Below are 144179 nucleotides of genomic sequence, written 5' to 3' on the forward strand. Positions count from 1 at the left end.
CTTTCAAGCTGTTATGCCAGCTTTCAATAGAGTTTTTAGTTTCCTGGTAATTTCTTTGAACCTGCTTCACGTATTCTATGTTTTCTCTATTTTCTCCATCAAACAATTCTCCCCTTTTTTCCTGTTCTTCCATTCCACCATCTGTTTTTTCTTGGGCAGTGCTTAGCATTTCTCTAACTATTCTACTTATATCTTGCTTTATTTCATTAAATACTTCATTTTTGAACTTGTCTGGGAGGCTCCAGAGATATCGCTTTATGTCTATTGGTGCCGTGTCTGATACTGCATGTTTTCTGTCCTTATTCTCCTTTGCATTTACCTTTCCTGGATCAGTATTCTCAGGATTGGGGACTGATGACCCTTTCTTATTGCTCCTTCTTCCCATACTTTTTGTCCCTTCCATACAAGCGTATATAGGGGGCCCAGTTTTTTATTCTCTTTGTGGGTTACAGTTTGTTTGAATCCACCAGTTAGGTGTTCCTGCCCACTGCAGTGTACTAGGGAGACACAGACCTGGGTAGCCTCTGCTGGGCCTGCCCCTCCAGGTCAACCTAGTGAAGGCTTCACTGCTAGGGTGCACCGCCAGGCACTGGGACCTGGTTTGGGCTAGCCTACTGGGTCTTAGTCCACGGCGTCACCCAGGCCAAGTGCTCCCCACCAATCCCGCTTGAGAGAGGAATAAGCAACTAAAGTCACTGCAACGTTCTGTTCCAGCTAGTCTGCCCATTCCCAGAATGTCCTCTGTTGGAGCCTCCTAGTCTATGAAAGGGTCCCCATTCCTCTCACTCACTGCATGTTGTTCCAGGGCTCCCCACCAGTCCCACTCTTAACTCCATTCGCCAATTCCCTTTCTCAGGGCTTTCACACATCTCTCTCCCTGGTGTGCCTTCCAGAGGCGTGGGTTCCAGTTTCGGCACTGAGATTTTATCTGTTCCTGTTGTAGCATTGGGATTGCATTTCCAGTTGGTTTCTCTCAACTTAGTTTGTTCTTGGGTCTCCCCTTGCTTAGTACTCCTCACACCGCATCATTCCTGGATTCTAAGCTGGCAATCTCAGAGAGCCTCCATAGCTGCTGTTATCTGTCTGCCATGTTCTCCCTGACTCACCACAGCCAATTTTTAAAAACGCTACAACTAAATATCCACCTTCTCTCCAACACTAGGAATCTCAATAGTGGTATTGTTGGCATCTATTAACTTTCATGGATTAAGTCACCTGTACAAGATTTGAATTCTTACATGGGATGAAACTGAGAGCTGTATTTCTGTTTGATATTTCTGGAACCTAAAAGGAAAATAGAAAGATAACATTAAGAGTCACACTAGAGTCAACCACTAGAGATTGAGGTGCTTGAGTATTTTACCAAACCTTGAGCTGTATTATAGTAACATGCAAAATAAGAGTGAGGTAATAAGAAAAACTCTGCTGAGTGGATTTTTGGTTTTTTGTGCATTGTTTTGTTTTGTTTTGTACTGGGAATCAAACTCAACACTGATGAATGTTAACGGTGATGGTGATACGAGATTTTCATGCCTTTTCCCCTCCAGGAAGTAGCTTTATCCAAGTTGGCACTGATTCAGTGGCTTGGCATCCAAAGGCCGAATGCAGAGCTCATCATGGTTTCACCCTTTTATACACTTTTTGTGTCTTTGCTTCCCTTATATGGGCAAACACTAGCATGTGACAGTCTAGTTGGGTAAACATTGACACTCTACAGTCTGGCTGGGTATAATTGATGTTACAGAGTTATATCAGAACTATTCAGGCCAGAGGCTGATACTGCTCCATTGTAAACAGTTCCCACCCTGACAGGTTGGGAGGGGGCCTACCACAGTAGCAAGGAAAATCTTGATTCTCATCATCAATAACTCTCTGTGTTGCCCAGAAATCTTAATGTTTCTAAAATTCTCATTCATCTTACTCCCAGAGAAAATAACAGCAATTCAATTAAAATTCCTTCAACTTTCTACCAACCACTGGCAATTTTTCCTTCAGCATGAAATAGTTTTCCTTCTTTAACAATGAAAATATTTCCTCTTTCTAAGGTTAACTCTAAAACATTTGCTCATAAGCTTTGATCTGGGATTTGGCCGTTATTCTCAGGAAAGTTTCTGCAAGCCCCTTGATCTCATTTATCATCATGTCACACTCTCCTCTGGCACTTTCTTGACACTTTGGATTTTTATATAAAATTTAGACCTCTCCCATGAACTCAAGGGTGGAACATTCAACTATGCTCTGAAATTATCTGTTCAGATTTTTTCAGACCCCACACAGTGAAGATGTTTGAGAGTCATGTCATCATCTTTCCCCCAAAGTACCTTCTCATCATATGTTGCTTTATTTCCACAGATCTGTCTGGATTGGCAAAGCGGAAACAGGAGAGTCACTCTACACTCAGAACACTCCCAAAGGCCAAACACCAAGTCTGACGTTAAACCCTACAGGCTTTACTTCCAAAACATCTCTCAAATCCATCATTTATTTCCAATTCCTGCCTTCACCTGACTTTAAGTCACCAACATTTCTTGTCTGGGTCATTGCAATAGCTTACCTGTTGGGTTCACTGTTTGCATGCTTTGTTTGTTTTTGTCCTTGGGATGTGTCCAGGGCCTTGTGAATACTCATTGTTATACTCTGAGCTGCAGCCCAGGCCTGCATGCTTTAAAGGAAGACCTGTAGGATAAAATGTCACAGGCACACAATTGTAAAGAGAAGAGAAAAATGAACTTCTGTATTCCCACCCCTCAGAATTAGCTGGGTGTTACTCTGCTCATCCTTATATCACCCCTTTTCAACCCAGTTTCAATATTTCTGCTCAGTTACTGGAGCTCCAGTTTTACAAGTGATTATTTGTCATAGCCCTGGTTCAAGATCTTCACCTTGTCCTGAGGACCATATCCACATCCCTTATGTGGCCACAAAATTTTAAATGTCCCATCCTTTATTTTGCTCCATCCCCTACCAGGCCTTTATCATTGTAACTTCTCTGGCTCTTCTGATATTTTTTAAATTATCTTAAATGTGCCACCAGTGACTTTCTACACAGCTTTCAGATCTTATTTTAAAAATCCCTCCCTGAAGAAGCATTGCCTGACATGCCAGATGTGACTAGAGTCTTCATAAAGAGCTAATATTTATTGAATACTTTCCTAAGAGTTATCTGATTTATTCCACCCAGTGCCTCTATGAGATAGGTACCTTTTTTTGTTTGTTTGTTTGTTTGTTTTTTGTCTTTTTGAGACAAGGTCTCACTAGGCAGTTCAGGCTGGCCTTGAGCTCACTTTGTAGCCCAGACTGGTCTTGAACCCCCAGTGATATAGTCCTGTTTCAGCCTCCTGAGTGCTGGGATTACAGGAGTGCGCACCATGCCCAGCTAAGAGATAGTTACCTTCATTATTTTAGCATCTTTATTTCACCACTTAAAGAAACAGAGGCACAAAGAACTTTCCTTATCCTTCCCAGAGTCACCCAGCAAAAGAGAAATACACAGTTTTGCCGGACTCCTCCTTTTTCCTTCTTGCCATATACTCTCTCAGGTTATGGAGGCAGGGCATCTTTGCAGAGCTGACCCTGGGTTGAGTTCATATCGGGCCGTTATGAAACTGTGTCATATTTCACAGGGCTGTCATTATTCCTAACACACAGACAGGAGCAACTGTGCTGCTACTGGTGTGATCAAGACACAGAATTCCACTCAAACACCCATACGAGGAATCACTGAATTTTGATGACTCATGTTGGTGCTCTGAGGCTACAGAATCCTGATGCTAAGGAGAGCTAATTAGAATAACATAAATTATTGTTGGAATGTATTGCATCAGATACATTTTCTGGGAAACTTTCTAATCTATTCTTTCCTTCAGCTTCTGTTACAGTGGTGTCTCCTTGAACGTTTCCATCTTTACCTAGAGGTTTTGCTGTTGCTTTCAGATAGCTGTAAGTTACAGGCCCTGTTAGCAATGGCTATATATAGGGGTATCATCTTTTCTTAGTATATTATTTTTATGCACAGCACAGATTACCCAGGTATCTAGGCATGGTCACAGTGGTGAGATCATAGTCTTTGAATCAGTGGAGAAAAACAATGAAAATGTTCCTTCCTTTACTATATGGGTCTCTATGACTATAGGAAGGTACTAAAGAAACGTTGTTAGAGTATTAGGGTCTTTGTGCAATCTTTGGGAAATTTTCCCTGTCTGTGCCCATTCTGATGGTGTGATTCTAGGAGTAGCACATGATTGGTGCAATCTCCTGAGAGTCACTTAGCAGAGTGCACTCTGTGTTTGCACAAAGCTTTCCAAGACTCAGGGTTACTGGGGACAGAGTTCTGGTTCCTGGTAATACACTTTCCTTAACCAGCTTCTGTCTCTTTATCAGAGACAGCACTCCAGTCTGCTCTGTTTTTGGTTCCTGGCACTCTGACCTTGGTTATCTCCAACATAAATTTATACAATTATACTAGCTTATACAGCCTGCATGTTGGGGAAATAGCTCAGCGGCCTGCCTGGCAAACATGAGGTCATGGATTTGATTTATAGTACAAAAAACAAAAAATTAAAAACTGCCTACAGGAACCATGGAGTCACAGATACCCCAAAGACTTCCAGATGATTTTTGTCCTCAAAGAAGAGGTCATAGGATATTTGTAAGCAAGACTTACCAGCACTGAGACATCTTTTGAAGGTGCTTTGTGCTTAGGACAAATGAAAAGCATTCTATTACTTTTTGCTGTATACAACATAGTTTCACATGCAATATGACTAAAGCTAGAATCTATCAACCCAGTGAATTGTGTTATGTACTATTACCAAAAATACTCTGCCGATTCTGTGTTGGCTATAGAGATTAGAATAATAAACATGATAAAAGTAATTACAATTAGGGTCTCATATACTATATTTTTAAACAGTAGCACACCCACAACTGTGTTTTTTGAGACACAAATAAGGAGCTTACTTAATATTATTACACACTTGTTGCCAATGAAGTTTTTCTTCTTGTTTAGTTTTTTCATAAAGAAAATAAAATGCTGCCTATTTCCAAATGGCAATTTTTCTTTAACACTCAGGAACAAAATATTACCATAGTAACTGGTAGAGGTTTTTTCATTTTTTGTTTTTTTGAAACAGGGTCTTGCTGTGTAGTTTAGGCTGGCCTTGAACTCACTATGTAGCCCAGGTTGGCCTGTGACTCATAATGATCCTTCTGCCTCAGTGTCCAGAGTGCTGGAATTAAGTAGCTGGTAGTTTTAACATGCTTCTTATATATATGGATATTAAAAATCATTTTTAGCTTGGACCCCATTGAAAATAAGGAATTCAGAGGCAGAAGCCAATATTTATGCTGACCTATTTGTATATCATTTGCATATATCTTGGGTGACAATATATTCAAGGGTGAGCCTATTACTTGTTTTTACATACCAATATTTGAATAAAACATTCATTGGTTTTAAAAGTTAGCTGAAATGATGCTTCATGTGCAAGGCTCACAGAGACAATAAAATCAACAACAAAAGAATTCTTTTTGTGTGTCTCATAATGTTCCTGGGAAGAAAAACAAACAGGTGGAAATAGATTAAATACAATACAATGGATACAGAGTAAACTGTGGGAAAGCCCGACTGGCTGAGACTTACACTAGATGACTTAATAAGCATCGTCTAGCAATGAAGATAACTGTTCCCTGGATGTTGGTTTTTATGGAAAGATTTAAGTCCATAGATGCACTTGCTTTGATTTGAGGTAGTTGCAGGAAGTCTTAGCTCACCTTGTTGCAGGAGGTCCTGTAGCCTTTCTTTGCCTGTCTTAAATTACAAAGGGCTTTATCCACAGAAAATAAATGCAAACATGAGATTTCCCAGCTTAACCCCTTGGGTGGGGTGTCAGTGAGAGGTGGTATTTATGGAAATACTTGCCAATACTCTAAGAAGTTTTATACTCATAAAGGAAGTTATTATTTTTAGTTACATGATATTAGAAAATTGATCATTCCAAGAAAAGATGTTGAGACTGACAAAGCATGAAACAAATGGCCCTTCTTGAAAGGATTTGAATAAGAAATCGATTTAGGTATTAACTACTGACTCGCTTTTGATTTTTAAGCTATTTGTGCTTTGATTTGGGATTTTTAGTCATCAAGTTTGCAAAACTCCTTTGTGTTACTTAATCTACCCAATATAGGCAGAAAAGAGGCTACATGTGACTCCATTTAGTTGAAATAAAGGATAATTTCTTACCTATTGCTTTTAGATAGGAACTCTAGACAGATTATTCACTGGAAATTTCTAATGTTTATGATAGCCTGGGAGAATGTGAAGAATCTAAAGAGGGCAGGCAGTTTTGAAATCTTTGAAAAATCATGAATCAAATGCCATTATTGGTTCTATGTTACTCTCAAGTTTGTGTGTTTCTCAGTCTTCTGTGAATGATGGTATCAGATTCCTTTTCGATGATGAAAGAATTAGTTGTGACTGTGACAACTCGTATTGCAGCAAATTCTCATTTTCATTGCCAGGGGACTAGACTGTATCCTGTTTTTTGAACAACAGATCTTTTAAATTTCTTTTTGTTTGGGGAATGACTTTTGAAAGTTTCAAATAAATTTTTAATTGAAGTGTAATTCACATGAAATAAAACGTAACTTAAATGCAATTTTCACTGTAATTTAAGTGCACAATTCATGACAATTGCTTTTTATTAAAGTATAGAACATCTTCATAACTCCTGTAACTTTCCTTCTGCTACTACACAATAACTTACTGCTTCATCCATCCAGGAGATCAGTATGACTGAGATGTTAGAAGTGGTAAACAGAGACTTTAAGGCAGTTATTGTAAAAGCATTTAAGGATTTCATTTTTTTAAAAATTGTCAAACTGAATGAACTGATAAAGATTTTAAGCCAAGCAATGGAAGCTTTGAAAGAAAGCTTATAGCAGAGACCCAGCTTTGAATTCCAGCTCAAAGGAGTGTCCCTTATCTTAGTGAGTATGGTATCGCTACAACAAATTACTAGAGGCTAGATACTATGCAAAGAAAAGAAGTTTAACTCCCAGTTCTGGAAGTCCAAGAATATTACATCAGCATCTGCCTAGTTTTGGCAAGGGTTTCATGACAATTCAGCACCAAAAACTGGAGAACTGACCAAAAACTGGAACAGTGAAATGAATTTGTGTAGAAGAATAAGTATGTGAGACACAGGCTGAGGTGGAGGAACCCCTGAGCTTGCTTTATGGCAAATCACTATCATTAATCAGCCAACCCATGAGAGCAAAAACTTACCCCTGAAAGAAAAGCAATGATCATTATTAAAGGTCCTGATACATCTTCACAATATTGTACTGGGGAAATCAGGTGTGGTGATGTACACCTGTTGTCCCAGCACCCAGGAGGCTGAGGCAGGAGGGTTGCTGTGAGTTCAAGACCAGTCTGGGCTACAAAGTGAGCTCAAGACTAGCCTGAGCTCCATAGCAACATCTGTTCTCAAAGAAAAAAAAAAAATATACTGGGGACCAAGGCTTAATGTGAGTTTTTGTGGGGACAAACCATAGCCCCTCTTAAGCAGGTAATCATCAATTCCCTATTTTATTTTATTTTTCTTTTTGTAATACCAGAGATTGAAACGAGGACCTCATGCATGCTAGTCAAGAACTCTACTATTAACTCTACCCACCCCACTCCTTTAAAAACATGGTCACGTTGCCCAGACTGGCCTTAAGCTTGCCCTCCTCCAGTCTCAGTTTCCCACGCATCTGAGATAAGAGTCATGTAGCACCACACCCAGTTACCATTTCCCTCTCTTAAACAGTTATTATAATCTCTTCCCTTCCTGCTTTCTGCTTCTCCTATTATTGGCCATGTTTTTGTATGAACTAAATTTACCATGTATTTCAGATTATAAAACAGCCAGCCAGGAGCAAAGCTAAAGGAACAAAAGAAATAATTATTACCTGGAGATGCTTTAAAAGCCTGACCCCTAACACTGGATTCAGTGGCCTGCTATTAGGAGAGGGCTTTACTGGAATACTGAATAGCATTTTCAGATCCTGGTGGGAAGGAGTATTTTGGATGTGTGGGAAGAAGTGGTTTACAGCCAGGACCCATAGGTAAGTGCAAAGTGGGAGTTACTTATAGAGGGTCCCACCTCCCGGCTCACAGCCATAAATCCTATTCTGAGAACTGTCTCATAGTGTGGCCATCCTCCAAAGGCTCAGCTGCTGTGAGAAGGTGCGGAGGCCATGCCATTTAGGTTTTCTTTTCTAGGAACTTAGGTTTTTGTTTTTTGAGACCGGGTCTTACCATGTAGCCCAAACTGGTGTCAAACTTACAGTTCTCCTGCCTTCACCTCCCGAAAGGTGAAATTACACCTGTGTACCAAATGGAATTCAATTTGGAAAGAAAGCCTGAGACTGGAGGTAGCTGGAGATGGCTCACACTTATGGCAGGCTTCTGGGTGGGAGTGGTCACAATTTCCAGCTGTTGAGGTCCCTGAACTTCTCTGGTTCTGTCTCACAGGCTGGTTACAGTGATGTGCTCCTACATTTTAAACAACTGACTCTAAAAATAAAGTGATGGAAAAAGAAGGGAAGGGAAGAAAAGAAAAGAAGACTCTAAATTCTAGTGTTTTCTGATCTCAATGTAAATACTCTCAGCATGCCTATTTTGAGCTCTCCTATTGCCACCGAACACCCAGTTGGGAAATATTGTCCCCAAAAGTCCTTATGAGCCGCTTCAGTACACTGCTGCCTGCTTGCCCACAATCTCTGCCTTCTGGGACTTTTATAGCCACTCCCCTTCCCCCACTGTGAGCTCCTTTTCAGGTTTAGACAATTGGCCCTTGCGCCCACAATATCATTAGCCAGAGCTGTAACCACCTCCTACTCTGGATAGTTGCAGCCAATTCACTGGTAGAGCATTCTAACTTTGGCTGGCTTTCTTTAGATACTTTATATCCATTTTCATTTATATGCAGAATTAATATCTATTTCTACAAATGTGCAGTCATGACCAGCTCCAGAAAAGAGTGCTTTTAAGCACAGCAGTTGCTTCAGATAGCAGGGTCATTCATAGAAATTCCTGCCCCTTGATGTTCAATGGGGGGGGGGGGACACTACTTTTTACTTTTGTGTTAGGTCTGAACTTTAATGCAGGATTTGGAGACAAGCTACAAGGTCCTCCTGCCTATTGAGAAACTGTTCCCAGCACAAGACAAGCAGGTATTTTTCACATTACCTATCTGCTATTATTTTTTTCTGTCTTTTTGAGGCAGGGTCTAGCTATGAGGTTCAGTCTGGCCTTGGGCCTCACTTTGTAGCCCAGGCTGGTCTTGAACTTGCAATGATCCTCCTGCTTTTGTTTTTTGAGACAGGGTCTTTTTATGTAGTCCAGATTGGCCTCAGACTTACAGTGATCCTCCTGCCCCAGGCTTTCAAGTGCTGAGATTACAGGCATGTACTACCACACCCAGCTAGATATTACTTTCTTAAATTCAAGAGAATTAAAAAAAATTTTTTCCAAGAGAACTTAACAGATTTTCTCAGCCTCAGTTCTGATGTCACTTTGAGTCAGATAACTGGCAAGGGCGCAACGCAGTCCTGTGCATTGTAAGCATCTCTTGCTTCTTCCAGCTAGATATCTATAGCAGTCTTCCTTCCCATACATACAGTGGCTGTGACAACTAAACCTGTCTCCAGACAGTGCCATTGCCAAATGTATCAGAGCCCTGGAAGGGAAAAATTCTGAGATCCACTAGTCTATGCTGAGGAAGCAAATGCATCCCTTGCATCACCGCCTTTGAAGCAGCCTGGATCCTGCGGGTTACGGCACAGGGTTGGAGCCTAAGCCTGAATTCAAGCTGCAGCTTCTCAGTTTCCATACAGTGAACCACAGGAGGAAAAGCTCCAATGTCAGACAGAAAACCATCTGCTTTCTAAATAAGACACAAAAGCCACAATCAAAAATTAAACTTTTTTAGCCGGGCATGGCGGCACACACCTGTAATCCCAGCACTGGAGAGGCTGAGGCAGGAGCACTGTCCCAAGTTCGAGACCAACCTGAGCTACAAGGTGAGCTCAAGGCCATCCTGTGCATACGGAGACCCTGTCTCAAAGTTAATTTAAAAAATTTAAAGCATTTTTATAGGGCAGGAAGGGAGAAGATGCTGGTGCATTCATCCACCTTTTTAGCAAATGTTCATGAAGCAGTGCTTTGGATAGTTAAATAATAGTGCTGGGGGTAATGCAGAGGGAATCAGGAGTCTAGCATTTAAGGAACCAGTGACTCTTGAGGAATACAGTAGGATGTGTGCAGTCACAGTAAGAGAAAATCTAAACCCAACTGGCTTAAAATAATGGCACTTTGGATTTCATGCTTCTTCATGTGTGGCAAAACATCTGAAATTCACTAGTTTAAATCACCTGTCCATTCCTCAATCAATCATTCCATCAGGGGCATGGAAAATGCCTATGGCTTAGCCTAGGTCACTTGCTCCAACCATGTCACCAGATTCCATAGGAATCACTTAGATTCCCGGAAGGAGACCAGATTCCTCAGGGTGGGGCGGGGGAACAGGGCTGCAAGTTTTGAGTGAACGGAGCAGGGGTGGCCAGCCAGAGCCCTCTTTGCTTCTTTTCGCACAGGCTCTGCCAGGTGACTATCCAATCTCAAAGCTCCAGAACCATTTCTTTGTGTCTCTTTCAAAGTCTTACTGCAGGTGTCTGTGCTTCCCACATGCTGCCTCTGACTCCACAGGCCATCCTTACAGTGAGCCCTGCTCTTCTTTCATATCTTAGTTCCTTTGTCAGGCCTCTGGTGGCTATTTCCACTTCCTCTTCCTTCCTCCCTCTTTTCCTTCCTTCCTTCTTTCCTTCCCCCTTAGTGCTGTGTTTACCTGTACCTCCATGGTCCTGCTTCTCCAGCTGTAGATCAACACCTCAATGTTCTTTCTCTTTAATGCCTAACAAAGGAATTGAAATCTTTCCTTAGTAATTTCCTGGGTTTTCCCAATTTCAGAAACAAGATGGGTAAACTGTGTGTAGGCAAGAATACAGAAGACAGCTTGAAATTGTGTCCAAATAGCACAGAATTTAATCAGAGTCCTGGACTTGAATCCACCCTTTGTACCCCTTTAGATACGAGATTTGTCCCTATTAAAAGGTGTGTGATGTACGTTATACATTCATTCTATGATTTCTCATGCTTGTGAGAAGGCTGCCACATCTATGTTGCTCACTTCTGTACAGCACATTTAATGAACAGTACACTTTATAAATACCAATGCTAAGGTTCCCACAAGGTGGTGACTTTGACTAGCAGAGATCAAAGACACCAAGGGTTATCCCAAGGACAAAGAGAAGCCCTTCAGGCCTTGGACTTTTTCCTTTACAGCTGCACATGGAAGGGAGGTAGGCAACTGTCCTGTGCACCTGTCCCTTTGCCAGATCATACCTTCCAAGCCACTGGGGGCTGCTGTGTTTAACTCATACCTGCATGCGTGCGGACTTTTTTTTTTTTTAACATAATACATTTAGATGTGTTTCATGAATTTGAAGTAGGTTTAATACATTAAAGAGGAAGATGGTATGGCCTGAGAAGATACCTAAAATTAAATTTTAATTTTAAAACAGTACTTCTTACGGCAAAAACTCTCCCTTAAAAGATTTTTCTACAAATTGCATTTTTCTCTGACATGAAATGTGTCCCTGTATAGGCTCTGCACCTGCAGTTTTCCTTGTGAGGTTCTGGGTTTAGGCCTCAGCTCAGCCACTTTTCAACTCCAAATAGGGGCTTTAGTTTTTCTGAACCTCACTTTCTTTATTTGTAAAATGGAACTAATTCTCTATAATGAGGTAGTTACATTCTGTTGTTTATTCAGGGCATCTTACTATACCAGCTTGGCTGCCTTTTTTTTTTTTCCTTTGGTACTGGGGATCAAACTACCCAGATTTGCTGGAAAGTCAGCCAGCCTTTTCCTGTGGTCAGATACTTACATATCCCTCAGAGGCCAAGACTAATACCCCTAGGCAGGCTTTCCCTGCCCTGGCAGCTTCAGGGACAAGGCTGTTCCTGATGGTCCTTCCCCTAGTGTTAATTATTTCAGGGAATCACTCTGGAAAACTCAATATAACCATTTGTTGCTTTAAAAGTTTAGGAGTGGATCTCAAGCCTGTTCTTTGTAGTACTGTCCTTATAATAGGACACATTTTCAGAAGGGCATGAGGGTTTTTCTAAGAACCAAAATTCTATAAATGATGTCCTAAAAATGCATAATCCATGACCAGCCCAGAATACACTGAGAAAATAATTTGTTTGATTGTAAATTAGAAATTTTATTTAAAAACTGCTATTAACAAAATCTTGAATTTTTACATTGAGGATTTAAATTTAAATTTAATTTTTCTTTAAAAATCAAGAAATTCTTTCAAAATCTTTCTCCAAACTTTCAGGATAGGTCATTTCTTTAGTTCAGGCCTTTAACCTTTAAACTATCACTTCTCTAGTCTGAGTCCAACAGAACTTTAATAAAAAACCAAGAACCGTAACTGATGTCAGAATGTTTGGCTTTTGTTGGATATGTGGAGCTTTTCTGGTAGAAGTGGGGACCCCAAGCTGAAGAACAAGAGGCACAGTGCGATGGTGAAGGAAACGTAGGTTTCATTTTACCCTAGCCCTCTGTGCTGCACACCAAACCAGGCCAGTGACTCTTTAAATAAACTGCTTTAAAATAGCAGCAAATGACCTGAACTGGAAAACAAGCAAAATATAAATATATGTGCATATGTAAATATTGCCTTCTGACTTTCCATACGCTAACTTGCTTAATTTATAATCCATAAGACGTCACTGCTTCCCTTAGAGAAGGGAACTGTTGAGGTATTCAGTCACAATGACCAGTCTCCCATTTCTATCCTCTCATGCTTTTGTAATACAATTCATTAATCATTTTGTCAAATACATCAAATTCCACAGTGCCGATGGAGTAGGGAAAAGCAGAGGTCATTTACCAGGAGGGCTTTTTCTCTAGTCCGCTCCTTGATGTCAGCCCTCTAGGTTGGGACACAAGGGGATGGGGGACCCTGAGGTCTGGAATCCTTGGTGGGACCAGCTAATGCAAAGCCCAGGTCATCTGGGCAGGCCTCTTCAGCCCCCTTTGGCCCCTCTCTTTCTCTGACACCACCCACTTCCTCCCAAGGTGAAGACACAAGTGTCTGCTGGGCATCTCCCATCCAGGTGTCACAGGGTGGAGAAAGCTGGAGACCTCCCACACTGTCTCCCATTCAGCTCCTGCAACCAAATGTAATTTAAGCACCAACACCGTGTCCTATGTCCCCCAAAATGGCACAGGCCTGAAGTGGTCAGCCCCTCTTTCCACTCACTTCACTGTTTCATCCCAGGGCTAATTTGCTTTCACATGAAGCACAGCACCCACTGGCCTACTTAGAAGATTCCCTGGATCTCTGAATGTGCATCACCCTATGTGACATCCACAGGGAATCTCCACCGGATCTTTTGCACAGAAGCGGAACAATATCCACATGAGATGAGGAAATAGACTCCAATTAGCTTGAGGCAATCAGCTTGCAGGCCTTTGAGGGTTTCCCAAGTAGAAGGCACACCTGCTGGTAGTTTTCCTGCTGTTCAGCAACTTGTTGCTTTAATAAAACCAGAAAGACACTGAAATCAAGGGGATGAAACCCCTTATTGCAGTATCCTGTTGCCAAACTACTCCCTTAGCACCCTGTTGCTCAATACATTACCTGACATGCAAAGTGTTCTGGCTTTTTCTTTGCCTATGGCAAATTCTTTTTGGTTCAGCTAATAGTTTTTCCCCCAAACCCAGATGAAAATGCTGGGAACTTACATCTGATTACCATACATTCATTCTCCTGTATCTCAAGGCTCGAAGTTATAAGGAGAGATACTATATGTCTGCTGTGTTGGCGATCTTAGTATTTTTTTTAAAAAGCTAAAATTACTTTTCTGAGGAATTAACACCCTCTTCAAGTTCGGAAAACCCACTGGCACAATTTGAAGTCAGACGTTATTCCTAACCAAATTATACTCTTTTGTCTGCCAAGATAGTTTGACGTTTCTAATTTCTGAAGGCAAGCCTATGTGATAATCCCAGCAGTACTCTGGGGATAAGATTTTAGTGGGTTTGTTGAGCAGGAAATACTTGTTCAGATGGCTTTCATCATGCCATTTAGCTTCTATGTTATTTTTCTTGTCCTGAAGGATTCCTCTGAAACATGCCTGGGTGAGGTTGAGAACCTGACTTGGGGTTCCTCCAAAAATAGCTGCATGGTAATAAAAATCTCCCTGGCCAAATGGAATGTATGCTGCTGACTGCTTCCGCCTCTCGTAGGTAAACTCCCTGGGATCTGCCTTGTACCACCAGGCCTGTAGCTGCGCCACCAGCTGACCCAGAGTCTCCACGCCAAAGTTGTCCTGAAAGACCTGGTCCACATCCATGCAGAAGAGGAAGTCGACCTCGTGCTGGATGTGGGCCAAAATGTGCTCCGCAATGGTGTTCATGCGCATCATGCTGATGTCCTGCCACCTCTTCTCAGACTTGATCTCAAACACTTTGAAGGAGCGCCGAGGACCCAGCTCTATCAAAGGTATCTTGGAAACATCATCCACCATGATGTAAAATATGACATTGTGACCAGCCATGAAGTACCTGTTAGCAGATATTATGAACTCCTCCAAGTAATGATCAATGTATCTGAAACAAAGAAGAAAAGAATACATTGAACCTTTGGATTCTTACAGGAGACCATGTGCCATTTTAATCAAATTGTGTTTTACATTTAAGAGGGAAACCATTTCTTCCCATCCCCGATGTGCGTTCTCCTGTGGTGGAACATCTGTTAGTCTAACACCCCTGCTGCTCTCCACCACATGGGTACTCAGTTCTTGGGAAAGTGGAATGACTTCTCCAACTGCCAATTTTGGAAGAGCAGCTGCTCATGCACAGCCCTGTCCCCTTGCTCTTGGCAGATGGCCAGTGAGAAGGCAGGTATTCTCAACTGCTTTGCCTTGCAGTAAGCTTAGAGGAACAAGTTCCATTCGGACTTCCACAGGCCTCTAGTTCTTAAAGCTGTAGATGTCAAGGCCCCTAAGTAGCTCTGTGGTTCTTAAGAAGTCCAGGGCCAGCTGTTACCAGCCACATTTCCAGCACCAGGTTTATAATATTATAAAATATTATATTATAATATAAAAATATTATAAAATTTTTATATATAAATTTATATTTTTTTTATATTAAAATATTATAAAATATTATATTATAATGAAGGTAATACTTACCATCATCTGCTTTCCTTACTACTTTGTCCAGCTTATCAATTGATTCAGACTTTGGGCAATCATAAGGGGTGCTAGTTCTTGGGCTTCTCTTAAAAACTCTAACCTGTACCACAGTGTTGCTACTGCCAGACCAGATGCAAGGGTGATGTGACCCTTGTATCCTCTGGGGCTCCATAATCTCCAGCATCACACACTTACCTGACTCTCTGTTTGGTGAAGCCTAGCCCTCAGCATCCTCATTCTCTTCTCTGACACAAGTTACACGGTATGGGCCTGGGTCTCTTTCCATGTCACATAATCATCATCCTGTGAGTCTCCCACTGGTAACCCCTAATGCCAGTCTATCATTCAGACACCACCCACATAAGATCCATCCAAATACCACAGCAAAAAACCTCTGATTTCAATTTAACTATTTGTCTTTAAAAAACTTGATTACTTAGGGCAATTTTCAGTTCACAGCAAAACTGAGCTGAAAGTTCTCATATACATACAGCTTTCCCTACTGTCAGCTCCCTGCACTCACATGTTAGGTTTGTTAGAATCAACAAACATACACTGACAAGGCACCATCACCTAACATCCATCATTTACATTAGGGTACACTTGTGGTGTTGTACGTTTTACAGGTTTTGGTAAATGTTCAATGATGTGTGTCTATAATTATAGTACCTTCATATTAGTTTTACTACCCTAACAATCCTGTTATCCCTCAGTGTCCATAGCCAGGGGTCTTTTTTTACTGTTTCTATAGTTTTTCTTTCTGCAAAATGCCAAAGTTAGAAGCATATAGTATGCAGACATTTCAGATTGGCTTCTTTCACTGAACAACATGCAATTAAGATTTCTCTTATCTCCTCATGGTATGACAGTTCATTTTTTAAAAGCACTTAATAATATCCTATTGTCTTTATGTAGCAGTTTATTTTCCCATTCATGTAAGGACAATTTGGTTGCTTACAAGTTCTTCAATATCTATCTATCTATCTATCAGACTTCTAAAAATACTCATATACAGGTATTTGTATGGACATATTTTCATCTTCTTTGAATACCAAGCAGTGTGACTGCTACATTGCATGGTAAAAGTATGTTTAGTTTTGTAAGAAACTGTCAAACTTTCTTCCAAAATGGCTACATTAGCCTGCATTCCCACAAGCAATAAATGAGGGTTCCTGTTTCTCTGAATTCTTGCCAACATTGGGAACTGTCAGTGTTTTTTATTTTGGCCAGTATAATAGGCACACAGTTGTATTTTGCCTTCCCTATCTAATAAAGACACATGAGGTCAACATCAGAACTTGATTCTTATTGTGAAGGACAGTGACAGCAATGGCTGCTGGGCCCCAGGCTGGGGAAAGTAGGGAAATCTGGAAAGTTATCAGATTTTGAAAGACCTCTTTTAGACTCTATCTATGTCATGCTCAAGCTCAGATCAGCCTGAGCCTTCAACTCGCTACAAAACAGTGCAATCAACTTTCCACGCAGCAATTTCAGACAAGGTACAGATGGAAAGGCCCAAAGGGCAGGAAAAAATAGCAAAATTGCATTTTTTTTCCATTTTAATTTGGAAAAGAGATTGTTCTTATTCGCCAAGAAAGCAAAATAGGTTACATTTTAAAATTAGTATGGAAGTTTCAACCTTCAAGATTTACTGCAATTTTGCTGCATCAAGTGTTCTGAACCAGGGAATGGAAACTGGAACTAGAACCTTCTGAAGCCTCTGAAAGAGGACGCTCTGACCAGCCACGTTTGCCAGGGCCAACTCCTCCAGAAGGGTCAGGTGGAAGTGACCCAAGGAAGCCAGGGAAAAATGGTTATCCATTTGCTCCAACAAGAAAACCATCTTGTATCTAGGACTTACTGTAACTCCCTCAGCCCTCGGTTCTGGGCCTTTAGACTATCGGAGAAGAGTGCTATACATTTGGGAGGCCTACAGCTGCTTTTTTGGGAGTTCCCAAAGGAAGCTATGAAGCAGGCTTGGTTGGTGGCACTGTTAACACTGGATCTGCTGGCTATTGGAACCTAGTACGTAATCCTTTGAAGTAGCAATAGAAAGACAACTACTGTTGCTTTGTTCTAAGAACAAAGGAGACTGAACTGGTCCTGCTTAAACATTTTCCTACTTAATAATTCTGGTGAGTCATACATAACTTCTATGATGAAGCGAACAGTTCCCTGGCAACTGTTTTGATAGTGGAACAAGAAAAGTCAATTCTGTAAGTGCCACCTACCTGCCAGTAGCAAACACTGTTAAGCCCACGGTGATTCTACGTCTGGCATAGTAACTTTCTAGCACGGCTACATTGTAAGTGTCTTCCCATACAACTGGTGCCTGCCATCCAGTCACTGTCACAACCTCCGGGCGTTTCCTGGTGGTAAACATACAACCCCATGAGTCAGGATAGCTCTGTGTAGGCAGCACAGAGATGGTCAAAAAAAGGCAATGTTCTGTGGCAACTGTTCTTGAATCTTGACTGTAACTTAATCCCATACACATGAACAGGAAGTATGACCTCTGCAGGGGCACTGCTTGTACCAGATGCTTCTGAGGTTGTCCCGAGTGGCAAAATGGACTTTTACCTACACATCTCATATCTTCTTTGCTCATTTCCTGCTTGCTTTGTTCTCCTCCTACTTCTAAATCCTTTTCCTCTCTCCCTGGCTCCCAAGCTGCCAGTGGTATCTTTGGGTAATTATTTATCCCGCAGAGTCTGAGAAGACCCTAATCCTTTACTTAGGGGATAACAGAAGGATGTCAGAAATGTGAGAGAAAAAACTGTTTCAATTTGCCTTTGGCCAGAAAGTGATTTCTGGGTATTAGATCACATGCCCTCTTTATTAGGAACACAATAGGAGCAAAAGAGGGGTAGGCCTTCTGTACTGGGAAAGCTTTAAAGGGACTTGCCAAAGCCAGCAAAAACACAGGAAGCCACATAAGAGCAGTGACAGAGCATGAAACCGTGCAGGATAAATGCACAAAGGACAGAGTGGTGGTGGGGTCCTGTGAGGTGGAGCAGGAAGGGTGGCGGTGGCTCAGTTGACATTCTGATTGCTTGGGAAGTGGCCACAGCTCCTTCCTGGGAAGCGTGGACTGGCACAAGTTCCCTTAGATTCCAGCGCCAGTGTGGGCTGAGCCCCGGCCTGCAGCATCTTTGTCAATCCCAAGAAGGCAAAGTGATTGAATGAATCCTGATGGTCTCTGCTGCTATGTGCTCACATGGCCCTGCTGAGGGGGTTGGGAGAGGTCACAGGGAATGTCCCCAGTTTCTTACGCACCCATGGATTCTCACACAACTGTACCTTCCCATCAGAAGAGCAGGGTTTCCTCACAGTCAGGCTGCCAACCAAGGCTAGCTCACCTCCTGCCTCTGCTATCCCCAGAGTAGAACAGGGGCCTCGGAACTCCCTTCCTCATGCCTCCTGTTCCTGTCCCAAAGCTCTGCACTCTAACTCCTGTGCTGACTCTTCTGTCCCTCCCACCTCTGTCCGATGTATGCCTCTGGCTGGCTTCTAGTTCCCCAGCACAGTTGGAATTGCCTCTACAGTTCCTTATATGGACATTGACTTGCGCTGATAACCAGGTTTGTCCTGATCTAAAAGGTACTTTTATTTCCAGTCTGCTATTCCAGCATTCTCTTCAGGGCAGACTGACGTAAGGTGAGCTTTTGTGCTGGTGACTTGTATAAACCAGCCTGGCCAACAGTCTTGCTGTAGGAAAATTCTGCTTTGCTGACGGCCTGGCACAGTTTTATGAAACCCCAACCCTCCATGGGTTATGTGAGGTTGGAGGACATTCCTTTTTTTATTTTTTTGAGACAAGGCATTGCTATGTAGTACAGGCTGGCCTTGAACTCACTTTGTAGCTGGCCCAGACTCACAGCGATCCTCCTGCCTCTGTCTTCCGGATAGTAGAATTAAAGGTATGTGCCACTATGCCTGATTTCCTTTTTTTTATTTTTTAAAATTTTTTATTAGTAGATATTTATAATATATAATGATTACACTAACTCAATGGGAATTGGGACATGTACAGAGCACGTCCCCTTGTGTGAGACATTCTTGTTGGCTTTTTTCTGACATCCTTGGTAAGGCCTCATGAACAGAGCCAGCCAAGGCCACCAGACCATCAAGCCTTTGTCCCAGTGGTGCTTTGAGTCCTATAAAACCTCCAGCTCTATCTAAATAACAAGATTTCAAACTAGCCCAAAGAAAGAAAGGAGGAAAAAACAAACACACAATCTATGCTTACAATCAATGTTTCGGAACCTAATGTCTCTGTACGGTCACTTCATTCATAGCTGTGTTAGTTAAGTACCTTTTTATTAGCTCTAAGCCAGCCCTCTTGCTAAGTCTTGTGGTGTATGAGCCAGGCATTTGGCAAGCAAGTAATACTACTTTTTAAATAAGGAGAGACATTTAGTGAGTACTTATTGTGCATTCGGGACTAAGCACTAGCCTTCATTCCCCCACTCAGTCTCCACAGCCATCTTATGAAGTGGAAGCAGTCATTGCCTTCATTCTATAAATAATATGAGGATTGAAGGAAACTAAGCTTTTCGCTGTCATATTTCTATGAAGGGCTAATCTGGGGCTAACTACTGGTCCCCCATGAGAACCTTGCAGTCCCAATGGGTGCTTAGCCTGCTACCTACTTCTCAGTGGCCACTCAGTCCACCTCTTCCAGAAAGCCCAAGTCAGACAACCAGCATTCACTTTAATTACTTGGATAGGAAGGATTCCTTCAAGCAGGAAAAAAAAAAAAAAAAAGCAGCAACATTAAACATTAATGTTTAATTAAAATTAAAATGTGCTATTTCCTAGCTGGGATTAATTACTCAATTTCACTGACATTTCCACTATGTCAGTGACCCTGGCTAAGAAAACAGACAAGAGCCTCAAAAAACATAGTGGTGGGGAAGAAGTGGGGGAATTAAGAATAAGTTGCAGCCTGGCTTCCTGGATGGACTTGCGCATCATAGAGCCCCCCAAAAAAGCCCCAAAGGGCAGCCTACACATGTGCAAAAGCTCATTCTTGGCAACGTCCAAAATCACAAAGATGGGGTCCTAAAACAAGGGATAAATGCCAAGAAAGAGCTTCTCAAAGGCCTTCTAGTCAACGAAGCACTCAACCACACGTCCTCGGTGTGCAGTGCTGCTAGTGTGGGCCAAAAGCTTCTGGAAAAATAACAGGGCTTCTATGACCACAGCACACATGCACCTAGCTTATAGGTAACTTCATAATTTTGTCTTTATAGGTACATTTTAGTATCCAAGGGTTGGTGAAAGAAAGATTAAACTTCTATGAATCACACAGTAGTATTTAAAAAATGTGGAATACGTATCACTCATCAGGCAGCAGACTTGATGGCAACACAGGAAAAAGCTGTTGGCAACATAAACAGGCATAGGGGCTGCAGAGTGGACAGAAGGGAAGGACATGAGAGGGACTTTGGGTAAGAACTGGCAGTCTGGGCTCATGAATCCGGCCAAGGGGTGAATGAAAGCAGAGAGTCCTGGACTCTCCCAGTTTTGAGCTCGTGAGCTATTTACTGAGATGAGAAAGGAGATGAACAAGGGAGGGGCAGAAGTGAGACATCCACGTGGGTCATGTGAGATGTGCGGAAATGTCAGTCAGGCAGGTACAAGTCTGTACTGAGAGGAAATATCTGAGCTAAAGACACAAATGTGGGAGTCACCCTCTCCTGAATGATATTGCTTCCACACAAACGGATGGCAGCTTGTTGGAAAGTGGTACACAAAAAAAGAGAAACTCCAAAACTCACACTCTAACTCCAGATGACTGGGAGGAAGGAGAGTGCTGTCAAGGAGGCTGAGATGGGGATGGAGAAGCTGAGAGCCTGCAATGTGGAAACAGGTGCACAATACACTGGAAGATGTCTGATGCTTACAGAGAAGGATACATCCATATAAAATGCATTTGTTCTTTCCTGCAGTCATTCATTTATGAAAGAAGTAAACTGGGTGCCCCAAGAAGGCTCTAATGTGGATACTTTCTTGCCATCCAGGTGGAGGTGAAGTCTAATCACACATGAGGGAGAGTGGAGAGTGACAGCTTGTGACCATGATTTACCTCTCCTCTCTGTTCCTCATAATCCAGTCCTGGCCTCACCTCCCAAATGCTGCTCAGCAAAGCACCAGTACTGCAGTGCAACTGCCCACCCTCCTTAAAAGGGCACTTGCTGACCAATTCTGGCTCCCCTAGCCTGCCTGCCCCTTGGGAGTCTCACCCTCCCCATCTAAGGGGCTCATGAAAGCAACAATGCTTTTATCTTCTTATACTTCCAGCAGTGGTTTAGCATTGCATACATAGCTACCCTGTGGTCCAGCTCTTGGGAAGACACACAGGAGGTCAAAATTTTCACTCTTAAAACTGGCATGATCTCCAACCTCAAAACAATAAATAAACTTGCCAGCATTATTTTCAATCTTTCCAGAGCCCAAGAGCCATCACACAGGACTACACCTGACTCTGGGACTCACCACCTACCACTATAGCTGTTCCTGCTCCTTTTGAGTGCTTTCTTCCTCCCACCAGCACCTTAAATGCTGATGTTAGACAGCCTCTTCCTGGGTGGCCTCCTCCGGGCCCACAGGATACGATTCTACTGCCAGCTACACTCTGACAGTGCCTCATCCCACAATTCTAGCTCATTCTACTAAGCTCATGGGTAACCTGGGACTCTCCAGATGCTCCCCTAAGAAGCAGAATCCATGCACATTGTTCATGGAGGTTGTCACCTCCTCCAACCCCTACACCTGTGTTTCCCTCTCAAGCCCCTTTCCTGATCAGTGACACCATCACACAGAAATCTAGCAAGTATCACAGTCTACTGGAATGTTTGCACCTACTTAGTTCCCAAACCACATCCTTTGAATCAGGTAATCATACCTCCTTACCAAGCTTGGCAAAAGCCAGTTTCACAGCTACTGCCCCTATGAGACAATGAACAATTCTTCATCTTCTTCCCTTCCTTCTCCTTTTCCTGTGTTGGTGACTGAATCCAGGACTGCATGCATGCTAAGCACATGTTCTACCATGAGCTCTACACCCAGTCCCGTGACATGGCCTTCTTAAATATAACCGTATTAACTTATTTTTCCTGTCTCCTATGTTGAATGTGATACCTAGCAATTTTTAGTACATAATTCATAATAAAAAATGTTATATAGCACAACAAAATATGTTCAATACTTATCCTTACTTTGTGTGATACCCTTTGATAGTCTATTTTATTTCAACTTTTTAGAAAGGCCAGTTTGACCCAATAAACTAGTGTTTGAACATATGAATAGTTCATGGGTTTATGTAATGACCAATAATTTGGAAAACACTCGCTAACACATTATAAGTTTTGGAAAACAGTTGTATACTGTTTAATAAATGAATTCATAACCTCCTAAGACTTTTTGAACTCTCATTCCCATTTTACAGATGAGTTATCTGAATGTGAGAGAATTTTCTTGTTCCTACTCCATATCTCATGGTTTATTACCTCACCTTGTGGCCTGTAAGCCCTTCCATCCCCAATATTTTGTGTTTCTTCTGCTGCTCTGACCAACTGCGTCAGAATTACTGTTTTGTTTGATTCATTTGGTACGAATTACTTAGATCTCAGTTTCTTATCCAAAGTTCATATTCATAGAGGTCTAATGTATGCTAAGGCCCTTTCCCCCTAATCAGGAGGACTTTTCTGTTTTAATCAGGAATTTCTCCGCTGCATTCAAGCAGTCTATGCTGCCCTACCTCCTGCAGAGCTATGGATTTATTGCACACACAGCATTGCTTCTTTTCTTACGTTGGATCAAACCAGTCTGATAGGTGAAGCTCTCTTCCTGTCCCTTCTTCTATGTTGATTTCTTCCTCTTGATAATCGTGGGTCCTAAGCACAAAGGGAAAGCAAGGCAATTAAGACAAGCAACCATCTCATGGGATGGGAGGCAGAAGATGAGCACCGGGGCACGGGCTGGAGAAAGGCTCCTATGCTCCACCTTTATTCAGTAGGAATACTTTGAATGAAAAGGGCAGTACCCCTTTTCTTATTGCTCATTGAAGACAGCAATTTAATGACACAGCAATTCTCAGATCATTTGAGGGATTGGGCAGACTTTTTATAATGTCTTTCCTGCAATTCACATATTAGCCCAAGCCTCACCTTTATGCTAATTGGAAGGGGAAGGCGGAAAAAAGCCTCGTCTTAAATGTCCTAGCCCCACCCACGAGAGATTTTTCATATGATTTCAGTAAGCAAGAATGATGAGAGACTGAGGTCATAAATGTGAAACCATTTTAACCGGATTCTCTGACAGCTCAGAGTGAGTGGACAACAAAGTATCACCCCCGACCACCTTACCCATCCTTAAACCAGCTCAAGAACCACCAGCCCTTCTGGCTGCTGTTGTTATCAACTTCAGGGTTTCTAGAAAATAAAAAAGAATATGAAGATTTTTAGAAAACAAGGCACTACCCAAACAAGGGGGTTTCCAAATCTTTTTCTTAATGGCAGCGCATCACTCTTTAAGAAGTTCATTTTAAGATGGCAGTTCATAAAACAGTCAGAAGTGAAACCTGCTGCCAAAAAGAAGGAGACGGACCTGAGGGTCAGCCTCTTATCCCTTGCGCAGTCCCAGCCCTCGGTCCATTCAGGGACCCCCAAGAGGGGGAGGGGAAAAATGAGGGTGGGAGTGCTATTAATACATAGACCAAGTCCTGAACTGACCAATTACTAGCTGTGTGACTGTGGTAAAAGGTTTTTCTCTCCCTGAATTTGGACTTTCTCTTCTCAAAAGTATAATTAATAATAATAACAAACCTACCATAAAGGTGATTTACTGTAACAAACTGTAAACCTTAATGAAAAAACAATGGACAGTTCAAAAAATTATCTCTTTGGAAAACTAAGGTAATTCAGTTTGCTCCAAAGGTCAGTCTAAAAAAAATTCTATTTGTCCAAAGGTCAACTATGACAGTTTCAGGAAATCTGAGAACAGCTGAAGAAAAAGTTTAGGAAATTACAATTAGAAGTCACCACAGGTACTCACTTGAGAAATTTTCCACAACAATCGGGGCTTTCTGAGCGAGAAAGAGGAAGAAGCCAGGGTATACAGCCCTCTTCATTTGGACAGAGAAGGTGGCAGGTAATTTGCAAACAGGCATAATGATATTAAGACATCTTAATGTCATGAATTTGTACTTGCAGGAAGGGTTTGAGATAGCTTATGTTAAAAGATATAATTGTAATAAGCAGATAAAGAATACAAGAATACAATACAAGAAAAAATACAAGAATAACACACACACACACACACACACACACACACACACACACACACCCACAAGCCTGCCTGGCAAGTGCAAGTTTGTGAGTTCAATCCCTAGTTTAAAAAAAAAAAGAAAGAATAAAACACACAGACAGCAACAGAAAACAAGCATTAACTGGATCAGTGGCATTTTCACGTGATCTCAGACATCCCAAACGACCGTTATTTTATTTTATAGCCAAGATATCAGACTATAATAGTTGAACAAGGTGCCAAGGTATAAAACCAGCAGGGGAGAAATTACATTAGCTGCGAAGGTGGGACTAGAACAAACAAAAACAATAGTTTGCTCTAAGCTTCCTGGCCACCAAGACAAAGAAGGGGGAAATTCAGGTTTGCACAGCTTTGATTTTCTCTCTCTCTCTCTCTCTCTCTCTCTCTCTCTCTCTCTGTCTGTCTCTCTGTCTCTCTGTCTCTCTCTCTCTCTCTCTCTCTCTCTCTCTCTCTCTCTCTTTGCAGAGTTTTACCATACAGTTCAGGCTGGCCTTGACCTCACTTTATGCCCAGGCTGGTCTCAGACTTGCAGCAATCCTCCTGACTCAGTCTCCCAAGTGCTGGGATTACAGGCTTCATTTTCTTTTCTTTCTTCTTTTTTTTTTTTTTTTAATAATAAACATTAGTTATTTAAGAAACTTGAAATTTCTTCTGATTCTTATTCTCAGAGCAATTTCTTTCACAGTTCATTAGATAACACATACAGAGCAGAATAGTGTGGATAATACCTTCTCAGATTCATTTTTTATCAGCAAGACAGGACTGTTCCACAAATTGGGCCACTTACAGAGACCTTTGATTAAGACGTAAATGCAGAGCACAAGACTTGGCTCTATAAAAACAAGTCTGAGCAACTAAAGAAATACAGTCCAGATCCCCAGATGGGCAGAAACCTGTCCCCCTCCAAACTACCCTCTAGCTTTGGCCTGAGAACCATCACTGGCTTACGTGTGAAGAACAGAGTATAGTGGGTAAGAGAGCAGATCTGGGAGACATCAGTAGATAACTAAGAATTCAGTGCACTTACTTGGAGGGATATATCCACAGGAAAGTGCCTTCTGAGCTAAAAGCAAACAAGAAATAAAAGCACAGCATGTAACTTTAAATTCTGAGAAAAGCTGTTTTGAAACCATTATCACTGAGCCCTGGGCTGGGGTTTTAGCTACTCCGGTTTCTCTACCTTCCTTTGAGACACAACCAGTGAAGGACAAAGGGAGTTTCTACACACAGTTGCTTCAGGCTTTCCAGGGAAAGGAAGTACAGGAAGAACTAGAGTTGTGGGATTTTATTTTATTTATTTAATATTTTTTACACATTTGCAGTACATCACAAATATGTTCACTGTGGGTAATTGATACATGTATATAACAAAATTCTTTATATCCCCCCAACTTAATCCTTTTCCCATTTGTCATAGATTTGTCTCCCTATTTCCTATTGTTGGTCTGTCCAAGAAGCATAAACTGGAGGAAAGAGGGCCTCCTTAGCAAATGGTGCTGGCTATCCACATGCAAAAGATTGAAGCTAGACTCATATTGGTCAACGGTTCAAAGATCTAATGTTAAAACAGAACCACTTGCTGAAAGATAATGTAGGTAAAACTCTCGGACGTCATAGGTATAGATAAGGGCTTTCTGAAAAGAACCCCAATTCTCCAAGAGATAACATCAAGAAAGAACAAATGGGATTGCATCAAATTAAAAATCTTATGCGCAGCAAAGAAAACCACCAAGAGACAACCATAGAATGGCTAAAAACTTTTTACTAGCTACTCTTTGGACAGAGGACTAATATGCAGAAATATACAAAGGCTTTTCTTTTCTTTTCCTTTCAGAAGACAATTCATCCTCTGCTGTCCAGAAGGAAGGGACAGAGGTTTCACAGATGTGGACAGTCAGAGGAGGCAGCACTTACTGCAGCGCCTGGTAAGGAGGTAAGTGGGAGACACCACGGATGTCTGCCCGTCATCCAGGGTTTATCCTCCCCCAGACATCAGAGCATCAAATGCAGAGCCTGATGCCACATCCAGCTCAGGGTCCTCTATAAGAACAATCCCCAAAGGCATTACTTTGACTAAGTAAGGCACTAAGACCATCGGAAGAGTATATAGTTCAGCAGGTGAAAAGAAACTGGGAAGAGTGTCTCAGACAGAAACAATATGCAGAAGCCTGGGGTAAAAAGGAAAGAGCCAGCTGTGGAAAAATGAAAGAGAAGGAGCCTGCTGGGGATTTGTCCTGGAAGAGTTTTAAGCAGAGGAGAAATGGGCTCTCATATGCATCCGGTTGTTCTCACTGGTGAACAACCTGCAGGGATTAGAAGAGGAAATGTGGAGACCAGTCAGATGATGGCAGTGGTTCAAGCAGCCATGGTTCATGGTGACAACTTACAGAACTGAGAGCCATTTTGAGACTAAAGGTTACAGGACTTGTCATCCACTGGATGGGCCCATTATTCCGGGCAGAAACACTGCCTGAGTTCTAAGCCTCACTTAGCCTGTTTCTCTTCCCAAGGAATGAAAATGAATAGACTCTGCCAAACCTCTAAAGTTCTTGGTTCCTAAATTAGTTTACTGATTATAATGATATTCATAAGACAGAATACTCAGTCAGGCACTGTTCTAGGCAATTTACATCTATAAGCTCATGAAATCCTCTTATCAATGAACTGAATTCTATTCTTATCTTCATTCCATAGATGTGGAAACAGAGGCACAAAAGTATTAAGTAAATTCCCAAGGTCATACTACTAGTGAGGAAAGAATCCTTATTTGGGTGTTTTTTTGTTTTTGTTTTTGTTTTTTTTTGTATCAGGAATTGAACTTAAGACCTCGTGCTTGCCAGGCAGGTGCTGTGCTGCCGAACTATATCCCCAGCCAGAATCCTTATTTGAATCTGGCTCCACAACCTGCAAAAAAGAGAGGTGAGAGGTGACAAAGAGGGAAAGGTCGGCTGCACCCCAGCACTCAGAACCCCTCTTGGCATTCTGGGCCTCACACTAGTGTTCACCAATGTGTTGCATCTTTTTAACAGTCTCTCCTTCTTACTTCCTACTATTTATTACCTCCCACAATCTAGGCATTACATCAGTCATAGCAAAATCCAGTGGCATGTCAACGTGTATTTGTCCTTCAGGGTACAACTCCAAAGCTACCTTTTCTATGCCTTCCTTGCTATGGTCTCAGCACAGTGTTTGGCAAAAAGTGGATGCTCAATAAATATCTGTGAATGTATGCAAAAAAAATCTTCCTTCAGGCCATTTACTCTTTGCCTTCTTGAACTCTCATAGCCTTCTTCTCTACCCCGATACCTTTCATCTATTTTGCATCATTGGTTGTTTATATGCATACATATTATTGCCACACCTATGTCATAATGCTTTGAGGGTAAGAATTCTACTAGACTCTCACTGTGTCCTTCACAGCATTCAGCACAGACAAGGACCTCCAGAAAGAGTCTGGGCCAAAGAATCAGGAGACTGAAGTTCTAGTTAGAACATGAATAGAAGTTCACTAATAAGTCACTTCACCTATTTGGTCTCAATTCTGTCACTCAAAAAATGGTGACTCAACTAAAAGGAAGGTTTTGTAGTTAGTAAGAGAGTAAGATGGTAGAGCAGTAAGCAGCAGAGATAACAGACTCTGCGAGTCACCGTCCAGACACTGGAACATAGCATCGTGAGGAATACTAGAAGGAAGGGAGTGGTCCCCCTGGACCCAGGAAGAATTTGAAGTGTGAACTGAAGCCCACAGAGAGAGTAAAAAGAAAAATTTCAATGAAGAACAAGGCTACGGTAGCTTGTGGCACCTTCACCCAGAACCAGACTAACTGCACGAAAGGAGCTGTTGTAACCTAGGAACATAGGGTTACAGTGACAGTGATGGTGGGGACTGGTGACCCCAGAGGTGCCTGTAGAGCGACTCAGCAGTGGAGGGGAGCGGCGGACTTGGAGGACTGTACTGACTGGTGGTGAATGCAGAGGACTTAGTCCTCCCAGGGAGAGAGCCGTTGGCCAGGAACCATTTTGAAGTTGGGCCAGATAAGCTCAGAACCAGAACTGCTGGTAGGCTTCCTCCAGCAGCTCTGAGCTGAGTGCAGACCCTTGTAAACTTCTTGGACTGTGGCAAGCCCAATGAGTCTGATCTTAGGACAGGCCTGCTAAGGTCACCTGCCACTGTGCCATAAAGCAACAGTTGGCTTCCTGGAATATAGTGGCATAGTTCGGGATTCTGTCTTCACAGACTGTCTACTCGTGAACCCAGAGAGAATCCTAGAAGTGAAATCTCCCTTTTTTTTTTTCTCTTTTTTTTATTCTTGTTTGTTTTACTCAGGTTTTTTTTATTCCATTTTCTTTCTTTTTTTTAATGTGTCAGAGTGGTTCCTAACCTCTTTATGGGTGTGGTTCTGTCTTATTCTACTTTTTATCTCTTCTACCTCTCTTTTCTTTCAATCTTCTTTACAAGTTTCCCCAAGTTGGTAGGACACATCTTTGTCCTCCAACCTTACTTCTAATCTCTTTCTTTCTTTCCACTTCTCTATTATCTCCTTCATCTATTTTAACCCTTAGGGCAAAATGGATACATTACAGATTTATATACTGCATGTAATTATCTGGCTGGTTTTACATATTGTTATATAACCACAAATCTGGTTCATATAGTTAAAAGTTGCAAATTAGGATTAGCTCATTTTGTTGTGTTATAGGCTGTATTTGATGTTATTGGTACCACTATAGCCAAAACTGATATAAACTGTTCTAAACAGCTGTTGGCCCTGACAACTCATGACTGAGATTAACTCAGGGTCACAAGAAATACTGTGGCAAAGAACCAGGGACTAGGCCAAGTGAGCAACAATTTTTCATTTCCAACATACTTAAGAAATAAGATATTCCAACAGGTATACCTGGAAGATATCTCAGAAAAGTAATCATCACCTAAGTGTCCCAAATACCACCAACAAAGCAACCCACAATAGACAACTTACAAGCATCACCCCAAGAATTAAACTAAAAAGGAAAAGAAATGAGAATACACTTAAATAAGATGCAACCCCAGACATCCAGTTCACCAAAGGCAAACCTAGGGGGCAATGAGTTGGGACAATCCGAAAACCCACTATCAGATCCCTCTGAAGTGGTAACAACAAAGCAATTGAATGAGACTCTGGAAAAAATGAAACCAGAAATAATCTCTCAGATAACTACAGAGATTTCCAAAATATACACCATGCTTAGCAATGATAAAGGGGACACACACAAAAAAATAGATGAGTTTAAGCAAATTATGGGAGCGTGGCATAGGAGACAAATAGAATCCATAAAGCAGACTCAAGCAGATATCCAGGAAAATAAAAACTCCATTGAAAGTATTCAAAACAGAGGCTTGCCCAGGACATGACCAGAGGCCTTCTCCGGAACCCGGAACCAAGAAATTCAGCTGGCAGCTTGGGTGAATCAGCTCCCTATCCAGAGCCCAGGAGACTGTGTTAAGATGATTGCTCCCAGAGCTCAAGGAGCCACCCAGAGTCCAGCCACTCTAGACTTGCCTTGGGAGGTTTTCCAGCCTGAGTAGATTACCCCACCGACCTTCTTCAATAAAGGGAGTGGAGAGCAACTGAAGTGAGTGTCAGGGCTTTGGTGTGCCCAGGGAGAGCTTTAGCCCATAATCCACAGTGGATAGGTGCCTGCCCAGCTACCAGGAACACTGAAGGTGGAACAAGAAGTCCTGAGGGCCTGATTGGACCATGCTCAGCAACCTCCATTCAGTCCCAGGAGCCTAGGGCATAGGAAACGAATTCCAACACATCCAGGGGAAGCTTTAGAAAAACACTTGAAACACAGAAATATAGGAAAATGACAAAATGAAAGACTAAAATGCAATCTAAAACCTCCAGCCCATCCCAAGAAGCCCTAGGAGCCATGTACATAGAAGAAAATATATGCCATGCAGCTGAAATACCTGTAATGACAGCAACTGAAATAAAGAAGCAACTCCAGGAAGCTTTAAAGGAATTCAAACTAGAAATAATCTCCCAGGTAAAAGAAGAAACGATAAAAGTAATGAAAGAGATGCTGAACACATCTAAAGAAGACATAGTTAAAAAATTAGAGGAACAAAATAAAAAGATAGAATACCTGGATGAACAATTTAAAAAAAACAAACAGAATGCATGAAGCAGATTCAAAGAGATACACAGAAAATCAAATATTCCATTGAAAGTTGTCAAAACCGACTTAACGAAAGTGAACATAGAATTTCAGACCTGGAAGACAAGATAGCAGCTAGTGAACAAGAAAGGAAAGATCTTTTTAAAAAAACAAGGAATCAGGAAATAACAATTCTACAGCTGGAAGACAATGCAAAGAAAAACAATATAAGATTAATAGGGATAAATGAAAAAGAAGGGAACAGCACAAATGATATCAAAAGGCTATTCACAGAAGTCATACCTGAAAATTTTGCAAAAATGAGAATGGAAACTGACATTAGGATTAGGGAAGCATATATAATTCCAAATAGCCATAACCAAAATAAAGCTACACCCAGGCATATAATAATCACCAGCCCAGAAATACAACATAAGAATAGAATACTAAAAGCTGTCAAAGAGAAAAGACAGATCACCTATAAAGGAAAGCCTATCAGAATCACAGCAGACTTTTCAACATAAACAATGAAGTCAAGAAGAGCATGGAGTAAAGTATTTCAGATCCTAAAGGAAAATGATTTTCAACCTAGACTGATGTATCCTGAAAAACTCCTTAAAAATGGATTCAGAAATAAGATACTTCCATGACAAAGAACAGCTAAAGAACTTTATGAACACCAAGTCAACCCTGCAAAGAATACTGAAAGACTGTTTAGATACACTTAGGGAAAACCCACTAAGCAAAGCAGACAATTAAACAGAACGGAAAGATAAAGGTGCAACAGCAGAAATAACATGTCAAGAATAAGCCAACATATAACAATTATAACCATTAATGTAAATGGACTCAATGTACCAATTAAATGAAATAGACTGGCAGAATGGATCAAGAAACAAAATCCAACCATATTCTGTCTACAAGAAACTCATCTAACAAAAGGATACTAACAGACTGAAAGTCAAAGGATGGAAAACAATATATCATGCAACAGGAACTCAAAATGGGGGGGGGGTAGCTATTCTGTTTGCAGACAATGTAAACTTCAAACCAATAATGGTCAGAAGGATAAAGAAGGTCATTACATTATGGTTAGGGGAAAACTTCAAGAGGAAGAGATAACTATCTTAAATATATATGTGCCAAATTCCAGAGCACCCAGTTATATAAAACAAGTATTAACAGAAATGGAAAACCAAATTAGCACTAACACAATTACAACAGGAGACTTTAACATACCACTGACACCAAGGGACAGATCAACCAGACAGAAAATCAGCAAACTGAAAATCAGAACTGAATCATACCTGTGAACAAATGGGTTTGATAGACATATACAGAATGTTCCACCCAGCAACATCAGAATACACATTCTTCTCAGCAGTACATGGATCATTTTCTAAAATAAACCATATATTAGCTCACAGAGCATATTTAAATAAATGCAAAACAGTTGAAATTATCCCTTGCATGCAATCAGATCATAAGGCCATGTAACTAGAAATTAATGATAAAAGATACTGCAAAAATCCCACAAACACATGGAAACTGAATAACATCCTCTTTAGTAATCAGTGGGTCACAGGGGAAATTAAAGGAGAAATTAAACACTACCTAAAAGCAAAAGGAAATACAAATACAACTTATTGGAATCTGTGGGGTGCAATGAAAGCTGTCCTCAGGGGAAAATTTTTTGCACTGAGTTCCCATATCAGGAAAACAAAACAAATACAAATAAACAACCTGATGTTACACCTCAAACATCTAGAAAAAGAAGAACAAGTCAAGCCCAAAGCCAAAAGAAGGGAGGAAATGATAAAATCAGAGCAGTGTTTAATGCAAGGGAGACTAGGAAAACAATCCAAAGAATCAATGAATCAAAGAGTTGGTTCTTTGAAATAATAAATAAAATTGATAAGCCCCTAGCCAACCGTATTTTAAAAAGGGAAGAAAAAGCTCAAATTCATGCAATAAGGAATGAAAAAGGTGAAATCACTACAGACTCAGTAGAAATACAGAAGATCATCAACACCTGTTTCGAAAAACTCTACTCTCATAGGTTTGATAACACAATAGAAATGGACAGAGTTTTAGAAACATATGAAATGCCAAAGCTAGGTCAAGAAGATGTAAAACTGCTGAATAGCCCAATTTCTATTAATGAAATTGAAAACGTAATTAAGTCCTTACTTACACAGAAGAGCCCAGGCCCAGACGGATTTGCTGCAGAATTCTACAACTAGTACCAAGAAGACGTAATGCTGACACTCCTCAAACTGTTCAATGATATTAAAAGGGAAGCAATCTTTCCTAAGTCATTCTTAGAAGCAAGCAAATATTACTCTAGTACCAAAACTGGAGAAAGACCCAACTAAAAAAGAGAACTACAGACCAATCTCCCTAATAAACACGGATGCAAAAATCCTCAATAAAATGGTAAATAGAATGCAGAAATCATAAAGAAGATTATACACCATAACCAAGTGGGATTCATCCCAGGTATGCAGGGATGGTTCAACATATGTAAATCAATAAATGTAATTCACCATATTAATAAAACCAAAAGTAAGAATCACATGATCATTTCTATAGATGCAGAAAAAGCTTTTGATAAGATCCAACACTCATTTATGATAAAAAACCTTACAGAAAATTGGAATAAATGGTCTTTACCTCAATATAATGAAGGCCATCTATGACAAACCAACAGCCAGTATCATACTAAATGGCCAAAAACTGAAGGCCTTTACCTTAAAATCAGGCACAAGACAAAGATGTCCTTTACCACTGCTCCTATTTAATGTTGCACTGGAAATACTAGCCAGAGCAATTAGACAAGAGAGAGAAATAAAAGGGGTAAAGCTAGGAAATGAAGAAGTTAAATTATCATTACTTTCAGATTACATGATAACTCTACACAGAAGATCTCCAAAACTCCATTGATAGACTCTTGGATATCATAAATAAATTCAGCAATGTAGCTGGATACAAAAATCAATACTCAAAAATCAATGTATTCCTATACCCTAACAACAAAATTGCAGAGAGAAAAGTAAAAGAGGCCATATCCTTCACACTAGCAAGCTAAAAAATGAAATACTTAGGAATTATTCTCACGAAAGAAGTGAAGATCTATATAGGGAAAACTATAATACACTGAAAAAAGAAACTGATGAGGATATCAGAAAATGGAAAGACATCCCTTGCTCATGGATAGGAAGAATAAATATTGTGAAAATGGCCATTATCCCAAAACTGTTATACAGAATCAATGCAATCCCAATGAAAATACCATCAACATACCTCATAGATCTAGAGAAATCACTCCTAATATTCATTTGTTACCAGAAGAGACCTAGAATAGCAAAGACCATTCTAAGCAGCACAGGCAAGGCAAGAGGCATCACAATCCCTGACTTGAAGTTATACTACAAAGCAACTGTAGTAAAATCAGCATGTCACTGGAATCAAAACAGAACTGAAGATCAATGGAATAGATCAGAAGAGTCAACCACAACTACAAACACACTCAACCACCTTATCTTTGATAAAGGGGCCAAGCATGTTCACTGGAAGAAGGACAGTATCTTTAATAAACCATGTTGGAAAAACTGGCTCTCCATATGCTGAAAACTAAAACTAGATCCATGCCTATCACCATGTACTAAACTAAAATCTAAATGGATCAAAGATCTGAATATTAAGACAGAAACACCAAATCTATTGGAAGACAAATTGGGTAAAAACCTTGAAGACATAGGAGTAGGCAGAGAATTCATGAACAGGACTCAAACTGCACAGGAAATATTTCCCAGAATCAATAACTAGGATCACCTCTTACTAAAAAGTTTCTGCATGTCAAAAGAAATCTCCAGCATAGTGAAAAGAAAACCCAAAAACTAGGAAAAATTCTTAGTGAACTGTCCCTCAGAAAAAGGACTTCTGTCTAAAACATATAAAGAATTTTTAAAAATCAGACCCCCAAAATTCAAAGATCCAATCCAAAAATGGGCATCTGAGATGAATGCACACCTCTCAGATGAAGAAATACAAATGGCAAATAGATACATGAAAAAATGTTCATCATCATTACTCATTAGAGAAATGCAAATTAAAACCACACTGATTCCATCTCACTCCTGAAAGAATGGCCAGGATCAAGAAAACCAACAACAACAAATGTTGGAGAGGCTGTGGGAAAAGGGGACTCTTCCTGCACTGTTGGTGGGAGTGTAGACTGGTGCAGCCATTGTGGAGGTCAGTCTGGAGATGTTTCAAAAAGCTTGGATTGGAAGTCCCATTTGTTCCAGCTATTCCACTTGTAGGCATATTCCCAGAAGAACTGAAAGTACCGTACCACAGAGATATATGTACACCCATCTGTATAGCAGCTCAATTTGTAATAGCCAGATCTTGGAAACAACCTAAGTGCCCATCAACTGAGGAATGGATAAAAAAGTCGTGGTATTTTTTTTGGTCTTTTTCTTTTTTATTGGTAGCGGGGATCGAACTCACGACTGCCTGCTTATGAGGCAGGTGCTTATGCCGCTGAGCTAAATCCCCAACCCCAAGTTGTGGTATTTTTATACAATGGAGTACTACTCAGCTATCAAGAATGATAACATTGAGATATTTACAAATAAATGGGCACAGCTTGAGACCATACTCATAAGTGAAATCAAACACACATGTATAAATACCGAATAGTTTCCCTAGAGTAAGAAATGATAATAATGCATAAAAGTATGTGGTAATCATGATTCCCCATTATATTGCTTTGAAGCCTTATAATGTTTTCATTCATTTATTGTAATGGTTTTATTCTGGGCTGTTTGATTTTATTGTCTGTGATGATATGAACAGTTATTTTTGGATAAAACAATACATCATAATAGCTAGTGGTGATTTAATATCATCTTGTTTTAAAGTCCCATCAAGCTTTTGTTCTTCTGTCTCCATCGGTCTTAACATGTTGTACCTTACTGGATTTTATTATATGTGATAATATAAACAAAAACTTTTATAGACAAGGAGATAATACAGAAAACATTCTTCATTTTCTGTTAGTTGATTCTAAATACCCTGTAATACTGTCATTCGCTTGAATGGTTTTACATTGTCTTGATATGTTTGATGCTACAGTATACAAAGTTACACTCAAAGATTTCAAGGAAAGAGACTCTATGGTAATTACTTTTATGTCAGGATATCTTGTGGTGAAACACTAGGTTGCTTAAATTGTTATGTTCTGACCTTTGCTATTTTGTTGTTATGTCCTCTTTTATCTTAATCTCCTTTTTTATTATTTATTTTTTTATCTTTTTAATTAAGGGAAAAAATAAATAAAAAATAGCAGGATATATTATAGTAACCCACTTTGATTTCCTATTAACTTGATTTGAAATCCTGTATTGCTCTTACCATCTTGTTTTGACTGATTTTACTCTATTCTGTTTTACTTGATAGTACCAAGTTTGAGAATATAGGCAACAACTTTGAAGACAGTAAGATTCACTATGATGCCCATTCTGGTTTGACTATTATCTTCTTTTGAAGTCCTCTAATGTCTCCAATGTTTTGGTTTTATTGGTTTTGTTGTTTACTGTTTTGTTCAATCTTATTATAACTGATGATATAGGCAATTCTTTTTAGGATAGCAAGAGGCATTATGGTAACCATTGTTGATCACCTTGTATTCTGTTTTTACATTATGTATTATGTCCATCCTTTTGATTTGACTCACTCTGTTTTGTTATGTCACCTTTTGTTTTATTCTCTTCAAAAAGAAAAGTAATAAGATCTGTGGGAGTAATAAAACCCAAAATGTGTAATTGTCATTGTAAAAAAGGGAGGAAAAGAAAGTGCTCTACAGGATATAACTGCATGTTTATTTTAACATATAAGATAGATAACCATATTACTGATAGATAACCATATTACTTTTTGTTGGATCATTGAACACAACTGTTTGCAGTCTCACTGTTTGAATGTCTACTTTATATGCTTTTAATTTTGTAGCTATAGAACAACTATTTCTAAGATGACAGTATGTAATCTATTAACTAGTGATTTCCTAGTTTTCTTTAATTCTGTATTACTTGTATCCTTTTTCTGTTTTTTTTCCTCCTTAAAATTTTTTTAAAAATTGAAAAAAAAAAAAGAAAGTATTCAAAACAAATTAGGCCAGTGTGAGGACAGGATCTCCAATATTGAAGACAGGCTTGCAGTTAGTGACAAGGAAAAGAAAGATTTTTTAAGACCAAGGGACCATGAGAAATCAATCCAGCAGCTGCTAGATGACACAAAGAAGAATGACTTAAGATTAATTGGAGTCAATGAACAAGCGGGAGATACAACAAATGACATTAAACACATATTCACAGAAATTGTAACAGAAAACTTCCCTGGTAAAGAAAGAGAATTTGACATACAAATAAGTGAGGAATATAGAACTCCAATTATCAATGATCAAAAAAATTGATAGCCAGAGATACCATGGTCAAGATTCCAGAAATTTGACACAATAGAATCTTAAACCTTGTTAGGGAAAAGAAATAAATTACCTACAAAGGAAAGCCCAACAGAATCACAGCTGACTTCTCAGCACAAACTCTCCAGTCAAGGAGAGCTTGCAGTGAAGTACTCTAGGTTCTAACGGAAAACATCTTTCAACACAGTCTGATGTATCCTGCAAAACTGCCTTTCAAAATTGATGGAGAAATGATACTTTTATGACAAAGAACATCTGAGAAAATTTATGACCACCAAACCAGCACTCGGAACTGTTCTGAAGGACATTCTAAAAAGAGATAATAAGGACTACAGCTCCATGAACCCTAACAGAAGGAATCCACCAGGAGAGGCAAATAATTAGAGGGAAGGGAAAAAAGGGGTGGAACCAACAACAGAAAAATAACATGACAAGGATAAGTCAATATATATCAGTTTTAACCATCAGTGTGAATAGTTTCAATTCATCAGTCAAAGGACACAGACTGGGAGAATGGATCAAGAAGCAAGACCCAACAATATACTGCATACAAGAAACACATTTAATTCAAAAAGAAATTCATAGACTAAAAGTCAAAGGATGGAAAACAATATTCCTTAGAACAAGATCCAGAAAAAAGCAGGGGTAGCTATTTTATTTGCAGATAAAGTGAATTTCAAGCCAAGACTGATTAAGAGAAAGAAGATCACCACATCCTCGTAAACGGAACAATCCAAGGGGAAGAGATAACAATCATAAATATATATTCAACAAATAATAGTGCACTCAGCTATATAAAACAATTACTAATAGGCATGAACAATCAAGTAAGCTCTAATACAGTTGGGAGACCTCAATATCCCACTGTCACTAAAAGATCAACTAGACAAAAAAAATTAATAATGAAATATTAGAACTAAGTCTAACCTCTGAGCAAATGGACTTAGTAATTGTCTACAGAGTGTTCCACCCCACAACACCAGAACACACATTCTTCTCAGCTACCCATGGGACATTCGCCAAAACAGAACACATACTGGTTCATAGAACATGCTTAAGTAAGTGTAAAGGAATTGAAATTATCCCATGCATACTATCAGACCACAGTGCAATGAAATTGGAAACCATGCCAAAGGAACCACAAGAACTTCATAAATATGAGTAAATTAAATAGCATGCTGCTAAAAAAAATATCATGCTACTGAGCAACCACTGGGTCACAGAAGAAATTAGACAGTTTTTACAGTTGAATAATAATGACAGTGCAATGTACTGGAACTTGTGGGACACTATGAAAGCAGTCTTAAAAGGGAAATTTATAGCAGTAAATATCTGTATCAGGAAAACAGAGCATATAAATAACTATGTTAAACCTTAAGCTTCTTGAGGAAAAGAAAGTGCTCTAAAGGATACAATTGCAAGTGTGTTTAGGTGTGTAAGATAGATGACCATATTACTAAGTTTTTATTGGATCATTGAACACAACTGTTTGCAGTCTCACTGTTTGAATGTCCACTTTGTATGCTTTAATTTTGTAACTTGAACAACTATTTCTAAAATGACAATATGTAATCTATTAACTAGTGATTTCTTACTGTTTATTTTTTTTAATTCTGTATTACTTGTACCGTTTTACTGTTTTAGTTTTTTTTCTCTTTAAATAAAATTTTTTTAAAAACCCTTAAGCTTCTAGAAAAAGAGCAGCCAAATCAAAAGCTCATACCACGAAGGAAATTATAAACAGCAGAGCAAGAATTAACACACTGAAAACTTAAAAAAAAAATACAATGAATTCAAACAGCTAGTTTTTTGAAAGATTAAATAAAATTGACAAACTCTTAGCCAACCTTATCAAAATAGGAACAAAAGACTTAAGTCCATGTAATTAGGAACAAAAAGGGCAAAATCACAACAGACCCTGCAGAAATCCAGAAAATCATCTATACCTACTTTGAAAATGTGTATTCTAGTAAGATGGAAAACACAGAAGAAATGGACACATTCCTAGATAATATGAATTACCAAAGCTGAATCAAGAAGATATAAAAATCCCAAATAACCCAATATCTATCAATGAAATCAAAGATATAATTAAAAATCTATTAACAAAGAAAAGCTCAGGCCCTGATGGATTCACCACTAATTCTACAAGAAATTTATTGAAGACTTAACGTAGCTATTTCTCCAACTCTTTAATGAAATTGAAAGGGAAGCAATACTCCCAAATTCATTTCTGGAAGCAAGCATTACTCTGATTCCAAAACCAGAGAAGGACGCAACTAAGAAAGAATCACAAGCCAATCTTCTTACAAACATCGATGTAAAAATCCTCAGTAAGATACTAGAAAAAGGACTGCAGTAAATCATCAAAAAGGTTATACACCAGTGATCAAGTAAGATTCATCCCAGAGATGCAGGGTGGTTCAACGTACATAAATCCCTAAGTCTGTAGTATACCCTATTAGCAGAGCCAAGGACAAAAATCATATCATCTCAACAGATGCAGAAAAAAACCTTTGACAAATTTCAGCTCCCATTCATGATAAAAACTCTACAGAAAATTGGAATAGATGGTCTTTACCTCAGTTTGGTAAAGGCCATCTATGACAAACCAACAGCCAACATAATACTAAATGGACAACTGAAAACTTTCACTCTAAAATCAGAAACAAGACAAGGATGTCTACTGACTCCATGCTTATTCAACACGGTCCTCGAAACTTTAGCTGGAACAATTAGACAAGAGAAAGAAATAAAAGGAATAAAGATAGGAAATGAGGAAGTTAAACTATCATTATTTGCAGAAGACCCAATGCTCTACTTAAAAGACCCCAAAAACTCTACCGAGAGACTTCTAGATTGACCACGCAAATTCAGAAATGCAGTCAGTTACAAAGCTGACACTCAAAAATTAATAGTTTGTACATGAATAACAAACTCACTGAGAGAGAAATCAGGGAAATGATATCTTTAACAATAACATTTCCAAAAATGAAATACCTAGAATCAGTGTAACAAAGGATGTAAAAGAATTCTACATTGAAAACTACAGTATTCTGAAAAAGAAGATTGAAGAGGATATTAGAAAATGGAGACATCTCCCATGCTCTTGGGTAGGAAGAACCAATGTAGTGAAAATGGCCATACTTCCAAAACTGTTATACAGACTCCATGCAATCCCAATCAAAATTCCAATAGTATAGACAAAACAATCCAAAAATTCATCTGGAACCAGAAGAGACCTAGGATAGCAAAGGCAATCCTGGGCAACAAAGACAAGACGGGGCATCACAATAGCAAAAAACAGTGTAATACTGGCAAAAAAAACAGACCCAAAGATCAATGGAATAGATTAGAAGATGCAGACACACTAAGCCACCTTATCTTTGACAAAGGTGCCAAACACATTCACTGGAAGAAAGATAGCTTCTTTAATAAATGGTGCTGGAAAAACTAGCCCTACACACGCCGCAGATTAAAAGTGGATCCATCTCTTTCAACACATACCAAGCTAAAATCAGAATGGATCAAAGATCTCAATATTAAAACAGAAACATTAAAATCTGCTGGAATACAGAATAGGTAAAACTCTTGAAGATATTGGCATAGGCAAAGACTTTATGAACAAAACTCAGATTGCACAGGAACTAGCACAAAGAATCAACAAATGGGATCTCACCTTATTGAAAAGCTTTTGCACAGCAAGAGAAATCACCAACAAAATGAAGAGACAACTCACAACATGGGAAAACATGTTTGCCAGCTATTCCTCAGACAAAGGACTACTACTGAGAACATATAAAGAACTCAAAAACAATCAGTCCCCCTAGATTTAAAGACTCAATCCAAAAATGGGCATCTGAGATAAATATACACTTCTCAGATGAAAAAACACAAGTAGCAAATAAATACGTGAAAAAAAAGTTCAACATCACTGGCCATTCAAAAGATGCAAATTAAAACCACACTGAGATTTCACCTTACCCTAGAAAGAATGGCTAGTATCAAGAAATCAACCAATAACAAATGCTGGAGGGACTGTGGGGAAAAAGAAACCCTCCTCCACTTTTGGTGGGAGTGTAGACTAGTGCAATCACTGTGAAAAATAGTGTGGAAATGCCTCCAAAAACTAGGATTGGAGGTCCCATTCAATCCAGCTATTCTCCTTCTGGTTATCTTCCCAAAAGAATTAAAAACATCGTACCACGTGATACATGTGCATCCATGTTTACAGTAGCACATATCTTGGAAACAACCTAAATGCCCACTGACTGAGGAATGGATAAAAAAGATGTGGTATTGTTATATAATGGAGTACTACTCAGCCATGAAGAATGATACACTAAACACTTTTATATATGTAAATGGATGCACCCTGAGAACATACTCATTAGTGAAATGCGGCACTTGTGTATAAACATCGTATTGTTTCATTAGTGTGACAAAAAAACATATGTATACGTGTATGTATATGTACATAAAAACTAGTTAAGATAGTTATACTACTGATTTCTCTGAGTTCACTGAAGAGAAAGATTTGTGCTGGTATTGTTTGGACAATTGAGGACAGATGTCCTGTGCTCTGGGTGAATGATATGAAATGTACAATGTATGTATCATTGTTATCCCGAGTCATGTACTTTTAAATTTTGTTACAGCTTTCGTACTTATTCTTTTCTCTTTCTATGTTTGAATAAAATGGATTTGAGGTGAGAGAGAGAGAGACAGAGAAAGACAGAGCGAGCGAGAGAGAGAGAGAGAAAGAGAGAGAGAATGAGCTGCAGTCAGATAAGCCAGAGGCCTAAGTTTTCTTAAAATGGGATCCTAAATTATAATGTTTAACGTTTTGGAAACCCAGGGTCCTCGTCTAGAAACTTGAAATGGTACCCATTCTGCAGGCTATGTGAGAATTTGAGACAGTACACAGCATGATTCCTGGCACATGCTCACACTCAGTAACTCATAGTTACTATCATCATAACCCCCATCACCATCACTGCCTTTTCATTCTAACTTTTAAAGTTTTCTGGTGCTAGAAATTCTAAGATTTTTTTTAGCCATCCTTAAATCAAATGCTGTCCCGAATGACTTCCTTTCAAGGTGCTTTATTGACATGAGAGCTTCTTTTTACTAAATGGTGGGTGTGTTTGATTTATTTTTAAATCTTTGAGCTTCATGTGCCCTCAGTTCACCTCAGGCCATCACGTGACCAGTTCATAAAGAGAAATATCTATTCCTCTTAAAGCCTTTTAAAGACAACCAAGTGGATTCTGCAAATCAGGGAATGATGCAGACGGTGGCCCTAAGAAGCAGCCAGAACTAGCACCAGTCACCTGCCTGTATCCCCAAATAACCAACCCTCTCTCTGAGAGGTCAGCAAGAGTATGCTCGGTTGAGACTTTGGCTCATATTTTAATGTTGAGAACAACCAAAAAAAAAAAGGGAAGTACAACTTTGGCTACAATTCAGAGCTCTGAAGCTAACTGGTCAAGCCTTCAGATTCAGAATGTGGCAGCTTTTCAAACAAGTTCCACGCAGCAACTCCAAAGGGCACTTGTGCTTCTGTTGAACTCTTCTAACTGCTGGAGTTTTTTTTTAATTTGCCAGAATTCCCTGTTTTGTTTTAACCCCTGGAGAAAATGATAATGATGACAGGGAGTGAACGTCTATGTTCCTCCCACCCATGCACAAGTCCACGTTAAAGCTCTGTCCCTAGAATGCTGGTATTTGGAGGTGTGGCCTTTGGTAGGTAATTAGGTTTCAATGAGGATATAAGAACAAGATACCCATGATGTACTCGGTGTCCTTATAAAAAGAGGAAAAGACTCTAACTCACTTGTTCTCCATCACATGTGAACACAGGGAAAATGTGGCCGTCTGCATGCCAGGAAGAAAGCACTCACCTGGGAACTAAACCAGCTGGCTCCTTGATCTTGGACTTCCCAGCCTCTAGAATTGTGAGGAATAAATTCCTGTTGGTAAAGCTACCCAACTGATGTTATCTTGTAATAGTGGCCTGAGCTAAGATGATGATGGTGGTGATGATGGTGATGATGATGATGGCAACTTTATTGAATGCCTATGAACTCCCAGCTATTGCCCCGATTGCTTTGTACACAGTTAACTTATTTAATCCACTAATAACCCTATAAAACAGGTACTATTATTAGTCTCATTTTTAAAAGTAGAAAAACTGAAGGACATGGTGATCAAATAACTTATCCAAGGTTATAGAGGAGGTACATGGTAGCACACCGGCCAGACATGGTGGTACCTGTCTGTAATCACAGCATCCAGAAGACCGAGGCAGGAGGATCACTATGAGTCCGAGTTTGAGGCTACCCTGGGGTACAAAGTTAAGTTCAAGACCATCCTGGACTGCATAGCGAAACCCTGTCTCAAAAAGACCCCCCCCCCAAAAAAAAAAACCATGGGCCCAGGCAGCCTTTCCTATAATCCCAGCCAGGATACTTCCTCAACTCTCAAGTACCTGAGGGAACCCCAGTTTCCCAGCACCCAGCTCTGAGTCATTTCACCTTTTGAACCAGTTTCCTCAATTCAAAAGAACTAGTTTCCAGACCTTGTAACTCAGTTACCCTTTACTTTGTTGTTTTTGTTAAAATTAGCTATCTAGAATGAAACAAAAGTACACTCTAGAAGTGGTTAGATCTTCAAGACTAATTGCTTCTGTATTCTGGAGTTTTCCTCCTGTTATTGATACACCTAAAGACGCAACTCCTGTTTTGATAGCCAAGACAACTCTGCTAGATGTGAATTTGATGAACTTGAGCACTGAGATATTAAGCCAGGCTACCATCTTGAATTTGGGTGCCACTAAAATACTTCACTAAACCCTGCACAGGGGTACAACCTGTAATCCCAGCTACACAGGAGGCTAAAGCAGGACAAATACAAATTTGAGGTCAGACTGTGCAATTTAGATTGTCTCAAAATAAAATTTTTTTAAAAGGAAGGCTGGGGGTGTAGTTCAACAGGAAAGCAGTTGCTTAATTCTGGGTTTAGTCCTAATTCTGGGTTTAGTACTGCAACTTATTACCTTGGTACTACAAAAATTAAAAACAAAACGTTCTACTATGGAAATATTAACAGTGCCAAGACAACTCTGTACAATTCAGTTTACTGCAGATGTTTTGTATCTGAAGGGCAATCTTAACCAGTTTTGCTAAGGTCAAAGTCTCATGACTTTCTGTAGCTGTCTGTGGAGATTTCTTTCAGTCTTAAAGCTTCTCTGACTAAAATCTTCAAAACAATATGGTTTTAAAAGCACAGAGGTAGTTGATACATTTGAAAGCACAGTGAAATCTGAAAACTCACAGAATTTAATCCATTCTGTTTTCCAGAGGGGAGAGAGGAGAGAAAGAAGGAATGAGTAGTAAGCTTTGACCAGGCACAACTGAATCCCCAGCAACTCGGTGTGTATAAATTTGCAGTAAAAATCATCAATTTGAATGATTCTGTCAGGCTCTACAAATATTTTAGGATCACAAAATTCAGGGTGGATGTCTTACAGAATTCCTGTCGGAAATTTCTTAAAGGTAATTTCCATATCTGATCATACAAGTTTCTTAAAATTATACTTCGGGCTTCATCCAACCTCACTCTCTTTGAATGTAGCCTACCAGTACAAAAATCAAGATAACAGGAACATAATAGGAACCAGATAATTAATTAGCTGGAATTTACTTGGGAATGTGGTGATTTTAAAGACAATTCAGAGCTCAGGAAGGAAGAAAGGGTGGAATCTCTTTATAGGTTTAATTAATCCTAATTTTAATTCAAACTTGGTAACTTGGCTGGTACTAGTAAAATAAAGTCAAAGTGGTACGTTCATCAATATCATTTCATCAAGCTTTATAATTACCTGTTGATGTATTCCAAAAACACAACCACTGCAGTTGAAACAGCCAGCATCAACAGAATTACTTTTCCTTTGACATTCATTATTTTCTCCTGGGAGTGGGTAGAAGAAGGGAAAAACAGATTAAATAAATGAACCAAGACAAAGGTTAGTTTTTAAGAAATGTGTCTACCTGTGACTGTCTACTTAGGTTCATACACTTAAGTTCATTTACTCACCATGGTGTAAACAACTCTTGGTTTATAAAATGGTCCCAAGAACATTTTGGAACAAGCCAATCCTGAAATCTGAAATTGATGTAGCCATAACCTCCCCACAATAGAGAGAAACCGGGCAGATCTGGGCCTTACCTGCTGTTCTCAAAAGCACTACTTACGGTTTTTGTTTCTCAGCATAGTCAGAAACTTAAAAGCCTAAGTCATAACATATCATTCTAACCAATGCTCAGCAACGGCAAAATACTGTGTCCTAGGTTCCTTCTGCTAAAACTAGATGCTAACTACTGCTCCATAACATTTCTGAGAAGCTAAACAACTTACACTTTTAAATAAAAGAATGTCCAGTTAGAATTACATTAACATGCATGCCACATGATCTCAATATTCAACTCTGACTCCCAAGTCTTCAGGATGCTAATAAACTCTACATTTTTCAATTTTCTTCTTTGTTCTTTAGTACCGTTATAACCTTCTCTCTTTTTTGTTTTGTTTTGTTTTGGTACCAAGGATCAAACTCACAACCTCGCGCTTGCAGGCAGGTGCTTATGCTGCTGAGCTAAATCCCCGGCCTTTATAACCTTCTTAAAACTGAAAGTTCTCTTTTGAACATCAAACACCTAAAAAAAACAATTTTGGCTTGTTAACACTGGCACAATATGTTAACAATTCTAACTATCTTTTCAATATTTGCTTAAGTCATAGGGAGTAACATATTTGCATTTATGCTTTCTTAATTACTGAGCACTCTTAATTTTAGACTAATCTGGTGTCATCTAAATGACCTACAAACACCAGTATACACAGGCGCTACATATATACATACACGTCAACACACATAAAACAAGCTTTTAAACCTTTTAAAAGCTTATACTATTGGTGTAATTGTTCTTTTTATAGTCCTAAACCATATATAATCCTAAATTTGCATGTTTGAAAGTAAGATTTGTCAGACCTGATGGTGCACACCTATAATCCCAGCTGAAGCAGGAGGATCATTGTGAGTTTAAGGCCAGCCTGTACTATACATGAGACCTGCCTCAAATAAATAAAATAAAATAAAATTTAGGATTCTTGGTTGTTGCAAGGTTAAAAACATACACCTCAAAGGAGATTGCTTGCCCAATTAACCTGTGTTTGAATTTCCTAAAGATTTTTCTTTTTCCTGCTATGAACTCATCAGTGGGCTGATTCACTCATGCGTATGACACCCTCATGATCCAGCTGCCTGTGAGCAAATGACACTTTTGGGTGGTCATCTGGATATAAACTATAACAGGGAAAACTGTTATAGATCTTAGTAAATTTATTTTATTTTTAATTTTAAAACAAAAAAAGATTAAAAACAATACAGAATTTCAAATCAATGTAATAGATTATACTATACTGTGCATTTTTATCTTCAAAATAGTTGCTCAGATTACAAAACATGGCATGAAAAAGTGATCAGTGAACGCACAAACCATTCTTTTGATGAACTAACAGAAATTAGTAGCACGATTATATAGATCTTTACCCTTCTCCTTCCATTCCAGTTATTCTTCCCTACTGAGCAGTTTCTTTCCCTTTCACTTTCACAAAATCTACTGTACATCTTGGATCTTACTTTCAATTTGTACACAAGACAATATGATGTTTACACATGGGATTATTATTTATTTCACTTATGAGTGTGGTCTCAAGTTGCATCCATTTACCTATAAAAGCCCCAAGTTTATCCTTCTTTATAGCTGAGTAGTACTCCATCATATAAAAATGTCACAGCTTTTTTATCCATTCCACAGTCGATGGGCATTTGGGTTGTTTCCAATATTTGACTATTACAAAATGTGTTGCTAAAAAACATAGGTGCACATATACTGCTGTGGTTTGATGTTTCGAACTCTTCTAAGAAAATACCCAGAAGAGGAATAGTTAGGTCAAATGGGACCTCCAAATCTTGTTTTTTGAGGAATCTCCACACTGATTGTACCCATCTACACTCCCACCAACAGTGGAGGATTCCTTTGTCCCCACAGCCCCATCAGCATCTGTCATTGGTTGATGTCTTGATAGTCGTCATTCTTTCTGGAGTGAAATGGAATCTCAGTGTTGTTTTAATTTGCAATTCTTGAATGACCATGCTGAACTGTTTTTACATATTTATTTGCCATTTGTATTTCTTCATCAACAGATAAACAGAAGTGCATGTTCATCTCAGAGGCCCATTTTTGGATTGGGTCTTGGAATTTGTGGGGTCTGATATTTTCAATTCTTTATATTTTCTAGATACAAGTCTTGTCTGAGGGACAGCTGACTAAAATTTTTTCCCAATTCATGGGTTTTCTTTTCATTCTGTTGGTGATTTCTTTTGATGTGCAAAACTTTTTAGTAAAATGAGAGGCCAATTGTTGATTCTTCAAAATACTTCCCATGCAGTATGGATTTTGTTCATGAACTCTCAGCCTACCCCTATGTCTTCAAATTTCTGCCTACTTTGTCTTTGAGTACATTTAGTGTTTCTATTTTAATATTTAGATCTTTGATCCATTCTGACTTTAGTTTAGTACATGGTGATAGACATGGGTCTAGTTTTAATCTTCAGCATGTGGAAAGTCAGTTTTTCCAGCACCATTTATTCAAGAGGCTATCTTTCTTCCAGTAAACATGTTTGGCCCCTTTGTCTAAGGTATGGTAAGGTAAGGTATGGTGGCTGAGTGTCTTTGTAGGTGTGCCTGTGTCTTCTATTCTGTTCCACTGATCCTCAGATCTTGGTTTTCTTTATTTTGTTTTGTTTTTTTTCACCAGTACCATGCCAATTTTATTTTAGCAGCTTCGCAGAATAATTGTGATTCCTCCTGACTTGCCTTTTTTGCCCAGGACTGTCTTTGCTATTCTAAGTTTCTTCTGTTTCCAAATGAATTTTCTGGAATGTTTTCTCAGTATCTGGATGTATGCTAAAAGTTTTTAGAATGAGATTGCACTGCATCTGTATAAAACTTTTGGGAACATGGCTATTTTCACAAAGTTGGTTCTTCTTGTTCATGAGAAAGGAATATCTTTTCATATTCTGATATCTTCTTAAATCACTTATTTAGAGTGCTACAACTTTCAATGTATAGATATTTTATATCCTTTGTAAGACTGATTCCTTTGTAAGACTGATTCCCAAAAGGGTTTCTTTTGGGCGGAGGGATGCTATTGTGAAGGATGTGAGTTCCCTTATTTTTCTCTCAGTTGAGGATGCTGTTTTGTGTATAGGAATGCTATTGATTTTTGACAGTTGACTTTGTATCCAGCTACTAAATTTGGTTATTAATTCTAGAAGTCTTTTGGTGGAAATTTTGGAACCATCTGTGTAGAGTATTATGTCATCTGCTAACAATGACAGTTTAACGTCTTCCTTTCCTATCCTTATTCCTTTTATTTCTCTTTCCTGTCTAATTGCTCTGGCTAATGCTTTCAGAAGTATGTTGAATAGGAGTGGTGACAGTGGACATCTTTGTCTTACTCCTGATTTTAGTGTAAAAGCTTTCAATTTTTCCCCATGGAATGGCAATGGCTGCCACCTCAAGTGTCCCAAACCTGGGTTACCTCCATGGCAGAGAGGTGATGGCAGTGGCTGGTACCTCAGTTGCCCCAAACCTGTACAGTCCTAGTCAATTTAAAAGCTCCCAAGTTTTAAGACATTTTCCGTTGTGTTCAAATTTAGATTTAACTGGTCAGGAGTTTACACATTTTACCCTGGATCTATTGCTTAAAGCCTCTATTATGAAAAAATAAACCAGTCTATAAACAATGCTTCCCACAGAGGAAAACACAAGGGCACACCATCTGCAGTGAAATCCTTCTATTTTCTAAGTTAAGGAATGGAGGTAGAATGAGACAAAAATCAATTTTCAGCAAACAATTTTTGACCAATATTTTGAAACTCAACTGATTTAGAATGCACCAAGGATGATTAGCCAAAATAAGGGGAAATTTAAACCTCAATAAAATGGTCAACATTAGCCAAGCGTGGTCCAGAAGGCTCTTGCCATTTATCTAGAAAAGGCTGAGGGAGGAAAGGAGGTACAGATGTTATCCTGGCCAAAATTAAGGACAGGTCCATGAAATTAGAGGGTACTTTCAGTTATACAGGCAATGTTTTATCACAATAAAATTACCTTTTTCTAAGCACAAGTAACTAGAACTTTCTAGAGAGCTTTAAAGTAGCATAAGCACTTTTATCCCCGAGGAATTTAAAACTAAGCTCCTCACAATACGCCACCAGGTCTCTATTCTTTTAGAATCACTTCATCCAAACTTTTTTTTCCTTTGTTGATAAGTGGTTCAAAAGCCTTGCACTCTATATTGGCTCACAAAGAAGCCTCAGAATGGCTTGAACCCCCAAATGACTAACATGATTCTAAATGTTACCAAAACCCTTATGGCCATCCTAGAATAAATGCAGTTATAAGAGAAAGATACAAGACATAAAAGCAAATGAAAGCATTCCAAAAGCAAACCAATACATATGAGTACTCCAAACCAACAAAAAGAATGCCTCTGAATCACTTCTCACACCAGTCAGTGCCCCAAAATGACTTGCAGTAGGTTCAAATGCCCACATATGGTTAAGGCTACCTGAGACCAGAGGGGAGTCTTGCAACCTAAATCCCCAGTACTCCACCTGGAATGCCCAAAGCCCTCCATCTATATTTACCAGTGAGTAAACGGAGTGAGTGGAGGTTAACACTGACACCTGTCCCTTCTTGGGATAGGTTATTTTCCAATTCCTTTCAAAGAGTGTGCTTAAATGATTCCAGGCTCAGATCGCATCACCTCTTCCTTTTCTCAGATTTTTCTCATCTCACCTTTATTATCAAATCCGGCTTAAAAATAGAGGAAGGAGAAGAAAGAACACCATTCTGCCCAATGAGCCCTGTTTGGAAACTGAAAAGCCAAGGCTGAACTCAAAGCCATGACCCAAACCTCAACCTTCCACACACCATAGTGGGTGGTATTCCCAAGACACGGAGCAGATGGGCCAGCTAGGCCACATGGAAACCTCAGTCTTGGGATTCTTCCTTCTAGGTGCCCTGTGAGCTGGTACACATAACCCAGGACCCACAACAAAGTCAAAAACAGAAGAAGACTGTATGTGATTCAACCCTACTGCTGACAAGAGCCATTAAAATCTACATAAGCAGCGCTAGCATTGAGTGCTACAAAAGTCTTGGGTTGGGGAACAAATAGATCTCTTTTGAAGGCTGAGACAGTGAGATGGGGATTTGAGTTTCAACTTTGTCATGAGAAACTTGAGAGACCTTCAGGCCCTCATCTACAACTCCAAAACCTCTGAAGACCACCCTTTGTAATTCAATTGGCATCAAAACCCCAACTGACAGGGCTGGAGATTTAGCTCAGCAGCATAAGCGCCTGCCTTGCAAGCAGGTAGTCGTGAGTTTGGTCCCCGGTACCAATAAAAAGAAAAAAAGACAAAAAATAAAAAATAAAAATAAAACCCCAACTGACAAGGGGGCCATTTATAATCTTTATCCCACCATTAAGGCAGTTTAAACATTTCTATGCACAAATATTGAATATACTTTATTATGTGATATGGCTCTTCTGAGAATGAAACAATACACAATCCACATCCAAAAAATTCTGGATTTCATCCCAGGGTCTCATACAAAGAATTACGGACCTCTATTGGACTGTATTGAATTGATTTCCTCGTCTTTAAAATGAGAGTAAAAATAGTGATGATTATCATAGCTAATACTATAAAATACTTAGCCCTGTGTTTTGACATAGAATAAATGCTCAAAAAATGCTAGCTTTTATGACTAGTGTTCATAAAACAGGCTGTTGGGAAGATCCAGGGAGACAGCAGAGTGCCTGGTACTTAGCAAGTGCTCCAAACATATTTGAAAGGAAGAGATGAGAGTTCTGGAATAAGAACATGTTATACAATAAAGTGCAAATAGATGCAAATGAGGAACTCTAAAGGCTTACCCATCTGCTCTGAGTCTCAGCCTGATTAACAGCTGCTCAGAAGTGGGGTAACTGGTTTTCTCTGATCAAACTCCAGGCACTGCAATAATCCTCTCTGCCTGTTGTGTGTCCCTTGTTCACCAGCCCCACCTGCTGAATATCAAATGCAAACCATCTCCCAATTGGAAGGAACATTAAATGGAGAAACGTGAAAACTCTCATGGTAGAGAACCACTGGTACTCACAACACAGAGAGCCCAATCAGTTACACTTCCTAATCCCCTTCCTGAATATGCAGGTATTTCTGATTTTATAAAAAAAAATTCAGGAATGAGAGGCAAATCTTGAAATTGGTTTCTTTCTATAATGGCTAGATGGCTTCAAATGGCTTGCCCTTTTGCTGTGGCCAATCATCTCTCTGCTATGAGGCTTACACTTGAAAGCTGTGTGAATGAGGCAGTTTTGCAGCCTCCAGGAAAGGGCACAGACATGCTTCCTGAAATCTGGAAAGCAGATTCCAAAGAAGGAGGGCTTGGCAAGATGGCCCAAAGGGTCTTCTAGGACATTTTCCTTTCTGGACAAAGATGAGGCACTTGGCAGCCAGTGTGTCTAAAAGCCATTCTCTTATGTGTTTGTCTCTCAGAATTTTCCAAACTGTGTAATTCCGAAGATTGGCATCAACTGTCTTAACTACCAGGTAAGAAATGTCAGTTTGTTTCTCAATTCATTCAGGTGGCAAGGCATGGAATTAAGAACTTCTGAGTATTGATGGCAGGTCTCAAATGGAAAAGTGTAACTGTGCTGTTCCCTGTCCCCAACCCTGGGTGAACTCAGCCAGCCCTGGCTGCACAGCCTGTGATGGTGTGAGGTCCCCCTGCCATCTCTGAGAACTCTGACTTTGTGTTTTGGTTACCTCTCTCCAAATCCATCCTAGATCCTCACAAGAGCACTCTCAGCCACCTGGAACTCAGAACTCGGTTCTTGCACAAGCTTCTAGATGAAAACACTTTCCTTTCGTTGGTGGCCCACATCAACTATAGAAGAGTGTTTAGATCCAGAATTCCAGGTAAAACTTAGGCTAGGGCTAAGACTCTAACTCTAGCAGTCCTAGATATCTGCCTTGCACACATTAACTCTGTGAAGCCACTAAGATACAAGAGCGAGGCTAATACCCACCTCACATAGATCTGCAAAGGACAGATGAAGACCAGGTCTATGAATCCCACTGTGACCAAAAGTCAGTCAAAGCTCCACAAACAGCAGCTGTGATCATGATGATGCTATTTAAGGGGAGAAATTCAAGTCCTGAAATTGGGGCTGTGAGATTTCCTGGGAGAGGAAACTTGGCCTCCCTAGCGACACCTCATAGGGCAGTTGAGGGGAGCCGACACCCCTACTGCACTTGAGATCAAGTCAGCCCTACCCTGCCTCGGGACAGGGTGTAACCCCAGCAGCCCAGTGACACCTCAGTCTGCCCACTTCCTGCCCATGCAGGAGCCACCCTTATACACCAGAGGCATAGAAGTCTCTTTATCTGTGAAACAATACCTGCAGGCTTCTCTGATAACTCAGGATCTGGAGGAAAAGTCAACCATAAGACTGGAAGCCTCACTTTTCAGAAAGGCAGGGCACTTAGTCACACAGAGCTCATCTGGCTGTGGGCCTCCTGGATTCTTTGAAGCAATAAAATGACCTAAAATGTAAGCTTTATTAAGCTATGTGCATAGAGTACAGAGGTCAACTTGCTAGGAACTGAGGAAGTTGGACATTATGAGTTCCCTTATACATCTGAGCCTCATTCCTAAAAGGGTGGCAGTGGGAGAGCCCCAAATGCTTCCCAGAGGCAGAGTGCCACTCTGTCTGGGAGAATCACTGCCCAGCTCTGGTGGCCCTCTTGGGGCTGCAAGCTAAGTCAAGGAGCTGAGCCCACCTGGATTCCAGAAAAAACCTGTCTCAGGATCTTCTTGAATACCCAGTTCCTTCCCCAGGAACTCCAAGGACAAAGAGCTAAACTATGTACTTGCCTGCTCCATGCTCAGAGGCCTCACAACTACCTCATCCCTGCCCCTGCCCAGGCCCTAGGGCCACTGTGCCTCTGGAAGATCAAAGGGCTGAGCTCTCTAAGATCCCAGCAAGAAACTGTTCAAAGCTTTACAGATAGCATATCACCAATAAATTGTGAAACCCTAAGAAGCTTTTAGGAATAACAACCACTGATCAACTATGTTAGAGGCAAAACTGATTTATGTGGCTTTGTTTCTTTTATTAAAAATACTAGAGGTCAGGCATGGTGGACACAGCTGTAATCCCAGCACCCAGGAGGCTGAGGCAAGAGGATCCTTGCAAATTTGAGACCAGCCTGGGCTACTGTGAACTCAAGACCAGCCTGAACTACACACAAAGATAATGAGTCAGGGTTTTGCTAGAATTCAGGCTTTTATTACTATGTAGTTTTCTAGGTTTTGTCATATTTGGAGGATTAGTCAGTTTGTTATTTGTTGTGATATATCTACTCATAGTTTAAATGCTCATGTCCATACCTGATATTGTATTTGCAACTTTGCATTTCTCCTTTGGGAGGCCCAGCCTCCCAAACTGAATGAGCTTCAAGTCCTTCAATGCCCAGATCCCTTCCCATCTAGCTCAGTCAGGCCAGGCCCCAGGCTAAATCCATTCCCAGCAATCTTTCAATTAAAGCTGAGTTAAACAACCCTGTGAAATTATTCTACTATTGATCCCATTCTGTAGATATGAAAAGAGATGCAGAAAGGTTAATTTTTTGTGTGTGTCTTTTTGAGACAGGGTTTTCCTATTGCAGTTCAGGCTGGCCTTGGGCTCACTTTGTAGCCCAGGCTGGTCTCAGACTTGCAACAATCCTCCTGCCTCTGCCTCCTGAGTTCTGGGATTTCAAGGATGTGCCACCATACCCGGCAAGGTTAATTAATTTATCTGGGATATGATCTAGCTTTCCCATCACTGGAACACAATGCCCAACACCCACAACTCAAGGGAAGAGAAGGTAATTTGATTCATATTCTAATGGGACAGTCTTTCATCAGCTGACTCCAAGGCAGAAACATGGTAGGATGGTGTGGTAAGGCAAAGATGCTTAGTTCATGGCAATTGAGAAGCACAGCAGGGGAAGGGTGGAAGGGGCAAAGGACCAGAGACAGTATCCAAGGTTTTGCCTCTAAGACACATCTGGATGCACCCACAGATACACTCCACCAATCTCCCAGGTATGCTCCAAACCACCCTACTCACCAGTCCAGCCTCACGAGGATCACACAGCATGAAAAGGTGGGGCTGGGATTCAAGTCCAGGAAGCCAACCACCAATATCCTGTTTGAACCACTCTGATGCCCTGATGAATGAGAAGGCTTACACACTTACACACACACACGATTTGCACCTCCTTGGCCTCTTTTTGCCTCTCATGATTATCATGCAGTGACTGACCCAGTCCTAGCCAAAGGTCAGCTAGATGCACTGTGGGGCCAGCTTCCCCTTGGACTTGGTGAGGAGCTGATTAGCTCAGCACTTTTGTCCAGTGTGCATTGCCCTCCCTCCTGCTTATCTGGCCCTTTGCCTGAGAGGGGTGAGCTTTTAGCAAAGAGGAATAGCTGGCCAGAGATAGCTGGGGGCACCCATATAGGCAGATTTAAGAGCAGACCCTCTGCCTCCAGGTCCTGAGCCTAAGGAAAGGCAGTACCTTAAGAAGCAGGGAAATACTCCCATCAGAAGAAACAGTACAATTCATGGGGGGAAAGTGCAACAACGTCTGTTTCCAGTTATGCTTTTCATTATAAGAGCCAGAGTAAACACAGACACAGGAAAATAAGACTGGGCTCAGACTAAATACACAGCTCACTGTCACTCCAGCCATCACAAACTGAACGTTACATCTTTGTAGCGCTTTTTCTTGAATCCCCTTTCAGACATTTAAAGTCCATTCCAGCTGTAACCTAGCCCAAAAATTCCTGTGTAAGAATTTTTCCAGAGAGAACCAAAGCAAAAGAAAAAGAAGATACTGTGCTGTCCTGAGAGTATTCACCCACAACACTGGCTGCAGGGGCCTGAGACTCACAAGGAAAGTCCCCTGCAGAGAAAAGTGCAGGCCATCACCCTATTAGTTCCTGCCAAGGGAAGTAATATAAAGCAGGGCTTACAGCAAAAGTCCCTAAGACAGCAACTCATCAGCTCTTGGTTCCAGATCTACTGCCCAGAAAGAAGGTCTTTGTGTCCTTCCAAATCTACAGATCAAACAGGGGTTGTTGGGCAGCCAGGAACTATCCCAGGTGGGTCTATGCAGCACCCATGATTCCTGGCAACCCCAAGCGTGGCAGAAGCAAATCATTTCAACATTTCACATACCTCATCATCTGCTTCTTTCCCTCCAGAGCAAAATGCAAAATGACTGAACTCTGTGAAGGAGGCAGGGCTCGGAGACTGGGAAGGTGCTCAGTCCACGCCCAACTCCTGTCAAAAGAATAAACAGCTGCTTCAGGAAAAGGCAGGAAGACAGATCCCTCAAGGCCAGCCACTGTGACTTTGTTCCTGCAGCCCCAGGAAATGGGCTATTTATCAGGTCTGTTAATTCACAGCTACAGGCAAAGGCAGAATCTATCTCCCTTGGGCCCATCAGGGCCACTACTGCCACTGCCACTGGGCTGGTCTCCCCTCACCAAATTATGGTTGCATGAAATTAGAGGACGAAACTGGGCAGGTATCACAGGAGGGAAGGTTACTACTCTGGGAAGGAACACGCAGGCCATTCATGTTACCCACTCCCGGGGTAAAATGAGTACCATGTAAGATCCAGACAATCTCAGAGGACAGCTCCCAGGAATGAAGAAGCTTATAAAACAAAAATCAAACACAAACACAAACACACCCCCAAACCAAAAGAGGGTGGGTAAAGCACTCCTGAGAGTCCCCAAGACTTGTGTCTCACCTCAGTGTTGTCAGAGCAAAACTCTTCCCAAGCCCCACAGGTTTCACAAGAGCACTGTATTTTAGAGAATAGTATGAGATCTCCACGTTACAAACCACATTGTGAGGTTTTGTTTTGTTTTGTTTTTTGTTTTTTGTACTGGAGGATGGAATCTTAGGCCTTTAAACTGAGCTACATACATTTCTAGCTCTTTTTACAATTTATTTTGAAGCAAGGTCTTACTAAATTACTAAACTGCCTAAGCTGGGCTCAAATTTCAACCCTCCTACCTCAGCTTCCCCCAGTTTTGGGATTATTGTTAGGTGCCACCATAGCTGTTTTATAAGATTTTTTTAAAAACTTCATCCCTATTCTAGGGCTGAACAATGCTTAACCTTTTCCACACCCATCCCCCTGTGCCAGAATAGAATCTCCCAGCTGGTGGGGCCCTTAGGCCAGTGGATTTTCAAACTAAAACTACAAAGCCAAACAAAGCTTTTCAAAAAACAAATGAAGTCATTCTCAGAAACCCTTCTCTGTAGTACAGATGACACAGAGGGCTTTGGCTCTAGCTGACTCCAAAGTGCCCTACCTCATCCCCCTAGGTAGCTGAAATACTTCCTGGGAAGTACAGTCAAGTCTGGGAACCCTAGGCTAAGTAGGGGGACTGAGGCTGGATAGGAAGGAGTCAAAGACCAGATCACTCAGCCAGGCCAAACCCAGCCTTATCTTCCTTTCTCTCAATAAATATTTTTGCTCTTAACCTCTGCTGTTCCTAAAATTCATCCTTCAATTTTAGAGAACACGAACTTGTACCACACATATAAGAGGTCGGGAATTTCATTCCCTTATATCAAAACCTTGTCTCAAAAAGACAAAAAGCAAACCAAAGGATTTTGCCCCAGATGGGACACTGTAGCCAGTGGGAGGCTGGGAGGCAGAACCAAGGAGCTCTGTCTTGAGGTCACCTTTCCTGCCCCTATGCAATTTACCTGTGGTGCCAAATGAATACCAATGGGCTACCTGTGCATCACTAATGCCGCTTAGGCACCACCCCAAACCTAAGCTACATGTATGCCCTGACACAACATGTCTGGCAGAGAGAATGCCAGACCCTGGAGGGTCATGGAGTCTCTCTCCACATTCTTAAAATAAAGGCCGCTTTTATTTCATACTTCTTATCTTTTTAGCCTCGCCGAAAATTCTATCAGATGGTTCCCTTCCGCGCGGAAAATTCTATCACAAACCAAACACAGGGGCTGAAAGCTAAATCTCATTCTAGCTCTAACAGCCCATCCAGCCATCAGATAGCAGGCCAAACTCAGTCCTTGCTCTTCCTCCACATCCCGAAGAAGAGAATTCTTCAGGGTAGGTGGTGGCAGCTACAGACCCTGGCTCTGCATCCAGATTACTTGCTACTTGAGTCTTCCTTAGAGAATCCCACCCTACTTACCTCTCTGATAATGTCAGAACTGTCCTTGGCAAAGAATGCTACACACACAAAGACTGCCAACTCCCATTTATCTAATCCTAAATGTGCTTAGGGTTATCACAAAAGATGTGCTTCCCCTTGCCTGCAAGTAATAAAACAAGTCAGCTAGTTTTCTGCCCTGCAGGATAGGAATATTCAAAGTCTTCTCTTGAGTACCTAGGGGGTTGACAGGCTACTGTTTACAAACATAGATGCCAGGGCTTGTGTGCCTGGGGGTGAGTCTTGATTATCCCAGGCAACTTTCTTAACTTCTCTGTGCCTCCACTTCCATATCTATAAGGGAGATGACAGCATTTGGTGGTAGCTGGTATTTGGTTCCCATTACTGCAAGTATTACAAGAGGTCATCCTGGAGAAGAACTCAACAGTGTCTTGGGCTCTCAATAATTATTAGTCACTGATGTTCAATTATTCCAATGCTGTCTTTCACTTTATTTTATATTTGCATCACAAATACACATTCTGACCCTGTCAGACCTGGTGGAGAGGTAAGGGAGGAGACAGAGGTTCCCAGCATGCTGCTTCTGTTGCGTCCAGAGTTGAGCATTGCTGCTCTATTGGATGAGCAGTCCACCAAGATAGTTAACTCAGCACCAGGAAGAACTTAATGGGATGGAGTTTAAAAAGGAAGACACTTTATCTGTAATGAGGAAAAAGCAGAAAACAGAAAGTTACCCTATGTGATAACAGGGGATCTGGATGGATTCCTGTGGGCCTTTGCTCCCAGCTTTCTTTTCTATCAGGTAATAAGAACCCTCCCTCTCAGGTTAGTACCAGGATTTTGTCACACCATGATTGTTTCTCTAGACTGTCATAGATGGATCTGGGCCATTAGACCCTAACCTGGGTACCACTGTTGGTGTGCCTGTGCTGAAATGATGAGGGCACCTAATCTGATAAACCACTGCACACAAGCTTGCACCTGTTCCCAAGAAGACAGTTGACCTGAGTTTAAAAAGCAAATGAAAGCATCATGACTCTTCCAAGTCATATATGAAAAACTCTTTTTTTGGGGGGGGGGGTACTGCTAATTGAACTCAGAACCTTGCGCTTGCCAGGCAGGGACTATGCCTCTGAGCTGTATCCTCAGCCTGACAAACCATTTTTTAAAATTTATTTATTTTTGTCTTTTTGAGACAGGATTTCACTATGTAGTTAAGGACAACCTTGAACTCACTTTGTAGCCCAGGCTGGCCTTGACATCACAGTGATCCTCCTGCCTCAACCTCACAAGTGCTGGAACTACAGGCACACAGCAGCATGCCCAGTTTATGACAAAGAACTCTGCCTCTGTTACACCCAGGCCTAGTACAGATGGTGCCAAACCACGCCAGCCTCTTCCTCTGCTGCCATAAGCTTCCTTTAGAAGCTTTTCCCCTCCCTTGCTCAAAGAAGTTCTTCCCTGGGGCTAATTCTGTTTCTCCCCATAGAAAAGGCTCTTCCTAGATAAGGGAGGACCCAGTTTTGTGGATACCACCCAAAGGACAAAGACTGGTGCACAGATGGCTTGGGCTTGAGCCCAAGACTCAGCTATGAGGAGGCTTTTCCCCAGAGGCCCCTTGTCTCTGGGTTCCTTCCACCATCACTCAGATAGATGCTCCTGAGGAACATGGAAAAGGGGCACTGCTAGCTCTGTTGGAGAAAACCACCCTTGTCCTCCTAGAGAGCCTTTGCCCTGCCCTGGGGAGAATCTTGAGAAGCCCTGTGGACCAGCCTCTGCCTCAGATCTTTTTAACAGATCAAGTCCCTCTGAGAGCCTTTTGCTGTCTACAAAGCCCTATTTGATTTTCACACAACTCTAGAAGGTAAACAAGGGTGAAGATACGAAAAATGTAATGGGAGATCAGGTAAGGACCTTGCACAGTTGTTGTACAGTTAGGGCTCCAGGTCTGGAATAGAAGATGAGTGTGGGGTCTGTCCATGACTCTATCTCAATTTAACCTCTTCTGTTCCTGCTGCTAGGGAAGCCAGGCCAAGCCAAGCAAGGATGCTAACAATGTGGTAACAAGCCAGGGGCTCTGAATGTCACTGAATATAAGCACCATCAGTGTGGGAATTTGCCACTGCTGGGTTTCCAGTGCCTACAGCAGTAGCTGGCACCCACCAGAAGCTTAGCAGATATTTACTGAATGAAGGTTGAGTAAAACCCACAGGGGCCACACCAACAGTCAAAGTGTATGAATTTGACTGAATAGGTACAAGGCAGGGCGAGTCTGTGTGGTATGTATAGCAGGGGCTTCTATGGTAAACTGAGGAATTTCTGACAACAATCAGACTGAAAACAGATAAGCTTTAAATTATTTGAGATAAAGATGTGAAAATTAGTGAGTTAGAAGGCCAACCTTATTATCTTAGGAAAAGAACAACAGAACAAAGCAGAGTTTAGGCAAATTAGACAAATGCAGAGAGAAAGAATATCCCCTAGCTCATTTTAGGAGACCAGAATATCCAGACAAGTTCAGCATTAGAAAGGAAGCTTTACAGGCCTTCTCCCCACCCCTACTCGGAATTGACCTCAGGACCTCATATTTGCCAGGCAGATGTTCTGCCACTGAGCTGCATCCCTGACCCTTACAGGTCATTTTCATTTGTGAGTATGTATAATGTCAAATGTAAGGAAGGAAAGATCAAACAACTCTGCTCAAGCAATACTTCTCTAGTTACAGAATACGGGATCCACAGGGGACTTCTCTTTGGGAGAAATAGCTTTGTGCTGGAAACTAGAAGCATGATGACTGCGTATGTGACACAAGCATGTCCCCTTTCCTCTCTGCAAATTGTCTGCACCTGGGAAGTGTGGGGTCCCTTCCAGATCCATTCTTCTCTGTCTGGCCTGAGCCTGGGGATACAGCTTGAATTGGTCTCCACAGAAATCCAACAAGGGGGATCTTGGCTTCCATCAGGAGGGGACATGACAGGACCTTTACATTTTAAACCCTTCCCTTCCAGGGACCTGGAAACACTCAGCCATCTATCCCTTGTTACACTCTTCTTGAAGACCATCAAAAACCTAAGTGCTGGGGAGAGTGAGGCAATCCCAGTCTCTAGGATTTATAAATTCTCTTCTGCTCAGGCCTGGTCCCCCTGCCATCTTTCAGAGCCACATTATGAACCAACCAGCTCTGGCTTTCCATGGGGACAGCAGGTCACTTAGGAGCCCCACTTGTACCCAAGTCCTCCTATAGAAAGCCCTGAACCCCCCTGGGAGATGAAAGAGAAACCACAGCCCCAGTGCCAGCATGGAAACAGGCCAGCAACCAAGCAAAAGGGGAAACCCAGCTTCCTAAAACAGAGACTCAAGGTCTAGGAGGATCTGTGGAGAAGTGTCCTCCCTCCCCATGTCACAGCAGCAAACCCTTACCCATGTCACACAGCTTACCCTGATAACCAAGGACAGGGTGTCCTGCCAGGGCCTCCTGCCTGCCCAAGTTAATGGGGGAAGCATTTTTCTAGTCTACAAATGGGGCTGGTGCAAGTGAGACAATGTTTCGAAAAATTTGTATCAGGAGGAACACTACAATAGGAGACACACACACACAGAGAGAGAGAGAGAGAGACAGAGAGAGAGAGAGAGAGAGAGAGAGAGAGAGAGTCTCCTTCGTGAGTCCAGTGGCACACTTGCACAGGCCACTGGCCTTAGGCAAGCCCTTTCTCTGCTTGAGCCCGCAGCTCCCATCCAGTCATTAAGGAGGAGGAAACAGAACCTCTCCACTATCTCAGTGGCTGGCAGGGACCTGCATGGGCTTGATCTTCAGAAAGAACCTATTTTCAATTGCCCTGCGTACCTGGCTGATGAATGTCCAACCTTCAAAACTTGAAGGCCACCTCCTGAGAGATCTACTTATCACTGTAATGAATTCTCTCCTAAATTCCCATAGCCTCTGCAGCCTATGCTCTTTCAGATCCTGGAGCACAGGGGGTTGTGTGCATTTCCATCCAGCCCTCCAAAAGTTCCCAAGAGTAGCAGTGACATCTGTCTCCACTGAAGACCTTGGGATTCTTGAACAGTGCCTGGCGCAGAGGAGGCATGAGGAATGTAGGAAGGTTGACAGATGAACAGATTAATTTCCTAGGGCTGCTGTAACCAATTACCCAAAATAGTGACTTAACACAACAGAAATCTCTTTCACAGTTGTGGAGGTCACAAGCCTGAACCAAAGGTGTTGAAAGAGTTGGTTCTTTTTTGAGGGCTGAGAGGAGAATCTGTCTCATGTTCCCTAGCATCTGATGGTTTCTTGCAATCCTTGCAGTTTCTTGTGGCAGTGAAACTCCAAACTACCTCACACAGTGTTTTGCCCGGTGTGTGTGTGGGTTCCCATTTCTCTTCTCTTATGAAGTCACAGGAGCGGAGCTCACTGCAGTGCAGACTGACATCTTAACTTGAGGACACCTGCGAAGGCTCTCTTTCCACAAGGGTCACATTCATGGGAGCCAGGGATTAGGAGCAAGTATATCTTTTGGGAAGACAATTCTAGCCACCAGAGACAGTGAAACAGCTATTGATTGGGATCCTATAACCTCTAGGGGTATCTATTTGACAACCGCTGGGTACAGAGTAGAAAGTGAATAGCAAAAAGAGTGACTCTGTAGAAAGAGGAAAGTGGATGGAATGCTGACAGCATCTGTTTGACCAGGATTTTGTGGAGAGGGATAAAGGAAGAGGGGATAAATGGGATGAGAAGAAGCATCTCTGGCTGGACAGTCTCTTGTTTTTAACTAGGTTTTCTGGTTAATCTTGACTGGGAAGAATTAAAATTTTACTCGAGGGAACAATTAAAAGGACAAAAGGAGAGAAAGAAAAATCAGACCTAGAAAGGCACCAAAAGTGCAATTAGCATAAGAATTTACAAAAGAAAGGTCTCACAGACTGAGAAAACCAGGTACCCTAACCAAGTTAGCAACCTCTCCTTACCTCTAGGGTCACTATATTGTTATACTAGATAACAAACATGCCCTTAATCACTAACTTTAAATTGCCAGTGTCTGGAAGGATCCTCCTAATCAAGCTGTAATCTCAAAGATAAGACCCTGACAAAGACAAACAGGGAGGAAAAAAATCAAATAAAGCCTATCTAAAGGAATGTATACATAACCAATGGTGCCCAGTCTAGAGTCTTGTGACCTGGAACTCAGAAAGCCAATCAGATTGTGAAAAATTGGAGGGAGAAAGGATCTTTAATCCTAATAAAGGGAACCAGGGACAAAGGCCCATGGGAAATCCACCTTTCCAGACCACTGCCCCCTCTTTAGAGAAGTTTCCTGTTTCTACTTTTCCTCACAAATAAAGTGTCTTCCTTTTTAAACGCTGTCCCTTTAATTCCTTACTGATGCTTAGTTTGTGATCCTAGTTGTCTGGTCATCCCAGTATAACAGCAGTGCCCACCCTGCACACACCACCCCCTTGTACAAAAAGGAGACAAGGATGGGAACAAATGGGACAGGAAACTGAGAGGTTCCAGCCCAGAGTACATGGGCACAGCAGGTGTCACTGGGGGTAGGGAGATGGGAGGAAATGAACAGCCACCCTGGGTCTTATCTTGATTCCAAATTTCATCCTAAGACTGCTCGATATCCTTGGATGGAGTCAGGCAAAGGGCACTACATGGCCTGTTTTCAACTGCCAGGCAAGAGTGGGTAGGAAAAAATGTACCGCCAGGAGACACTCAATGTCCATGTGAAAGACCTGGACTAATGGAAAGATTTGAAAGATAAGAAAGCAGCTGAGAAAGTGGCATTCTGTGATTTTGGATTACATAGATTTTGTTTCAAGCTTTGCTTAAATGTACCTTCAGGTACCTTGTTTTGGTTTCTTGTTGCTAGGACAAAAACATTCAACACTCAAAAGTAGAAAGGTTTATTTGGTTTACAGTTTGTAAAAGTTTCAGTCCACAATCAGCTGGGTCCAGAGCAGACTGGCACATGGCAGAGGGGCAACAGTTCATGGCAGGTAGAAGACAGCAAGAGCAATAAGGGTAGAAGGGACAAGCCTCTTTCTGTCCCTTATATTGTAGGCAGGCTACCCACCCTAGGATGAATGTAGCACTTATACCATTAACCCTAGCCAGAACTATGCCAATCCAATTAGTGGACTGATTTACTAATCACACACTCTTAATCCCAACATTACACACTCTAGATTTAGCCACCTTTGAGGAAGTCTCACTAACACTTTGGGGGGACCATAAACCATAATATTCTGCCCATAGACTCATGCCCATCCCTTTATGCAAAAGGTATTTTGTCCATTTCCAAGAGCTGCCCAAGTCCTAAAAGTTTCAGCATTGCTGAAAAGCCCCAGTCCAAAGTCTCCTGTGAGATTTAAGGCAAACTTACCTGTGAACTCCTGTACAAAGAAAAATAAAGTTAAAAACTTACAACATTCAATGGCACAAGATAAATATTTTCATTCCAAAAGTTACAAACAAGGGAACACAAAGGAATGGGACCAAAGCAAGAGCAAAATTCAGCAGGGCAAACACTAAATCCTGTAGTTCCACAACCAGCATCCAAAGCAATCTGTGGCAAGATTGAACTTCAAAGGACTTGGGTGGTTCCTTCGCTGTGACCCTTCCAGTGCTGGTAGCTCCCATGCATCTCTTTTGAACTGACTCTGTTCTCTCCTTATGATTTTCCTCAGATGATCCACATTTCTGGTTTCTTCAAGTTTCTAGGGTCTCCACTGTACCTTTGGCTTCACACTCACAGTTTCACACACTGCCCTCTTAGGGCACACTGCCTGGCCTCCCAGGCATTCTTTTGAAATCTGGGTAGACATCTTCCTTACCCCACAACTCTTGCATTCTGCATGTACCTAAAACCAGCACCAAATGATGACACCAAGGACTGCTGCCAGCTGAAATACTAGTCAGGCTTCCTTCTTTCTGGGCCTTAATGGTCCAGTCCCTAGGAACCAAATCCTGAAGAAAAACTTCCATTTCCACTGCCATTCTCTGCTCTGGGCTCTGACTTCTCAAAGCAAAGTCTTTCACCTTTGTAACCCTGAGACTGCAAAGGATGAAGGATTTCTTGTGATAACTCAGGCCATCTTTTCTACTGTCTTGTTCTTTGATTGTCAGTAATCAAGATGTCCTCTGCTCCAACTTTGCACTCCACAGCTTTTCTGAAGCTTCATTTCTAGCCAAATTCAAAACATTTTAAATCATTCTGCTGGACTCTCTGCTCTTGATTTCCAACATATAGCTGGCTAAAAGCACTCAACAATAGCCATGTCACTGCCTCAACATTAAACTGCCTTGAAATTTCTTCTGCAAGATTATTCTTCCACCCTTAATCTCAGTCTCAGGCAACGTCTCTGAACATAACCAAAGTGCAGATAAACTTTCTTCCAAGGCATGACACACACTGTATGGAGTCAATGCAATCAATGTAGTCCTACTTCCCAGAAGAAATCTCTTATGCTTGGTCTTTACTGAATTTCTGGTGTCCTAAATGCTGATCAGAATCTCACATACAACACAGCCTAAGAAGTTACAGCTCTACTTTTTCAGGTGGCATCTTTGTTTTTTTTTTTTTTTTTTTAGAGAATTAAGACTGAAATTTATAAACGATCAATTACAACACAGAAAGATCACGTGTATCTGCCCAAAGAACTCCTCCGAAGAATTCTGGAGCGTGCTGGGGATTTAGCTCAGTGGCATAAGCACCCTCCTTGCAAGCACGTGGTCCTGAGTTCGATCCCTGGTTTTTAATTTTTTTTTGTCGGGCTCTCACTATGCAGTTCAGGCTGGCCTTGAGCTCACTTTGTAGCCCAGGCTGGTCTTGAACTCGGATTGATCCTTCCGCCTCAGCCTCCCGAGTGCTGGGATTACAGGCATGAGCCACCACACCCGGCTCCTGGTACCAATTTTGGGAGAAAAAGAAAAAAAAGCAGAGAAAGGGTACAAGTTATACAGATTTACAGAAAAAAATAAACAGTAGGAAATCACTAGTTAATGGATTACGTATTGTCATCTTAGAAATATTTGTTCAAGTTACAAAATTAAAGCTTATAAAGTAGACATTCCAACAGTGAGACTGCAAACAGTTCTGTTCAATGATCCAACAAAACTCAGTAATATCATTATCTATCTTATACACTTAAATATACATGCAGTTATATCGTTTAGAGCACTTTCTTTTCCTCTCTTTTGTACAATGACAATTACACATTTTGGGTTTTGTTGCTCCCACAGTTCTTATTAATTTTTTGGAAGACAGTAGAACCAAATGTGACATAACAGAACAGAGTCAGTCAAATCAAAAGGGTGGACATAATAGATAATGTAAAAGCATAATACAAGGTCATCAACAATGGTTACCATAATGCCTCCCGCTACCTCTAATAGAAATGCCTATATTATCAGTTATAATAAAATTGAACAAAACAGTAAAGAACAAAACCAAAACATTGGAGACATTATAGGTCTTCAAAAGTAGATAATAGTCAACCAGAATGGGCATCATAATGAATCCCACTATCTTCACAGCTGTTGCCTAAACTTTCGAACCTGGTACTATCAACCAAAACAGAATAGAGGAACATCAGTCAAAACAAGATGGTGAGAGCAATACAGGGCTTTAAATCAAGATAATGGGAAGTCAAAGTGGGTTACTATAATATATCCTGCTATTTTTTTTATTTATTTTTCCCTTAATTAAAAGGATAAAAATAAAAAAGTAAATAATAAAATGGAGATTGAGATAAAAGAGGGCATAATAGCAAAACAGTGCAGATCAAAACATAACCATTTAAGCAAAATAGTGTTTCACTACAAGATAATCCCAACATAAAAGTAGTTACCATATTGTCTCTTTCCTTGAAATCTTTGAGTATAGCTTCGTATACTGTAGCATCAAATATATCAAAACAATGTAAAACCATTTAAGAGAATGACAGTATTACAGGGTATTTAGAATCAACTAACAGAAAATAAACAATGGTTTCTGTATAATCTCCTTTGCTTATACTATCATATATAATAAAATCCAATAAGATACAACCTGTTTAGACCAATGGAGACAGAAGAACAAAAGCTTGATGAGACTTCAAAACAAGATGATACTAAATCAGTATTACCTATTAAGACGTCATTTTCTCCAAAATAGCTGTTCCTATCATCCAATCTTTTCTGCCTCATTTCTGTTGAGCTCTTTTTCTGTCATTAGTTGTCAGTTTGTCTTCTTCATTTCGCTTCCTGCTCTATTCATTGTGGCCTCTCTGACACTATTTCTGGATTCTTCATATTTTTCTTTTTTAGAATATCCTGCAATATTCTCTGTAGAGTTGAATTAGTGGTTGCATATTCCCCTAGTTCCTCTTTATCCTGGAAGCACCTTGTTTTTCCATCAATTTCCAGGGATAGTTGTGCAGGATATATCAATCTTGGCTGGAGATTATTATCTTTCAAAGCTTGAATTATTTCCCCCCACGCTCTTCGTGATTTGATAGTTTGTGCTGAGAAGTCTGCTGTAATTCTGATGAGTGTTCCCTAGTAAGTGATCTGATTCTTGTCTCTGACGGCTTTTAATATTCTGTTCTTGTATTGGATTTCTGGAATTTTAATTATTATATGCCTGGGTGTTGCTCTGTTTGGGTTGTAGGTGGCTGGGGTCCTGTATGCCTCATACAACTGAGTATCTTTACCTTTTGCTAAATTAGGAAAATTCTCCTAGATTATTTCTGTGAGTAGCTTTTGTAGTTCATTTGTTTGTGTCCCTACTTCTTCTTTTATGTTCTTAATTCTTAAGTTATAGATCCTCTTATCATCTTCTAGTCTTTGTATTATTGCTGTTTGTTTCTTTGTTATTTTTAAGAAGTTTTTCATTTCATGCTCCCATATTACAAATCTGCCCTCCAGTTCAGATAATCTGTTCTTAGTTTCTTTCAAGCTGTTATGCCAGTTTTTGACAGAGTTTTTAGTTTCCTGGTAATCTCTTTGAACCTGCTTCACGTATTCTATGCTTCCTCTATTTTCTCCATCAAACAATTCACCCCTCTTTTTCTGTTCTTCCATTCCACCATTTGTTTTTTCTTGGGTGGTGCTCAGCATTTCTCTAACTATTCTGCTTATGTCTAGCTTCAGGTCATTAATAACTTCATTCCTGAACTTGTCTATGAGGCTCTGGAGATAGCGCTTTATATCTATTGGTGCTGTGTCTGCTATTACCTCTTTCTCAGGATTGGGGGCCGAGGAGCCTTTCTTGTTGCTGCCTCTTCCCATATTCTTTGTTCCTTATATATGCAAGTGTATATAGGAGGCCCAGCTTCCTTCCCTGTCGGCCACAGTCTGATTGAATTGCACCGGCTTGGTGTTCCCGCCCACTGCAGCGCACCAGGAAGTTGCAGACCAGGCAGCCTATACGAGATCCACCCCTCCAGGTCAATCTATCTTCAGGTGCTGGGACCTGGGTTGTGCTAGCCTACTGGGTCTCAGCCAGCAGCGTCAAGTAGGCTAGGCACTGCTCACCAATCCCACTTGAGAGGGGGATAGGTGACTGAAGTCACTGCAGCACCCTGTTCCCACAAGTCTGCCCGGTCCCAGAATGTCCTCTGTTGGAGTCTCCTAGACCATGGAAGAGTCCCAGTTTCTCTCACTCACCGAAGGTCAATGCACAGCTCCCCACCCGTCCTGCTTTCAACTCCATTCACTGATTCCCATTCTCAGAGCTTTCGTGAATCTCTCTCCCTGCCGAGCCGATGTAGATGCAGCAGTGGCAGCAGGAAACCCAAATCGCGGCTTCCAATGGCGCGGGTTCCAGCTTCCACACTGAGGCTTTTCTGTTCCTGTTATAGCACCAGGATTGCATTCCCAGTTGGTTTCTCTCAGCCCAGTTCGTTCTTGGGTCAGCAGGGCATATCTCCTGTTGCTTATGATTCCTTACTCCGCACCATTCCTGAATTCTAAGCTGGCTCTTTCAGAGAGCCTCCATAGCTGCTGCTATCTGTCCGCCATGTTCTCCCTCCCCTCAGGTGGCATCTTTGAACCTTTCCTAATTCTTCCCCTTTCCACAAGTCAGTTCAAAGACTACTGAGCCACATAGCCAGATAAGTCACAGCAATGACCCCACTACTTGTACTTAGTTGTCTTAGTTACTTTTCTTGTTGCTCAGACAAAATACTCAACAGTCAAGGTTAAAGGAGGTAAGGCTTATTTGGCTTACAGTTTGTAGAGGTTTTAGTTCATAATCAGGGGCTCTAAGGCAAGATGACACATGGCTGAGAGGCAACAATTCATGGTGGATGGAAGGTCACTAAAGCAACACGAGAGGGAAAGACAATCCTCTTTCAGTCCCTTATATTGCATGCAAGCTACCTTCTCTCATGTGGGTATAACACTCATACCCTTAATTCTACCAATTATACCAGAACTATGCATGTCAATCAGTAGACTGATTTACTAACCACACATTTTTTTCTTTTCTTTTCTTTTTTTAAATATTTTTGAAACAGGAAAATATTTTTGAAATATTTTGAACAGCAATTCAAACTGGCATTGAGCTCACTTTGTAACCAGGCTGGCCTTAGACTTGCTATAGTCATCCTGCCCAAACTTCTTAAATGTGGGGATTATAGGTGTGTGCCACCACAACCAGCATAATCACACACTCTTAATCCAGCATCACACTCTAGATTCAGTTACCCATGAAAAAGACCCACTAAAATTGCATGTGGCTTTTGTGGGGGGCAGCTAGGCACAAACATAACAAGCCCTTCCTACTATTTTTATATTTGTTTTTTGAGAGAGGGTCTCAGTATGTAATTCAAACTGTCCTTAAAGTCTGTAGCCCAAACTGGTTTCAAACTCATGGCAATCCTCTTTCCCAACTTCCTACACTCGTGGATTATAGGTATGTGCTATCACACCAGGCAGGCCTTCCCCAATTTAAAATTAATTCCTGCCTCTTGTATTTTAAATATTTTTATCTTTTAAATTTCTTTCTTAATTTACCAGAATGTCAATTTCTGAGGTAGATACTTTTGTGTTTTGTACCAACATGAAATCATCCAGCACTCAAAGGCATCTGTAGGCTGAAAAATATGCCTATGACAGGGCTTGGCATCTATGTGTTCAATAATTCAAGGATTTTTTTTTTTGTTCCAGAGATCAGACACATGACCTTGTGCTTCTCAGGGAAGCACTTGAGCCACTGAGCTCAAGTGTTCAATAAATGTGGCCTATTTTTATAAGAGATGACAACAATAATAATGATAACAGTGAGATGAAGGGAAAGAAACAGGAACAAAAAAGTCCAGTGCTATTCCATGTGTGGACCATGAGCAATCAGCAATATCCGTGTCACCTGGTAGCTTGACAGTAATGCAATCATTGGATATCACATCCATGCTACTGAGTCTTGGTGGGGCCTGGTAATGTGCATGAGTGAGGTCTCCTGATGACTGAGATATTTACTTGTTTGCAAAGCTCTGCTCTCAGCAGATCCCTAGGATCTTTGTTGCAACAGGAAGGGGAATGGCACTGCCACTGACTGAGAGACAGCTAAAGGGATGAGGAGTGGAGGAGGTGATGAATTCTACACCAGGTGTATGAAACTGAGGATCCTGCTGAAGATAGTCCCACAACAAAGGCCCTGCTGCAGCATGTAGAGCTGGTGAGATTGGGCAGGTCCAATGTATGCAGCACAGGGAAGAGAATGGAGGTCAAGTGGGGAAGTGGGTATCTTTCATGGATACACTTCATGGACAGTGCCTTAGAACAAAGGTATCATGGAAGCCAGCAGAAGACACCAAGTGCTGCTGTTAAAGGGCTACAAGTTGGTAAGTAGTAGTGGATTTTCACCTACCTTCAACCTCCACCCTCTCATTTGACCTCTCAGGCCCCACTTACCTCTGAAAGAGAGAAGAGAGACACAGATATTTGCCTGTGCAGGGTGGGTGTGAAGGTGACAGGGTGCTACACAGCAGTCTGAGAGCTTCCACCAAAGAAAGGTGTAACTTCTGTGCACACTGAAAGGGCCTTGGAAGGCTGTTCCTATTGTGGTTCCAACTGCAAACAGTGACCCGCAATTGCTGGCTATTCTATTCATCTCTGTTGGATTAAGAGCCTGGACTAGTGTCTCTCTCCACATTTGCATCACAGCTCTAGAAGTTCACAGCACTTTTCATGCCTAGCATAATCTGGGTGAAGACACGAGATGTTGGGACAATAGGTTCTTGCAGAGCTTTAGGACACACTGCAGCCTCAGAGACCAGTCAGGAAAGCAGACCCACTGCATCCTTTGGGTAGAGGGAGGTGGTAATCTGCAGGTAGACCTAGTCCAGGCTTGACAGTTAAGTTCTAAAGAAGCCCTCTCCTTCCCTGTTAGGTTTTATTAGTGTTTTCCAAGACCCATGTATTGAGGATTTGACCCACTGCAGCAGAGTTCAGAGGAAAGGCCTAGCCAAGTGACTGGCTCATGAGGGCACTTACCTCATCAATGGAATGATTAGTCCATGGATGGATTTATAGCTGAATGGGATGTTAGGAGGTGGACCCCATAAAGGTCATTGGGGGTATATTCTGAAGGGTATATCTTGTTCCTCCCCCTGCCTCATCTCCTCTACTTTTGTCTGCTTCCCTCCCCTCCCCTCCCCTCCCCTCCTCTCCTCTCCTCTCCTCTCCTCTCCTCTTTGCCTCTACCTTCCTCCTCCTCCTACTTCCTCTATCAGTCATTAGGTAAACAACCTCTTACACCACCCACTGCCCACAACAATGTTCTGCGGAAAACTCAGCTGGCGACTGGAGTGAGTCCATGCACCATCCCAAGCCTCTGGAGACTTGCAGATCACTGCTTCCAGAGCTCAAGGGCCTGCCCAGCTCCCAGCCACACTAGACTATCCTTGAGAGGTTTTGTGGACCGACTATATTATGCCCAGCAACCTTCTTCAATTATGGAAGTTGAAAGCAGGTGAAGTGAGTTCCAAGGCATTGGTCTTTGCCTGGGAAGAGCTTTAGCCCATCATCCACAGTGGTTAGCGGCCTGCCCAGCTACCTGGAACACTAAAGGTGGCGTGGGAGGTCCTGAGGGCCTGACTGGACCATGCTCAGCAATCTCCATTCAGTCCCAGGAGCCTAGGGCATAAGAAACGAATTCCAACACATCCAGGGGAAGCCTTGGAACAACACTTGAAACAGATATATAGGAAAATGACAAAACGAAAGACAAAATGTAATCTCAAACCTCCAGTCCATCCCAAGAAAGCCTAGGAGCCACGTACTTAGAAGAAAATATATGCCATACACCTGAAATACCTGTAATAATAGCAAGTGAAATAAAGAAGCAACTCCAGGAAATTTAAAGGAATTCAAACTAGAAATAATCTCCCAGGTGAAAGAAGAAATGATAAAAGCAATGAATGAGAGGCTGAACACATCTAAAGAAGACACAGTTAAAAAATTAGATGAACAAAACAAAATGATAGAATCCCTGGGTGAGCAATTTAAGAAACAAACAGAATACAGGAAGCAGATTCAAAGAGATATACAAGAAATCAAAAATTCCATGGAAAGTTATCAAAACCGACTCAACAAAAGTGAACATAGAATTTCAGACCTCAAAGACAAGATTGTAGCTAGTGAACAGGAAAGGAAAGATTTTTTAAAACTCACAAGGAATGAGAAAATAACAATTCAACAGCTGGAAAATGATGCAAAGAAAAACAATATAAGATTGCTAAGGATAAATGAAAAAGAAAGGAACAACACAAATGACATAAAGAGGCTATTCACAGAAGTAATAGCTGAAAATTTCCCAAACATCAGAATGGAAACTGACATAGGGTTACTGGAGCATACAGGACTCCAAATAGTCACAACCAAAATAAAACTACACCTAGACATATAATAATCACCATCCCAGAAATCTAATGTAAGAATAGAATACTAAAAGCTGTCAGAGGGAAAAAAACAGATCACCTATAAAGGAAAGCCTATCAGAATCACAGCAGACTTCTCAAAATAAACAATGAAGTCAAGAAGAGAATGGAGTGAAGTATTTCAGATCCTAAAGGAAAATTATTTTCAACTCAGACTGATGTACCCTGAAAAACTGTCCTTCAAAATGGATGGAGAAATAAGATACTTCCATGACAAGGAACAGCTGAAGAACTTTATGAATACCAAGCCAACCCTGCAAAGAATACTGAAAGACAGTCTAGACACACATAGGAAAAAACCACTAAGCAAGATACACAACAAAACAGAATGGAAAGATAAAAGATGCGACAGCAGAAAGACAATATGTCAACAATAACATATAACAGCTATAACCACTGTTGTAAATGGTCTTAATTCACCAATTAAACAAAACAGACTGGCAGAATGGATCAAGAAACAACATCCAACCATTTGCTGTCTGCAAGAAACCCATCTAATCCAAAGGAAACTCACAGACTGAAAGTCAAATGATAGAAAACAATACTTCATGCAAAAATGGGTAGCTATTCTATTTGTAGACAATGTGAACTTCAAAACCAAGAATGATCCTTAGGGGGAAACAATAAAGAGGAAAAGATAACTATTTTAAATATATATGTATCAAATTCCAGAGCACCCAGTTATACAAAGCAAGTATTAATAGAAATGAGAAATCTAATAAGCAATAACACAATTATAGCAGGAGACCTTAACACACCATTGACACCAAGGGACAGACCAACCAGACAGAAAATCAGCAAAGAAATAACAGAAATGAAGTCTATTGTGAACAAATGGACTTGATAGACATATACAGAGTGTTCCATCCAACAACATCGAATATACATTCTTTTCAGCAGCACATGGGACATTCTCTAAAATAGACCATATACTAGCTCACAGTACATATTTAAATAAATGCAAAAGAAATGAAATTATCCCATGTATGTTATCACATCATAGTGCCATGAAACTAGAAATTAATGATAATAGAAACTGCAAAACCCCCACAAACACATGGAGATTGCATAATACACGCTTGGGCAATCAGTGGGTCACAGAAGAAATTAAAGAAGAAATTAAACAATACCTACAAGCAAATGAAAATGTACATACAACTTATGGGAATTTGTGGGATGCAATGAAACTAGTCCTCAGAAGAAATTTTATTGCATTGAGTTCCCACATCAGGAAAACAGAACAAATACAAATAAACAACCTGATGCTACACCTCAAATATCTAGAAAAAGAAGAGCAAGTCAAGCCCAAAGCCAAAAGAAGGGAGGAAATTATAAAAATCAGAGCAGAAATTAATACAATAGAGACTAAGAAAACAATCCAAAAAGTCAATGAATCAAAGGGTTGGTTCTTTGAAAGAATAAATAAAATTGATAAGTCCCTAGCCAACCTTATTTAAAAAAGGAATGAAGCAGCAGTAAGGAATGAAAAAGGCGAAATCACTACAGACTCTGGAAATACAGAATATCATCAACACCTGTTTCAAAAACCTCTACTATCATAGGTTTGATAACACAGAAGAAATGGACAGATTCCTAGAAACATATGAACTACCAAAGCTGGGTTAAGAAGATGTAAAACTGCTGAATAATGCAATTTCTATTAATAAAATTGAAAATGTAATTAAGTCCCTGCATACAAAGATGAGCCCAGGCACTGCGGAATTCTACAAGAAATATAAAGGAGACTTAATGGCTACACTCCCAAACTCTTTAATGAAATCGAAAGGGAAGCAATCCTTCCTAAGTCATTCCTGGAAGCAAATATTACTTTAGTACCAAAACCTGAGAAAGATCCAACTAAAAAAGAGAACTACAGACCAATCTCCCTAATGAACACAGATGCAAAAATCCTCAATAAAATATTGGCAAACAGGATTCAGCAAATCATCAAGAAGATTATACAGCATGACCAAGTGGGATTCATCCCAGGCATGCAGGGATGGTTCAATATATGTAAATTAATAAATGTAATCTACCATATCAATAAAGCCAAAAGTAAGAATCACATAATCATTTCTATAGATGCAGAAAAGGCTTTTGATAAGGCCCAACATTCATTTATGACAAGAACTTTACAGAAAATTGGAGTAGATGGTCTTTATCTCAATATGATAAAGGCCATCTATGGCAAACCAACAGCCAGCATCACATTAAATGGCCAAAAACTAAATGCCTTTACCGACAAGGATGTCCCTTATCACCACTCCTATTTAACATAGTACTAGAAATACTAGCCAGAGCAATTAGACAAGAGAGAGAAATAAAAGGGGTAAAGACAGGAAAAAATGAAGTTAAATGATCATTATTTGCAGATGACATGATATTCTACATAGAAGATCCCTAAAATTCCATTAAAATACTCCTAGATATAATAAATAAATTCAGCAATGTAGCTGGATGCAATATCAATACTCAAAAATCAATAGCATTTCTATACACTAACAACAAAATCATTGAGAGAAATAAGAGAAGCCACATCCTTCACACTAACATCCAAAAAAATTAAATACTTAGGAATTAATCTCATGAAAGAAGTAAAAGATCTATAGAGGGGAAATTCTAATACACTGAAAAAAGAAATTGAAGAGGATCTCAGAAAATGGAAAGACATCCCTTGCTCATGGATAGGAAGAATAAATATTGTAAAAATGGCCATTCTCTTAAAACTGTTATACAGATTCAATGCAATCCCAATGAAAATACCATCAACATAACTGATAGATCTAGAGAAATCAATCCTAAAATTCATCTAGAACCAGAAGAGACCTAGAATAGCAAAAGCAATTCTAAGCAGCAACAGCAAGGCAGGAGGCATCACAATCCCTGACTTGAAGTTACATTACAAAGCAACTGTAGTAAAATCAATATGGTACTGGAATAAAAACATATCTGAAGTTCAATGGAATAGATTAGAAGATACAACCATAACTACCAACACATTCAACCATTTTGTCTTTGATAAAGGGGTCAAACATGTTCACTGGAAGAACGACAGTCTCTTTAATAAATGGTGGTGGAAAAACTGAGTCTACACATGCTGAAAACTAAAACTAGACCCATGCCTATCATCATATACTAAACTAAAATGTAAATGGATCAAAGATCTGAATATTAAAGCAGAAACACTAAATCTTTTGGAAGACAAATTAGGTAAAAACCTTGAAGACACAGGGGTACATAGAGAATTCATGAACAGGAATCAAACAGCACTGGAAATACTTCCCAGAATCAATAGCTGGGTTCACATCTTATTAAAGAGTTTCTGCATGTAGAAAGAAATCTCCAGCACAGTGAAAAGAAAACCCACAAACTGGGAAAAAAAAATCTTAGGGAACTGTCCCTCAGACAAAGGACTTCTGTCTAAAACATATAAAGAATTTAAAAAAAAATCAGACCCCTGAAATTCAAAGATCCAATCCAAAAATGGGCATCTGAGATGAATACACACTTCTCCGACGAAGAAATACAGATGGCAAATAAATACATGAAAAAATGTTCATCATCATTACTCATTAGAGAAGTGCAAATTAAAACCACACTGAGATTCCATCTCATTCCTGAAAGAATGGCGAAGATCAAGAAAACCAACAACAACAAATGCTGGAGAGGCTGTGGGGGAAAGGGGACTCTCCTGCACTGTTGGTGGGATTGTAGACTGTTGCAGCCATTGTGGAGGTCAGTCTGGAGATTTTTCAAAAAGCTTGGATTGGAAGTCTCATTTGTTCCAGCTATTCTACTTCTAGGTATATTCCCAAAAGAACTGAAAACATCATACCACAGTGATATATGTGCACCCATATTTATAGCAGCTCAATTTGTAATAGCCAGATCTTGGAAACAACCTAAGTGTCCATCAACTGAGGAATCGACAAAAAAGTTTTGGTATTTTTAAACAATGGAGTACTACTCAGCTATAAAGAATGATCACATTGAGATATTTATAAATAGACGCAATTGAGACCATACTCATAAGCGAAATAAATCAAACTCACATGTATAAATACGGTGTAGTCTCCCTAGTATAAGAAATGGTAATAGTATATCAGAGTTTGTAGTAATCATGACTCCCCATTACATTGCTCTGAAGCCTTATAATGTCTGCATTCATTTGTTGGAATGGTTTTAACCTACTTTGTTTGATTTTATTATCTGTGATAGTATAAACAGCTATTTTAAAGAAAACAAGACATTAGAATTGCCAGTGCTGATTTAGTATCATCTTACTCTGAAGTCCTACTATTCTTTTTTTTTTTCTGTTTCTTTTGGTTCTATCCTATTATATCTATATAGTATAAACAAATTTTCTATTGGAAAATGAGATAATATAGTAGCCATTATTCATTCTCTGCTATTTGGTTCTGAAAACCCTGTAATTCTTTCATTCTCTTGAATGGTTTTATACTGTTTTGTTATGTTTAATACTATTGTATATGAAGCTATGCTCAACTACTTCAAAGAAAGAGACTTTATGGTAGTTACAGTTAATTATGGGTTGTCTTGTGGTAAAATGCTGTGTTATTTGCATTGTTCCGATCTGATCTGCTTTGTTATATCCTCTTTTGTCGTAATCTCTTTAAAATAAAAAATTTTTAAAAAACAAAACAAAAATAGAAAATAAAATTAAATAAATAAATAAAAGATACAGACTTTTATTCCAGGGCAAATCCATCAACTTTCCAAGTGCCCACCTAGTCCTGCCAAACTGCTTCCCAAAGATGGTCACTGCATTTATAATATTCATGCCAGTCAGCCTGCACTGGAAGCCTTCCAGTGAGGGACCTCTCACTATCTCTCCAGGAAGCCTATTTGATCTTTGGCTATTCTAACTATAAAGGACTTCTTTTCTGGATGGGACTATTTTAGTTACTTTTCTCCTGTTGCTGAGACAAAATACCCAAAAGTCAAAGTTAAACGGGGAAAGCTTTATTTAGCTCCACTGTTTGTGGAAGTTTCAGTCCATAGTCAGCTGGCACCAAAGCAGAGTGGAATGGCAGAGAGGCCTCACAGAGGAGAAACAGTTCAAAGTGGACAGGAAGCAGCAAAGCAAGCAAGGGTCAACCACATCTTTTTCTATCTTATATCTTATCCAGGCTACTTACAGCAGGTAGCACTCACACCCTTAATCCTATTGCCCTTGATCCTAGTATCGTATCATGAATCAATTCTAGCATCACATATTTTAGATCCAGCCACTCTAAAAAAGGCTCACCTATGACCACATGGGGATTTAGGGGGACATCTAGACATAAACCATAACAGGGTTGTGTTAGTTACTTTTCTAGTTGCTGAGCAAAATATTCAACACCCCCAAGTTAAAGGAGGATAGGTTTACTTGGCTTATAGTTCATAGAAGTTTCAGTCCAAAATTGGCTAGCTCCAAGGAAGGGTGGCATGTGGCAGAAAGGCAAGTTCATGGCATGTAGCAGGTAGCAAAAGCAACAAAGAAGAGAGAGACACACCTCCTTCTGTTCCTTATATTGTAGGCAGTCTACGCACCCTAGAACAGGTGTAGCACTCACACCCTTAATCCTAGCCAGAACTATGCCAAGCCAATCAGAAGACTGATTTATTAATCACACATTCTTAATCCCAGCATCACACACTCTAGATCCAGTCACTTCTAAACAAGCCCTATGACCACATGAGGTTTTGAGGTGATATTAAGACACAAACCATAACAGGGACTGAGCTCAACCTCTTGGGACACTATTAGTACTATAAAAGCTATCATTTGTTAGCATACATGGTCTCACTTAATTCTTGTGCAGTTGATGAATACCATCCCCATTTCTTTTTTATATAAAATTAGATTTACTGATACATTTTAGATATATATAATGATCACATTCATCATAAGGAATTTGTACCTGTATGTGATATATTTTTATTTCTCTATTTTCCCAAATCCCTTCTTCACCCTTCAATCCATCCTCTTTTTTTAAAAAAAAAAAAATCAGTCTTTTTTCCATTTTCCTTTCTTGTGTTTCCTCCTACCCCCATCCTACTTCTTCCCTTTTGAACAATTTCTTCCCATTTCACAACATCTACTGTACATTTTGATCTTTATTTACTGTTTCAGTTTCTTACATTAGGGAGACAATGCGGTGTTTACACATGTGAATCTAATTCATTTCACTTTAGAGTATGGTATCAGCTTGCATCCATTTAGCTAGATATGCCTTGAATGTATCCTTACTTATAGCTGAACAATACTCCATTATATAAAAAAAAATCCATGTCTTTTTTACCCATCCTCAGTTGATGGGCATTTGGATTGTTTCCACAATTTAACTATTACAAATTGTGCCACTATAAACATGGGTGTGCATATATCGCTGTGGTAAGATTTTTTTTAGCCCTCCCCATTTCCCAGACAGAGACAGAGTCTCTGAGGTTCAGTAACACAGGCCAGGTCACAGAGTCTCTAACTCCACCTGTCCATGGGTGTTTCTCTTCCCATTCAACAGAGCAGCTCCTAGGAGACAGGGCACCCTGACTCTTTTCTGCCAATGCAACTCCTTCACTAGCTCACCCCACAACACCTTGCCCACCGAGACTGATCCCATCCTCACATTTGGAAGGAATAGCACCTCAGGGTGGGACAGGCCCAGAATTGAATCAGACCCACTCTCTGCATGTTTCCTTCCAGTCTAGCTGGTGATAGGAACCCACATGTACACAGATGCCAAAGCACCTGCAGACCTCAGCCCCTGCTGAGGTGCTGCCCAGGATGGTTGGACATGTCACCAGGCTCCACAGACAACACCTTATGAAGTCCCTGACCCTTTCTACTCAGGACCCAATTCCTGTGGTTTGGTTCGGTCCTTCTGCATTTGTGTTTTGTGCCTGGCCTGTCACAGCAACCCTTCCTGGTGCTGGAAGCCTCTTCCCTCCCCTCACAGACAGTTGGGAGACTATTTCATTTCCTTTTATTTTCAAAGAGTGCTGACCTGGAGGATGCATCACAGGGTCATCCCAGGTAAATAGGAATCAATAAAACAGAGTTCAATAAAGTCTTCGTTAAGCAACCTTCCAGTTTGGAAACCTGGGTGATCCCTTGGGAAATACTTCTGGGACAATCAGAGTGCGGTGTGTGGCTCCTAACAGGTAGTTGCAAGTCCAGTTCCCAGGGCTGCTCTCCCAGCCCCAATCTCTCCTTTCAAGCCTAGACCCTGTGGCTGGGTGGGTTCAGCTCAGCCTGAGCCCCCTCCCCCACTCCCTCCTATAGCCTTCCACTCCCAGCTAAGCAGCCACACAGGAGTTTCTTGCTTATCTCACTTGGAGCCTCTCTGTATCAGTTGCTGCCTGATTCCTCGCTCAGAAAGGGAGATTAACACAAAACAACTTTATGGTCCAAGGAATTCGATGCCTAACGTTTGGCTCATGTTTGTTTTTTCTTCTATTAGATTTTCCTGGATCTCATAATAAATTGGCTGAAGAATAAATGTCTTTCAGAAATTATTCTCTAATGAAGAGATTCCAGGAACCCTAACAGGGAGCTCAAAACACAACAAACCAATCTGGGTCAGTTGTGATGGCACATTCCTGTAATCCCAGCACTCAGTAGGCTTGAACAGTGAGTTCAAGGACAGGCTAGGCTACACAGTGAGTTCAAGGCCAGCCTGAAGTAGAGTGAGTCCCTATCTCAAAAACAAAACAAAAAAAAACCCTTACAAACAAGCAAAATAACTCTTGTACCGTACCGGGGATTGAACTCACGACTGCCTGCTTGCAAGGCAGGCGCTTATGCTGCTGAGCTAAATCCCCAGCCCCTGCAAAATAACTCTTAATTTAGGCCACCACAAGGATGCTTTTTCTCTTCTTGTTCTTGGAATGAGACAGCCCTGGGTTCAAATCCCAGAATATCTAACTTTTTGTTGTGTGACCATGAGTTAAATCACTTAACCCTTCCTGAGTGTCAGTTTATTTATCTACAAGACATAATAATTCTCTACTCTTGGATGTGGGTGGAGCTCAGCCGGCTGTGCATAAGGTTTCAGATTTGTGACGAACATAATTTTTTTTTTTTTGTCTTTTTGAGACAAGGTCTCACTCTGCACTTCAGGCTGGCCTTAGGCTCACTTTGTATCCCACACTGGTCTCAAACTTGCCACAGTCTGCCTAAGTCAGCCTCCCAAGTGCTGGGATTTCAGGAATGTACCACCATGCCGGGCTAAAATCATAGATTTGATCCCCAGTGCTAAAAATACCAAAAAAAAGTCAAATCAAATTTAAAAAAAAAAACAGGAAATGGTGTTTTAAACCATGTACCTATAGTTCCAGCTTTTCTGGAGACTAAGGTAGGAAGACAGCTTAACCCAGGAATTGGAGGCCAACTGTGGCAAATTAACTAGAATCCCTACTCAAACAAAACAAAACTTAACAGGGCTGACTAACAGGATCACCTGGATTTCTCTCATAGGTAAAATGAGAACAACAATGCATCTTAGGCCATCACAAATGGGACCATGCCCATAAAGTCCTTGGCATAGGGCTTGGAATCAGCAAGTGCCCAATAAATAAAAGCTTCTCAGTTCCTGGTGATGATTATTCCAGAAGGCTCCATCACACAGGCCCTGGCACCACATGTTCTAACCAAAGAGCTCACCAAATGCCTGTGTCCTAAAAGCATCTGGCCTTTCCTTGGTGGGGAACTGGGCAGGGACTGGGCAGTTCCAAGTTTCCATGGGAGCCTCCTGCACAGCCCCGGTGACAGGCCCTGCTATGTTCTGTACCACATGAGAAGGCCAGTTGACACCAAGGGGCTGGTGACTTCCCAAAGGCCACTCAGCTGGCACTGGAGCTGCTGGTAGATAGAGCCAGGGACTCTCTCCAACCTTCTCATGCCCCAGAGGAGTCTTCCAGTTATTGACCGAAAGTCAGAGGGAATTATGTGCTCACTTGTACATAGTTATTTAGCATCAGCATCATCACCTGCCACATGCCAGGGACTGTTTGGGCTGCTGGGTCTGCAGTGACACAGCCTGTCTTGTGAGCTCCCTGTCTTGAAGGAAGCCAGACCTAGAATCCAACCATCATGTTACCAAATGTGTTCTTCAACTGAGGTGAGACATTACCTCCCAATCCAGTCACCCTTCACTCTGAGCTGCATGGACTTCTGGAATATTCTGAGTGGCATCTCATATGCCGCTACCAAGGGTCACTCTCCTCTGAAGTATGTCCCCATCTTCTGGACCGTACCATTTATAGATGAAAACACAAAGGTACCAAGAAAGAGAAATGACTTACCCAGAGCTGCTCAGCAACAAGGTGAGAAAGCTGGGTGGGATTATTACCCCCGGGTGCAGTGTCTCTTAGAAGTAAAGTGCTTCTTCACCATAGTAAAGGAAATGGCGGAGCTCATGGGAAGCGTGCAGGCTGGCATCAGCCATCTCATCCTGAGCTTCCTCATCTGTGTCTAAGGTGGACCCAAAGCCCCTGCCAGAGAAGCCACATTGCTGTCCTTCCCTCGCCCAGTGCTCACAGATGGTCCTGGGAAGGCCCATGGAGCTTTCTGGTGACGGCAAGGGACAGCCCTTGGAGGGGAGAGACATGGACTGAAGGTGAGTGATGTGTTACATCCAGAAACTACACCTGCACTAAAGGAAAAACAAAAACCACTTACAGCAAGGACACCTAGGACAACCCCACTCATGGGATGGAGCCAGGGCTCAATGGCTCTGCAAAGTGCGCTCTTGACTCCCCCACCGGCCTACACTTCCCTGAAGGAGCCTGGGGTTCTTAGTGGGTACCATCTGCTCTGCTTCCTTCTTCAAAGGGCTTCTGCCTTTTGTTTCCAGAGATGTCAGAAGCCACGTGGACCTTCTGGTTCCTCTGCTCAGTGCTTCCTCAGGGCTGAGAATCAGCTTTGGGGTTTTTGGCCTATGGGTGCGGTTTCCTAGTGCTCACAATGGAAAGCCCACAGGTTTCGCTGTCTGTGTTTCTCAGGCCTGTGTCTCTGTGGCTGAGCTGATGTTGGCAAACTAGGCACGAGAGGAATCTGGGGCTTTTTTTTTAAGATAGGGTTTTGCCAAGTCACTGAATTTGCTAGTCGCCAGCCTAGGCTTGCACTTGTGATCCTCCTGCCTCAGCCTCTTAGAGCAATGGAATACTGGGTTGAAGGACAGCCAAGTACTCTGCCATCATGCCTTATTCAACCTGAGTACTTTTGAATGCTGTATGACCAGCTTTACTAGCTCTTCACCTGCATAGTTGAATTTCATCTCCTGGCCCCCTTGGGGCCAGTCAGGTAGGGCCATATGCCAATAAGACATGGGGCCTACACACTTAACTTCTCATCAAGACCTTACAGGGTTCTCTTTCATTGGGACATGGAGCAAATGCCATCCTCAGCCCTTTTTAAGTTTTATTTTGTGACAAGATCTTGCTAAATTTCCAGGCTGGGCTCCTGCTTTCAATCTCCCAAATAGCTGGGATTACAGGTGTATGCCACCATATCAGCAACTATTTGTTCTTATTTTAGTTAATGTGACCATCTTGGGTCAGTGGGTACTGTATTCCTCTTTCAAGGAGCCAGGGTGACAGAACAGTCATCTTAATTATGTTGCAAGGCATAAAGAAACACACTAGGCTGCCCAAGCTAACCTCAAACTTATAATCATCCTGTCTCAACCTCCCAAATAGCTAGGATTACAGTCATGCACTATGGCACCCAGCTAAAAAGAACTTTCAAAATCACTGAATTATATAATCCCCAACAATTTCCAAGGAGAAATGGAAAGAACTCCTTAAAGGCAGAAACCTATCCTTGGTATGTATTTACCCAGCAAGTATATAAGCAGCATGTGGCAATTTACCAGGAGCAATTTAGTTTATCATCAGAATTTACAATTTCTGGTCTAAAAACCAGTGAGGAAAGGGGAAAAATGTGAACAAGCAATGCAGTGGAATATTATACAACCTTACTACACAACAGTTTTGAAGAGTAATCAAGTGAGAAATTAAATGTGAAAGTCAGACATAAAGTATATATAGATTTCAAGTATGGACTGGATATATCAAAAATACTGGCCAATTATGACAGCTACTCAAAAAACAAATAGTAGAAATACCATAAGATCCAATAATCCTACTTCTAGTTACATACCCAAAATAATTGAAAGCAGGGACTCAGAGATATTTATGTACCCATGTTTAAGCAGCATTAGTCACAGAAGCTAAAAAGATAATACCAACTCAGGAGTCCATGGATAAATGGATAATGTACGCACACAGTGAAATGATATTCAGCCTGATAAAGGAAGGAAATTGTGGCATTTGCTAGAGCATAGACGAGCCTTGAAGTTAACATACAAAATCATAGAAGTCAGGCACAAGAGGGGAAATACTGTATGCTTTGACCTATATGAGACGTAAGGCATGGTCAAATTCACAGTCAAAAAGGAGAAGAGTGATTGTCAAGTATTGTGAGGAAGGGAGATGGGAAATAACCATTTTATTCATACCGAGTTTTTGTTTGGGATGATAGAAAAATTCTGGAAATAGATGGTGGGGATAGTTTCACAGTGCTGTGACTATGCTTAATGTTGCTGAATTGTACATGCAAGAATTAAAACAGCAAATATGACTTTATGTATATTTTACTACAATTTTAAAAATAACTAGGCTTAAATGGACATAGGAGTGAAATTCATGCAAGGAGGATGGAGAAGAATGACTCATTTATTCTTTCTACCTTTTTGCATCTTCAAATGTCCTACAAGGAGAATATATACTATTCGAATGTATGTTCAAACATTATTTAATGAAATAAATCCAGTAGTTCACAGACACCTTCCAAAAATACATCTCCATCTTTATATGAATACAACCATACTTTCTGTACTTATTTAATAAAAGGAGCCAACTTCAAGGATGCCCACTATTTATAGTCCAAGCTTCTCAGTTCAAAAAAAAAAATGACAGGCAGAGTGATCTCCTAAGACAAGCTGGTCTCATCATTATTTAAATAAATTGCAAATAAAAATGGAACTAAAATAAATCTTTTAATGAGCCTCCCCCAAAACTGCTTGGCTTGGAAAAGTTCAACCACAAACCAAAGAGAAAAAGAGAAGTACGGGAACATGTGCAATGGTCAGTGTTTATGCAAAACATTAACTCATTGCAGCTGGGAAAGTGACTTTGTCAGTGAATTTCGGGCCCTTCTGCCATGCAGGCACTGTAGTGTGGGGTAGAATTCAGGATCCAGGGTGCCTGACATTTACATTCATTACAAAGTTGTTTTTTTCTAACACTCTCCATGCCAGATAAAGTGTTGCACAAATATTTAAAGAATACTGGGTTGAAGGACAGCCAAGTACTCTGCCGGCCAGTGTGTCCTGATCACCAGCCATGGGGACTCACCTTTCCTGGCTCCTGGGCAGGCAGCAGAATTAGCCTCAGCAAAGGTTTGAGGAGCTGGAACAAACTCCTTAAATCGCATCCATTCCACTGACTGTGTGACTTATCCTTAGGTAGCATCCTCCAGTGCTCCAGTGTCCCTATCTAGCCATTGGGAAGGTGGTCCCTCTGCAGGGTAGCCACAAAGGCTAACTGTTATCACATGTGAAGAGTGTCATATTATATATAAGGGTGTCATATTCTTTCATTGAGTGAGCAGGAGGAGGGGAGGTTACCAACGTGTAGTCAGCACTGGATGAAAGGCTACTGGATTATAGCAAAGCAAGGAGTGAAAATGAAAGCTCCCCATCCCCTCAACCCCCACCCTTACCCCCCCCCCATTCCGCCAACCCATCCCCAGCAGCCCATCCCTCTGCCTCAGGGCCAGTTCAGTATTAATCAGCCTCAGACCCACACAGAGATCAGTTCAAGACCAGCAGGGTAAGAATGTTATTAACTCTTGTTCAGGGAGGCTGAGGCAAGAGAATCCTTTGCAAGTTTGAGACTAGCCTGGGCTACAAAATGAGCTCAAGATCAGCCTGAACTGCATATGGAGACTCTGTCTCAAAAAGACAAGGGAAAAAAAAAAAAAAAACGTGTTCAATGTCACAGTGAGGAGACAGTCAGTTTAGGGGCTTTCTAAAGTTTCCTTGGCATGAGGGTTCTACTGTTCCAGCCCTGCCACAGAACTTTTTGTTAAGTTAGTTGATTTCCTCTCCTCCCTGCTTAACTTTAAAAGATAAAAATAAAACAGGGAGAAACAGAGTCTTGGAGACAGTACACTAGCAAGGCTTCAGTGTTCTTTCCAGTAAAGAGGGGGGTGATGGGCTGTCCCCCAAATCACCCCCTTTCCTTACCATCTGCTTTCAGCAGGAAGGTCACTTCCTGGGGAGGTCTCCCAGGTCACTCCCTTGCAGCTCCCCCCCACCCCCCTACCCCCCACCCAGCCTTCTGTAAGGCATAGTGCTATGTGATTGTTTGACGGGTCATCCACCCCAAAACAGAAGCCAAAGGCCCCTCCTTAGTCAACAGCTGGCAGAGGAAGGCTCTCCAGTGGTATTTGTCGTGTGTTGACTTGAAAATGGGTTCTCAAGGATCTGCCAGGAGCTACCTCTGTGATCTTAAGTTCCCTCCCCTTCCCATCCACATCCACCTCCATCTTCAGCCTTAGATTCTCATCAGTGAAACTGGAGAACATCTTAGTTTTCTGCCAGCTTCTCACTCAATGATTTTATAACCTCAAATTTTAAAAAAAGGCAAAAAATTCAATAGACTTTGTGACTCTGGCCATGCTGTGTGAACTGGGACAAGTTTGCCATTCTCTGTTTCTGCATCCACACAAGAGTTTTGACCCAATATGCTGGTCTCTTTCCCCTCAAACCCTTGTAATTCTGGTAAAAAGTAAAAAAAAAAAAAAAAAGTTCCACCCTCCCCCAGCCCTACACCTACAGCTCCACTTGAGTCCCAGAGCACAAACAGGAAATGTGACTTTAGCAGCAGATGAGCTGCTCATGGCTCTGTGACACGGTCAGGCTGAAGGGTAAAGAGTTTCAGAGCTTTCCAGATAAAGCCCAGACTCTGGGCCCTAGGACCCACCTTATATCCTATGGGAGGAGGGTGGTATCATAGATTCATATTCATAGTATTAGCCCTTCTATCTTTAGTCCTATTCTCACCCAACCTTCTTGGCAATTTAGATAACTACACACCATCTAACCCTTCAAACACTCCCACACATTAAACTGGAATGATACTTCCTGTTCATATAAGAAATTCTTCACTCCCTCCCTAATAAAAGTGGGGGAGTCTTAGCTTTCCTATTCTCGATCCTAATCTTAGCCCTATCTCCAGTTTTAGACCTATCAAAACAACACAGCATATCATTTCGCCCCCTCAGCCAATGTCTATTAAGAATTCTGGTAGCAAGCATATTCATTCTTACATGAATTGGAGACCAACCAGTTGAATATCCTTACATTTTCATTGGACAAATAGCAACAATTATCTATTTCTCTATTTTTTTATATTTTCCCACTAATATGATAAAAAACAAAATCCTGAAATGAAGAGTCCTCACAGTATAATCAATTACTTTGGTTTTGCCAACCAAAAATGGAAATAATTTTTCTCAGAACATAATAATTCAAGGAAGAAACAAACAACTACACCATCAGTACCCAAAACTGAAATTCTTATTAAACTATTCCTTAAAGCCAACGAGACAAACATTCATATAGTGTGACCCTTCCATCTATAACATATGTATGTCATGCATTAAGGCACCTCCCCATCAGCAAATGTACTGGTAAATATACATGCATGAAAGGACACAAACCATTGTGTGTTTAATCAACATTAAATTCTTATCCCCATGGATATTAAGCAGATACATTAAACTCAAAAGTGCATAAACCACTCAATCCTCAATTCCACTTAATCCCTCAACAACACTATTTCTCTCCCAATTGGGCTATTCTCTTACATGATACATCCTATTCCTAGTTAGACATACCCCATCAAATCAAATCAGTCCTCGTCACTATGATGATCCACATCCATATTCAACGTCTTCATCTACCATCCTCCATGAAATCATCAACCTGCTAGACAGAGATCCCTCTGCTCACCCTGGACCCATAATATGTGGGAGTATCTAACAGTGATCTTTAAAAGACATCTGGTTCTTACTTTAGGGCCATAAAATTAAGATCGCCCACTCGTTTCTCTCACATAAGACATCTCAACGGACTAATGTCGAACCAGCCGATGACCAATATAACTATGGTTTCACGAATTTGGTATCTTTATTTGCGGTGATGTGACTTACCATACCCATCAAGGCGAGGTCTCAGTCTGTTCACTCACAGCTGGCCTTAGAATGTACGATTCTTACTCGACACGGTACTGTTACTGTGGAAATTCTTTTAATGCTTGAAGGGCATAACCTGTAAGCGCACGTATGCGCACGTACGTGAGCACGTATGCACACGCATGCGGCGTATGCGCACCTATGCGCACGTATGCACACATATACGTATGCGTGATTTTTTCAACAACCCCCCTTACCTCCACTGAAGTATTAATCTGTCACATAAACTAAACACCTTACATGCTGTATACTCGCATTCCTGACAAACCCCTAAAACAAGAATTATATATACTCAAAATAATAAATCCACACAACCACCCAAAATTTATCACATTCATAGGATGTATAAAAATCTTCTACTTACACCATTCCCTCCTATTCAACTTATTCCCATCCTAAGAACCCTCATTAGCAACTTTAAAGTTAATATAGCTTATACATAAAGCAAGGCACTGAAAATGTCTAGATGAGTTTAATAGCTCCATAAACAATAGGTTTGGTCTTGGCTTTTTTATTAGTTGTTAGCAGAATTATACATGCAAGAGTCATCACAGGGAGGGAGAATCAAAAAGATTAAAAAGAGCAAGCATCAAGTACACTATACAATAGCTCATAACACCTTGCTTTGCCACACACCCACAGGAAATAGCAGTACTAAAAATTAGGCAATAAGTGAACGTTTGACTAAGACACACAACAAACATTAGGATTGATAAATTTGGTGCCAGCCACTGCGGTTATTTGATTAACCCAAATTAATAAATTCCAGTGTAAAAAAGTGTTTTAGAAAAATTAAAAATAAGATTAAAGTTTATCTAAGTTGTAAAAAACTCCACATAAAACATGAGCCAAGAACAAAAGTAATCTTAATATATCTGAACACAAGAGAGCTAAACCCAAACTGGGATTAGATACCCCACTATGCTTAGCCATAATCATAAAAATTATAACAAAAATTTTCACCTGAGAACTACTAGCAACAGCTTATAACTCAAAAGACTTGGTGGTGCTTTACATCCACCTAGAGGAGCCTGTTCTGTAATCGATAACCTTTGACACACCTCACCACTTCTTGAAGCTAATTCAGCTTATATACCACCATCTTCAGCAAACCCCATTATGGAATTATAATAAGCACAAATATGCCACATAAAAAGGTTAGGTCAAGCTGTAGCCCATGAAGTGAAAAGAAGTGGGCTACATTTTCTTATTAAAAGAATAATCAAGATAAACCTTTATGAAAACTGAAGGTTCCAGGATGATTTAGCAGTAAATCAAGAATTGAGAACTTAATTGAACCAGGCCACAAAGCACGTACACACTGCCTGTCACCCAAATCAAATATTTAAATTTTTAACTCTAAAATCAATACAGTGTGAGAGCAGACAAGTTGTAACAAGATAAGCATACTGGAAAGTGTGCTAGGAAAACAAAGTGTAGCTTAAACCAAAGCATCCGGCTTACACCCAGAAGGTCTCACTCACCAGTGACCACTTTGAACCTATTCTCACCCCCAAACAACCAAATATAACTATTTTAGAACTACAGAATAAAACATTTATCTGGAAAAGTACAGGAGATAGAACTTTTTTTTCTGGTGCTATAGAGATAGTACCTCAAGAGAAAGATAAAAGAAAATTAACAAACAGTAAAAAACAGCATAGATTACTCCAACTACCATTTGCATAATGAATTAACTAGAATAAACTTGGCAAAGTGAACTGAAGTCTATCTCCCTGAAACCAAACGAGCTACCAAACAGCTAATAGAGCAAACTCATCCATGTGGCAAAATAGTGAGAAGACTTAGAAGTAGAGGTGAAAAGCCAAAAGAGTTTGGTGATAGCTGGTTATCCAAATAAAAAGTTTAGTTCAGTTTTAAATTTTCCTAAAATGGCCAGACATGGTGGCTCACACCTGTAATCCCAGCACATGGGAGGCTGAGGCAGGAAGACCGTTGCGAGTTTGAGACCAGCCTGGGCTACAAAGTGAGCTCAAGGCCAGCCTGAACTGCATAGTGAGACCCTGTCTATAAAAATAAATAAATTTTCCTAAAATATCCTAATTTAAATGAAAACTTAAAATCTAATTTAAAGAGGGACAGTTCTTTAAAATAAGGAAACAGGACTGGGGATTTAGCTCAGCAGCATAAGCAACTGCCTGGCAAGCATGAGGTCATGAGTTTGATCCCAGGTACAAAAATAAAAGGAAACAACCTGTCACAGTGGATGAATAAACAAAACCACCATTGTTGGCCTAAGAGTAGCCATCAATTAAGAAAGCATTCAAGCTCACCAAAAATCTATGATCCTAATTTCAACAGGTTTAGGACCTCGATTTTGAATCAGGACATCCTAATGGTGCATCCCCTATTAACGGTTCATTTGTTCAACGATTAAAGTCCTATGTGACCTGAGTTCACACTGGAGTAATCCAGGTTGATTTCTATCTATTAAAAATTTCTCCCATTATGAAAGGACAAGAGAAATGGGGCCAATTAAACAACTATGCCTTAGTAACTAAAAGATGTTATCATATAAATCTTATAGTTATTCTATTCATGACCCAAAATAAGAGTTTGTTAAGGTGGCAGAGCCTGGTAAATTGCATAAAACTTAAAACTTTACATTCAGAGTTCAACTCTTCTCCTTAACATATGTCTGTAATTATTTTCTTTTTATTAATTATCCCTATTCTCCAAACATTATTGGCTACATACAATTATGTAAAGGACCAAACATTGTTGGGCTCTATGGAATCCTTCAACCAAGCACAGATGCACTAAAACTATTTATTAATAGTTTGATCGCCCATCAATCTCCTCAGTTTTCCTCTTTATGGTAGCCCCAACCCTAGCCCTTACACTTGCTCTATCCATATGAATCCCAATCCCAGTGCCATACCCCTTAGTTAACATACACCTAGAAGTTCTATTTATCTTAGCATCATCAAGCCTCTCCGCACATGCCATCTTATGATCAGGGTGAGCATCTAACTCCAAATATGCACTACTTGGAGCACTACATACGAGCAGTAGCCCAAATTATCTCATATGAAGTTACCTTGGCTATTAGTTTCCTCTCAGTCCCACTTCTAAACAGATCATTTTCATTAATAAACTTAATAGAGACTCAAGAAAATACTTGGCTACTTGTTTCCACATGATCTCTAGCAATAATATGAATCATCTCAACCTTAGAGTAACTGAGCCTCATTGGACCTAACAGAAGGAGAATCAGAACTAGTTTCAGGATTTAACATTGAATACGACACAAGTCCCTCTGCCCTATTCTTTATAGTTGAATACATAAACATTATTACAATAAACGTCTTCTCAACCATTATCTTAAGAACATACCAACTATTACATCACCTGAAATTTACACAATAAATTTCATACTAAAATCCTCATTTTAATAATCCTATTCTTGTGGATTCAAATTTCATATCCCAATTTCAGTATGATCAACTTAATATATCTCATGAAAAAAATTTCTTCCACTCACTTTGTGCCTATGCATATGACATATAGATCCCTACCAATCCTATCAGGTGTCCCTCCTCAAATGATCTAGAAATATGTCTGATAAAAGAGTTACTTTGATTCAGTAAATCATAGAGGTTTAAATCCTCTTATTTCTACAATTATAGGACTTGCACCTACTCCCAAGAACTCTTTAAATTTTCTGTGCTATCTTTATACCACATTCTAATAGGTCAGTTAAACAAGTTATGGGGTCTATACCCCAAAAATGTTGGTTGACATCCTTGCCATACTAATTAACCTTATTACAATTGCTATAATCTATCTTACTCTTATTTTAGGAATACTAATTACCCTACTCAGTTCCCACTGACTACTTACATGGATTGGCCTAGAGATGAATATGTTAGCCATAATCCCAATCATAATAAACAAATCCAACCCCCAATCCACAGAAGCTGCAACCCAATACTTCCTAACTCAAGCATCAGCATTAATAATCCTACTATTCTCAACTATCCTAACCATAATATATTCAGGTCAACGAACTATTTTTTATTCTCAAAACCAAGCCATTTCACTTATTCTATCCCTATACTTAATAATAAAACTAGGCCTAGCAGCTTTCCACTTCTGAGTGCCAAGAAGTAACTCAAGGAACCACACTGCTATCTGGACTAATTTTATTAACATGACAAAAAATCGCTCCACTATCCATCTTCTTTCAATCTTCTTAACTCATTAATCAAGTCTTAATTTTCATATTGGCTATTACATCCATTTTATTAGGAGGATGAGGAGGACTTAACCAAACACAACTACAAAAGACCCTAGCATACTCATCAATTGTTCACATAGGCTGAATAATGGCTATCCTAATTTACAACCCCTCCATCATACTATTAAACTTTGTTATCTACTACTCTATATTAACACTCTATTTTTCACATTCTTTATAAATAACACAACCACATCAACCTTAACATACACTTGAAATACTTCACCATTAATAATTACCACTGTAATAATCACCTTGTTTTCCCTAGGATGTTTAACTTCCCTAACTGGATTTACTCCTAAATGACTAATCATTCAAGAAATGGTAAAAGATAACAATATCATTATGTCCACCTTTACTCAACCTTTACTTTTATATATGATTAGTCTATTCAACATCCCTAACCTTATTTCCTTCCAAAAGCAATATAAAAATCAAATGACATTTCCAAAACATAAAGAAAACCTCACTTTTGCCTCCTATAATCATCATTTTTATCTTCCTCCTCTCCCTCTCACCAATAACAACTGCCCTATGCTAGAAGATTAGGTTAAACAGACCAAGAGCCTTCAAAGCTCTAAGCAAATGTTAGAGAGTATTTATTCCCTGAATAAGGATGGCGAGTTTACAATCTCACATCAACTGAACGCAAATTAGATACTTTAATTAAGCTAACCCTTCACTAGACTGGTGGGCCTTGAACCCATGAAACTTTAGTTAATAGCTAAACACCCTAACCAACTGGATTCAATCTACTTCTCCTGCTCTAAAAAGAGAAAAAGAGGGTGGGAGAAGCCCTGGCAGGACTGAAGCTGCCCGTGTGAATTTGTAATTCAATACGATTAATCACCTCAGAGCTATGGTAAAAAGGACTTAAATTCTGTAGATCATTGAATATTTCCTCCATGTAATGGAGACAATAGATTTACAGTCTATTGTATTAATCTATTAATTAGATTTACAGTCTAGTGCCTAGTCAGCCATTTTACCTGCTTATATTAATTAACCACTGAAATTTTCACCTCCAATCATAAAGAAATTGGCACAATGTCTTTTATTTGGTGCATGGGCCAGAATAGTAGGGGCTGCATTTAGTTTACTAATCCGAGTGGGCCTAGGTCAAGCAGAGGCATTACTAGCTGATGATTAAATCTATAACATAGTCGTGACTGCCCTGCATTCATTATAAACTTTTTTATAGTCATACACATTATAATCAGCAGATTCAGGAGCTGATTGATGCCATTAATAATTGGTGCACCAGATGTCGCTTTTCCACAAATAAACAATATAAGTTTCTGACTCCTCCCTCCATCATTCCCTCTTCTGCTCTCATCATCAATAGTTGAGGCACGAGTACGAAATGGGTGAACGGTTTACCCCCCTCTAGCCGGAAATCTAGCACATGCAGGCATTTCTGTAGACTTAACTATCTTCTCACCTCACCTGGAAGGAATATCTTCAATTCTAGGAGCAATCAATTTATTACAACAATTATCAGTATAACACCCGCCCCCGCAATAACACACTATCAAAAAATCACTGTTTCGTCTATCCTAATCACAACCATCCTCCTACTCCTGTCCTTACCTGTCTTAGCTCCAGGTATCACAATACCACTTACAGACTGAAAGTTAAATACAGCCTTTTTTGACACTGCTGGAGGAGGAGATCCAATTCTATATCAACACTTATTCTGATTTTTTGGGCACCCAGAAGTCTATACTCTTAATCTTACATATTGTCACATATTATTCCAGTAAAAAAAAAAAAAAAACAGCCCTTTGGCTATATGGATATATTATGAGCTATAATGTCTATTGGATTTTTAGGATTTATTGTATGGGCTCATCACATGTTTACTATAGGTATAGACATGGACACATGAGCATACTTCAAGTCTGCCACAATAATCACTGCAAATCCTCACCAGAGTAAAAGTATTTAGTTGATTAGCAACATTACATGGAGGAATATTCAGTGATCTCCAGCAATGTTATGGGCCTTAGGGTTTATTTTTCTCTTCACTGCAGGAGGGCTTGCAGGCACTGTATTAGCCAGTTCTTCACTAGATATTGTAATACATGATACATACTACGTAGCTGCACATTTCCATCATGTCTTATCCCTACGAGCAGTATTCGCTATTGTAGGAGGATTCACCCATTGATTTCCACTATTTTCAGGCTATAAATTCAACATGAGCAAAAATTCAGTTCTTTGTAATATTCACTGGAGTTAACCTAACTTTCTTCCCCTACTTCCTAGGGCTCTCTGTTATGCCACATCAATACTCTAGTTACACAAATGCATACAAACTGAAATACGGTCTCATCAATGGGCTCCTTCAACTCTTTAACAGCCATTATAGTAACCATTTTCATAATCTAAGAATTTGCTTCAAAACAGGAAGTTATGAACACTGAACTCACTTCAATTAATTTAGAATGACTTCACGGCTGTCCGCCACCATACCACACATTTGAAGAGCCTACATTTGTCAAGTTCTAAGGACAAGAAAGGACAGAATAGAACCTCCTAAAATTGATTTATTTTAAAATCTTACTAACAATTCTAGAATTTTCTATAGCAATAATCCAAGCCTATGCATTCACCTTGTTACTAAGCCTACATGTTAATAATTAATGACTCAACAAACACACACCTATCATACAGTAAGCCCAAGCCCTTGGCCACTTACAGGATCTGCCCTTTTACTTATGTCAAGTTTAGTAATATGATTTCATTTCAACTCTAATACCCTACTATTACTAAGTTTTTTAACCAACATACTCACCATCTAACAATGATGACAAGATATTCTACAAGAAGGAACATACCAAGACCACCATAGGACAGCTGAATAAAAAGGCTTACCATACAAAATAATCTTATTCATCATCTCTAAAGTGTTTTTCTTCTCAGGATTCTTTTGAGCCTTTTATCACTGCAGCCTAGTCCCAACCCCAGAACTAGGTGGGTTTTGACCACTCTCAGGAATCAAACCCCTTAATTCCACAGAAGTTCCTCTCCTGAACACATCAGTCCTCCTAGCATCAGGCGTGTCAATCACCTGATCCCATCACAGTTTAATGGAAGGGAATAAAAAACAAATAATTCAAGCCTGAATATTACAATTATCCTAGGCATTTACTTCACCCTATTTCAAGCCTCAGACTATTTCAAAACATCATTTTCCATTTCAGACAGAGAGTTTATGGATTTACATTCTTCATGGCTACAGGATTTCACAGCATACATGTCATTATTGGGTCCACATTCCTAACCATTTGCCTTTTTCATCAACTATGCTACCATTTCACATCAAAACACTTTGGTTTTGAAGCAACAGTCTGATACTGACACTGTGTAGATGTAGCTTGACTATTCCTTTATGTTTCTATCTACTGATGAGATTCAGACTTTCTTAGTATAACCAGTACCACTCACTTCTACTCAGTAGGCCTCAGAACACAACTGAAAGAAAGTAATAAACATTATGACCTCACTTCTAACCAACTACTTCCTAACCTTTTTGCTAATTAAAACTGCATTCTGGCTTCCTCAAATAAACATCTACATGGAAAAAGCTAGTCCCTACAAGTGCAGAATCGACCCAACAGAATCTGCATGACTACCATTTTCCATAAAATTCTTCTTAACGGTAATCACTTGCCTTCTATTTGACCTAGAAACTGCTTTCTATTTCCACTACCATAGGCATCTCAAATTAACTAACTAAAACTAACACTATTAATCTCACTAATATTAATTGTAGTCCTAATGTTAGGCGTGCCATACAAATGGATCCAAAAAGGATTAGAATGAACTGAATATGGTAATGTTTAATAACCAAAACGACTGATTTCGACTCAATAAATTATGTTTTAATTCATAGTTACCAAAATGTCCTCAATTCACTTTAATTATAGCCTACACTGTGTCATTTCTAGCTACAATAATTTATGGATCCCAAATAATATCATCTCTCTTGTGGCTGGAAGGTATAATACTATCAGCATTCATCTTTGACATCCTAATTATACTTAATTCTCATTATCTACTATCCTTTGCTATCCCCATTATTATGGTCGTCTTTGCCACCGGTGAAGCAGCCATAGGGCTGGCACTACTAGTTAGAATTTCAAATATTTATGGAATCGATTACATACTTACTACAATGCTAAAAACTTACTACACCTAAATTTACTACAGTGGTAAAAAATTATTATTCCAGCAATTGTATTCATTCCCACCACCTGGTTATCTAAAAATTCAATAGTGTGAATTAATATAGCACTGAACAGCTTATTAATTATATTGACCAGTTTACCGTTTATGAACAAATGACATCATCGGACAAAATTACTCATTAAACTTCTCCTCTGACTAACTTTCTTCTCCCTTACTAATTTTAACAACATGGCTCCTACCTCTAATAATCATTGCCCATCAACATCACCTACACAATGAAACAGAGACATGAAAAAAATTTGTATCTCCCTTCTTATTCTTTATCAAACTTTTCTAATCATAACATTCCACAGAAATAATAACACTTTATATTCTATTCAAAGTAACCGTAATCCTAACCCTAGTTATTATCACTCAATGAGGAAATCAAACAGAACATATAAAAGCAGGAATGTATTTCCTCTTCTACATATTAATTAGATCTCTACCACTCCTAGTGACTCTAACCTACCTACAAAACCTTTTAGGCTCGCTAAATTTTCTCTTATTCAATTATAACAATACATTAATACTCACAATTTGACCCAGCAATATAATATGGCCAGCATGCATAATAGCATTTATAGTTAAAATACCACTATATAGTCTTCACCTATGACTTCCAGAAGTCCATGTAGAGGCAGGCCCCAGTCAAGGGCTCAAGAGTGCTAGCAGCTATTCTACTAAATCTAGGAAGTTATGGGATAATACGAATCTTACAACTTCTAGATCCCTTAACACTCCATGGCATATCCCTCTATCCTCTTATCTCAATAAGGCATAATTGTAACCAGTTCCATCTGTCTCTGCCAAATAGACTTAAAACCCCTCCTTGCTCCATAAGCACTAGTTATTGCAGCTATTCTAATCCAAACTCCATGACGCTTTATAGGAGCAACAACCCTAATAACTGTCCATGGCTTAGCATCTACCCTGTATTCTGCCTTGCAAACTCTTAACTACAGACATATTCATAGCTGCTACAATATTAGCTCGAGGATTACAAACCATTCTCCCACTAATAACAGTTCAATGAGCCCTATCAAGCTAACTAATTTCACACTTCCCCCAACAATTAACCTAATTGAAGAATTTATACATTATCCTACCTTTTCCTGATCCAACGTCACAATTATTCTTACCAGACTAAACGTATTGATCATAGCCCTCTACATACTATGTATACTAATTTCAACACAAGAAGGAAAACTACCATATCACATTACTAATATCACCCCATCATTTACCTGAGGAAACTCCCTAATAGCCCTTTATATTTTACCCCTAATTCTCCTCAGTTTAAACCTAAAATCATTTTAGGAAACCTATACTGTAATTATAATTTAATAAAAACATTATTTGGTGGGTCTAATATTAGAAGATAAAACTTTCTTATTTATCCAAAAGAGAAAGTAAGTTGGAACTGCTAATTCCATATACCATACTTAAAATTATGGCTTTCTTAACTTTTATAGAAATAATTCCATTGGTCTTAGGAGCCAAAAATTGGTGCAACTCCAAATAAAAGTAGTTAATTTATTTACCTCAGTTTTTTTTTTTTTTTTTTTTTTTTTTTTTTGCCTTTTCATTTTTACTGGTACCAGGGATCGAACTCATGACTGCCTGCTTGCAAGGCAGGCGCTTATGCCACTGAGCTAAATCCCCAGCCCCTTACCTCAGTTTTTATCTTAACACTAATTATCCTTACATTACCAACTCTAACTTCCATAGCCAATATTCACAAAAAACTCTCATACCCTATATGTGTCAAATCACTCATCTTTCTTGCAGAGTTTGAACCCAACCTCCTTATTTCTGACTACAAATCATGAGGCAGTGATATCAACCTCAAACTGATTAACAATTCAAGCTTAAACATAAATTTTAAATTAGACTACTTTTCCATATTGTTTATAACTGTAGCCCTATTTGTAACACGGCCAATCATAGAATTCTCTTTATGATATATATACACTCAGATCCTCACATTGATAAAATTTTCAAATATTTTCTATTTATTACTATAATAGCTTTAGTTACAGCAAACAACTTATGTCAGCTTTTCATTGGCTAGGAAGAAGTAGGAATCGTATCTGTTTTTATTAATCTGATGATGATTTGGCCAAACAGATGCAAACATCACAGCACTTGAAACATTCATAGAAATGCCACAGCATCAAACAGGCACATTAGCAGCTTTGGTGTACTGGGTCAGCCGGATCCCAGTCTGGTCCTGTGCAGCCTTAGGGAAACCTCTACACTTCCCCACTGACTTGAAGGTTTTCTTTTTGAGACAGAGCTATTCTTAGATGAAGAGCACTATCTCATTGCCTCTATCTCAGTCCCAAATCTTTCCCTTCCCAATATGACCTAAGGACATTTCTTAACCTCCCCAGGCCTCAGTTTCTTCATTTGTACAAATGAATAATAAGGATTCCTACCAGCTGGGTTTCTGCACGAGAAAAAGAAAGGGCTCCTCAAAGTGCTTCACACAATGTTTGGAGAGAGGGGAAAATGTGTGTTTTATGACTTGTTTTACCTGACTCTTGGATCACTTCCTCTTCCCAGTTTGACCAGCCTGTAAAAAGGGACCTCACAGACCAAGTCCTACACTTACAACTAAAGAAAGCCAATATAAATATCAGGTTGAGCCAAACATGCAGGAGAAGGAAAGGAGAGACAGGAAATTCTATGATATTGTCCCAAAGCAAAGGACTCGAGGATTGGCTGCTGCCCCAGGTTCCTGGGCACCAGAGAAAGCTCTCAGTTGCATCCAAATTTAGTAGCAGAAGGAATGTTCTGTGCCCTATCCCAGTTTGCTCCTGAGAGCAGAGCAGGATGCTGCAGGAGACACTGGCTTTGGGTTTCTGTTCCTGCCTCTGTCCTGAATCTCATGGGAACAAGAAGAGGCTGGACTGTCATCTCAGCTCCCAGGAGGGTAGAGAGTAGATGAATGTCTCTGTCCAGTGAGCTGCTGTGCTCAAGTCTGAGGTATGGCAGGGGTCAAAAGGAGTTCTGGGACCCGCCCAGACTTCGTGTTCTTACCTGCAGAGTACAAACGCTCAAAAGAGATGCCCTTTGACTTATGATGCCAAGGCTTATGCTTTTTTTTTTAACTTAATGTGGAAATGTATTTCACAAAAACCACACTATGAATTTTTATCATTTCCGGGCCTAGTAATACATGAAAAGCCACTATTCTATGATTCCTGGCAGCAACACTGCCACCACAATCACCAGGAACACTTGAGGTAGATCATGCTGCTAAGCTAGAATGTTCGGGTGGCTGGGGGATTCAATGCATTTTTTGTTTGTTTGTTCACTTTTTGATATGGGCTTTCCCAGTTCAGGCTGACCTTGAACACACTGCATGAGTTCAAGGCTGGCTTCCAATGCATGGCAATTCTCCCGCCTCAGCCTCCCAAGTGTAAGGACTACAGGTGTGCACCACCACACCTGGCTGGTCAGTGTATTTTTAACTTGTAATATTTTTAACTTAGAATGAGCTTATTGGGATGTAACTCTATTGTAAGTTGAGAGGCATCAACATTTGGTTGGCCAGGGACCAGGGGTTGAGGGAGGGATGTCTAAAGTCTGTTGACCATGTCACCCAGCACAGTGGCTCTCAAAATGTGGTCCAAAGACAAATGCTGTTCCTTTCTCTGCAAGGACACACAGAAACTGAGCATCATGTTTACAGTATTTTACCAAAATACTAGTCCTTGGAGTATTAGAAATAAAGGTATGGCTATGCTACAATATTAAAGAAAAAGAATACAAGTGAGAAGGAGGATCATGTTCAGTCCCTCGGGGCTGCTCCACGTGGCAGTGTGCTCTGGGTCCAGAACAACACCATGCGTCCCTACCTTGCTGGAACCACTCAGCCAGTGGACTGTGCTGCCTGACCCTAGTATACTGGAGCTGTTGTAACTCTAAGAAGTCTGACTCTGTCTTTACATAGCCCTCAAGGCCAGGCTGGGACCACCCAGAGACGTTTAAGAAAAAGTGTAAAGCACAGAACTGACAGACTTAAGTAGAAGTGTCCAACTGCCATCCTTGAAGATACTCCTTTTGCAGATCTCTGTTCAGTCAGGCTGTACAGAAGAGATGTATCCAATAGGTACAGAAATTTTCTTACCTATCAGGTAAGAAAATGAGCTTTTCTACCAGAAACCTTAGGGGGTCTCTGTTCAGGCCCTTAGCTCTTCCAGATGAACAGAAAGAAGCTCAAGGAAAGATGCGCCTTACAATAGAGGCAGGGTATGAACCGTAGAAGGTCCCCTGTTTATTCAATCAACCAATCCATGTTTATTATGGGCTTACTATGTGCAGGCCAGTGCTGTTCTGAACACTAGGGATTCAGTATAGCAATGAACTGATAAAGGAAATAACTCCCAGTATCAAAAATGTTTTATTTGATAAGGATCAAAAAAAATCTTGGCAAGGCTGGAGATGTAGCTCAGTGGCATAAGCACCTGCCTGGCAAGTGTGAGGTAATGAGTTCAATCCCCAGCACAAAAAAAAAAATGTTGACATGTAGGAAAGTGAGTGGGGCCACTGCCCTGGGCTAGCACGTCTTTGGGATCCTCCAAGCCAGTAGTGCTCCAGAGTTAGATCATACGGCTTGTGGAAACCAACTGCTAATTTTTTTAAACTTTTTTCACCAACATTTGGTAATTGTACAAGTTCGTGAGGTATAGTGTGATATTTGGACCCCTGTTTATAATGTGCAATGATCTAATTGTTAAAGTTTCAGGAATTTGGCAAGCCAGCTGTCGAACACAGTCATTATTTAAAAATTCAATTGGCTAAATTTACAGTTAAATGAATGAGCATGAGGATCATAAAAACTCATCACTTTATAATCATTTTTACTACATTCTATCCTCTTGCAGTTATTTTATCTCTCAGACCTGGGCAGAGTGGAAAATACTATAAAAAAGATATGACATGTTTTTTCGCAGCTCCCCAAGCAGCAACTGGAAAAGGGCTGTGGTGGAAACATTTACACTATGGAAATTGGCAAGTACCACTCATCAGCACATCCGTGTTTTGAAGAGCTGATCACCAGGCATCTGCGTGCACAATGACCAAGGCCAGGCCTCCTGGGTCTTCGGGGGCTGCACCTTTCCAGCAGCAGGGGAAGGGGGGACTGCCAAACTCTCCTGGGAATGTGTGAAGGGGTCCCCAGTACTGCTTCTGCACTGAAGCAAATGTGAAATGGCACAATTACTATTACTTCTGCAACCAGTCACAGTAATGGCACCTGCCACATACCAGCCACCTTGTACCAAGCTCCTGACACTCAGCTCTAAAGTACCCAATAACCCATTTCATAGGTGAGGATGGTGTAAAGTCTTGCTTAGGGCAAGGCTGCCCCTGTGGAAGTTCCCCCAAAAGATGTGTTCCCTCCATCAGAGTGGCCTTGTGAGCCTCCTTAGACCTGCAGAATTCTGCAGCACTAGAATACCCCCATTTTTGATGGCACTGGTGGACTTGGTGGCTGCCCAGTCTGTATAAGGAACTCTCTACCCACCACCAGAGCAAAACTGGACAAATGCTGGCAGTCCAGCCGTCTGTGTCAGGAATACAGAGAGGGACCTGGGCCTTGGCCAGGTAGCAGCTTTGCACCTTGAGGAAGCGTCACAAAGGCAGACATTGGGGATATGTTCACAGTATATGTGGGGCAGGAAGAGTTAGAATTAGCACCTACATAGGACCCTAACTGCTGCATGTTGTGCCTAGCCTTTACATCTTTGGCTGGCTTGCTTTTCTAGTCCTCCCAGGAGTGCTGTGGGTAACAGAAAAATAATCTCAAGGTGTTATGGCTTAGATCTAAAATGCCCCTCCAAAGTCTGATTTGTTCAGAGATAGGGCTTTGAGAAGGTGATTAGATCATGAGGGTACTAACCTCACCAATGGGCCAAATACATTAATGAATTTGTTAGCTGAATATGCTTATTAGGAGGTAGGACCTAAATGCACAAAGCAGGTCACAAGAAGGTGTGGCTTTGAAGGGTATATGTTGTCCCCCATCCCTTCCCTTCTAGTTCTTCTCCTCTTGCTCAGCTTCCTAGCTGCCATGAAATGAGTAGCTTTCTCCACCAGGACCTTTGACCCCTGGTGTTTCTGCTTTGGAAATAGCTTACCATGGACTGAAACCTCTAAAACCGTAAGCCAAATAAAACCTCTCCTTCAAGGTATATGTCAGGTACTTTGTCCTAACATCCAAAAGATGAATAATACACAATCCATGTCTTTTCTGCCTCAATCTCCTTCTGTTGGTTACAACTGCGATCTCTGACTACTACATCATCTCTGTATCAGCCCAAATAGTCACCTTGTGTCTCCCATGTTGAATATTCATGCAGCCACAGAATTAATTCCAAAACACTTGATTAAATTTCCACTTGGAAATTTCAATGTTCCCTTTCTCTGCATGGCTAATATACAAAAATAGTTTGCTACAGAAGATACCAATCTATAGACAGCTATTAGCAAACTAGACCCTGTTCCTGCTCTCATGAGGCCTTGTCCCTCTGAAAAGAAAACCTGCCACCTAATTTTGAAAGTGTCTTTCTTTTCTCCACAGATGCCAGGCAAGTTACTCCTGGGGACAGCTGCCTCTGGAAGACCTTCCCAGAGCAGGAGGAAGGCAGACAGCTGCTTCCTCTTGACACTGCTAACACCACAGTCACCACTCTGAGCAGCCATTCCCTCCCCCTGGGCTTGCTCTCACCCCTGTGTTTTTCTGTGTCCAGCCAAGAACACCACAGTTGCCACCACCATTCCTTTGCCTTCATGGTGCAAAGCCACATTGTCTGGTTCTGAATCTGACTTTTATGCCTTAGATCTGGTACTTCATTCCTACAAGGCTTTCACCAAAATCTTTGCTATAGTTTGGATACAAGATGTCCAAAACGAATTCTGCTGGGGCAGATAGTTGGATCGTGAGGGCTCTATCTCTTATTTCTTTTTATCGGTACCAGGGATCAAACTCACAACCATGCGCTTGCAAGGCAGGTGCTTATGCCACTGAGCTAAATCCCCAGCCCCAAAGGTTCTATTTCAACAGTGAACTCAACTCAATCCATTGACAAGTTCATAATTTGATGATACTGTTGGGAGGTGATGGAGAAAAGAAATGGGGCCAAATGAAGGGAATGGATCATGGGGGCATGTCCTTGGGGACTATATCTGGTCCCTGGTCTCCTCCTGACCACATCTTCCCACTGCATCTTTGTCTTTCTGTCTCTGTCCCAGTCTCGGTTTCTCTATCTCTGTCTCTCTCTCTCTCTACCTCTCTCTCCCCTCCTCTCTCTCTCTCCCCTCCTCTCTCTCTCTCTCTCTCTCTCTCTCTCTCGCCCTCTCCCTCTCCCCCTCTTCTTGGTTGCCATTAAGTGAGCAACTTTCCCCCACCATGTACCACCTACCACCGTAATTCCAACTCACCATAAGCTTGAAAGCAATGGACTGCAACTCCTGAAGCCATGAGCCAAAGTAAACCTTTCCTCTTTTAAGTTGTTTATGTCAGGTATTTATCACAGCATTGAAAAGCTAACTAATGACTGTAAAACTCTAAGCCTCCATTTCCCCATGTGTAAAATAAAGGAAATAATTACTGCTCTGCCGACCACACAAGGCTTTTGTGAGGCCCAGGTGAGATGAACATATACATGATCTCACTTCTCAAACTGCTGACCAGAGTAGACAGCACCAGGCACAATCATTCTGTAATTATTTTCTGCTTTCCTGGGTCTTGCCATTAACTCACAGTCAGCTGGTCTCTTCCAGAGCACCTTCTCTTTACCTGGCCTCTCTCTGCCACTCAGCCCTCTGGACCACAGCCCTCTCCTTCAGCTTCCCAGACTTGCTTGCTCTAGGTGCCCCTTCTGCAGCTCAGTTCACTCACTCTTAGCGCTGGGTTGCATTCCAAGTGGCAGCTCAGTACTCTATCCTGCCTCCCGCACCTGCCAACAACACGCAATTCTGATAGGATCCACAGGAAGCCCTGTGTATCACCAAACCCCTCGTGAATTCTTGTGTGAGACCCCCGGACACATGAATGGGAACACAAAGTACTGGAACTCCATCCCCACCACCCATCCCTTTGCTTTATAAGACCCTGTTTGACAATAAAAATTAGCAGACTTGCTAAATCCCACATTTAGAGAACTCCTACGGCCTGGATTGCGTGCCAGTGAGACCTGCAAACTCCGTGCTGAGTTTGAGAAGCTGTGCAGACCAGCTCTTTGGTTGAAGCTTTGGACAATTAATTTTATTTCCTCTTTTTTAGAGCCAGAAAGACTTTCAGAAGCAATTCCAGATTAAGTATTCTCAATGGTGATCTCTCTGCCTGCAAACCATGAATTAAATCTTCATCCCTCTTGGATTTCCCAAATGATTCCAATCAGCCTCTCTCTCAGGAGCAAAAGGTAACATTCCCATCAGCAGGACTCTGTATGCAGGCAGAGTGGTGAGGTGCCTGCCCCGGGTCTGACAGACTCTAAGGATGTAAACTCAGAGACAATAACGAACTAGGGCATGTCAAGCAAAGTGCTTTGTGGTCATGTGAATAGTGTTCTGTCTAACTCCAGAAGCTCATAGTTGAGGAAATAAGAAATACTGTAACAATGTGGCAGAAATGTAGGGGCGGGGCATGTACTGCAGGGTGACTGGGGTACCTGTGTAAAGGAAGACATGCCTACTGCAAGGCAGGTAGAGTGAAGAGAAGATAATGACTAAGCTAGGTTTGAAGGATAAGTAGGAGCCTGCAGGTGGCTTTGGGGAGGAGTGGAGAGAGCATTCCAAGCAAAAGGAGCAGCAGGAGGTAAAGTCCAGAAATATTAAATCAGGAGAGAATTTCAGGAATTCCTAGAGGCTGGAGCAGAGGTCCTAAGGGGCAGAGTGATAAGCAAGGGGATGTTTAAAGGGTAGTTCATGCAGGACCTTGGGTTGTCTCCCAAGAGAATATGTGCTTTGTCCTGAAGGCAATGGGGAGCCTTAGAAAGATTAAAACATGCCAGCATGGTGTCTGGTGAGATTTTGTACTGCAGTGACAAAATCTACAGAGGAGAGAGTGACGTAGAGACTGGGAAGGAGATCACAGTAGGGGCCACCCTGGAGGGTCTGTACCTGAACTCTGTGGGCTGTGGGGCTGGAATTAAAAGGACTTTTCAGGGAGTTGGTAGAGACACAAGAGAAAACAAACCAGAACATACATATGATGATGGAAGAGAAGTACTGTAGTTTGAGTAACTGTCCTCCAAAGGTCTAGACTCCATCCCTGGTGTTATGGAGAAGGTGGTGGGACCTTTAAAAAGTAAGGTATGGTGGCAGGAAGCTAGGCTGTTGGAGGCAGGCCCTTAGAAGAGATACTGGGACCCTAGGCCTTGCTTTTCTTCTATCTTTTCTTCCTGGATTTCAGGGAGTCAACAGGCCTTCTCTGCTGAATGCTTCCACCATGACATACTCTGCCACCAAGGCTCAAAGCAACCAAAAGATCCAAACAACCACGGACAGAAACCTCTCAGACCATGAGCCAAAATAAACCTTTTCTCTTTTTAAATTGATCCGCTTGTTTTATGTCATAGTAACAGAAAGCTGACCAACACAGGGGGAAGAATGGAGGTATGACTCTTAGACAGAAGCATGGAAAGTACAAAGAGACAGAGATCAGAAAGATGCTGTCATATTGAGCAACTGCTCTTGAAAGTAGGCCTGTGACAGTGGAGAGACAGAAAGACGGAAGTCTGTATCTGGGAGTGATGGTAGTGTTCCCTCATTCATGGTTTTGAGTTTTACAGTTCCAATTATTCATGATCAGCCACAAGCTAAAAAACATCAAATGGAAAATTCCAGAAAAAAACAAGTTGTAAGTTTACAGTTGTACACAATTCTACATAGCACAAATGATGAAATCTCATCATCATCTTACTCTGTCCAGCTTGGGACATGAATGATTGTCCCTTTTTTCCAGTGTGTCCTCCCTGTATATGCTACCCACTGTTAGTTACCAAGTAGCCATGACACATAGTATATATACATACTTCACTACTTCACTACTGTCCCTTTTATACACTATGTAGGCTACTTGGATTAGGGTAGTACCAAACCAATCAATAGAATAATTTAGCATCCACACATCTTTAATCCCAGCATCACATTCTAGATTTAGCCACCTCTGAAAAAACCCCACTTATGACTACATGAGGCTTTTGGGGGACATCTAGACACAAACCATAATATCCTTGGAACAAAGCTTCTGTTTAGCTGGAATTTAGAGCACGGCCACAAAACCCTGCAACACAACTGCCTTGCAGCTAACATCTTTTTTTTTTTGTACAGAGGATCAAACTCATGACATTGCACTTAATAAGCAAACGCTTGAACTGCTGAGTTAAATCACTGGCCCCTACAGCTAACATCTTAAATAAATAATAAACACCTCAAAAGTTAAGCTTGAGGTTGTTTGCTGTACAGCATGACTGCAGCAAAAGCTGCCTGGTATGCACTATATATTGCTATGATTTATATCTAGATGTCCTCCCCAAAGTCTCACATACTCACAGGTAGGGACTTGGGGAGGTGACTGGATCATGGGGATGTGTTACTCTTAAGTGGATTAGTTTACTGACGAGTTTATGAAGCTAACTGTGATGCTGGGAGGTGAAGACAGCCAAAGAAAGGGGGAGTAAAGTTCCCTCTGCTATTCCTCCCTTCAAGGCGTCCACTTACCCACCATGCCATGAGCAGCTCTCCTCAGCACTCCTGTGCTCATCTTGTGTTACAGCCAGTGGACTGCAGACTAAAACTTCTGCAAACTAGGACCCAAAAAAACCCTCTCCTTCTCTAAGTTGTGGGTGTTGAGTATTGTGTCCAAGCAACAAGTAAAGTGACTAAGACAATGCATGAGATGTGACAAATGAGGAACCACAGAATGTTTTCATTGATGAGTTACATCTTTATTCACTCACTGGCCTTGGAGGTAGAGCTATCCAGCCTTACTTCAAAGTCACAACACCCTATAACCTCCTGCTCCTCCTAGTGCCTAGTTCCATCCATCATCATCCCTTCCCTTCCCTGAACTGAATCCTTCCCTGAATCTACATGCTTCAGTAGTCCTTCCATCCTAAAAATCTCTTCCTTCATCCTGTACCTCTCTATACTTCAATCTCTTTCTAAGCTTTTCTTTCTTTTTTAATTTTATTTTTATTTTTGGTATTGAAGATCAAACTCATGACCTTGTGCTTGCCAGACAAATGCTTATGCTACTGAGCTAAATCCCCAGCCTCTCTTGTAAGCTTTTCAGAAACACTTCAAACAGTCGACTATGCTCACAGTCTTCACTTCTTCACCTTCACATATATAGACAATCATATAGGCAACTTCTGGTACTTATTTCAACGCAATTCATTGTCTCTCTCACCCCAACCCTCTCCCTTCATTATCCTCTCAGTGACACCATCATTTATCCAGTGCCCTTGACTGAAAGCCACCATGAGACAATGAAGTCTGTCTGGATTTGTGAGTTTGCAGTGTCTTCAGACACCCAAGCAGTGGACAGTTAAACCTAATGGGCAGTTAAACTTGTGAAGTGGTAGCCCAAAATTGGACATAAGATGAAAACCATTCAAATCATATTTATTTATTTATTTTATTTTGGTACTGAGGATCCAACTCATGACCTCACACTTACCAGGCAAGTGCTTGACTTTTTCATTTTTATCGGTACCGGGGATCGAACTCACGACTGCCTGCTTGCAAGGCAGGCGCTTATGCCACTGAGCTAAATCCCCAGCCCCAAGGCAAGTGCTTGAACCACTAAGCTAAATCCCCGGTCCTTAAATCATATTTAAACCCATGAATATTCTTGAAATTTCCCAGTTTATAGAATGCAAGTATCAAGTCTATAAATCCCTGTTAACAAATAAAGACTTCTTCTGAACCCAGAAATCCCTATTCGTAGGGTCAAAAGTCTAACTGCCATTCAGTTTCTTCCCTATTAAATACCAATGCCACTATTTTGTTTCATAGATTTACCCCTTTTCAGATAGTCTTTTTCAAAAGCCAAAATTCAGTCACAAAAAAACAGAATGTCAAAATCCTATTGAGACACCACAAAGCAGTCAATAAAATGTCTTTCAGTCGAACAGATCATCAAAACGAGTACTGTCAAGGTATGGAACAAATCTAGTCCTCATGAATTGCTTCGGGAATGAATGTGAAAAGGTACATCTGGTTTCACTTCGAGTGGAAAGCCAATGTTCTCAAGACTTGGATAAGAATGTTTGTATATTAGCCCCAAATTGGAAATAACCCAAATATTCATTAATAAGAGAGAAGATAGAAATGGTGGTATATCCATGCAATGGAATATGACTCAGCAACAAAGCCCAAGTGACTCATGCACAACACAGGTGAATCTCAAAACATTAAAGTGAGAGAAATAAGCCAGACATAAAGAGTACGTGGATTTTATGTACACGAAGTCAAATCACAGGCACATATTACTCAGTGGATGATACAATCAGAAAATGGTTGCTTGGGTAGGTACAGTAGAAGGCAAATTAATTTGAAATGCTATTCTTTTAGAGTGATGCAAGTCTTTGATACCTCATTTTCCAGAGGCTGGTTACCTAGGAATAAACAACTAATCAAACTTATTAAACCAAACAAACATTTAAGATTTGTGGATTTTAATGTATGTAAGTTATATTTTAATGAAAACCTAGAAAAAAATCATTTTTAAGCATCTATAAAATAAACACTAAAATAACTGAAAATATGGGGCAGAAAGCACATTCATTTCAAACAAAATAATACTGTTACAAAAGCACCAGTACAAATGCCCAGTCCTCCATTTAACTCATCCCTTTTCAGCTACTCCCCCCACCTCCTCTTGATGAGATCCGTCATTAGAGAGATGCTGAAATGGAAAGAGCACAAGCAGTGGAGCCAGACAAAGGCATTCAAGTCCTAGCTGCAATTTATAGCTGAGTGCCCACAAGTCAGGTACTTGGCTCTCTGAATTTTCGCTTCTGCAGCTATAAAATAAGTTAGTAAGATCGAGTCTATGCCCTTAGGCTGGATAACACCAAATCACATTTGTCAAGGTCCAGAAATGCCCAAGGAACTAAACGACATGCAACAGGCTTCTTTTCCCAGAGAATAAAAATGCACCCTAGGCCCTGGAGTTAGAGTCTAGCTAAGTGCTTCTAACTCATAGGGAAAGCCACTCACAGCACGTTGGCCTAGGAAAGGTCACTATTTGCCTCCCACTCAGAGACAGGTTCCTGGCCACTAGAAGACTTTACCTTAGTTTTTGAACACTTCTGAACTTCAGTCACTCAAAAAGCACCAGACCAGGCTGAATACATGAATATGCAAAGCGTCTTCTGGAGGTTCCCCAGACAAGGTAGAGATAATTGTAAATAAAAGGTCATGAGTTCGATCCTCAGCACCAAAAATAAATAAATATGATTTGAATGGTTTTCATCTTATGTCCAACTTCGGGCTACCACTTCACAAGTTTAACTGCCCACTAGGTTTAACTGTCTACTGCTTGGGCGTCAGACTGAACCGGTTCTGTCTGAAATAAGTATGGAGGGGCCAAGGCCCTTCCCTCTAAGTGCTCTTCCCCTGCCACGATGGCTCTGGAGCCAGGATACTAAACCTCAGGAGACATGGTTTGAAATCTCTGGGAAGAGGAAATCCTTAGGGACACTCAGCATTTCATTAGTCAGTCACTGAACACCTGTTCCTTGTAAGAGAGGTAACTTGGACCTGATCCCTCCTCCATATGGTAGAGGAGGCAAGAGTTACCCAGAAAGAACTCCAAAGAAGGTAGAAAGTACGTACAGCAGTCACAAAGCAAAGAGGTTAACCATTACTTTCGCACCCCCTCCCTTGAGGCCCTGGCCACTGGCAGTGCACTTTACATTTGCTTACTCAGAAAGCGAGGTCTCCAGCAGTATCCTTATTTCGGAAGCCAGGAACCTGAGAAAAATATCTCTCACTTTGGGGGGTGGCTAAGTCAAGCCTCCACCCTGCATCAGCCGACGAAACATACCTATGTATTATTAGGTTACTAAGGAGGCACCCAAGCCTACTCGAGAGGCAGAAGTTGTGCAAAGAGCGGAAAAAAACTGCAAAAAGGCGGCGTGGGTCTCAGTTCCTTCCTGGGGGGAGGAGCGGCGCTGATAGCCTGGCGCCTCCTTCTCCCGCCCACAACCAGAGGGAAAATCAGGGAATCTCAAGAGGCTCTGTTTCCTCTCTCCTTTGCGCTGACGTTCCCCTTACCCCGCTTTACTGCTACTTGGATGTTTTTCAAGACTTTGTGTAATCCTTCTCTTTAGCTATTTTCCTGCCATTTTCAATCGCGGAGGGGTGTCCTGAGTGGGAATGAGATGGCTTGAAAAGTTGAAGGGACCCTTTTGCCTCCCATCTCCCCAAGTAACGACGAGCACTTGGGCTGTCAGAGTTACTGGGGCGCCTGAAACTTTCCCCGCTGGGTGACGGCGCTGGCGTGGTGCTCAGATCGGAAAGCCCTCAACATATTCGTCTCTGTCTCTTCCCTGCTCTCACTGTGTGCCTATCTCCCGCTCTCCATCTCCAGAGCCACCCGCTTTGCATCCTGTTGTCTGCCAGAGCCGCGCCCCTGTCCCGCCCCACAGCCTAGATGGATCCCTCCAGCCTTTCAAGACTGACTCTCCTAGTGGACCCGCTGAGAGCCCCTGTCCTCCCCGCCTCTACCCTCGGGTGGGCACATTTGAACACTTGCCGCCCTGGCCGGCAGGCATGAGTCTGGAAGGATGGACAGAGGTACGACGGACACAGGTTGGGGACAGAGACTGGGTCAGATCTGAGCACAGAAGAAACACTGCTAGAACAAAAGCCAGCAACACGAGCGGGCAGACCCAGGGCAGCGCCAGAGCAGTGGCCTCCTTGGTCCCCCAGCCACCTGCGCCACGCACGGGGCCCCTCAGCCCAGAACCCAGCTCCCAAAGCGCGACCTCCAGGACCCACCTGATCCGCAGAACCCGGGCGCCACGGCCGGACCCACCCGGGCTCCGCTGACCGTGACGGAGACACGGAAGCCCGCAGGAGCCTGTGCTGGGCGTGCAGGGGCGGGGTGCGCCTGCCCTTCCCCGTGGGACCGCGGCCGGCCGGGTGACCCCTCCGCGCAGCGGGCAGCAAACAGCGGCGCGAGGCAACGAAGTGCGCTGGATACAGCGGGCGGCGCCTCCCGGCCCCGCCTGGCTCGGCTCGCGATTGTGGGTGCCAAGCCTGTCCCCGCCCCGACCCCGACCGCCCGGAGGCCCGCTGCGCGGGTGCGTGAGTGTTGTGTGCGCGCGCAGGCGCTCGTGTGTCTGGGTGGTGGGAAGTGGGTGATGTTTGTTTCATTTTCACTCAACCGAAAGAAAGCCTGAAACCAGCAAAAAAGAAAATAGTAAAATCCCTGGCTAGAGTGGCTGGGCCTCTTTTGCCTGCATGAGGTGGTAGGAAGTTGGGGTCTGCCTCTTGCTTCCAGGAGGCAAAACAGAACCCTCAATCTTGCTAGGATTCCTCCCAGCCCTGAGCTCCGGAAGTGAGGGGCTGGGCACTAGGCTTCAGTGGTCTTTGAGTCCAAAAGTTCGCAAACAGGGCTCCACACAGCCTCTGGCGTTTTCTTCTTGGCTTATTTAGAAAGAAATCAAAAAACAATTTTAAAAATCTATTTCAGAATTTGTACTTCTGTGCCCAGAGTGATAGCAATTCACTTCTAGCGAGTAGGAAAGTGACACCTTCGGGCTCCTATGGTTTTGTTTTACTGGTGGAAATGAAACCATAATGGTTTGTTTTGTCAAGATTATTTGCTACTGGATATCGTTTTCAATTTCATAAACTAAGAAATTAGCTTCTTATGCCGGGCGTGGTGGCACACGCCTGTAATCCCGCACTTGGGAGGCTGAGGTGGGAGGATTGTTGCAAGTTCAAGACCATCGTGGGCTACAAAGTGAGTTCAAGGCCAGCCTGAACTGCATGGCGAGACCCCATCTCAAAAAAGACCGAAAAAAGAAAAAGAAATTAGCTTCTTAGATAGTTGAATACATTGGAACTGTAATTCGTCGTTAGGAAAAGGACACAGAGCATGGACACGATGTACAATAATGTTCATTGTCTCCTACAAATGTAGAAGGAGCAGAGGTTCGACTGAGTCCTGGAAAGATCCACAGAACCCAGACACCAGCCAGGTTGATGTCACAGAATTAGAGAGAGTGGCATTTCCTGGTAAGGCTCAGGAAGCAAAGTGGTGGGACAATGAATCACAGGCCCCTCGAAACGGCTCAGGAATGGGGAGCTCGCAGCAGCCAGCACAAAGGGCCTTTGCTAGAGGATAAATTGCACCATTATCATCTTTTGTGAGCACGCTTGCAATAGTTCATTTGCAGTGAGCACCACAGTAAATATGCAGTGAGTGAGATTCCACTAAATGCACTATTTTCCCCTTCCCATTACTGCACTGAGGATGTGTTGTTCAAATTGCTAGTCCACCAAACTGGATTACAATTTTTTTGGAAAAGGAAAACAATGAGAATAAATGTAATGGTAGCTCAAATGTGATGGCTTGTTGTGATCAAAAGATGACAACCCCAAATATCACTCTGCTGATTTAAGCCCAGTAAAATTGATTTTGTGTTTCTGTTTGCGTTTGCTCTGAAGATTTGTTTCAGTTTTATGGTTGCTTGATGAGCTCTGAGCATGAGAAGCTTGTGTGTAATTTTAAAGTTAGACCTTCTTCAGTAAAAATACAATAAAAATAATGAGTCACCACTTTGAGTCTGTTAGATTCCTTTTTTCCTTTTGAAAGGAGGCGTTTGTTTCTAAAATCAAACTAGCAGTTCTACGGACAAATGTCTAAACTATGACACACCTTGAAAATTATATAGTGGGTCATACATGTAGTGGTTTGGGGGTCAAGAGTTCCAGGTTTAAGGCCTTAGATGAATCATTCTGCCCTTCTAAGACTCATTCATCTCCTATGCAAAATTGGGGTAAGATAACTGATATGTAAGAGACGTGAAATAAAGATAACTTCACGGAAGTTATCTTGAAGATCCTGGCATCACAGGCAGATGAGACTGAGATACTCTAGGAGTGGAAAGCTGGACTGGGCAGACATTGAGTAGCCTTAACCCTAGGGTAGATACAACCCAAAATACTTTACATTTGTGCCACTTTGATACTCAGGGCAGCCTGCCAAGTGGATATGAATCACATTCTCTGTTCCAAGGAAAAAAGGAGAGGCACAGGGAACTTAAATAACTTTGTTTGCCATCTCACTAGATATGGCCAAATGCCCTGGGATCAGAAGATCTTCCCTTATCCTTTCTTCTTGCTTCTACCAAATGTTTACTGCAGCCTGTGTTAGTTTGCCATCACTATGACAAAGTACTTGACATAAATTATCCTTAAGTAGGAAAGCTTATTTTGGCTCGTAGTTTCATGGGCTTTAATCCATGGCTAACTGGTCCCATTACGTCATAGCTCAAATGCATGGTGGAGCAGTCAAGAAGAGAGAGACAGGAAAAGAGCATAAAACAAAAAGGGTCTGGGGACCAGATATAATTCCCAAGGTCACATCTCTGTGATCTATTCCTTTCAACCAGGTCCCGTATTGTTTCCATCACCTCTCGAAAATGCCGTAAAATCACAAGCTCATCAATGGGTTAATGTACCAATGAAGTTAGAACCTTAATGATCCCATCACTTCTGACACCTGTCTTCTGGCACCCAAACTTTTAGCACATGAGTTTGGGGGGACATTTCAAATCCAAACTATTACAGGAACTTATGTCTATCATGCTGAGGACACCATGTAGACAGTGCCATAGTCCAGGCAGACCAGTAAGAAGCAGAAAATAAACTAAGTATGACCCAACTCATCATGTCAGGATCATTGTGATCAAGCCTCAGAGAGACCCGCAAGATGCAGAGGTCTGGACAATGAGTAGGCTCAGACCTGAGAAAGGGGTTAGCTAGAGGGAGAGTAGGCAGGGAGTAACCAGAACAGAATGGCGTGCAAAAGTCTTGACTTGGGACATAAAAGGTTTGTGAGAGTGCGGGAAGGTTTCACCATCATGAAGATAGTAACTCTCCTCAAAGTAATCATAAATTCTCAACAAATCCTGCTGCAGTTTCCTGGGGCTCCTCAGATTCATATTGAAGATCAAAGGGCCAAAGTTAACTGAAACAGTTTTGACAAAGCATAAAGGGAAAGGGGGAATGGTGCTCAATCAGTAATCATTCAGGCAGTGCAGTTATCCCATTTTATCAAAGGGGAGTATGTTCTAGGAATCCCGGTGGATGCCTAAAACTATAGATTTAGTTTTAGGAACCACCTTATGATGCTTCAAGTTACAAGGTTTCTTTTCCTACTTTCCAATGCTGTTCAAGTGTATGCACCCTCCTTTTCACTTTCACTACAGTTATCAGTAATTACATGAGATATTCAACACTGTTATGATTTAGATCTGAAATAGTTCCCAAAAGCCTCATGGGTTCAGAGGTGTGGCTTTAAGAAGGTGATTGGATCATGGGGGAGCCATATTCATCAGTGGATTAATCCATTGATGAGTGCATAGCTGATGGTGCTGGTAGGAGATGGAGGCAGGCTGGAGAAGGTGGGCCCTTGGACATGCCTTCAGAGTCTGGCTCTTTCTCTCTCTGCTTCCTGGCTGCAATGGGTTTCTTCTATCATGCCTTCAGCAATGCTATTTCTGCACTGGAGCCAAATAATTGATGAAACCATGAACCAAATAAACCCCTGAAACTATGAGCCAAATAAACCTTACCTTTTATAACTTTTGGATGTTGGCTATTTTGTCCCAGCTATAGAAAAACTAATACCAAATAATGTTGGCTTTATGTCAGATTATTTTGCACAATTATTGGTTTATAAAAGTGTGTTCTGAACACATTTAAATTAGGCTAGTCTAAATTATGATGTTCAGCAGGTAAGAAGTATTAAGTGCATTTTTTGCTTAAAATATTTTCAGCTGGCAGTGGTTTATTGGAATGTAACCCCACCATAAGTCAAGAGGCATCTATGTATAGCACTGTGATTTCTCCTATATATACACATCTGTGCTGTGATAATGTGCTTAGGCACATTAAGACAAACCACAATAACAATAAAATAAGGCAATTATAACATTATAATAAAAATTATTGAATTATTTGTCTCTGAAATTTGACACTTAATATTTTCAGTCTGAGGTAGAGTATGGATTATTGAAAATTCAGAAGGTAGAAGCAAGAATATGTTTCTTCTACCATGGAGACTACTGGATAGCGTTGATGCTAGAATGGATTATTAGGCCCACAGACAAGAATGAGGTCTTAGAAAGAGACCCATGTGTGGGGAAGCTGGCCGTGTGACAGAGGTGGAATCACAGCTCCGTGAAGGAAAGAACAGATCATTCAAGTGTTGCTGGCACCTACAAAAATTGAAAACAGGTGTATAAACAAAAACCTGTACAAGAATATTTATGGCACTGCTGCTCCAATAGTCAAAAAGTAGAATCAGCCCAAATATCTTTCAGCTGAGGAATAGGTAAACAAAATGTATTCTATCCCTACAATGGAATATTACTCAACATCAAAAGGAATGGAATACTGATTCATGCTGCAACATGGGTGAACTTTGAAAATATTTTGCTAGGGAAAAGCCAGACAAAGAGGATCTTATATTGTACAATTCTATTTGTATGAAATATTCCAACTAGGCAAATTCATAGAGTTAAAAAACAGCTAAGAGGTTGCCAGGATCTGGGAGTTGAGAAGACAAAGACTTTAATGGGTTTAGAGTTTCCTTTGAGGTCATGGCTACTGTTCTGGAACTAGGTGGTGGGAATGGTTACACAACATCAATAATGTTCTAAATGCCACTGAATTACGAATTGTAGTGGATTGGTAACTGGTGATCAACTTAAACACAGCTGAACTGAATCAGCATGATGCTGAGCATGGATGGCCCACCTGAGGACTGTTGCCAGCATGAAAAGGAGACCTGGAGAGTAAGAGTAACAATGTGGGTTCTCCTAAGTGTTGTTGTAGTTTGGAGCCATTGGTTCTCCTGGAGGGGCTTGTCACATTGGCTTCCATAATATGAATTCGGCCATTATCATCAGAGGAGCTCAGGATCTTGCTGCTGAGAATGGCTGCTGTTCACTTTGGGAGAGGGTGATACTTAAAGTATCACTTCCTGGCTCTGGAGAGGAAGTTGTGGGCTGTTTAATCTCCAAAAGAAGTTTTTCATGCTGACTTCCTGATATGTAATCAGCTGTTCTCATTGTTAGAAGAGCTCAGGACCTCGTTGCCTCTGAAGATGGCTGTGTACTTTTCAGGGGAGCCCTGGTCCTCATATTGAGCATTGCTTCTTGGGTCCAGTACAGAACTCTCAGCCTGCTGGCACAGATCATTCACCCCACAGATACAGACTTTTTAGTTTCCACTGCTGATCTTTTGGCCTTGCCAGTGCAGTGAAACAAACTTGTATGAATCATTGTCATGGGCTCTAGGTTTTTAGCTGAATTTATGCAGGATATTGCCATGGGATCCAGGCCCTCGGCCGGATTCTCCAGATCTTTGGTGTATAGACAGGTTTCCTACACTTCTTGTATTTAATTTGGATGACTATTACAAAATAATACTATACATTCTGTGTCCTGTATTGTCTTGTTCTCCTTGCAACCCTAAACTGTAACACACATGTTAAAATGACTTCACTATTTTGAATATGATTTTATGTTATATTAATTATACCACCATTTAAAAATACGTTGCTGGGAAATTGGCTACTCATACAAAAATACAAAATAAGAATAGATCCTCCCCCCAAACACTCCATGTAATAGTAAGTTAAAGACGTAAAGGCAAAGAGAAACTTTAAATTTTTTTTTTAAAAAATCCTTATACCTCACAATAGGTAAGTATACAGATACACAGAGCACTGCCTATAGAGAAACGCTAATATCTACATTAAAATGCTAAATATCCTTGCCAGAGATTTAGCTCAGTGGCATAAGCACTTGCCTGGCAAGTGTGAGGTCATGAGTTTGACTTCTGGTACCAAAAAAAAAATAAAATAAAATGCTGAATATCCAGAAAAGACATCTCAGCAAGTTAACAGACCAACTCAGAAATTGGGAGAGATATGTGTAACCAAGGTACCGAACACAGATTGGTATCTAGACTACATAAAGAACTCTTGCAAATAACTAGGGCAAAACAGAGTCCTCCTCTGTGTCACACCTCACTAAATTCCTGGATGGCATGTCACTAGGTCAGACACTTATCACAACAGCACAGGCATAACCTTTTGTTTATCATCAGGCCCAGTAATTAACATCTGATCTAGCACACTGCCCTGCCCCAAGACACACTGTGTGGCTGGACAAATGGCAGCAACATGTGCTGGCTGGAGGGAGGGACAAGTTCACAGACAAAGGCAGAAATTACAATGAGATTCCTGATGAGCCACCTCATCTAGATGATACTTCTCGAAGGTCATTCTGTGGAGCCCACTGACTTGCTAAAACTCTTGTCCACTTCCTGCACGTCCACTCAGTTGAGGCCTTTTGCTTCCAGCCTCCGCCGTCTCTCATTGTGTCCTCCTCTCACTGAACAAGGTCCTTTTCTTCCTCAGGTTCTCCATGTAAGGGACCCAGAGGTGAGATGGCCTCTGTCAGACAGGGTTTAGAACATAATCCAGAATGTTCCTGACAGGGAAATTGCCTCTTGTGATACTGGAGAGAATTATCTATAAGGGTGGGCTGAATCAACATTCTCAAAATGCGATGAGTGCTTCTCACAGAAACACTGGGTGGGGAGAATTCCAGCCTTCCACAGAACCAGAAAAACATAAAGCCCCAGGCTCCCAAGGATGGCCAGTCGCAGGCCTCATTTACAGATGAGGAAATGAGATCCAGATGGAGGAGCGACTTCTTCAAAAACCACAGTCTCAGAATTTTCAGAGCCAGGATTCATTCCTGAGGCTCTCGTGGATTACTCAGCCATAGGCAGGTGGGGAAAATTTGCAGGTTCAAAGGTATTTTAAAGATGCTAGTGAAAGGAGGAGGGCTACTCCTAGAAGAGCAGTCTGAGGGTGAGGTATGGGTTTAGGAGGAAGGGATGTGAGCAGAGCCCTTGGGAGAAGGTGTCAGGCTGGGGGGTTTCCTGTGCCAAGGTGCAGGGGAGGCAATGGAGAGCACATGGCCAGCTAGAGGGGCCAATGAGGATTGGTAGCAGAAAATCTTAGAGAGTCACATTTTTAAAAATTTTTATTTTATTGAAAACAGGTAAAACAAAATTTCATAACAAAATAATAGGAGGAGTCACGTTTTATCTGTCCTTAGAAATCAACCCTTGGACAATCTCTGAGCAGGAAAGGTGACGATAGAAATTGTATTTAAAAGGGACACTTCTGTCCTGGTCACCAGAGTTACTGCTGGAAAATAAAGTCATAAGAAGAGAAAACAAAGGAGGAAGGGAGGGAGAGAGAGAGGCTTTCTGACTTAAGACTGGCATCAGATCAATTGCTTTTCTCCTGGTTTGACAATAAACAAGCTGAGAAGGATTGAGCTGTCCATCAATATCACTGTCCTTTATTGACCCTAGAAAATGCTGTTAAAATCATTATTTCCAAGGGAGGAAATATTTTATCTTCTTACTTAGTGATGTATTTGGAAGTCCTTTCTTTTCTAATGATATTAAATTCTACCTCTGGCATTTACAGATATCTAATTTTAAAAGGCAGAAAGGTAGCAAGCCAAGTATTTTTAATACTGTTGGGTCCATTTTTCAAAAAACTGTCTGTGCTTCCACGGGCCAAAGAATTCTGCCAATTGAAACAAAAATTTTACCTATGCAACCAAAATTTATTAAGTGACATTCCATCAGTTTTACTAATATGATCCTCCTACCCTTCACAGAAAGGTCACAGAAGTAATTAATCCAGTGAATGGACAGAACTTGGGCTGTGTAAATCCTTTTATACTTTTGAATTGTTGTTCCATGAGAATGTCATCTATTTTTTAAATTAAGTACATAAATAAAATTCAAAAGCATAAATATAAAAAACCAGTGTACCCCGGTCTTTTAGAGTTTGCTAGTTTCTTGCTATTGGAAATAAAATATGAATCTAATAAAATAAAACTGCAATTGGCCTGGATTCAAGTTCTGTCCCTTATAATTCCATAAACTATTCAACCTTAGTGGGGAAAAATCAGGTAACCTCCCTGAGCCTCAGTGATCTGAACTGTAAAGTGGGGAATAAGATCAATATTTCTCCTTCCCAGAGACTGGTAAAGATCTAAAAGAAAAACAGATACAATTTGTATTCTTGCAAGAAAGGCCTTAAATATAAGAAGACACCAAATAAATATGAGTTCCTCCCATCAATTATACAATAGATTCTTTGAATTCTTCACTTACCAAGTCACTGGCTGCCTTTTCCCCCTATATTTACACTTTTTCACACAAGCTGACTTGGAGCATTTGACCTTCCCCCACCACCCCATTTAAGTGACACCCCTACTCCATCACTCCTTCCTTATCTCCCTTACTTTACTTTTCCCCACGGCACTGGGGATCAGGTGAGTGACATATCCCTTCCAAGGGCAGCCAGGACTTCGGTCATTATTCTGACCTGATCAAATGTCCCTGCACTGGGCCTTTCTGTGTCCATGAGTAAAACAGTGAATGCAGGAAGCATTGATGTTTGAAGCTACCCTAGCTTCTAGAGATGATGAAGATGACAGGGCAGAAACATGAAAATTTGGGGGTCCTGACAGGAATTAACCACCCCGGGGAGCATTCCAGCTGTGTGTTTCAGCTACTTTGAGTTAGGTCTCTGGGCCCTCAGAGCAGATATGCTCATAAAAACTACCTGTGTTCAGTCAGGCATGGTGGTGCACTCCTGTAATACAGCATTGCAGGTTAGAGATCAGCTTGGGCTACAAAGAGAGCTCAAGGCCAACCTGAACTGCGTGGCAGTTCAAAAATCTCAAAAATACCAAACAAATAAATAAATAAAGTCCTGTGCTGTGGCAGAAAGTATAGATCTACCAGAAATCTGGGTCCCATCCTGCTTCAACCTTTCCTAATTGTGGGCTTTGGGCAAGTGGCTGCTTCTTTCAGAAACTCAGGGTTTCTCATCATACAGATAGGGAATCCTACACGGCAGATACAATGAGAGGAGGCAGGTGCAGGACACCTATGATTTTTAGCAGGACACTGAGGAATGAACCCCAGATGGTGGAACGTCAGTAACTGTAACAGGCCATTGGGAAGGAATTGAGGAAGATGGACATTCAGATCATAACTGAGGGCAACAACCAACTTCTCATTCCCAAGAACCAGTGCTCTGTCTCTCTTTGCACAGGAAGATGGGAGACAGTCCCTGCTGTGAATGTTCACCATGGCAGCTGGTCTCTCCCACCCTGTATTTCACACATGCTTGGGTTCAGACTAAACCCCTGATCCCACGTGGACATGATCCCAAATTAATCCTGGAAGATGCCAATGCTCCTGTCTCTGTAAAGTGAGGGCAACCCATGTAGAATATTTATTGAATACCTACTACAGGCCAGACTCTATGCCTGGGATATGTGGTCACAGGTGCTGTGTGCAATCCACACGTGGAGAGCATTTGATCCTTTTCTGCAGTTCTTGGGTCCAGTGTCTTTTCTAGGACAAGAGAGGAACAAGTATCCCTCTGGGTGCCCAGTTGTTGTTACAGGTAACATTTACGTCAACCCGCTGATTGACTCTTTCAGTCCAACCAAGTGAGCCTTGGCCAGGTCACTTCTACCCTGGAAAGCCAAGGCTTGACTCTCACCTCTCTCCAGAAGACACTCCACTTTCATCTTGCTGCATGATCTGACCAAACATCTTTCCCTATGCCCGAGAGGCCCTGTCTATATGAAGAACCTGCAGGATGGGAAGGGTCTCCACAGGCCTGTGGACATCTGTTAGTCCACACAACGTCTTCTCTGAAATTACCAGGCTTTGATCTTGAGCCTCCACTGTGCAATCATCAAAACAAGTGTACAAATTTATTAGAGTTGAAAACAGAGCCTGGAAAAGAACAAGGACTGACCTTCATTGTGGTGCTCTCCTCGTGACTTCCACCATCACCACTGCCACCATCATCATTATCATCAGCATCGTCACCATCATCAGCATCATCAGTACCACCACCATGATTATCTCAGTGAGCACCATTATTGTTATCATCACCAATATCGCCATCACTGCCACCACCATAACCATCACCATCATCATGACCCTGTCATCATAATCATCACTACCACCACCATCCTCCTTTTCTAGGCCCATTAGCTTGTTGGTTGATGTGGCTGGTGTGGAGAAAGTAGACATCTGAACAGAAGCCTTTGGTCAAACACGTTTCTACTTTCCTTGGCCCACCACCACCACCCTAGGAGTCATTAATTCCCTCAGTCAAAGGCAGTCAGGTTGACCTTACCAAAAGGTAAAAGCTTGCAGCAAGGTAAGGCAAGAAAAATTTTCAGGTTGGAGTTCTTATGAGTGTAACACAGCACTGTGGCTGCTCATCTCCTAAGACAGACACTGATAAGGGAGAGGTTGGGGTCAGAGGAGAGAGAGAAAAGAGAGAGAAGCAGAAGAGGACAAAGAGGGAAGGGGAAGAAAGAGAAGGCAAGAGAATAAAGGTGGAAGTAAGAGCAGGGAGGGAAGCAAGGACTTGAGAGGGTTACAGGAAGAGGCCTCTGATGTAAGACCTCTCTAGAAACAATGCCCCTCCAAGGTCTTTGAAATTGAACTGGGCATGTGCCTACAGGGCTGCCCTCTCTGCCTGTTTGTTTTCTGGTGTGTATATGGTGTGTTTGGGGCTGTATGCATGTGCTCCAGTGGGCATCTGCATATGTGGCTATGCCTGTAGCTCTGTGTGTCCATGTGTCCAACAGCCTACACAACGTTGGCACCTATTAGGTGCTCGGTCAATGTCTTGTAACTGAACAAATATATGCAGGTGTGCGTGTGTATATTTGAAAGATCTGCATGGGGATGCACATGTGTGGTTGCACCTGTGTTTCCCTGTGTTCCCTGTGCCTGTTTGTGGGTGGGGGGTGAGGTGTTGAGGTGTTGATGGATGAGTGTTGTGTGTTAGGCCTATGTCCGTGCCTATGAGGGCCGGGTGTCTGCCCTCTGAGCGCACATTTCCAGCATGTGCTGCTGCCCCACTGAATGTGAGGAATCAGGCATTTGGATGTCATTATGAGTTTGTTTACAAGGGTAGCACCTGGGCTCTGAGACATGTGCTGGGACTGTGCATGTCCATGTGCTGTGAGGGCGCAGTCACCCAGCACTGCACGTGCAGCTGAGGTAGTTGTGACATAGTCAGAAACATAGGGACAAAGCACCAAGAAATACTGCACCCTTAGCTTGTTACTCAGGAAAAGCATAGTTTTTGTTTTCTCCTTAGATAGGCTGGGATTTAAAAGTGGATTTTGCTAAAAATCATGATTCTTCACCGAGGCCTACAAATACTGAGTAGCTAACTAAATGTAGAACAAGGACTGACCTTCATTTCCTTTTTATTGTGGTGGTAGCATTTGCTTTTTTTTTTGAGATGATCTCATATACTTTAGGCTGTCCTTGAACTCACTACGCAGCCCAGGCTGGCCTCAAACCATGGCAACCTCGTGTCTCAGCCTCCCAACTGCTAGGATCACAGGTGTGCCTCACCATGCCTAGTCTCAACCTTCATTTTCAAAAGCCTGAGTCAAAGTCTTTTTGCTTTGTAGGTAAGCATGTTAGTCATGTAGGGAGTATCTTTCTAAATACTGGCAAAACAAGGTGACTTAGCGTTAAGTGTACCTAGCCTCTCTAATTCCCCCTCAAGATAGAGGACTTCAAGATAAAACTAATGTAAGTACTTTCAGAACTGAAAGGGACTCTTCATGACCAGCCAGTTCCAGATACCTTGCAGTGACACCTAGAAGTCCCCAGCCATTGTTTTCTAACTGTGGTCACTTGAGTCCCATGAAGAATAGGGCCTCACGTAAAGCCACCGAAAACACAGACAATCACTGTCTTGAGGCTGCCCCTCAAGCTGGGAAGATTCCTCCAAAACTTTGGAATCGGGATGGGGTAATGACCAGCGGACATGGTCCCAGCCCAGCTAAACTTTAAAAGCTGGCCTCCAGCCTCTGTGAGTAGAATGTACCCCTCCAGCTGCTCAAGCAGGTGTCATTTTTCTGTCTTTTTATCTCCTTCATCAAGGGCTGCCTTGATCTTTGTGAGTTCCTCAAGCTAAAGTCCCTTACAGTTTTCTTCTACTTTTTAATAAAATCTTTTCTTCCTGCTGCAAAATTGTGCTTTAGTTCTAATTTCTATTACATCCAAAGCAAGCATCCTTGATAGTTGGTAACATAGGGGGCCAAGTGGCCTTAGGTGCAGATGGCCCTCGGTTCATTTTTGCACCCTGAGGCAGGAAATGCATGATATCTGCCTGACTAGTTAGTTCTCCTTTTGCTCAGAGGTGGCTGGCAGGGGTGCAGCAACCCCTAGCCATTCTTACCACCCAGAACTTGTCTTCCTTTGTGGGGAGCAGGGAAGTGAGTTTACAGGAGCTCCCCTAAGGCTCCTCCCTAAACCCTGAAACTGAGGGTCTGGGGAAAAATATGTGGCTCTGGCTTTGCAGAGGTTGTCCTCGTTCTGTCCCCTTGTACCACACTGCAGGGCAAGACTCACCCCCACAAGCCATGAACCATGTGGGCTTCAGCACTTTCAGATGGGATGGATGCATGAAAGGATGGCCAGACAGATGGCAGCCTGGGTTTAAGTCGTTCTTCCATCCTCAGGGGGTGGACTATCAATGAAATGGATCTCCTGATGTCAACATGGATCCCTCATGATTCCAGTAAGACTGAAAAGGGTCTTTGAACATGAATACCCTTGAAAGAGTCCTTGAAAATGTGTAGGGGATGCTCCAAATTCCCCTGCAGATGCTTGTTTTCTATGAAATAGATCTGGGCCAGCTTTGCCTGGGGAAGAATGTTCCCACACACACTCATGTCACACAGTACCCAGTGACCATTGTCTGCTGTGGACCTCAGAAAGTTAGCCCTCCAGTCTTAAGTTGGGTGAATACCAACTAAGGTCGCCTTATCTAGTTTTCTTTCCCCATTCCATCCTACATCCTGAAACCCCTTGTCTGGGGAGTGCACTTCTAAGAACTTCCTTTTAGGAGGAGCCTCTCCGCTCAAGCTCTGCCTCTAGGGACCCCTCCTCCCGCAGAGGACAGGAAACACCTATCAGTCTGGAGTCATTTGAAATACATAGAATCCCAGGAGCTGGGGTCTGAATTAGATGTTATCACACCATTTTATGATGAGGAAAATGGAAATTTATGGAGGACAAAACAAAATAATGGAGAATAAATCCTTAGGATGAATTAAGAAGCCATCAACTTGAGCCTAATAGGAAATAAACAGCCCATTAACCATTTCTCGAGATTTCCCAGCCTTCCAGTTTCTTCGAATCAAAAGGAACAGAAAGCTCCTCTGGGACCTCCAATCTTCTTATCTCTCCTCTAGCCAACAGTCGCTGCAGATAAGAGTCCAGGTTAAGGGGCTGGGGGTTTAGCTCAGCGGCATAAGCGCCAGCCTTGAAAGCAGGCAGTCGTGAGTTTGATTCCCGGTGCTCCTTCAGCTACTCAGCTCCTTTTATTCCTCTGCCCCATATTTTTAAGCACCTGCTGTATATAGAGCATGAGGATGCGAGGCTGATGGGAGAAATAATCAACAGAAAATAGCCAGGAAAATAAAAGCAACCATAAAAACTATTAAGAGAGAGGAATAGGGTGCCTTGACAACTTATGGGGGAACCATCTAGACTTGCTTAGGGAGCACATGGAAGGCTTTGCTAAGGACCTGGTGATGGAGGTGGCATTTGAAAGATAAGCAAAAGCAATAAGGGGGAAAGGGAGGGGAGAGAGTTATAAGGAGAGAGAACAACATGCACCAAGGCCTGAGGCAGACAGGATTGGAGAGTGGCAGGCATGCAACCCCAGAAGGAAGGCAGTGACAGGGCTCAGAAAACAGGCTGGAGGAGGACTGGGAATGGGGGCAAGGTCTAAACCTGCTATCACCCTGAGAACAGCCCTGGGCCCCAAGGCCAGATTGTCAGAGCCTTACCTTTCAGCTCTTCTCAAGACAAAGCGACTCCTCCCCATCTGCTGGAGACATTCCCTCTCCCACTAGGATTCCTGTGCATATTCTAGCAGGCCCCTCGAACACACCCGAGTGACTCAGAATGCAGGTATCTGAAGATCTCTCAGAGACACACCTGGAAGTGCCTATTTCCACACTAAATTGCTTCAACAAGAAGGATCCCATCTGTAGCATGAGCATGGCAGGTGGTCAGGACCAAAGGGCAAGTTTCCAGGAGTCAGAAGAACCCACTGGGACAGGGCCAGGTTGTCCTCTTGGGCCCCAGTATTGACCCCGCCCATATACACAGATGCAAACTCTTCAGACTGGTCTAACAATTACCCACTGAGTGGCCTGCCTGGGGTTCTTGGTTTGTCAGAAGAAGAGGAGAAGTGGGAGGAGGAGGAGGAAAATGTAGCTTCTGAGGCTGAGTAAGGAGGAGGCCCTTTAGAGCAAACAGGTCTGTGGAATACTGACTAGAGAACATCTATCTCCACTCCACCTGTCTTCCTTTCTCCCCTGGCTTCATTTTCTGCCCTGGGTCCCCAAGCTCCAAGTATGCTTTGCAACCAAACTTGTTGGGCAATGAGGTTTTGGCTGATGTCTAAAGCATAATGTTAACACATAGTTTTAAGATCACATGCAGAAACATTAAACATAGACAGACTTTGCCACACTCACCCATATGCACACACACACTTGAGATGGTAGTTTCTGTTATACTCTAGAAAAAATAGCTTCGTTATATTTGTATTATAGCAAAATACCTGTAATGTGGCCATATTGTACATGTTTCCCTTCTCCCTCTGGGTGACCTAATTGATATGTTAATCAATACTCTCTTCTGTAAAGAATTGTAAAATCTTACCTAATTGATATGTTAACTATTGTTGCCCTCTACAAATAACAGATGTGGTGCTAAAATAAGCTAACAGGGGTTGTTAATTACTGCTAGATTTTTCTATTCTCTGCTGAGTAAAACAGGATGTCTTCCTAATCTAAACTTGTTTGAAGGGTAACTTGCTTTTTTGTAGGGAATCTTGCTTGTTAGCCCAACCCTTACCTGAGCCTTGCTCTTCCCAAGAAATGTAATCGCCGTGTTCCTGTTCTGTAGTGCGCCACAAACCCAGCCCTACTCCTTGCATTGTGAGACCAGCAGCTGTTTGTGGTTTTACAAGAAAAAAGCCCTGCCCTTTAGCTATCAGGCGCACAACCTTCCATATTGGCTCCCAGAGACTGCATTGCCAGGCCTGGCCTAAAATAAAGCCTTTGCTCCCTAAATTTTAATTTCTTGCTTTCTTGGATTTTATTCCGGGGTCTGAGCTATCACAGTTTCCATTCCCGATCAAATGTAATCCTCAGCATTGTCAGGGGAGTCTACAAAATGCATACTATTGGGCCACAGATATTGATTCATCCTGTGTCCAAGCAAAGCCAGGAATCTGGCTTATAAAAAGGTATGAAATAAGATTAATGTCTCCCCATTCCTGTAGAGAGGACAGTCCTCCAAACCCAATCTAAGTGACTCCATCTTGCAGCAAGACACTGTTAAGCTGTCCCATAACCTCTGCCAGGTGCTGAAAACTATGTACCAATCTGTAGCATAACAAGGTCATCCCCCACTGCAGCTGGACAGTGCTTCTGAGAGCACTGGAGTCCCCAGTAAGGGCATGATGGGAGCCGAATACCCACAATTTCTCCCAGAGACCCTTCTTTCTTGCTTCTAATCCTGCTCTTGCTGTTTTAATTACTGCTTTGTAAAACCTGTGACTTAGCTCTTCCTCACCTGGCGGCTAGGGCCAGGCTCCCTGTCCAACGGAGCCTGGATGAGTAAGTCCAGTGGAGGCTCAGAACCCCACCCCAGCCCGGCAGAACTCTCTTCCTTGCTTGAGGGACAGGCCCTGACTTCCTGTTGGGAGGAGTAACTCCAGCAGAGGCAGGGAACCCTGTCCCAGCTCAGCAGAACTCTCTTCTTCACCTGGGGGCCAGGCCAAGGCTCCTTGTTGGGATGAGTAAGTCCAGCAGAGGCGCGGAACCACCCCCCCCCAGCCCAGCGGAGCTCTCTTCCTTGCCTAAGGGCCAGGCCTTGGCCTCCTGTCAGGATCAGTGAGTCAGGAGGGGGCAGAGAATTCCGTCCCACCCTGGCTGACCTCTCTCCCTCACTTGGAGCAACACTTGAAGCTTGAAAATATAGGAAAATAACAAAACAAAAGACCAAAATGCAATCTCAAACATCCAGCCCATCCCATGAAAGCCTAGGAGCCATGTGCATAGAAGGAAATATATGCCACATATCTGAAATAATAGTAACTGAAATAAAGAAGCAACTCTGGGAAGCCTTAAAGGAATTCAAACTAGAAATAATCTCTCAGGTAAAAGAAGAAATGATAAAAGAAATGAAGGAGATGCTGAACATATCTAAAGAAGACACAGTTAAAAAATTGGAGGAACTAAACAAAAAGCTAGAATCCCTGGATGAACAATATAAGAAACAAACAGAATATATAAAGCAGGTGCAAAAAGATATACAGGAAATCAAAAACTCCATTGAAAGTTGTAAAAACTGCCTCAATGAATGTGAAGATAGAATTTTAGACCTCAAAGACAAGATTGCAGCCAGTGAACAGGAAAGATCTTTTAAAAATAACAAGAAATCAGGAAATAACAATTCAACACCTGCAAGATGACACAAAGAGGAAGAACATAAGGTTGATAGGCATGAATGAAAAAGAAAGGGACAACATAAAGGATGTCAAGACGATATTTAGAGAAGTAATAGTTGAAAATTTCCCAAACATGAGATTGGAAACTGATATCAAGAACAATGAAGCATATAGAACTCTAAATAGCCATAACCAAAATAAAACTACATCCAGACATATAATAATGGTCATCCCAGAAGTTGAACAAAAGAAAAGAATATTAAAAGTTGTCAGAGAGAAAAGAGAGATCACCTATAAAGGAAAACCTATCAGAAACAGAGCAGACTTCTCAGCACAAACAATAAAGTCAAGAAGAGCATGGAGTGAAGTATTTCAGATCCTAAAGGAAAATGATTTCCAACCTAGACTGATGTACCCTGAAAAACTGTCCTTCAAAATGGATGGAGAAATAAGATACTTCCATAACAAAGAACAGCTGAAAAACTACATGATCACCAAGCCAACCCTGCAAAGAATACTGAAAGACAGCCTAGATACATTTAGGAAAAAACCACTAAACAAAGCAGACAATTAAAGAGAACCGAAAGATAAAGACGCAACAGCAGAAAGATAACATGCCCACAATAAACCAATATGTAACAGTTACACACCATTAATGTAAATGGTCTCAATGCACCAATTAAAAGAAACAGACTGGCAGAATGCATCTAGAAACAAAATTCAACCATATGTTGTCTACAAGAAACCCATCTAATCCGAAAGGATACCCACAGACTGAAAGTCAAAGGATGGAAAACAATACTTCATGCAGGAGATCCACGCCATGCTGGAGCTTAGGACTCCTGGAAGCCAAGCCAGCATCTCCCCTTCCTGTAAGCGGAGGCAGGGTGGCAGACTGCAGCCCTTCCAGGGGGAGAACTAGCAGTGTCTCTGAGATCCACGCCATGTTGGAGCTTAGGACTCTGGGAAGCCAAGTCAGCATCTCCCCTCCCTGTAAGTGGAGGCAGGGTGGCAGCCTGCAGCCCTTCCAGTGTCCAGAGAACTAGCAGTGTCTCCTGAGATCCACGCCATGTTGGAACTTAAGACTCCTGGAAGCCAAGGAGCATCTCCCCTCCCTGTAGGCGGAGGCAGGGTGGCAGCCTGCAGCCCTTCCAGAGGGAGAACTAGCAGTGTCTCCTGAGATCCACGCCATGTTGGAACTTAAGACTCCTGGAAGCCAAGCCAGCATCTCCCCTCCTTGTAAGTGTAGGCAGGGTGGCAGACTGCAGCCCTTCCAGGGGGAGAACTAGCAGTGTCTCCTGAGATCCACGCCATGTTGGAACTTAGGACTCTGGGAAGCCAAGCCAATACCTCCGAAAAAAAAAAAAAATCCATTTAAATTATAAGTAAGTTGCAGTACACCAAAATGTAATCCACTATTCTGTGCAATTTATATGAACTTATAAAATCATTTTCAGATTCTATAAAATAAAAAAAAACTAATATGATTGATAGTATCAATTTGGGATTATAGGAAACTACACTGAAGAAGACAAGACCCTACGATATACATTCTGGTTTCATATCTTCCAGTTTTTGAAGTTCTATGCTATATACAAAGTTGTGTTTTTATTAATACTGTTATATACTGATATATTCAGTTATACTATGTCTGATGATATAGCCAGTTCTATTGAAGATAACAAGAGCCAACACAGGAACTATGGTAGAAGTCCTTGCGCAATGGTCTTATATGTCTTTTTTGTTTCATGTGTTTATAGGAATATGTTTTGTTCTGTCTTGCTTTGTTTCGTTTCTACCTCTAATATAGAAAGAACAGAAATACATGTTAAGACTCATGCATGTGTAGAATCTATAAACAGTTTATGAGAGCTGATCTTATGACACATGATGAAATGAACAGATACTTTGAGGAAAAAGAGTCACTAAAGAACCCAGTGCTGATTCTGGTGTGTCATAATGTGAAACCCAGCTATAGTATTATTCTCTGTTCAGAGTGATATTAGCCTGCTTGGTTTTTTTCTATCTCAACACAATTGAAGATATGGATAACTGCATGTATGTTTAAGTGTATAGGATTGATAACCATATTTCTAAGTTTTTATTGAACAGTTGAACAGAACTGTTTGCAGTCTCGCTGTTCGAATTCTCACTTTACATGTTCCATTTTTGTATCTTGAATAACTATTTGTAAAATGACAATATGTAAACATCAACCAGTGATTTCTTACTGTTTATTTTTTCTCTGAATGCATGTATTATTTCTACCTATTTTCTGTTTTGTTTAGTCTTTCTTTAAATAAAATTTTAAAAAAATACTTCATGCAACAGGAACCCCAAAAAAAGCGAGGGTGGCTATTCTGTTTGCAAACAATGTAAACTTCAAGCCAGTAATTATCAGAAGGGATATTCTGGTTAGGGGAAAACTCCAAGAGGAAGAGATAACTATCTTAAATATATATGCACCAAATACCAGAGCACCCGGTTACAAAAAACAAGTACTAACAGAAATGAAAAACCAAATTAACAGTAACACAATTCTAACAGGAGATCTTAACACACCATTGACACCAATGGAAAGATCAACCGGACAGAAAATCAGCAAAGAAATAAAAGAACTGAATCACACCTATGAACAAATGGACTTAATAGACATATACAGAGTATTCCACCCAACAACAACAGAATACACATTCTTCTCAGAAGTGCATGGGTTATTCTCTAAAATAGACCATATATTAATTCATAAAACATATCAAATAAATGCAAAAGGGTTGAAATTACCCCTTGCATGCTATCGGACCATAGCGCTATGAAATTAGAAATGAATGATAAAAGATACTGCAAAATTCCCACAAACACATGGAAACTGAAAAATACACTCTTGAGTAATCAGTGGGTCACAGAGGAAATTAAAGAAGAAATTAAACAATACCTACAGGAAATGAAAACACAAATACAACTTACCAGAATCTGTGGGATGCAATGAAAGCTGTCCTCAGAGGAAAATTTATTGCACTGAGTTCACACATTAGGAAAACAGAACAAATACAAATAAATAACCTGATGTTACACCTCAAACATCTAGAAACAAAAGAGCAAGTCAAGCCCAAAGCCAAAAGAAGAGAAGAAATTATAAAAATTAGAGCAGAAATCAATGCAATAGATTTCTTTAAAAAATCCAAAAAATCAATGAATCAAAGAGTTGGTTCTTTGAAAGAATAAATAAAATTGATAAGCCCTTAGCCAAACTTATTTTTAAAAAGGGAAGAAAAAGCTCAAATTCATGCAATAAGGAATGAAAGAGGAGAAATCACTATAGACCCTATAGAAATGCAGAAAATCATCAACACCTATTTCGAAAACCTCTACTCTCAAAGGTTTGATAACACAGAGGAAATGGACAGATTCCTAGAAGCATACGAAGTACCAAAGCTAGGTCATGAAAATGTAAAATTACTGAATAACCAATTTCTATTAATGAAATCAAAAATGTAATTAAATCCTTACGTACAAAGAAGAGCCCAGGCCCAGATGGATTCACTGCAGAATTCTACAAGAAATACAAAGAAGACCTAATGCCAACACACCTCAAACTCTTCAGTGAGATTGAAAGGGAAGCAGTCCTTCCTAAATCGTTCCTAGAAGCAAATATTACTCTAGTACCAAAACCTGAAAAGGACCCAACTGAAAAAGAGAACTACAGACCAATCTCCCTAATGAACACAGATGCAAAAATCCTCAATAAAATATTGGCAAATAAGATGCAGCAAATCATCAAGAAGATCATACACCATGACCAAGTGGGATTCATCCCAGGTATGCAGGGATGGTTCAATATACGTACATCAATAAATGTAATAACCATATCAATAGAGCCAAAAGTAAGAACCACATGATCATTTCTATAGATGCAGAAAAAGCTTTTGATAAGTCCAACATTCATTTATGATAAGAACCTTGCAGAAAATTGGAATAGATGGTCTTTACCTCAATATAATAAAGGCCGTCTATGACAAACCAATAGCCAGTATCATACTAAATGGCCAAAAATTGAAGGCCTTTACTTTAAAATCAGTCACAAGACAAGGATGTCCTTTATCACTGCTCCTATTTAATATAGTACTGGAAAGACTAGCCAGAGCAATTAGACAAGAGAGAGAAATAAAAGGCGTAAAGATAGGAAAAGAGGAAGTTAAGCTATCATTATTTGCAGATGACATGATACTCTATATAGAAGATCCCCAAAACTCCATTGAAAGACTGCTAGATATAATAAACAAATTCAGTAAAGTAGCTGGATATAAAATTAGTACTCAAAAATCAATAGCATTCCTGTACACTAACAACAAAGTCACAGAGAGAGAAATAAGAGAAGGCACACCCTTCACACTAGCAACCAAAAAAATGAAATATCTAGGAATTACTCTCATGAAAGAAGTGAAAGACCTGTACTGGGAAAATTATAATACACTGAAAAATGAAATTGAAGATGATCTCAGAAAATGGAAAAATATCCCTTGCTCATGCATAGGAAGAATAAATATTGTGAAAATGGCCATTCTCCCAAAACTTTTATAGAGATTCAATGCAATCCCGATAAAAAAATACCATCAACATACCTCATAGAACTTGAGAACTCACTCCTAAAATTCATTTGGAGTGAGAAGAGATCTAGAATAGCAAGGACAGTTCTAAGCAGCAAAGGCAAGGCAGGAGTTATCACAATCCCTGACTTGAAGTTATACCTACACAGCAACCGTAGTAAAATCAGCATGGTACGGGAATCAAAACAGAGTGAAGATCAGTGGAATAGTTTAGGAGATACAACCAAAACTACAAACACACTCAACCACCTTATCTTCGATAAAGGGACCAAACATGTTCACTAGGAGAACGACAGTCTCTTTAATAAATGGTGTTGGAAAAACTGGCTCTCCATATGCCGAAAACTAAAACTAGACCCATGCCTATCACCATGTACTAAAATAAAATCTAAATGGATCAAAGATCTAAATATTAAAACAGAAACACTAAATCTATTGGAAGACAAATTGGGTAAAAACCTTGAAGATATAGGAGTAGGTAGAGAATTCATGAATAGGACTCAAACTGCATGGGAAATACTTCCCAGAATCAATAACTGGGATCACCTCTTATTAAAAAGTTTCTGCACATCAAAAGAAATCTCAGCATAGTGAAAAAGAAAACCCACAAACTGGGAAAAAAATCTTAGTGAACTGCCCCTCAAACAAAGGACTTGTGGCAAAAGCATATAAAGAATTTTTAAAAATCAGACTCCCAAAATTCAAAGACCCAATCCAAAAGTGGGCATCCAAGATGAATAAACAATTTTCAGATGAAAAAATACAAACGGCAAATAAATATATGAAAAAATGTTGATCATCATTAGTCATTAGAGAAATGCAAATTAAATCCACACTGAGATTTCATCTCACTCCTGAAAGAATGGCAAAGATCAAGAAAACCAACAACAACAAATGCTGGAGAGGCTGTGGGGAAAAAGGGACTCTCCTGCACTGTTGGTGGGAGTGTAGACTGGTACAATCATTTTGGAGGTCAGTCTGGAGATTTTTCAAAAAGCTCGGATTGGGAGTCCCATTTGTTCCAGCTATTCTACTTCTAGGTATATTCCCAAAAGAACTGAAAACATCATACCACAGTGATATATGTGCACCCATGTTTATAGCAGTTCAATTTGTAATAGCCAGATCTTGGAAACAACCTAAGTGCCCATCAACTGAGGAATCGACAAAAAAGTTGTGGTATTTTTATACAATGGAGTACTACTCAGCTATAAAGAATGATCACATTGAGACATTTATAAATAAATGGACGCAACTTGAGACCATAGTCATAAGTGAAATAAATCAAACTCGCATGTATAAATACTGAATAGTTTCCCTAGTGTAAGAAATGATAAGAATACATAAAAGTATGTGGTAATCATGACTCCCAGTCATATTGATTTGAAGCCATATATGTTTTCACTCATTAATTGCATTGGTTTTAACCTGGGTTGTTCGATTTTAGTATCTGTGATAGTACGAATAGCTATTTTAAAGAAAACAGCACAACATAAAAGCTAGTGCTGATTTAATATCATCTTGTTTTGAAGTCCCATCAAGCTATGGTACATCTGTTTCCACTGGTTTTAACATGTTGTATCTTACTATATTTCACTATATGCGATAGTATAAACAAAATTCTTTATAGGCAAAGAGATAATATAGAAACCGTTGTTCGTTTTCTATTAGCTGGTTCTAAATACCCTGTAATTCTTTCACTCTCTTGAATGGCTTCACACTGTCTTGATATGCTTGATATTATAGCATACGAAGTTACAAACAAATAATTCAAGGAAAGAGGCACTGTGGCGACTACTATTATGTTAGATTATCTGGTGGTGAAACACAATGATGCTTAAAAATTGTTCGGTTCTGACCTGCGTTGTTCTGTTACAATGTCCTCTCTTATCTCAATCTCCCCCCTTTTTAAAAATTAATCTATTTTCTCTCATTTTTTTAATTAAAGGAAAACTAAATTTAAAAATAGCAGGACATATTATAGTAACTTTTTTGTTTTCCTATTAACCTGATTTGAACCCCAGTATTGCTCTCCCCATCTTGTTCTGTCTGATTATTCTATATTCTATTTTGTTTGATAGTATCAAGCTTGAGGCTATAGGCAATCACTTTGAAGGCAATAAGATATACTATGATACCCATTATGGTTTGACTATTATCCTTTTTTTGAAGTCCTGTAAGGTCTCCAGTGTAGGTTTTATTGGTCTTGTTCTGTACTGTTTTGATCAATTCTATTATACCTGATGATATAGACAACTCAATTTAAAAATAGCAAGAGGCACAATGATAACCACTTTTGATCACCTGGTATTCTATTTTTGCATCATGTACTATGCCCATCCTTCTGTTCTAACTGACTCTGTTTTGCTTAGTCACGTTTGGTTTTATTCTCTTCAAAAAGAGTAATAAGAACTGTGGGAATAATAAAACCCAAAAAGTCTAATTGTTATTGTAAAAAAGAAAGGAAAGTAAAGTGGACTAAGGGATATAACCACAGGTAGGTTCGAGTGTGTAGGATGGAAAACCATATTACTGAGCTTTTGTTGGATCATTGAACAGAACTGTCTCCAATATCACTGTATGAATGTCTAGGTTATATGCTTTAATTTTGTAATTTGGACAACTGTTTCTGGGAAGATAAGATGTAACCTATTAACTGGTGATTTCTTACTGTATATTTTTTTTCTTTAAATTCTGTATTACTTGTATTACTTTTTTATGCCCTTTCTTTTTTTCTCTTTATATAAATAAATAAATAAATAAATAAATAAATAAATAAAAATCTGTGACTTAGCAAGGTGACTTCAGCAGTGCCACAGCCCAAAATCCTCCATCGTGGTTAAGTCGCCCTTAATGAACTCATCTCGTCACCACACTGGACGTGTCTGCATTGGCCCTTGGACAGTCAGGGCCTTCTCAGGTGAGAGATAGATATTTGTTTTCTGCCACTGTGGGACATTTATGCAACAACATCTTAACCCCCAAACTTGTGAATTTGTCATGTGACATGCCAAAGGGGGACTGAGGTAGTAAGCAGAATTAAGGCTGCTAGTTAGCTGACTTAAAACAAAATGATACAATTCTGGATTACCTGAGTGCAATGGACTAAATGTTTGTATCCCTTTAAACTTTTTAAGACTTTTTTTTTTAAACCCAAGGCCTTGCTCATGCCAGGCAAGCAATCTACTATTGAGCTGTATCCTCATCCCTTTTAAAATTTTATCCTGAGTTGGTCTTGCTAACCTCTGATCCTCTTGACTCAGCCTCCTGAGTAGCTGGGATTATAAGCATATCTGTTTTATCCTCTAAAGTTTATACGACACAATTTTGAGACTTTAATATGATGGTATTAGGAGGCAGGGATTTTGAAAAGTAATGAGGTTATGAGGGTGGAGTCCTTATAAGTGGCATTAGTGTCCTTTATTAAAAGGACCTCTGAGAGCTCTCTCCCCTCTCTCTACCTTATGAAGATGCAAGAGAACATAGCAGCAGTTATTGGCATTGATAATGAAGAAGACTCCACACCAAGGGACACTGGCAGCCTTCAGAGGCTGGGAAAAGTGGAAAAGCAGACTTCTGCCTGGAGCTACTGGCAGGGACACAGTCTTGTGACACCTTGACATTAGCCCAGTGACATCGATGAATAGCAGACTTCTGACCATAAGATGATAAATAAACAAGGCCTGCCTTAAGCACCCAGAGTCCTGAGTGCCTAGAGTGCGTGGCCCTACCGCTGTTCAGCCCCTGCTGCAAGTATCGGCTTCCAGCCAGCCAGCAGGCATTGGAGGCAGAACCCCAACAGGAAGGCACCCCTCTGGGGACCTCAGAATGGACATAGATGCTTCCCAGAATGGCATCCCTTTTACTAGGGGGCCATCCAGACCAGCTAAGGGCCACTTATTGATTGATGATCACACTGTGACCCTGAAGGTTCAAGGGACATGGTGATCACAGGACCCCAACTCTGGAGATGCCGATAAACAGGAGCAGAAACTGTGTGGGGGCAGTGTGGGAATCCAGAGCTGTGAAAGCCCCGAATATAAAGTGCCCATGGCACAACACCAGGCAGCAGTACTGACTGCACAAAGGACCTTCCCGGTCTCATGACAAGCCATATATGACCTGCCTCGGGACAGGGTGATCTGGTGTCCCAAACATATTATTGGACAGCTGTCTGACCTAGGCAGCTGCTTCTTTTGTGGGCCTGGACTCCCTAGGTGGAGAATGGACTCCTCCCTCTTATAGTCCTCCTCCCTACCTGCCTATGAGCCTGGAGATGCAGATGGGGCTGTGGGTCAGTTTGTCATCTCACATGTCTTTGACCACCTACTGCTTGCTGATGGCCCCAGCTGGAGGTGTTATTTCCATATCTTTCAGTGATTCCTCAAAACACTCTGAAGAATCAGGCAAGCTGGCACCACGCCCTTCTCATAATCCCGGTACACAGGAGGTTGAGGGAGGAGGATCGCCAGAAATTTGAAACCAATCTCGGCTACATAGTGATTTCAAATCCAGTCTGAAATATGCAGCAAGACCCTATTTTTAGACAAACCTAAATAAATAAATAAACAAATACACTCTCTGTAGAGCAGCCAGACACAAGACAGATCTCTTATAACCCCTCCTACAGGAGGTGTCCAGATAGGTAGATTTATAGACAAGAGGTAGGAGGATGGGGGGGGGGGGGGAGTAGGGACTTAGCGTTTAGTAGCTGCAGAATTTTTGTTTGGAATGGTGAGCATGTCTGGCAGATAAGTCATAGTGATGGCTATGCAATAATGTGAATGTATAGAATGCTACTGAGCTGTTTTAAAATGATAAATTTTGTTACGCATATTGTACCATTGTGATTGTTCAGGTAGAGCGTCACCTTGCTTGGCTTTGAGATCCAGCTGACGGATTAATGGAGCACATTGCTGAATGTGTCTGGGTGGCTCATGGCGGTGTGACACTGGGGTCTCTGTCTCGTCCCCAGGCCCTTCCTCCCTGGTGCTGTTCTCCTGCTCTGCTTCCTGGCTGCCATGAACTAAGCTGCTCTGCTTCTCCAGGACCTTCTCCCATGACATTTCTACCTTGAAGCCAGCTATTCATGGACAGAATCCTTCTGAAACTGTGAGTCAAATTGCATCCCTGCTCCTTTAAGTTGTGGGTATCTAGTATTACATTCCAGTGATAGGAAAGCTTGTTAATATAACCATAATCAAACTTTTTAAAAATATCCTAAAGCAGAGATGATTCGTCCTATTTTAACCTAAAGAAACTGAGGCTTACAGAGACAACTGACTTGCCAATTATCTCACAGCAGGAAATAATAGGGTTGAGATTTGAACCCAAGTTTGACTCTAAATTCAGGATCCTTTACTTTGTTTTATCCCAGGCACAGTGCAGGGGGTGACAAAGAAGTGACACACAGGTGGGTCTGACAGGATCCTTCCAAGGACATGAGGAAACATGCAAGGTTCGGAGCTCACAATCAGGCCAACTTGGAGGAGGAGGGAGGAGACCACGCCTGGCTCTCTCACTGACACTCCTCACAACTTGGCAGTTTCTCTGGGTTAGCAACCCTTGTTTTCCATGATGCTATCAGAAGCAGCTGGCCCACAAGACCAGCCAATCAGAGCCCCCTTTTTCAAGGAGGAGAAGTGACACACATCCATCTGCTCTCTGTAAAGACAGGTTCCTATAATCCTGTGGCCCTCACTGAGGGAGCACAAGGGTGATCAGTGGCCACCCAGGGTTACACGGCAATGCTGCAGGGGTCTTCAGAATCAGGACACTCAGAATCCCATTCCAGCTGGGCTTTTACCGTCCTCGCAGCTGGGATGCCTCAGAGTCAGTAGATGGCACAGAGTCAGTGGATGGCACAGAGAGAGAGGCCGGGAGACCCTGTGGGATAGTTAGGTCCTGTCCCCATCATAGAATAGCCCAGAACAGAAGGACAGGTGGCTGAAGAATAGGCCTAACTGCCCAGAGCAAAGCAGGAAACAAAAGCCCAGGAAGGGTGTGGACATTCTGGGGGCCATCAGAGTCAGTGAAAAGAGCAAAACCATTATATTCTTTATCTGTTGCTGGGTAACAAATTATCCCCAAAGCTCAATGACTTATGATAGCAAATGTTGATAATCTCACAATTTCTGGGACACCTGGTTCAGCCTAGCAAAATGCCTCTGGCTGGAGATTTCCCAGGATGGGATCTTAGTGTTGGCTGAGGCTGCAGTCCTCCCCTTTCAGCTTGCTCAGGTGGCCACTGGCAGGATTCAGTTCTTCCAGGGCTACTGACCTAAGGGTCTGCATTCCTCACTGGCCATGGCCAGAGGTCTCCTTCAGTTCTGACCACATGGGCCTCCCCGTTGGACCAGCCCGCAACATGGCAGCTGGTTTCTCTCAGTCTAAGCAAGTGAGAGGGGGAGGGGTGGAAGCCACCATCTCTGCAACTCTCTCAATGGCATCTGTCATCTTCCCGTATTCTGCTCACACTAGGAGTAAGTCACTACTGATCAGTCCAGCTGATCTCAAGAAGAAGGGATGACAGACATGAGGGATGGATACTGGATGGGGCTGGTTGAGGCCACCCTCTAGGCTGCCTCCCATTGCCATTGGATACCTGCTGCTGAAATACGCCTTTGCTAGGATGGAGCTGAGGTGGGGTTGATACAGGGGAGTGAAATTCCCAACCTACTACATATCCTGTATGAGTTCATGTTCTCTAAAATCGAAGAATGAATTTTAGGAACAATGTAGGTTAAGAGCAGAATATATTTATCTCGAGAAAGAAACTTCTGTTTGAGAGAGACAGAGGGGTCCCAAGTGGGCTGCCGAAGACTCTGTCTTTTCTAGGGACTTTTATAAAATAAAATTATGGAGTGAGATGGGTTTAAGGTGGGGAAAACTGGGAACTTGCAGGGTAGATGAGCATAAGGTGGGACAGAACTATGATTAATCAATAAGATTAATTTTTCAGGTAAAATTGATTGCACTGGGGACAAATAGGGAAGCAGGTCATGTAGCAAGCAGTCATGCTTTACAGCAGTTACTCTTCTTGTAGCGGGGTTGGGATGGTGACTCCTGATTTCCTCAGGGTGATGAAGAATTATTTAGAATTGCAGTCTTTAGGATGTGGGTGCATTTGATCTTTATCTTGAACAGGAGGTATCTGTCTCCCCCAAGTTGCAAGGTATCTGGGCTTCTGCACTGGCTCCTTTGAGGACCTAGCCCTGACTCCCCGCTTATAATATTTTAAACTAACTCAGCTGCCTGTAACAAGCGTGGTAACAATGGCAGCAATTTAGCTCACCAGGAGCAGCTATTTTGGAAGGGGGCAGGAAGACCCAGAGTGAAAAATTACATGTCACATGTATGATGGCATGAGGCATTATAATGTCACACCCCTGCCCCTGCATACCCACCACCTCCCTTGGGCCCTACAATACAACTGAGATAGTAGGTAGGGTGTGGCAAAGATGGTTGGGGAAATAAACAGAACTTGTCAATTATAAGATCCAAGGATAGCATCAAGTAATTCCCAGGACCCTGTATGTAGAGCTTCTAGCAGGGTCCCAAGAGATACGTGTAAGGTTCTTGCCCTAGAATAAATTACTGTACAGTTATGGCAGTGGTCTAACGTGGCAGAAGGCCAAAGCAGGACTGCCTACCACTTCCTGCTTCTTCCTCAGCCTTAACTGCAACTCCCTTTTCTGTTTGCATAGGAAGAAAACTCCAATCAGCTCCTTGTGCCTCATCAATGCCCACCCTAAGCAACACCCCTGATCAGACATTATATATAGATCCCATACTCCATGTCCAGGGCCAGTTTTTCCCTTACTGCTTCACCCCTCACTTTTCAAATAAACTTCAGCCGCCATTTTGGCTTGTCTCCAATTCTTGGCTCAAGGTGAGAAGGACCTGGAATAGGTTTAATTGGCGAACCATTTCCAAAGGAACTGCACTTTAATAAGATCAGTCCTGTCGAAGCCACCTGCCCATTCTCCTCCATCTCATCTCCTCTTCCTCAACTGCTACCACTATGACAGTTGTGGCTCCGATTCCCTTGCTTTGCAAAGGTACTAGGCCGCAGGCGTGGTTAAGCCTAAACCTTCTTATTTGACGCTTCCCTAGTCTGTAGACCCTTATCCTCCCAACAGCATGTTTATATCTCCTGAGACTTGCCTTTTCCTCTGGACATCCTGTTCCTAAAGTTCCATCACACTCTTGTTTCTGATTTCATTCAGTTCTTTCCTTTTCACTGATCTATAGCAGTCATTTGTGTGAACTAGAACTGGGTACCTGAACTGTGAGCTTTAGAGCTCTCCTTCCTCTCCCTCTCTCCCACCCTCCTCCTCGTCCTCCTCCTCTTGTGTCAGCTTTCTGAGTAGTTGGGATTAAACCCAGCTGAGTGTTGAGCTGAGGGGTTTTTTTCTTGGTATATTATTGATAAATCTTTCTTGGGAAGGGTTATGAATTTGGTCTTTCTCTTTTGTTTGGGTTGAACTCGTGTCAGTAGCACAATAATTTGATTTCTAATTCACGAGATACCTAACCAGGAGCCACTGGTGTGCAGCTGTCCTACGGGCACTGATCGTTCCTCCTCTGAGTGTCCTCTGGGACCATGTGCTCACCATTTCCTAAAGTGCTCTGACTGCTAGGAAATTCTTCTTTGGGCTGAGGAAAAATCTACCTCCTGTCTCCATGGGTCCTGATTTGTCCCCCATGCTGTAGGAAGTGTCCACACATTATGACCCTGCAGGAAAGAGCAAAGGTCCCCTCCTATCCCTAACACAAGACCTCCACACCTGTACTAGATGTGCTTCCCTTGCCCCATCTTATGTCTCCCCAACCTCTACAAGTCAAGATTTCTAGCTCTCCACTCATCTGACCACTACCTTTCTACCAGTTCTGTCCTTATGTGGGTGTAATCTGATCTTCCCACGGGAGGGTCTGGGATTCCACAAGCTGGAAGCCTTCTGGCTGCAGCTATACTCAAGAGAGTGTGCAATAGGATCATTCATAGATGGGTCACCCTGGCTGCTCTTTCATGTGTCACCTGGGGTCAGGGCCCATGAAGGTGAAAAATGACTGATGCTGACGTTGCTGTTGGCTGAGTAGGAGATGACAGCACCTTTCTGAATTCACCATCAAGGTTCAGCCTGTAGCACTGTCACTGACAGTGACAGTGAAGTCCCTGTGCTGCCATTGTGCAAGGCTTGCTCTTGTGGGTGCTACTCCCAGTTCTGACCAGCAGGTCCCCAGAACATGCACTGTGTGATGGTCTCCTGGCTCCTTTCTGTTGATAACCACATCCATGTGTACTTTTATGTAAATGAAAGCAAAAGAAGATAAGATGGTTGTGGGAAACTGCATGTTGAGGAGAAGCTTCAGGAGAAGCAGAATTTCTAAGTCAAGGGGAAACCTCTGTGAACTCACTTCTTGAAGGGCCTTACAGAAAGCCAACTTGGAGCTGTGGAATATATGTTATTGGTGCTCTTTCTGTGCCTGTGAGCATGCTCAGCCTCAGAGTTCCTTCATGTAACAGCTGTTTGTCCCTGTGAGGCCCCAGGGGCGGAATCCATGTCTAAACCTCACTGTGTCTCCCCTGGGACACAGCCCAGTGCTTGGCTCCTTCTAAACACATAATTACCAGAACCAAAAAAGTTAGTGGGAAAGGACATCGAGGGCCGGGTCATGTCACTGCTTTGCTGGAACACTTTCAATGGCTCCTCCTTAGCCAAAGGACACATTGCAAGGTCTTGGTCAGGTATTCATGACCTTCTGGACACCAGGCCCAGCCCTATCTCTTTATCCTCACCATATCAGGCTGCCCATGTCCATTGCTCTCCAGTCACCAGTCACACTCGAGACAGGGTATAGTCGGGGTTCATTTGGAGGCCATTCAGAGAGGTAGAGAAAGGAAATGTGTCATGCAGGGCTGGCCTTGGGCAATTTTGAGCTCACACTGCTGTAAACTCAGTATATGCACAGCTGTGACTTCTGTATACAGTACACATCTGAGGTCCACAGGGCAAGCAACTGGGAAGGAAATGCCCAGAGGCAGGGCCTACAAGGTCAGCTGGAAGCACACTGGCCTCTCATGGTATCTGAGCCTGCAGCCCCCACCACAGCATTGACCTGCAAGAGAATCAGGAGACAGAGAAACAGAAGGAGAGGCCCCAGTGGGGCGGGAACAGATACAAACCTGGCTGCTACACCACCAAGAATATGACCTGGTTAGATCCATGACAATACATGTGGGTTGCCACAGTGTCTCTACTCTGACCTTCTGAATGTAGACATACCTTGTGTTGTACTTCCACTTTTCAAATATCATGCAGATTTTTCTTAGGGGCCAATTTTAATCCAAAGGAAATTCCAAGGAACATAATTATAGCTCAGCTACATTTCATCAGACACACACTTCCCCAGTCTGTTTCCTTTGCCCTGAATGTGCTTCCCCCATCTTCTGAACAGCTCCTGAACTCATCCATCAAAGCCCACCCCCATTGGCTCTTCGTCCCTCAAGTCTGTCCTGCCCCGCCAGCAGATGTAATGGCCCCAGGATACCTAGTACCCACCGGCCTTATCACATCCTATTTCCTTGTGACCTCAAATGTAAGGGCCAGGTCTGTGTCATCCCTGTGACCTGAGGGACTGGATGCTACCAAGCATTATCTCAGTCCATCTTCACAATGACCTTTTAAAGCAAAATGTTCTCATTGTCCTTATTTCAAAGTGGAAAAAACATAAACACCGAGAGGTAAAATCCATTTTACCTAATTCTGCCCTGCTGTATTTTTTAGAGGCTGCATCCAAACCCTGTTCTGTTTGATTCCAGAGGCATCTTTATTTATATTTTGATACCTGGGGTTGAATCTAGGTCCTCACATATGTTAGGCAAGAACTGTAGCACTGAGCATCATGCCTACCTATATTTAAACTTAATTGATTTTTGTTTGTTTGTTTTCCTTTAAGAAAGGTCTCACGAAGTTGCCGAGACTGCCTTGAAATTCTTATCCTCCTGTCTCATCCTCCTGAGTAGAAGGATTATGGACCTGCACCACCATGCCTGGCCAGAGTCCAAATTCTTAATCACCCAGAAATTCTTAATTGAAAGTGGAGTGAGCAAACCATCCTGTTTGCCAGGACTGAGGATGTCCTTGGAAGATGACCCCTTTAGTTTTAAGATGTAAACAGTCCCAGGCAAACCAGGACAAGTGGGTCAC

General features: G+C 41.3%; 1 protein-coding gene across 7 annotated transcripts; it reads right to left on the reverse strand.

Annotated features, from left to right (window-relative positions):
* Window positions 1-12305: 12305 nt before the first annotated feature.
* Window positions 12306-111991, reverse strand: Ggta1 (glycoprotein alpha-galactosyltransferase 1 (inactive)). Of its 7 annotated transcripts, none has more exons than XM_013153563.3 (8): window positions 111484-111624; window positions 55713-55817; window positions 45166-45254; window positions 25677-25712; window positions 23689-23754; window positions 23134-23217; window positions 17548-17685; window positions 12306-14729 (listed from the first exon to the last, which is right to left on the reverse strand). In XM_013153563.3, the coding sequence occupies exons 3-8, from the start codon at window positions 45243-45245 to the stop codon at window positions 14036-14038; spliced, it is 1098 nt and encodes a 365-aa protein (XP_013009017.1). In that variant the 5' UTR covers window positions 45246-45254; window positions 55713-55817; window positions 111484-111624; the 3' UTR covers window positions 12306-14035. The 7 variants fall into 7 exon arrangements, with proteins under 7 accessions (XP_013009017.1, XP_063082928.1, XP_063082933.1 ...); XM_063226858.1 differs by lacking the exon at window positions 111484-111624 and adding an exon at window positions 110407-111456; XM_063226863.1 differs by lacking the exon at window positions 111484-111624 and adding an exon at window positions 58240-58402.
* Between the last annotated feature and the right edge of the window lie 32188 nt (window positions 111992-144179).

The sequence above is a fragment of the Cavia porcellus genome, unplaced genomic scaffold (assembly GCF_034190915.1).
Source record: "Cavia porcellus strain 051 isolate PalLab524CR breed Dunkin Hartley unplaced genomic scaffold, mCavPor4.1 scaffold_1, whole genome shotgun sequence".
NCBI lineage: Eukaryota > Metazoa > Chordata > Mammalia > Rodentia > Caviidae > Cavia > Cavia porcellus.

Bases quoted from the DNA above. Each gene is read 5' to 3' on its own strand.
- Ggta1 (XM_013153561.3), bottom strand. From the start codon at position 111,861: ATGAAACAAACATCACCCACTTCCCACCACCCAGACACACGAGCGCCT. The intron at 45,255-111,483 runs GTGGGTCCTGGA...ACCCACTCCCAG, and splicing joins GCCCGGGTTCTGCGGATCAG to GAGAAAATAATGAATGTCAA. The intron at 23,755-25,676 runs GTAAGTGCACTG...TTTATTTTCTAG, and splicing joins CTGTGGATATATCCCTCCAA to AAACCCTGAAGTTGATAACA.